The 124,090-nt window shown below is 40.4% G+C and overlaps 4 protein-coding genes across 6 annotated transcripts; all 4 read left to right on the top strand.

Moving 5' to 3' along the window:
• The first annotated feature begins 9,947 nt into the window (after positions 1-9,947).
• Positions 9,948-16,065, top strand: arpp19a (cAMP-regulated phosphoprotein 19a). The gene is made up of 3 exons (XM_072695547.1): positions 9,948-10,118; positions 12,210-12,332; positions 14,219-16,065. Exons 1-3 carry the CDS (start codon positions 10,062-10,064, stop codon positions 14,390-14,392), a joined length of 354 nt encoding a protein of 117 aa, XP_072551648.1. The 5' UTR covers positions 9,948-10,061; the 3' UTR covers positions 14,393-16,065.
• Positions 16,066-18,725: 2,660 nt separating this feature from the next.
• On the top strand, positions 18,726-88,422 carry myo5aa (myosin VAa). Of its 3 annotated transcripts, XM_072695461.1 has the most exons (42): positions 18,726-18,959; positions 37,646-37,756; positions 38,890-39,061; positions 39,263-39,407; positions 40,214-40,370; positions 43,557-43,700; positions 45,079-45,160; positions 48,405-48,512; positions 49,098-49,204; positions 49,345-49,610; positions 49,765-49,846; positions 50,207-50,347; positions 50,438-50,563; positions 51,674-51,757; positions 57,606-57,764; positions 58,753-58,850; positions 59,273-59,359; positions 59,758-59,866; positions 60,672-60,883; positions 61,339-61,495; positions 65,126-65,365; positions 65,656-65,904; positions 67,004-67,097; positions 67,681-67,829; positions 68,015-68,128; positions 68,343-68,480; positions 69,157-69,213; positions 69,414-69,641; positions 73,554-73,654; positions 74,461-74,517; positions 77,136-77,216; positions 78,543-78,741; positions 79,789-79,845; positions 80,242-80,335; positions 80,539-80,685; positions 80,813-80,967; positions 81,250-81,339; positions 81,427-81,577; positions 81,836-82,118; positions 82,339-82,513; positions 83,096-83,176; positions 83,949-88,422. In XM_072695461.1, exons 1-42 carry the CDS (start codon positions 18,933-18,935, stop codon positions 84,099-84,101), a joined length of 5,667 nt encoding a protein of 1,888 aa, XP_072551562.1. In that variant the 5' UTR covers positions 18,726-18,932; the 3' UTR covers positions 84,102-88,422. The 3 variants fall into 3 exon arrangements, with proteins under 3 accessions (XP_072551562.1, XP_072551560.1, XP_072551561.1); XM_072695459.1 differs by lacking the exons at positions 74,461-74,517; positions 77,136-77,216; XM_072695460.1 differs by lacking the exons at positions 74,461-74,517; positions 77,136-77,216; positions 79,789-79,845 and having other exon boundaries at positions 18,727-18,959.
• Positions 88,423-94,713: 6,291 nt separating this feature from the next.
• On the top strand, positions 94,714-111,123 carry gnb5b (guanine nucleotide binding protein (G protein), beta 5b). The gene is made up of 11 exons (XM_072694805.1): positions 94,714-94,966; positions 96,018-96,154; positions 96,332-96,373; positions 97,715-97,791; positions 99,141-99,273; positions 104,340-104,483; positions 104,768-104,859; positions 104,998-105,046; positions 105,861-105,957; positions 109,477-109,643; positions 110,306-111,123. The coding sequence occupies exons 1-11, from the start codon at positions 94,855-94,857 to the stop codon at positions 110,315-110,317; spliced, it is 1,062 nt and encodes a 353-aa protein (XP_072550906.1). The 5' UTR covers positions 94,714-94,854; the 3' UTR covers positions 110,318-111,123.
• Positions 111,124-112,459: 1,336 nt separating this feature from the next.
• bcl2l10 (BCL2 like 10) lies at positions 112,460-120,242 on the top strand. The gene is made up of 3 exons (XM_072694807.1): positions 112,460-112,548; positions 114,178-114,588; positions 119,224-120,242. The coding sequence occupies exons 2-3, from the start codon at positions 114,181-114,183 to the stop codon at positions 119,344-119,346; spliced, it is 531 nt and encodes a 176-aa protein (XP_072550908.1). The 5' UTR covers positions 112,460-112,548; positions 114,178-114,180; the 3' UTR covers positions 119,347-120,242.
• The last annotated feature ends 3,848 nt before the right edge of the window (positions 120,243-124,090 follow it).

The raw sequence follows: 124,090 nt of genomic DNA, 5'->3' as shown, positions 1-124,090 counted from the left end.
ATGTGTAAAATGCTCACCTTCGTGAAAGTAATTAATACAACTGATGATTCCACTGATAATGTCCTGCACAAAACTGGCACATTGGGTTTTGAATGTGGTAGATTACATAGACTGTTTGATTATTTTATGTAAACAATTCATCTGTTTTCCAAGAATTTCAGAACAGAGTTCAGATTCACCTGAGCCCAGCTGTGTGTCTTTCAAGAGTAAGCAGTCAATGGGAATTCCAATTATATTCTCTTCAGAAGAAAGGTGAGGAACAGGTTTCGGTTGAGTTTTGAGTTAGATGAGCAACATGTAGAAGAGTTATTTTGCTATTCAACAATGTGAAATAATTTAGGACAAATCTGCACTGTATTTGAATTTGGTCAATTTTAAAAAGAGAGATCAGATTCTCCTTAACTAAGCTGTGTGTCAATGAAGAGTGACTAGTCAATGAGTATCCCAATTAAATTCAGAGGAAAGGCTTTTTAGAGAGCAGCTAACTTGTAGCAAATCACTTTGTCAGAATTTTATTTGGGTGTATATAAAGATTCCAGAAAGAACTACAAAACCAGAGAAAGAATGTGTGTGTTTTAAAAGGCAGTAGAAGGTTTATAGCATTATATTAAGAATACAGTACAAACATTAATATAATTGAGATATGACAAATTAAGCAGAATGTCAAGATGCCATAAACTTTTGTAATCCCTGTTCCTTTATGTAAATTCTTAAAAAAAAAAAAAAACTAGTTGTTGGACTGGTTTGCTGTTTTAAAGATGAAGACAGAAGGACAGACATGCTAAGGAATCTAAATTTTTGTGTTAAAAAAAACTTGTATTGTCAAAATGGCAACCTTACAGTAGAGGGAAAAAAGCTTGTTAACTTTCAATGGAAGTCAATGTGAACAGATTTTATTCCAACTCATTTTGAAGAAATTCTATTGGTCCATTCATCAATTTCTGACTCTGTGTATAGAACAACTCTATATTCAATAGATTCAATTGATGATGAAACTGTTGTAAAAAAACAAGGACAGTGGTAAAACACTAATGCATACAAGAAACTGCACCTCTCTGGTAACTTGTCAAAACTGAAACATAGACTTGTTGGTTTTTATTTAGTCTGATTCAAAAAGAGAGATCAGATTCAAAAGAGCCCAGCTGTGTGTCAGTGCAGAGTGACCAGTCAATGGGTATTCCAGTTAACATCAGTGACTCTGACGCGAGGTGAGATTTTAAAACACTAATCATGCTGTAATGTGTTACATGTCTGTTCGTATACCTATGCAGCGGAATCTCTATAATTCAGTGAAGTTATTCATTGTTTCTCTTGTTGTTTTAAGAGTCTTGCAGAGTGTATCAAAGCAGTCGAGTGGATTTCATTTGGATGCCATATTCAAGGTGTACGTAGCATAGTACCTAATATTAACATGTTAACAAAGAACACAAAAGTTTCACTAAATATTTTCAGCAAAAACATTTTTGCATCTGATCACCAACTGCTGTATGAAAACAGTCCATTTCTGCTTGCAACTATGTATCTTGTATCTGTTCATTTTAATTTGAAAAAAAAAGGACTGATCATAACCATAAAGTCATAAAAGAAACGCATTAGAAAATCAAGTGTAAATTTACTTTGATCATAGAAAATAAGAACAATGCTAACTGTCTTTTTATATCTGGCAAGTTGTATCATGATGTGTTTGAATTTGTTTTTGTCATGTGACATTGTATGTCCTGCAATGTGACTATTGTGCATGTGCAATGATATATTGTGCAGCCCTATCTGTGAGTGACAAGTATGTGAAGTATGTGAATCTTTGCTTTCAGCATCTGGTGTGACCCCCTTGTGCAGCAATACCTGCAACTAAACGCTTCCAGCAACTGTTGATTACTTCAGCACATCAGATTGGAGGAATTTTAGCCCATTTCTCTGTACAAACCATGATACCACCACAGTGTTTCACAGAGGGGATAAGGGTTTTATGCTGGAATACAGTGTTTTTCCTTTCTCCAAATGTAATGCTTCCCATTTAAACCAGAAAGATGTATTTTGGTCTTTCACAAAACATTGTTCCAATAGCCTTCTGGCTTGTTAAGGTGATCTTTAGCAAACTGCAGATGGACAGTATACTCTCTGGAGAGCAGCAGCTTTCTACTTGCAACCCTGCCATGTACACCATTGCTTTTCATTGCTCTCCTAATGATGGACTCATGATCATTAACATTAGCCAATGTGAGAAAGACATTAGAAGTTACCTTGGGTTTCTTTCTGAACTCAAAGGTTGTTACACTCCTTGCTCTTGGTGTGATCTTTGTTGGTCGACCACTCCTAAAAGGTAATAATTGTCTTGAATATCCTCCATTTGTACAAAATCTGTCTGACGATGAATAGGTGGAGTATAAACTCTTTAAAGGTGGTTTTGTAACCTTTTCCAGCCTGATAAGCATCGGCTCTTTTTGATTCAAGCTCTTCTGCAATGATTCACTTCCACAAACATAATGATCAGACTTTGATAGATCCCTGTTCCTTAAATAAAACAGGGCACCCACTCACACCTGATTGTCATCCTTTTGGCTGAAATGAAAAAAATATGATGAAGTCATTATATATTTGTGTCTCATTTGTTTGATTTGGTTCTCCTTGTCTGCTTTTAGGACTTTTTAGGAAAATCTGATTTAGGTGAAGTTTATGCAGAAATGTAGAAAGTTCTAAAGAACTCGTAAGAACCACCTTATACTCAATGTATGTCTTAGTTTTTTTGTGGGTTTTATTTGTGGACAAAATATTAGTTTCTCCAGACGAGTCTTTGTTAACATTATACATCTGGAATACATTTTACTTGTTTACTGTTTAAATACACATGAAAGTTCATGTGCATTTATTCAGATTTGACCCCTGTAAAACTCTGTATGGCTAGTAACTGATGAATGTATTGTGTATGTTTGGTTTATTGTATTGTTTAGGAGCTGGAGCATAAAATCTTCTGTCTGATGAAGAATGAGCTGAACAAGTTCAAAGGATTATTGAGTCGAGATGATCCAGCCTGCACTGAAAGAGAAGCGGAGGATAAGGAGGATCTGAGGTGTCCTAGACAGAAAGTGCTGAAGATCACACTGCACTTCTTAAGGAGCATGAACCAGACAAATCTTGCTAACACACTACAGACCAGTAAGTTTGTGCTCCCCTAAATTTAAGATTGATATAAATTACATGGTGTAGGTGATATGTTTTGTGTGACGTGGATCCTGATTTTGTTTGTGTTTCTGTGTTTTCTTCACATGGATAGTTTTAATGATTTTCATGTGATCATTGCCTTGTTCATGGTAGTTCTGAAAATTAAAATCAAATAAAATTACTTATGTAATTATGTTTTCCTGTTCATTAGAAGTGCCCCCTGCATATCAACAGAAGTTTAAATCTGGAATGCAGAAGAAATTTCATATAATTCATGAAGGAATCTCAAAGCAAGAGGCTTCAACCCTTCTAAACATGATCTACACAGAGCTCTACATCACAGAGGGCAGAAGTGGAGAAGTTAATAGTGAACATGAGGTGAGACAGATTGAAGAAGCCTCCAGAAAGCCAGCAACAGTAGATACACCGATCAAATTCAATGACATTTTTAAACCCTTACCAGGACAAGACAAATCCATCAGAACTGTATTGACTAAAGGCATTGCTGGAATTGGAAAAACAGTGTCGGTACAGAAGGTCATTTTGGACTGGGCCGAAGGGAAAGCAAATCAGGAAGTGCACTTTGTTTTTCCACTTCCCTTTCGGGAGTTAAATTTGATGAAGGGGAAAAGCCTTAGTTTGATGGACCTTCTCTGTTACTTTTTCAGTGAAACAAAACCACTAAAACTAAAAGGATGATCTCAATACAGAATCATGTTCATCTTTGATGTTCTGGATGAGTGTCAACTTCCCCTAGATTTCCAGAACAATGCAAACTTACAGGATGTAACTGAGTCAGCCTCAGTGGATGTGCTGCCAACAAACCTAATCAGGGGGAATCTACTCCCCTCTTCTCTCATCTGGATAACCTCTCGACCTGCAGCAGCTTTGAGGTTTGAGGTTTCAATGACCCTCAGAAAGAAGAATACTTCAGAAAGAGAATCAGCAATCAGAGCATGGCTGACAAAATCATCTCACACATGAAGGCCTCAAGAAGCCTCTACACACACACTGTTTTAGAGAGAATGTTGGGTGAAGCAGAGACTGGGGAGATCCCAAAGACTCTGACACAAATGTTCACACATTTCTTAATCTTTCAGACCAAGCATAGGACACAGAAATACATTGGAAGGAGTGACCCTGATCTTGACCAGATCAGAGAGAGTATTCTTGCACTGGGAAAACTTGCTTTTCATCAGCTTATGAAGGTAAATCTGATTTTTTACGGAGAAGACCTGAAAGAATGTGACCTTGATGTTAAAGAAGCTTCTGTGTACTCAGGGATTTGTACCCAAATCTTCATAGAGGAGTTTACACATCTCGCAGCGCTTTATGCATTTCTCTCCTTCATCAACAACAGCGTTTCAGAAGAGCAAACTCTTGAGGTCTTTGGTTTCCCCAAAAATACAACAATGTCTGACTTTCTGAAGAGTGCAGTGGATAAGGCTTTGCAGAGTCAGAATGGACACTTGGACTTGTTCCTCCGTTTCCTTCTGGGCCTGTCAGTGAAGTCCAATCAAACTCTCTTACAAGGTCTGTTCACACAGAAACAAAGCCACAGAAATGAGGAAATCATCAAATATATAATGGAGAAGATCAAGATGAAACAAAATTCAGAGAAATGTATCAATCTCTTTCACTGCCTGAATGAACTAAATGAGAATAAATTGATGCAGGAAGTACAGAAATACCTGAGCAGAAGTCAGAGTCATTGCCTCCATGGACTCAAGCTCTCTCCTGCTCAGTGGTCAGCTTTGGTGTTTGTGATTCTGAGCTCAGAAGACAAGCTGGAAGAGTTTAACCTGCTGAAATACGAAACATCAGAAGAATGTTTGCTGAAGTTGTTGCCAGTGGTTAAGGCATCCAAGAAAGCCTTGTAAATGTTTTTGTTCCATACTGCTGGGGTGCCTAATTCTGGTCCTAATGATCTACCAACCTGCAGAGTTTAGCTTTGACTAAGGCTACCCGATACTGACCTTGACAAATGTATATTTTTTTGTGATTATTATTGCGATATTTAAAAATACAGGAAAAGTGATCCAGAGATCCAACATACAATGATATTAGTAATGCACGCTGTGCATCCAGATCTTGAGCTGATATAATACGCCTCTGGGAGATATGTACTGGAAAATGAGAACATTGCAAATTTTTCTTTTACAGCAAAAAGCTTGAAGCTTGTAGCTAGTGTTAATGTCCTGCGATGTGACTATTGTAAATGCACACATTGCGATAATAAGGCTGAAATAAAGTATGCTGCAGCTCTCTTAAATATCTCTCTTAAGAGCTTTCAAATGTAAGCATTCAGTCCTTCGACTGTGTTTTAGATAGGCCTGTTGGTCTGACAGTGGGTCTTAATAAATATAGTCATTGAAAAAAAGCCCTGACTTACAATCTAGATTTAACATTTAGGTATTAATAAGGCCAGTGCAGTAAATGGTGCTTCCAAATGTGTGTAAACATAGAAAACCTCTACATAGTCATTTCATCTTTAAAGTATCCCAAACAAAAATGCATTAATTAAGATAAAGAAGATAAAGAAGAGGAAATGTCATGTCAAAATTTGACTTTTTAATTTAATAATTTTTTTAAGGTTTTTTTTTAGGTGCAGAATGAGTATACAATTTACATATTTTTTTACAATTACAATTTACATCCATTTACATCTAATAGGAAAAACATATTGAAAGAAAAATGTAGAGAATTTGGTGCACATTAATTGATTTTGGGGTGTTTCCTGAAATAAACACAGTCAAGATTATACATACAGGGTTAATAATATACACACAACACACCTAACAGTTGCTTAAATGTTGTATTTTGACAACACAGTTTTGTTAACCATCAACAAGCTCAGTAAGAATTCTAGTTGGGTATTTGGCCACTCATTTTGAAAGTATTGATAGAATTCGATAATTTTTTATCCAGATGTTTTTTGGAATGGATCTGACTTTTAATCACAGTAACCACAGGACACATTCCTAACTTGTGTAAACCTACAAGCATCCTTCTCAGATCTGAAGTGAGCTCTTTGGACTTTCCAGTTATAGTGTGTGTTGGTCAATCCAATGAGTACTGTAAAACAACCCCCCTAAAAAAAAGTCCCTACAAAAGTTGTATGTTTGTTTTGTAAATCATTTCTGAGATACAGTTAAGTTTTAAACCTTTAGTTGAATTTCACAGTTTTTCCATAAAACTCTTAAAATTGTAAGGCAGTAATGAAGGTCTTGGCGCCACTCTTTAAAGTCTGTAGGAGTTGTCACAGTAAACAAATCAATATACAAGTCTAACATTTTGTGAAACTTTGAGATGGATTTATCCTGGTCCATATTGACTGTGGATAAATGTGAATCATTGTTCTCTTCTTTACAGGCTGTTTGACTGCAGCATTGCAGAGAAGGGCTGTGCTTCTCTGGTTTCAGCTCTGAAGTCGAACACACATGAGAGAACTGGACCTGGAGTGAAGCTGGTCTGTAATTTATTGGAGGATTCACATTGTAAACTAGAGACACTAAAGTAAGTCTCTTGATGTTTTCTCCAGTGTGAAAAAGAACAGTACCCGGTTCTGGATAGAGTAAATGAAGTCAAGACTATGATTTAAAAGAATTAAGAATATATTTTTCTCTGCAGGTTGCATGACACCCACATTACAGAGGATGGGAATCTTGCTCTGGCATCAGCTTTGATAGCAAACCCCTCACACTTGAGAGAGCTTGACTTAAGCTGGAATGAACCTGGATGGGAGAAAATGGGAGTGGAGCTGCTTTCTGCCTTAGTGGAGGATAAAAACTCTGCATTAAAGAGACTTGAGTGAGTTATTTGCATTATGAAATTCAATATTAAAAAGCTTAAAATGCAGATAGGTCCCCTGAAACAAATGTTTGCAGTGAAAAGCCTCCTAGTCATTAATAGGCATCCAGAAAGGACTGAAAGGTATAAAAGATATAAGGAGTAAATTTGTATGTTATTGGTCATTTCTACTAGAACAACTACATTGTATTATACAATTACGTTGCTGGATTTAAATATTTAGTAGTAAATTATTTATCACATTTATTTGCCAGAGACAGAACTATTGAAGTGGTGGCTTGTTAAATAGTTTTTAGCAGGTTTTAATGTGACATTAAAGCAAAAATCGAATTTACCCTGTTTTGCAATTACAGTAGAATATATTTGTGATTGTTTGTTTGAAGTTTGCTCCTATTGTTGTATACTGGAGCTATAAGGCTGTAGTTTGCCGGACATATATAGCCACCTGTTTATCATCATGCTGATACCACGTACTTGCCCCAAACATTGGGTTGTTTAGTAATCACAAACAGTCTTTTTTGGGACTTCCAGGCCCAAAAACAATTGATATGTTATTACTGTTACTCAAAAGCATTGTATCTCCAAGATAGCAACTTTAAGAAATCAATGGGGACAGATTTTGGAGAATGTCTGTTGGTCTATTAGTCATGGGATTTTGAGAAAGTGTTAAGAGCTACTGCCAGATTCACATTTTTAAAAAGTAAAAAAACAAAAAACAAAAATGGAGATACAAGGTTTTTGCATGACAGTGACTAAAAGTTCTAGTAAAAGTTATATGTTGCCTTGAAGTTAAAGGTTATATAAAGAGAATGATTCTTAGCTTATATAAATGTCTGTGTGGCTGATGTCTAATTATCTTGTTCTATTTTCATTACATAATCTGTGATTTGAGCCTCAAGTTCAGTGAAGATGATGTCTATCAAAAGACACACAAATACTCTCTTGGCAATCCATCCAACATTCTTTGATGATTTATCTATTCTTTCTTCAAAAGCAGCAGTTATGGAGGAGATGGAAAAGTAACTGCTTTCTACCGTTTTGCTTAGTGAAAAAATAGATGTGTCTAAAGCTTCTTGAAAGAGTTCAGTGCAGGTAGGTAGAGTTCAGTTCTTAGTCTCAAGAGTTTCCTCAGTTCTTCAACAGGCAGTTGGCATGCTGAATAGTCGCCTGGATTTCTGAAGTACCAAGCTTGAGGAGCTTGTTAGTCATGGGAACTCGGAGTGTAATTCTTTTCATGGAAGAAGGAACACAACATAGGCAGCAGGTGCATGAGGAAGAACAAAGATTTGGTTACCTACACTGACTACCATACGTAAGCGCCATTCCTGAACCATAAGGAAAGGTCTTCCACATGGTAAAGATGTGTTTGTTCAGTGCCTAAAGCAGACCAGTAAAGAGTCTTACCATGTCTAATTCATAAATAAGAAAGGAAATGCAGAATGTCATGGATAGAGTAAGGATTTAAACTACCTGATGTTGATGTGTTTGTCAGAGGACTTGTAAGGGTCTTGTTTTTAGCGAAGGATCTTTGTGTTTACATGTATGGTTAATGGAGAAGGTTGTCGAGCTCCAAGAAAGCAGATTAGTACATTAGTACTCAGTCCTTAAAGGCCATGAGTTACTTCTATCTAAGACTGAAATCATAGCATTACTAATAATGAGACATTAATGAGACATTTCCAACTTGTGTTAGAGTGTTTGTTTATACATTAAAGTTAAGCAGAAAATGTTGTGAGGGAGAAAACTGATTGATTTATAGGTTGCTGATCCCACACTGATCCCCCATCGTGGGAAAATACTTAATAAAGTCTCATACAATTCCAGGTTAGGAGGTCATGTAGATGTTGGCAGCCATGTAGCTAATATAATGAATAAAAGTGGATAGGAATGTGATGGTTGCTTTGTCAATTAGGGTTAATATTCTCAATTAGGATAAGTAGTCTCAGTGTAGTATCCATTGGTGTCAACCTATATGGTTCACCCATATAAAAACACATGAAAGAATATTTGTGATATGCTGGGTAGAGGAAATCTAGTCTAACATTGGATCCCCTGTCAGGTCATTGGCAAGTATAACCTGACTGTTCTCTCTCTCTCTCTCTCTCTCTCTCTCTCTCTCTCGCTTGCTCTCTCTCTATCTCTCTCTCTGAATGCTTTCACTGTGCTGCATGAGAGGAACTGATGAAGTGTCCCAATAATATGCTTAAAACAGAAAAAAATAAAGTTTGTATTCTAGATGAAGTCATTGTATATTGCTAATAATTTAATGTAAGAAATGCACAATGAGTTTGTACAGTTTTGAGGCAGTTTATATTAGGTTTACTGTCTCTAGAGATTATGAGTGTCACAGTACCTTGGGCAAAACTTGGTTTTCATAATTTCATATATTTTAATATCAGAGCTGTATACAGTATTTAAACCCATAACTTAAACTTACTTGAACGTGGAAAAGTAAAAGTTAAATAAAACACTAAACCAACACAATAGAATGAAATTGATCTAATAAAGGAGCTAAATATTAATGATTAAAATTGAACTAGAAAGAAAGTTCCTTTCCTCGCTTATAGACTTAAGAAGAATTAAAAATGAATGTGTAATTACTCAACCAAAACATTACTTGACTACATGGACCTGAGTAAAGGCAACTAGTTTCAACCTACGCCTGGTTTATATGATCCTATTAAAATACCTATAAGAAACTAAAGAGGCTCCATCTCCAATGGCTCCGTATTCCCTACTCCCTAGTGCACTATATGAGTTACGGCCTTCTGGCTTCTACCTTCAAAAGAACGTATTATTATATGCAGGGAATCGTGCTGATACCAGATGATCTCTTAGATAGACATGTTATGGGCCGTTATGGTGTATTGTCCGATATTTTATAACCTACGTAGTGCACTAGGTAGGGAATAGGTTACCATTTGGGATTCGGCCCGAGTTAGGCGTCCCTCTCCCGGTCGTGTGTGTGTGTGTGTGCGCGTGCGCGTGCGCGTGTTTATTTCAATGGGCGGACAGTAATGTCAGTGCTTGGCCCCGTGGGATTGTTTTGAATTGTTCTTCAATTAAAAAGCAAGAAAGGGAAAAGGAGAACCATGTCCGAAGAAATTGAAGACCCAAAGACTTTGGAGACGGCGGTCGAGGACCAGAGAGTGAGTTGGATTGATCGAGGGAAGAGAAAAACTCCGGAGTGCCGGACCTGCTGTTCCCCCCGTTAGCCAGCCTGCGCTAGCTTAGCTGTAGCTAGCTAACCAGCGCTAGCTTTTTCAAAATGACAGCTTAGCTAAGCTAACGGCACGGCTGCCTCGTATTTAAACAAAACACTCGTCTTTAAGATAGTTATAAGGGGCTGTATTCAAATCTGACGCGTTACTTGAGCTCGGGTGGTTTATTGATGTAGCTGTTTGCTAATCAGTAGCGCGCAAAGCTGGCTAACCACCCGGGCTGTGTCTCAAATCGACGACGTCGTTTACATAGTACACCGAATTTAGCCAGCTAGTCATTTTCTAGGGTTTCCAAAATATCCAAGCGCACTGCTGAATTCGTCTGCACCAGCTCTGCCTACAATTCACCATGAAATGTGGAAGATAATCTGACTGAAGCCCTGACCATTAATATCTAGAAACGCAGCTAGTGCTAGTGCTAGCGCTACCGTTCCCTCGATGTGGCGCTAGCTAACTAGCTATAGCTAACTAATAAAATACAGCTAGTCGCGGTTTAATAAGTCGGCCCTGAACTTAACAAATATTGTTTTCGATGTAATAATAAACCATTTCCTCACTTTAATAAATGGTTCTCCTCTTCTCCTCGTTTCTCAAATTAGTACATTTAGCTAGCTATATATTTATCCATTTATGGTAGACGATTTTGCTGGCTGGTAAACTTAGGGAACAATTGAGGAAAGAGTTTATTACATTGAAATAATGTATTTAATTAAGGGAACAGATTTCTACCTTCATATCTGCAGTTAACTTCCACTGTTTTAATGACCGATTCAGGTCACTTCAGTTCTAGGGAGCGAGGGGTCGATATGAGACGGGGCCCTGGCGGTCTGCAATTCGCCCCAGCCGGGCTGAAGAGAGGAAAGAAAACTCATCGGTTAAACCAGTCGGAGTTTACACGACTGTTGCTAGCTAATATAGTGGGAAGGTATTTCATCATATAGCTACACTTAAAGACGGTCACCAGCAGCACCACCAGCACCAGCAGCAGCTGTAAAATCCTGCTTAGCCTGATATGCTAGCTGCGTTAGCCTAGCATATGTTAGCTAGCATTTCCTAGGCCCAAGTATCTGAACATGTAGTGCTCCACACATTCTTCATTTCAGCTCATAACGATCATTATCACCGTGCATATGAGTCCGTGATCATTGGCTCTGTTTATATTCGAGGGCTAGTTTTGCAAAGTCGTAGCGGGTGTCCACATTTCCCGATGATCCATGTGGATTTGCATAAAATAGCTCAGACGTACTGGAAAACTGAGTCACCATTTTTTCTAGTGCGTTTTCCCAGTTAGGGTGATGTCCTGGAGGAAAGTTTTCTCTGCGAGTTTGGTATTTTCAGTCATTTGACTGTTCCCTGTGGTTGTGTTAGACATGCACTGTATGTCCAAATATTTGTGGACACCCCTTCTATTAAGTGCATTCAGCTACTTTACATTCCACCCATTGCTGACACAGATGTGCAAATGGACACCCGGAGTCTCCAATCTCCAGTATCTAGTAGAAAGCCTTCCCTGGACAGCAGAGACAGTTACTCCAACAAAAGCAGAATATACTTAAATTTCCTTTATTTCAGGAGAAACAATGAATGAGCAGGTGTCTCAATACTTTTGTCCACATAATGGTGGTTGGAAAGGTGATGTCTACTCTGATTGAGTTTACTGAGGGATTTCCCTGTTGTAGCTGTATTGATTCCTGTCAATACAGCTACAACATGTATTGATTCCTGAGTGGTTTGGTGTAAAATGTCAGCGTAGGAAAGTACTGTCTAATGGGTGTCTTCAACACACATCTAGCCCCTTCTTATACTATCCAAACACACCAGTGATTGAGTGACTGAGCTTAACATGAACGTTGATCTGTAATTGGATCCTGAAATAGTGGAAAATTGTTTTGCTGTAGGTTTAACATTTCCATACACTGATTTTTCAGTACTCTACTGAAATTACGCCATTAGCAAAAACTCAGATGTATGTCTGGAGATGTCAGTTCTTTAAAGGTCCTAAAATTAATATCTTCTCAGGATGTGGAGAATAAGGTGATCTGTCCTGAGAGGTCAGAGGAGGCCAAACTCAAGGCCAAGTATCCACACCTGAGTGGAAAAGCGGGAGGCTCCGACCTGCTCAGGAAAAGACTGCAGAAGGGGGTGAGCATCTCTCTCTCTCTCTCTCTCTCTCTCTCTCTCTCTCTCTCTCTCTCTCTCGTTCTCGTTCTCATATTAATGTTCTATTATATTAGTCCCTATACATGGGTGGTGATGAGGGCTCGGTGTCAAAATTCAATACTTCAATAATATTCATAAAATTTTATATTGTTGAGTCACAGTGTTCCAGTTATCAATTTTCGATACCTAATAAAATGATAATCATGTTTATTCCAAACTAGAGTGCTGCCTGGCTGTGTAAATTATATCCATATCCATATCCTTCATTTTTTAGCTCTTGGTTTATTCCTCAGTCCGTCGGTCAGTAAATACACCCACCTCCAGCGGCTCTTACTCAATGCTGCTTTAAGCTGCACCGACTTTTCTTCTGTACACACATCTTTCTGTGACTGGTTCTCTCTCTTTCTCTTTGTCAATGTTCCTCATAAACTCATAATGCTGTCACCTAGTAATATATATTCAGTCATAAACTGCTAGATAAAGCTTTGTGTTGTGAACTGGGCACTGACCCCAAAAGAGGCATTCAGTATTGTACAAACAGTAGAACATCATGTGAGTCACCATCCTGTAGTGAATATAAACATGTTTGTTAAGGACATTTCCTTTAGGGTTGTAATACTGTTTCTGAATTGGCTGAGCAATATCAGTTTAAGTGATTTGCGGTTTGTTCTTAGCATTTTGGTGACGCTTTCAAACAACAATACTTCCCTTTTAAAGAGTGAAATATCTGAATCTCACAATTGCCTGTTCTCAGATCATGGAAAACTGATTTTGCTCTGTTTAAGTAAAGTAAAGAAAGTATACATGTAGTAGGGCCGCACAGTATACTGTTTCAGCATGGTCATTGCTTTGTATACAGATGCAGTGGTAACCTTGCCGGACATGCAGTGCCACATAATGCAATTTAAATCATGCACCTCATACAACAACTTGCTTGATACAGAGGGGAAATTCACATTGTTTTCTGCACATTTTCCATGACATATCTAATGAAATTATTTCTGCCAAATATTTGAATCACAGCATTTTATCATTGAGTTCTGGAAAATTCTAGTGTAAATTCTTGTTTTCTAATACTGCAATATAAATTGAAGACCAAACAAAAATCAGTGTCTTATTTCCCCAATATTATAAGGCTTAACATGTAGTTTGTAAACACATGTTAAAGCTCCCCATTCCATCCAACCAACCTGTGCAATTTTGCTTTGTATGGTACTTTATACAACCAAATAAGCAGTTATACAGATATCTAGAAAAAAATTCAAAAGACATGAAACAAATAAGACATGTAACCCTAAGCTAAAGGTGACACTGCAAGAAAACCCTCCCTCAGAGCTGGAGGAAGAACCCTTAGAAGGAACCAAGGCTCTTGAGTGACCATCTTTCTCCCTAATATATATCATTTTTATTATTAATAAATGTTAGAGAAGTCAATAATAAAGGATAATGCTAAATAGGTCCCATCATATATCCAAATGGTGGTACATATGATGATCCAGAGATGTAGTTTGAGGGTGTGGAGTGTAGCAGGTGCTGGGAATGGAGGGTAAGTAACTGGTCTGGGGCAAGTAGAAGAAGACCCTGACGGTCAGTCAGTCATATTGTCCTATCATTACATTGTAAAAAGACCAAGTCTATTTGAAATGATACAGCAATTTGAGGTGAGTGTGAGACTGTTGGCATGATGCTAATCCGTGGGGTAGAGGCCTCCATTACGTATTAGCTCGTAGCTTCAAGCTAAAACTAAAGAAGAAGACATTACACACCAAAGTGTCTTGGTTGATCCACTTCTTTTGACATAAGGGGGGTGGGGGGGACTGGGAGTTTTTTTTTGACTATCTATTGACCCCACCATTTAACTCTTTTAGCAGCAAAAGTACTTTGACTCTGGCGATTACAACATGGCGAAGGCCAAGATCAAGAACAAGCAGCTGCCTGCAGCGCAGACGGAGAAGGCGGAGATAACAGGGGACCATATCCCAACGCCTCAGGACCTGCCCCAGAGGAAACCCTCTCTGGTGGCCAGCAAACTGGCTGGCTGACCTGCCCTGTCCACCAACGTCTGGCTCTCCGCAATGCAACATGCTGCTCTCTCTTTATTTTACTCATTGTCTGTCATGTTTAACACTCCATGCACTCTCAGAACAGATGTGTTAAAGTCTGCCTTTTTTAACCTTTATCTTTCTTTGCTGCACCTGGAGCGTGAGATTTATGATCAGGCAAGAATTTTCACACGTATGCCGATGAGGACAGTAAACCTGTTGGGTCAGAACACACTTATAATAGAGATCAGAGGGCAGTTGCTTTAGCGCCTGCCTGAAAAAAGGGTTTTTAACACGTCTGTATGTCTGATTTACGATGGCAGTTTTTACAGCTTTTACACCCCCCACTCGTGTGTTCATATTTGTAATACCAAGTGTTCTGATAACACGGCTTGTCCGATGTTTCTTCTGGACTAACACAAAATGTGTTAAAACAGTGGTGGTTCAAAAAGTGTGTTCATTAACACATCAGTTTTGAGAGTCCCTCCTCACTTTGTTTTTTGTTAACCCTGATTCATGTTCACTTTACCTCCGTCTGCAGAATACACTGAAGATAGAAGTATGCAGGTAGTCGTGCTGGACAGGGCATGGTGTTATTACAGTCAGTGGCTTGTGTGTGTGTGGGGGTGGTAGGGGGGGGTACAAAAGTCTTTATAAAGATTTATATGTGCAGTAGGTGATGTAGATGAAAGTGTACATATTTGCTTGTGTTGAGAGTTGAAGCGGTGAGGTTTAAAAACAACAAACAAAAAAAAAAAACAGCATTTTAGTGAAGTTTCATTTTATTGCACCATTCCCAAAGCTTACAAATGACTGGAGCCGTGTGCTTGAATGATTGATTGATTGAATACAGTGTCGTTTTCTGTATGTGAACATTTCAGCTTTAAAGACCCAAAATGGACCACAACTGCTGTTGAGCGTCCGTTTAAAAGGCATCTGGCACGGTTTCTGTAAGGCTGCTGTTGGCTCACCACTTTTGTCCCTAAAAATGGCCTTAACCAATCACGTTACTCTTGTAGACTTGTCATCGTTAACCTGAAGGCCAAACACGTGGTAAGGATGGGCGATATGGAAACGTTGGCTTTATACTGCAGTTTTTACAGAGGTTTGTGGACAAAATGCACCAGCATAACAGCAGTCATGTTTTAAAAAAGGTGTAAAAAATGATCTCTAATCAATGTTTACATAAATATGGTATTAAGGAAGAAACAGGAGTGCCGAATGTCATAATTGGTAAAATAAATATAAAATAATGGCATAATGGGCTGTCCAATCAGCTACCGGTCACTATGCAGTTCCTACAGACTGTTTTTTTTGGTTGTTGTTTACAGGCCCTGTAATTGGTCTAAATCTGTCTTCTCCTGTTGAGGGGTCACAGTAAAAAAAAAGTGTCCTGTAATGTATTGCATCACCAAAATAATGATGTATCGTCATATCGCCCACCCCTAACACCTGCTAACATGAGCTTCACAGCATGACCCAACTCGATTTGGAACACAGCCACAACAGGGGCTGGACCAGTTGCAGAAAGAACATGTCTCTCACTGGGGTCCTCTTTGTCAGTTTCATTAAGCACTACACACTAAACCGTTCTGGGCCAGGGTGCGCATGGGCATCGACTGCAGTCACTTTTGTGCCATTTGATTTGTAAATAAAATAGTTTTGCAAACCTGTGCATTCTCACTTTGTCCTTTTTCATTAACTGCATTTTTACTGATGATTTGATTACAGAAAGAGCCAGGTTTATGAGTAATGTTAATATTAATGGTCAATATATAATATTAATTAACATTATATTGCTGTGGAAGAGACCCCCAAGTCAATGTGACCTATAACAGAAAATTGGATGGGAAATTTAAGAAAGTTTTCATGTACTTGCATTTGCTACTATATGGAGTGTGAGGGTGTAATATTAAGTTAAGGTATTAGGAGATATAAGTATGTAATGGGACATGCTGTCGTCATCCTAGCTCACTGCCAAGATAGCATAATTGCAACAGACCCATTTCTGAACGTTTTGGGGACGTATTAAATATTCGAAATGGCTATTATGTTATTTTCTTAAATTTGTTCTTTTTTTTATTAAGTTTCAGGTTTATTTGTCATTTTCACAACATGTCAGGACAGTTATGCATTGAAATGCTTGTGGTGAGGCTCAGGTTGATGCTCTACAGGAGGACAAAACTACATATTAAAGTTATATAAAAATTATACAAACAAACACAAAATACAGAATATACAAAGATGGATCTGGAAATTCTTTGATATGTACATTTATGAGACAGGTATAGTCTGAGAGAGAGTGGAGCTAAATATGAATATGTATGTTTATTCCTGTTGTATAAAGTGACTTAGTGATGTTGTCCATAGCAGTGATATATAGAGTATTAATAATAAAGTGTCCGAGTGCAGAGGTGTTGGTGAAAGGTTCACAGCTTGTTCAGGAACCTGATGGCTTGTGGGTAGAAACTGTTCATTAGCCGGTTTGTTCTGGCCTGGATGCTGCGGTACCTCCTGCCTGATGGCAGTAAGGTGAACAGGCCGTGTAGCTGGGTGGCTACAGTCCAACCGGATCTTTTGGATATTCTATTATTATTATCTTCAGTTTTTAATATTTATCTAGACAAGTTAGTCATATGTTAAAGTCTTTTTCTTTCTGAGTAGTGGCTTCTTTGCAGCATTTGCCCATAAAGGCCTGATTCCCGCTGTCTCCTCTGATGCTGAGTGGAGTTGATGTTGATGTCTCTGCTACGACAACTCTAAAGCATTTATGTGGGCCCTGATCCGAGGTGCTGTTCATCTGAGGTTTCTGAGGCCTGCAGCTCTAACGAGCGCACACTCTGCAGCAGAGGTATCTCTTGGTTTTCCTTTCCTGGGGCGCTCCTCACGAGGACCAGTTTTATTATGGCATTTGATGGTTTTCGTGTCTGCACTTGAGGACATATTATAAGCTTCTAAAAATGTCTTGAGGTAATGATGATGAAACTCGTTTCTCTGTACTTAGTTGAGTAGTTGCCATATTATGGATTAGAGAAGGAGTCGAGTGGAGCTGTTCACTGAGCAGAACTGTGTCTCAGCCCGACCTCTGCTCAAACACAGTGAGAAGGCCAGCAGTTCCACAAATTAAGACACACCTGTTAACTGTTGCAAAGCTGTCATTAAAGCAAAACTAGTCTCCTTAGAAGAATCTAAAGTATAAAACTATACCTGCAAAAACTAAAGAGGTATCCAATTGTTATAATTCTTCAATTTACTTATTATTATTATTTATTGTTTTTTAAATTATTATTATTATGTTATTTTCTGCAGATTTATGCAGTAATGCAGGCTTGTAGACAGCTTTTTGATTGTACGCACAGTTTTTGCATAGCAACGCATTTTTGTGTTTTTATCCCATAGGAATGCATTGAAATCCGTCCACAAACTTTTCTAATGTCACATTTTGGAGCTACAGACATCAAATTTGGCAAAATCGTAGAACTTACTGTATTTTTATGCCTTTTTAAACCAATATCGTACCATATTGTTTTTGGTATTGTATTGGATGAGCTTTTAAACTAAAGTTTTGGCACCCCGCATTTTAGCCAAAAGTTTGTGGACATGTCTTGGGTGTGCTTTTGGACAAAAGTTTTCACACCCCACATTTTATCCGAAGGTTTATGGACACAGCTATGTAAGCCAAACATAATGGTTGAGCTTTTGGATCCTTTGGGCAAAAGTGTAGGCACCCCACTTTTTAGCCAAAGGTTTGTGGACACCGCTCTATTAGCCAAATGTATTGGATGAGATGAGCTTTTGGGCCAACCATCTTTTGGGCAAATGTTTTGGCATCCCACATTTTATCACATACATATTACCATAGCAACACCTTAGCAACCACCTAGCAACGGCTTAGCCACCAGCAATGATACCGCAGCAAAACATCATAGCAACCACCTGGGATACCACGGCAACCAGTGAGCACCACTTTAGCTGTGCAACCATTCTGCGTTTCCTGTTGGAAATGCCCTTTTCTAGTTCCATATGTGTTTCTTTATTGTTTTGATGATATTTCAATATAACAGTGTAGAAATTAATTAAAAATAAAAAATGATTGAATGAGGTGTGTCCAAACTTTTGACTTTTTTTTTTTTTTTTTTTTTTACAAACTGTTAGCCATTAAACTTTAGCAGAATTTGTACAAATTTGGTGGAGTGCTACTTTGAGTCTCCATGTTTCCCCAACTAATCCCTAACAGATCCCACACCAAGCAGCACCAAGACCTTGCTGTGCCCACCAGGGGGCAGCCTTGCCTCGTTTGAACCCCCCTCTTGGGCACCTCGTTGCACACAAATCATTTTCTCCAGTCTCACCGTTCCGTCCCCAGCCTGCACAGAGCAACGCCAGAGGAGCTATGCGCGAACCGAGCTGTGGATCCGTGAGCCCGGCGCTGGACTGACTTAAGGCTCGGGGTGGAGATAGATAGAGACAGAGGGCTGGATGCTCCTTTAGCCAACCGAGACTGGACAGCACACGCACACACACTCTAACGGCAACGACCATGGCTGCGTCCGAGCTCTACACAAAGGTAATGTTGAGCCCTCCTCCCTGAATCACACCCAGGCTGGTGCGGATTTACACGGCGAGGCTGAGATTGACTCCAGGGGGTTTTAATGGAAGCTCAGTTCAGTCACATTATAAACAGTCCTAATGAATGGATCCGGACTGGCATCGAGTCAGCTGTGCCGGAGCCTCGCTTCACCAGCTAACGATTCAGCAGTGATGCAGTGTCAGGGGGTCGTGTGTGTATTTCAGTCGTTGGATGATTCTTTGAGATGCTTTAGGGTGGGGGCTTTTTTTTGGTGGGGGTGGGTGGGGGGGGTGGGAGGTTGTTGGCCTAGCAGTGATTTGTCCTTCATATGAGCCTGGATGAAGTGCGCAGGGTCTTGTGGAGCAGGTACGACAGTACTGAGTAACGCAATATGATTATTAATATGATCATAAAAATGCAGAATTATGAAATGTATGAGATGTATGACGTTTCCCCGTATGAGGGATGCATTAGCTGCTTTTGTTGCTTTTCCACGAAGCTACCATAACAGAACCGAGCTGAATATGCATTTCTGGAAGGCCTTGGCTGTAAGGGATGGGTGTGTGTGTGTGTGTGTGTGTGTGTGTTGTTGGGTGCTGGATGGATGCAGAGACTGCAGGGAAGGAGGGGGATGCTGGGTACCGCTGCTGATGCTGCCAGCGTCATCGGCGACGTCACGCCAGCGACGTGACGTCATCCCGTTGTTTTGGAACGTCTCACAGACACAAAGCAGCAGTTTTATTTGCAGTTACCTGGATCATGTCATGCCAACCATAAGGGGGGGGGGGGGTGGTGGTGGCATGGTTGGCATTAGAGACCACTAGTTTAGAGAGAGATGCGTCTAGTTCAGGACCCTTTACACTGAAGTTAACCCGCCAGGAACACGTTAAATACCATTATGGTCAATTAGACACTCATAGAAAGCACTCAGGAACCAACAGAATGTTTATTTCCTTTTAAAGAAATAAATGACCCCCAAATAGGCAGTGCAGCTTCAGGTTTTCATTTCAGTGAAAGCAAAGCACCTGCTTTCACTTGTTTAGTCTTCAGACAGCTGGTCAAGTGTGATTCAGCCACGCCAGCCCTTCATGAAAAAGACTGGACACCCCAGCTTTATTTCCCTGGTTTCTACAGAAGGGAATGCAGACATGTCCTTTACCTCTTCTAATAGACCATTAAGGTTGAGCACAGGGCTGTTGATGAGCAGGTTGTGGGTTCAATACCCAGGCTTGGCAAGCTGCCACTGTTGGGCTCCCTTCACCCTCCCTGCTCCCCAGGCGCCGCAGCAATGGCTGCCTACCGCTCCGGGCATGTGTGCTCACTAGAAGAGCAGAGGCCAGATTCCATCTGTGTCCAACACTAGTGGTGAATATGGTAGTCTTGTCTTGTCATAGTCATCATCATGCTCAGATTAGAGACTCCAGGCCTCCAGACTCCAGAAATAAATGGGATTTTTTTACTGTGTGAAAAGAAAAGTGTTCACAACCCCGTACATGTTGTCCCATGTCCATTTTTCTCGGGAATGTCTCTAAAGTCTTTGAATTATGAGCTTGTTAATGAGTCAAAGTAGTTGGCTTGTGTTGCTGGATGTGAGACAACACTGCTAACAAATCATAAGACCAACCTCAACAAAACAAACCAGCAAGCTTTGTTAAATGAAGTCAGTTAAATGTCTTTGGTGGTAGTAGAGCACAGCTTGAGCAGCTGGTGTTGCTTTATTACAGTGTTAAACTTTATTAGCTGACATACATTCAACCCTACTTACATTTCAGGGCACAACAGTATTAGCTGTGGATTTAGCATTATTCACATTTTGACTTGTTAGTATCCTCGTAGTCCTTATAGACTATGTGACGTTCAGGAGGACAGTGTGCACAGGACTAAATGTATGGGTTTGGGACGTGTCTTTTTACCACAGTCTCTGGAAGTCCATTCATTTTTCCTTATGTGGGTTACGGAATGACACGTGACTTGTCTGTTGTCTGATGGTCTATTGGTCAGGCTTTACTGATGGCTTCACACTTAGTGGATTACATTTTTGTGCAGTATAAGTTAATGTCAGAAATGATGCTGGTGATGATGACAGATTGTGTTATGCAGGGTTAACGGGGACAAATTGAACGAAAGAAAGGAAAACTCACCCATCCCCCATACTCAGTCCCAAGGTTAGAGCCCCCCTTCCCTGAGAGCTGATTGAGGAGGGTGCGGTTTGCGTTCAGTTGTCACCTAATGGTCTTATTTTAAAGGGCATGTCTCTTACATTGGACTTAAGGTCCACTTCTAATGTTTGTGATTTTATGTACCAATAGCTGTTATTTTGACCATTTCCCAACCTCTTTATTCCAACCTCTCTCTGTGCTTTTAAGACTGCTATATATAAATGACCTCTGTTCTGATTGGCTGACCTGTGTTATGACAAAGAGCAGTCCAGACTGAAACCCTTCTTATAAATTAGCCTTAAAAGGCTGAAAAGGTGACATTACAAAAATATTTTTTTTCATAAAAATCTAAATATTAAAATGTACAATTTATAAAACTACAAAATACACTGGATGTCCAAATGTTTGTGGACACACACACACACATTGTAATGAATGCATTCAGCTACTTTAGGTTGCACCCATTGCTGAAACATGTGCACACAGCTTGTTTAGTCCCTGTAGAGAAGTGTTGCCAATAGAATAGGACTCTCTGGAGCAGATAAGCGTGAATCTCTTGGCATCATGCCTAATGTCAGGCGTTGAGCTATGGAGCAGTGGAACTGTCCTCTCTGGAATTATGGTGCTCTATCCAATGTTGTGATCATCCAACATCCTGACCTCTCCAGCGTTCTCATTGCTGAATGCAACCAAATTCTCGCAGCAATGCTCCAAAGTCTAGAAGAAAGCCTTTCCTGGACAGTAGAGACAGTTACTCCAACAAAAGCTCTTTTTTTAATGCCCTTAATTTTGGAAGAAACAGTAAATGAGCAGGTGTCCCAATATTTTTGTCTATTACAGATTTCTTTGACATGCAGTTAGTACCATGCTAATTGATGAGGTAAACATTTCCACTACTTGTAAGCCATATTAGCCTAGTGTCCATGGGCACAGGTGTACATTTGAGGTCAGCTGAGTTGAAGTGAAGTCTGCTGAAGTATGCCAAGGTCCGCTGAAACACACAAGATCCACTGTGTACTGAGGTTCACTTAGACATTCTGAGGTAAACTGAGGTACCTGAGGCCCACCTGAGGTAAACTGAGATACCTGAGGCCCACTGTAGCCCACAGTGCAAAACTAAAGAAGGAAAAAGTTGGCACTAGAGAAAATACTGTGTAAAATATTTGATAATCTATGCCTCATGCAAAAAAGTCACACCCCTTCTAATGAGTAAAGCCAGTTTCTTGTTAATACAGTTTAGCAAGAGATTGTTTAAAAGCACTGACCAGTCGAAAGGGATGCTCTGGAGCAGCCACATACAAACCTCTGGTCACCATGCCCAATATGAAGTAGTGGAACTGTGTTCTCAATTTAATACCTTTTGGGATGGGCTGGAGTGGCAGAACTTTGGTGGCAGTCAACATTGGTACCTGGCCTCACTGATGCTCTTGTGTGGCTGAATGAAATTAAACCCTCACAGCCATGTTCCAGCATGTAGTGTAAACTCTTGCCAGAAGAGCAAATGGGGGCAAACTCTTTATTAATACCCTTGATTTCAGAAGAGACCCTGTAACAGCTTGAGTCTGCAGATTCTTGGAAATGTAGTGTATTTCTTTAAAGGGATCAGCTGTGAGTTAAAGGTTGCCTCACTAACAGTTTGATTTCTCGGGGCCAGTGAAGCAGGATGTTGTTTTTGCAAAATGCTCCACTCCCTGCTCTTGGGTCATGCAGTCCTTCAGTGTTTATAACGTTTCTGGAGAACACTCGCTGCTTTGTGTTGGCCTGCTGTGGCCTAATAAAACTCCATTGATGCAGTGAGGGAGGCGACTCTTACTTAACCAGCAGCATCATGGAATTCTGTGCACAGTTCCTGTCTGACGGAATCGTGGGAGAAGAGCGGCTTGCACTTTCTCTGGGAGACCACCACCACCACCACCACCATCATCATCATCATCATCATCATCAGCAACAGCAGCCCAGAACAGCCTTGGTAGAAAGCCTGCAAGAATTAGTTGTCAGCATTGCCTACGGGAAGATGCTAATGCCCTGTAAAATCTAATATATGGACAAAAATATTGAGACACCTGCTCAGCCATTGTTTCGACTGTCCAGGGAGGGCTTTCTACTAGATTTTTGAGCATTGCTGTGAGAATTTGGTTGTGTTCTGCATTAGTGAGGTCAGGACGTCAGGCTAGCTCATTCCAAAAGTATTGAGTAGAGCCCCATTCATCATTCTAGAGAACACAGTTTCCACTGCTCCACGGATCAGTGTCGGGGGGGGGGGCTTTGTATCCTTCTAGTCCATGCCTGGCATTAGGCATGGTACCCATGGGTTCTTGTTTATCCGCTAGTGGCAAGATCTTCTACTCTGCTGGCATTTTGTACACTGTATCAGCAGTGAGTGCAGCTTAAAGCATTCCTCAGCAGAATGCATTCATTAGGTGTCCACAAACATTTGGACGTACAGTGTTCGACGCTGCAGGAAGTTTATGTTAATCTGTTGTTTCATTAAATAAAAAAAAATCGATAATGTTCTGTAATGTTTATCTCACCCAAGCCACCATTCTGACAGATTGCAATACACTACAGGGACCGAGGGGGCGATATAGCTTTTGTTGTATTGCATCATTAGCTTAATTAATGCTATAATCCAAAACTAACATGCATTTCTCACCCCTGATTGGCTACAAGTGCATTGTGTTTGACTAGCTTTGTTAGAACTCATGACCCAGTTAAGTTCCTTATAGCTCTGGAGTCATGATATCTGGTCTGGTATCAACTTATATTAGTGGTTCTCAGTCTTGTTCCTTGAGTACCCTGAGTTTCCCTTTTTGCACCTTTTTAAGGTTTTCTCTGCTCCAACACCCTCTCAACACCCAAACATGCACCCGAACATCTCCTGAGAGTCTGCAAGCAAAAGAGGGGATGCCTGTGTACTGTTTCCACAGATGCTTTGACAACAAACCTTTTATTCCCTCTCTCATGTGATGCTGGATGGGTCTGGCTGATCTGCAGAAGGCAGAAGCAGTAACTTGCTCTCAGAGTTAATAGTGCATGTTGTTGTTCAGTAGAAACTTCGAAGCAACTGTGAAAAGTCGGAGGAAGGATAGTACAGTGCCTGAATCTTTTGGCTCAGACACAGATCTTTATATACGTCATTCTTCTGGGAACAAACGACCCAATCAGATACATTGAAAATTCTCTGGAGATGCCACGCATCTCCTGAAGAAGAAGGAAGTGGGGCAGGCGTCAGCGTCTCAGAATGAAATAGGCCATTGTTGAGGTTTAAAGATGAACCAGGAGTTGGCTTTTATGTTCGTCAAAGTAAGTTTGGGATTTTGATGTACTTTGTCTGATGTGCTTCTCCTGTGTTCTTCTGTGTCCTGTGTTTTGCGTCTGGACATAGTTTCTTGGCTCTAAAGATTGGCAGGGCTTGACTAAGTTTGGGCAAAAGGAGAAATAATGTGTATCTGAAGAGTTGTAGAAATTTCGGAGGTGCTGAAGGTGCTGCTTCCTCAGGAGTCGGTTATGATGTCATTGTAAGGATGATGTGATGCCCATTGGTATCTCTTCCAGGCTAATATGATTACAGCCAGTTTGGTATCATTACGGTTGGACGAATGCCTGAAGTGTGTCAGTCCGAAGTACTGGCTAGCTCTCCAGTGTGCCGTCTTGACCCACGTACTTTGAAAAGAGCTTTTGTAAAGTAAAGCCAGATCACTACAGACCGTGATTTTCCACCTCCTCCAGTAGAGCTTCATCAAAAATTTACTTCTCACTGTTCATTAACACAGAACATCGGCTTGACATTGTCAAGTTTGGAAACATTAGCCACTGTTAGCTGGATTTGGAGAGGTCTTAGATTATGTGCTGATCTTGTTGATGAGATTTTAGAAATACTGTATTTGCAGTCAGTGAAGATAGTCTTCTAGTAAAGATTTGCTCTTCTGTGCTCTGTAATTTCTCAAGCATTGCTTCTAGCTTTTTTAGCTATTGCTAGGATTTGCTCAAGCTGTCGATGTTCCATAGCTCTTCCACATAGTGTCTAAGCTCTAGGTTAGTGAATTGAAGATTGTTCTAGATCATGGAGGGTGGAGGGAGCTCAGTAAGGTGTTCTGTTGTTCTAGCTGAGGATTAAGTCCTGGAGCTTTTGTAGTTCAGCTCATGCGTGATTGCTCTAGATCAGGGAGGGCTGGGCTTGCACTAGGTTTGGATGTAGCTTTTGCTCTAGCTCTGATTCCCTGAACATTTAAAAGCAAACATGGCACTGAGGAGGGTAGCCACTTTGGCTTTATTATTCCAAGAATGCCGTAAACATACACTATATGTCCAAATGTTGGTGGACACCCCTTTTAATGAATGCATTCAGCTGCTTTAGCTTACACACACAGCTTGTCTAGTCCTTATAGAGAAGGACTGCCAATAGAAGAGTCTCTGCAGCAGATAAACATGAACTTTGGTTCTATGTCTAATGCCAGGGGTGGGCAAGAAGGGAATAAGCCGAATAATCCTAGCATTGAGCTAGAATGAATGTGAATGTGCTCCCTCCAATACTTTTGTGAGTTTGGGAAGATGAGATGGGGTGGTGATCATCCAACATCCTGACCCCACTAATGCTCTAGTCCCTGAATGCAATCAGACCCTCACAGCAAAGCCTTTCCTGGACAGTAGAGACAATTACTCGAACAAAAGCTGGACAAACTTTTTTTTTTATGCCCTTGATTTTGGATGAAACAGTAAATCAGCAGGTCCCAATACTTTTGTTCATATGGTGTATCTGGCCAATAAAAGCTGCTGATTCTGATTGTAGCTTTAGCCTTAGCTTTGCCATTGATGTTATTGGCCTAGCTGAGATTTGTGCTCTGCCTGAGTGAGTATATTAGCTTAGGGATGGTTTGCTCTAGCTGAGGGTGGAGAGAGGGTCAGGGAAGCAGCAGCCAGCAGAGTCTCACATGAGCGTCCGTCATGTGATAGTCTGCAACGAAATGATGTGAGATTACTAGTGTGCTAGCTCTCTCTCTCTCTCTCTCTTTCTCTGCATTTGCCCCACCCCTCTTCACACAGCTACAGACAGTAGGACGGTATTACAGTTTTTTTATGCTAGCTGGTTAATGAGTCTGTCGCTGTCTGAATTTTCCCAGTTTTATCTTTCTAAAATTCATCTTCAAAATCTGTATTTTTGTTCCTTTTCCCAAAATTTCATGACGTTTCTTTCTTGGCTGCTGCTTTATGAGCAAAAAAATATTAGTTCCTGTGCCGCCTTTTGTTTTAAGGGTAATATCATTACTGTGTTCTGTGGGACATGTTTTTTTTACGTTGTTATACAGGTTCTCTTTTCCTTACCAGAGAAAAACTGCTAATTCATACATGGATATGTGCCTAATTAGTCTAAAAAGTAATCATTTAGAGTGTGAATGTAAAGAGGAAAGAGGGTGTGTCGGCTGGGGGAGTGATGTTTGACTTCTGAAGGCAAAGCTGAAAGACTTATAGAGTTAATGCCTTAATCTCCCAGTGGCTTTGAGCAGATTTACAAATGCTGTAGAGTACTCTCCTATCCAGAGGCCCAGTTGGGAGCTCCCAGTCATTATTGCAGAAATACATAGAATTTTGTATAATACTGCCTGGACCTGTATCATCATTTCTGAGGAATTAACTTTTTTTAAATGAGCGTGATTTTATTGATTTTGAGATGGTATTTTCTGGTACCCGCAACATTAAGGCCCAGGCCAGACCGGTAGGGCTAAATATGAAATGCTGATCAGTGCCAAATTCACCATCTCCTCAAACTCCGGAGTCAATCTAAGGTAGTAAAAAAGAGAGTGAATACCTCAGAATGCAAAATGTAGGTTTGTTCCTTCAAATGAAAACAAATGTACAACAAAAAAAAAATACTAGAGAACAAACCTGAGATTGATCGACACCCAAGACATGGTATTTTGTTGGGCCTACTGGTCTTGAGTCAGGTAGAAGTTGGCATGGGAGACTACTCTTTCTCACGAAGACCATTCGCAAAATAAATGTTATTGTCAATAAAATAAGTTCAGTTATAGACTGAAAAAAGGGACTTACGGAACTGCCTATGGTTCCTTTCAGTCAAAGAGGGTAAGAGGGATTTTGTGTCATTGTCATTGATTCCAATAAAGTATATGGATCTAGTTCAGTGAAACAAACGAAATTCTGAATCTAAAAAAATTTACTTATGTTTTAACATAGCCTTTTTTTTTCTTTTTTTTTTTTGGAGAGCCGCACTACGGGTAGAGGAACGGGCTGGCTGTCAATTCCAAATAGGGTCGGTTTCTTCGTTTCCAGGGAATTAAAGTTGACTCCAAAGCTTTGGACTCCATTCTATACCCCTAACAAGAAAATAGTCTTGCGGTCAAACAGCTTCATCAGTGCTGGAACATTTAACCAGCTGAATGAACTGACAGGAGAATCAGGCCTGCATCTCAGCAGGGCTTAGCCCTGTTCAGCTAAGTTAATTTAGCTAGGGTTAGCTTCAAAAATTGTCATCAAGTAGGTCATCCTATTAAACTGACAATAATTCAATCTTGTGTCCTGGTCAAGGTGGGAGCACACTGAGTTAGGATGTCAGTACCTCAACGTCTGGAATAGTGTATTATGTATTTAGCTGATATAGTACTTTGTTCTGTGTCTCTCTATTTTATATATTGAGAAAATCTGGAATATATCGGATTGACTCTTGGAATCAACTCCATCCATTCCCATCAGTCAGAATTTGTGTCCTGGTTGGGTGACCGTCAGGACCATGATATAACGAAATATCATTTGTTGGGAACCATCAAAATGTCTCAAATAACATTGATATAGTGAGTGATAGTAGCTGACATAGGTTGATCGCTGTTGTTCGAGAGTGTGGGTTATGTGGACGGAAAAGGCTTCCAGCATCAGGCGTGGCCTTTCTCCTGAGCTCCAGTTATTACACAGCTCCAGCAGATCTAATAAGATTCCCTGTGGCGCTGTTTTTGACTCATAGGCTTTGCAAAGGCACAGCTGGTCCCAGTGTAGCTGATTTTATAAAGAGGACATTTCTAGTTTTTCCATTGCCTGGATCATGTTGCTGTTGACTATGGTTGGATAATAACTTGTCATGTTCTCATGGCCAGATGACTGGTCAAAAGAGAAATGGTGAATTAGCTCGCATCACCATGTAATATTCCACAACTGATGGATGTTAAGGAGGATGTTAAAGTCAGCAAATAAATTAAAGTGCTTGAAGTGCTGTAAAATTAGCCAAACACCATATCTAAGTCCATTTTATATAGAGAATTCAAACTTCTGCATGTGACTGAAGCCTACATTTCGATTTTTTTCATTAACAAGTAGGCCACTGTTAGTTGAATTTGACTGTAGAATTGTGTTTTATCATATAATACATAAACATGCCACACTAATGCTAGTATCTATTAGTGCTTTGAAGAATTGCTCACTAATAAGATGGGTAAGGGTAACACTATTGCACCTTACCCAGACTGGTTTTTATTTTTTATTTTGTTTAACTTTTTCTTGGGCTAAATGTAGCCAAAACGTCCCAACTGTGCATACAACTGTATTAGCCAGTTACCCAGTTCGCGTTCTCCTGAGCTTGTTGCTAAATATACTAGCATGCATGTAGAATATTTGTACTAGCTATGTGTTCAGGTATTTCACTTTAAATGCACAGATACATGTATTACTGAGATTCTTTCATTTTCTTTTCGGTGTCGTGACCCATCCTACGCACCCCCACCCCACCCCACCCCGACACATCCCGCGCATGTGATTAGTTGCCCATCTTGACACGGCTGTCATACTTCTATGCAAGATTAATATTTAGTGAAAGATATTACTGTGAACTTTATTTATTACATTTCAATCACTTATTAACAACTCTTATTGTTGCTACGCTGGCATATAAAGCTAGCTTTCGTGAACTTGCTATCTGCTATTGAGTTAGTAGAATTAGTGTCAGTTTCTTGTGCTTTAATTGTATGTCAAGTAGATTTTTAGCTGCAGTTCAAATTTAAAGAAGCAAGGTTTGGATACTAAACATGTCTTGGTTGATGAGCCTCATTTAGGGAATGTGGAAAATTGTGTAAATTTGATTTGCTGAAATATTTCTTTAAGAATGTCTATTCTTAGTTATGAAGTAACAGAATCGTCCCAGTGTAGCCAAGGCCCAATGAGTCTTTTTGGAAACATTGTTCCTAGAAGCAGGATTAGAGCTTTTCTGGGTTTGTGGACAGGACAAATTAGCATGCTGTCAGCAGCAAGGTTAGCATAGAAATCACCAGTCACATCAGAAACAACGAAAATCTAAAGGCATGTGGTACATTTGAAATATCCGTATCCAGAGGATTGCCTGCCAGCATTGTAGCTAATCTTATTTTTGCTGGTAAACAGACTGCCCCATGAGCCGACCTTTCATTCTTGATTTTATAAGAGCTGCACTTGTTATGTCATATCCTACGTGAGGATCTAGCTGTACCCAAATGACTGAAGGCATTTAAAGTGGAATGCACATGATGGTGAGATCAGTCCTCGGTTTTCTCACGATGCTAATGAATGAATCCGTCACATGAATTCCGAATCGGACAAAGGACCGAGCTACGAGGAGTAAGATTAGGTCACTAGAAGACCGGCAGACTGTGTGTGCGTGTCTGCTTGGCAACCTAGCACAGCTTGAAGCAGATCAGAGGTGTAGTTCACAACTCTGGGATTAGCCTAAACTAAACCTAGGCTAATTCCTCAGTGAGATCTTTACTCTAAGCCCTGCTGGTCCTTGGATGGCCTACACTGACTCCTTGCCCTTCAGAGTGTCGGTCTCTGATCCACAGGGAGGATCCAGGACACGTCGCCTTTCCTCAGCAGCTTGGCGCATAAGGCCAGACGCCATGGATGGTGAAAACACACTGCTAGTCATGGAGCTTGCAGTGTCAAATATTGAGCTAAATTGAGCCAAAACATGCTAGTGTAAATGAAGAAATTGCCCATTGCAGGGTCTGTGTATACATGGAATTGGGTATTGGAACACCAACCCCTAGTAAAACACACTGTGATTGGTTAGAGAGGCTCATTTGCATGTTGCGGCCTTCTGCAAAAGGCAGCCTCATTGTCAATTAACAAGCTTTGTGTGCGTCTGTGTGTGTGTGTGTGTGTGTGTGTGTGTGTGTGTGTGTGTGTGTGTGTGTGTGTGTGTGCGCGCACATGTGTGTAAGGAGAGACAGAGGGGTGGAGATGGGCAGAAGAACAGATGTATTCACAGTAGTGAATCTGTGTGTGTGTGTGTGTGTGTGTGTGTGTGTGTGTGTGTGTGTGTGTGTGGCTTCATGTATGTGTGAAGCAGTTTGTGATGAGCTTCTATTTTTACCCACAGTTCTCTTGTTCCCGCCTCTCTGTTGCTAGGAACCCAGTTCTGGGACAGGTCCTCTCGAGGGACACAGGTTATACACACTCACGCGCACAAAGTGTCGTTACAAAGGAGGTATATGAGTGTAAGGCTTCACGCTGATGCAGGAAGGCTAAATGATGTTTGGGTGTATGGGTGTGTATGTGTGTGTGTTTGAGAGAGTGTGTGTGCTGATCATTTGACAACATGCTGAGGATGAATGTTGTCCATGTTACAGTATACATCGATCAGCCATAACATCAAAACCACTGCGGCTGAAGTCAGTAACATTGCTTTTGTAGTTACAGTGACACTTATTAAACGCTGGGAAATATTTATTAGATAGATAAACAGTCAGTTCTTGAAGTCCGAGCATCTCTGGGTTGGTCTTGTAGGGTGTTCCCGGTATGCAGTGGTCAGCACCTCCCAAACCTGCCTGGGTCCCATAGCTACGACTACTTACTCCCACCATGAGCACACACTGTCCCCTTTGTGTGTGTGTTTGTGTGTGAGCACTCACTGATTTATGTGTATGTGTGTGTTCACCTCACGGATGGGTTAGAGACCGGGGTCCAATTCCAATGTGATACCAAAGCAAACTCCTGGCGACTCCTGCAAAGACCTGTAATGCTGTTGCAACCACAAAGCATTTACCCTGAATAGCATAGCAACCAATTATCTACAGCCTAGTAACCATCAGACATGGCATATCAACTAATCATCAGCAACAGCATAGCAATGAGCTAGCAACCGCATACCAACCACTTTGGATGCCTTAGCAGCCGCCTAGCAACAACCTAGCGACTACTTGGACCAGCCTAACAATCTCCTAGCAACTCTGTAGCAGCCATTTGGTATACTAGAGCAACCACTTAATGAGAGGGTTTGAACCACTTGGAACAGCGTAGCAACTTCCTAGGAAATTCATAGGAACCATTTGGATTGCTATAGCAACCACTTGAAACAGCACAGGAACTTTATAGCAACCATTTAGCAACAACCGGTTAGCAACAACATTGCATTCATTTGGAACAATATAAAAAAAAATGGCTTGCATCTCCATAGCAACCATTTTGTATACAATAGAAACCACTTAGCAACAACATAGCAACCATTCGGAACAATATAAAAAAAGGCCTATCATCTCCATAGCAACCATTTGGATTATTATAGATACCACAGTTTTGCAAACAGCACTTAAAAAAGCATAGCAACTGTCTAACAACCCCATAGCAACCACTTGGTATAATACAGCATCTTCCCCGCAACAGCATTGCCACCTTTTGAAACAGTTTAGCCACTGCTTATCAGCACCTTAGCAACCGCCTATTGCATATTGTTGGATAATCACATTTTTTTCCCATTTTTTTCGTCGTATATATACGGGAACCCCTGTGTTCCTCCCCATCCCATCATTTCTCCCCTAGGAAGAAAAAGAAATGGGTTTGTTGGACAATGAAAAGATTTTATGTAGAGGAACTAAAAAAAATTGTGTCTCTCAGTCCAGTCCAGTCCAGGTCCCTTCAGCTCAGTAACCCCGGTAATCACAGCATTGCCACAGCATTTAAATCAGTAAACTAGTCAATAGAGTTCATTTAAGCTCCGTAATCAAAACTGGGATGGACATTAAGCGGGTCAGCTTGACCACGTCCTCCACACAGCATCACATGTGGTGTAATCGCGGCGAGCTGGAGCTGCTGCCAAAATTACGTACGGGGATCCAAGAGAGCTGTGCCGTTGCCATGGAGACGGCTTATTGCGTCCCCTCTACAGCATAATCACTTTCCTGCTTTTCCCCTCCTTTTTCTTTTTTTCCTATTAGTGCTTCATCATCTCTCGGATTCTCAAAACAGCTCTTTCATCCCTGCCTCAATCCTCAAGCCTGCTTTAATACAATTAGACACACACACACACACACACACACACACACACTCACTCGTACAGAGAGGAAATTAGAGACTTTCCTCCATAAACATGTTTTGTTAGGGTTGTATACCTTTACCTGGGCGCTGCTGTGGATCTTGTAGCCTGAAAGCACCAGAGGAGCTCTGAATTACGTACAAGCTGGTGGTGACCTCAGGGGACACAGGGTTAAAGAGGAATTCCACTGATTTGTATAAAAGCTCTGCACAATGCAGTGGTTGAAATGTAAACAGTCATTCCAAGTGGGTTTTGTGTGAGAAATTTACTGACTTGGATTCCTTTACAGTGGTGATGGGAACCAGGGGTCACCATGACTACAAAATAAATATAGCACAATTATAGGCATTTTATTTCCTATCCAAAATCACCAGTGAAATATGAGTTTTATGTGGAATGTTGATGATTGTAAAACAGTGGCAAATCTCAAAATTTTGTTTGCACAGCATCCTACAATGTACCTATACAATATTGTTGAATTCAAAGCAAACACTGGATTAACAAGTGTCCACAAACTTTTGGCCATGCAAGTGTATCTGCTTCATCCGTACCTACTGTTGGTCCATGCTGGACGGCGCCACGTCGCCGTGGTAACCAGCGCAGTGGCATTAAAGATGTTTTCGGTGACCTTTCTGTTGATCACGCAGCAATACGCTATTAGAGCTCCCGAAGAACTCGTTGACTTTATACAGTAAAACTAATGGGGGTTGTGTGAGGGGCGGGTAGCTATGGATAACATGTCATGGATGTCTGTGGTGTTGAAGGGGGTTTACTGATTGAGTTGCTTATTTAATTGAGTCTTTATTGAGAAGCGCTTTTTCTGAGTGTTAATACTCTAAAATAAATACATTAATATCTTTCTCTATAGTAAACATAAAATTCATAACACTGAGAGCACCCAGGACTATAGGCAAGCCATTGTGTTCCATAGCCTGTAGCATACATGCATGCAAGATCATGTTTTTTGGAGGTGACTGCAGTGTGTAAATCGAGCAGCCAATCCCATCTCAGTCATTTATGCAGAGATTTTCGGTCATAAATTGGACAGACATCCTGTAGTAACTTTTAGCTGCTTTGCTAAACATTGTGCTCACTACAGTTACTTTCTGATGGTTACACACAAGGGACGGGCCGCCAGCAGCCTGCGGTCAGGACCTCAGAGAGACATTCCTGTTGTATTGCAGGCTGGCTGCTTTTGGCATGTGAATACAGATCCAGTTCAGCTGTAAACGGGTGGTCCGATCAGTGCGGCGTGCTGAGTCAGCATATTTCCATTTGCTCTGCAAGAACAGCAGTCTACCAAAGACGCACACACACACAAACACACACACACACACACACACACACACACACACACACACACACACACACACAGGCTCACACACCCAGTCAAGAAGCCACATGCAGTACATCAAATGAAGTTTCTGATTGTGATAAGATTTCAAATCTAATATTCCGTCTTATGCAAAAGTTTGGACACCCAATGACCACTACATTGTTTCTTCTGAAGTCAAAGGTGTTTAAACTGAGCTTATCCTGCCTTTGTAGGAGTAGCTGTCTCTACTGTCCAGGGAAGGCACTCTACTAGGTTTTGCAGCATTGCCATGAGGATTTGATTGCATTCCGCAACTAGTGAGGTCGGGATATTGGATGATCTCCACCACACCTCTTTCCCAACTCTTCAGCTCATTCCAAGAGCATTGGATGGAGCACCATCCATCATTCCAGAGAACACAGTTCCACTGCTCCACAGCTCAGGGCTGGAGGGCTTTATACCCCTCTAGTCAGCTAAATGGCATAAATGTAGTCCATGGCTGGCATTAGACAATGAGTGCAGCTTAAAGTAGCTGAAAACTTTAATTAGAAAGAATGTTCACACAGATAACACACAAAAACCTTGTATCTCCATTTTTGCTGTTTTCTATACTTTGTCTCTTAAAATTCACAATGGACCAATAGAAATGCTCCAAAATGATATAGGGTAAAATATTTTATCCGTTGCTTTCCATTGAAAGTTACAAAGGTTTTTTCCTTCTTTTGTAAAGTTGCCCTTTTAGAGATACCAGGTTCTTGCCTGACGGTGACAGTATGAATTTGTTGTGTTAGGAAAGTGAGTCTGAGCTCTAGGCCTTGTCTGCACATGAACTTGCAGCTTCCAGCCAAATACCAACTGCAGACACACCCTCAGACTACTGCACCATACACACTCTGTGTCATGTGGATCATCCAATCACACAACCAGGGTCATTCTTGTGTTCTGATCACACACTGAATCTCCAGCGGAGCAGAACCCCTGTGGAAAATAATGACTACATGACATCTTCCTCATATTCAAAGCTCTCCTTTTCTCTTTCTATAGCTGGGCCTGCATCATGCATGATGGCTTTTATAGCAGTGTGTGTAATAACAGTAATCAGTCTGACCTTTAAAGCAGGTCTGGATGCCCTGGTCTTCGTGTACAGTGGTCAGTATGCAGTACTCACTGTCAGACTGCATCTAGCTGACTTTTAAACTCTATTCTTCATCTTTTTGGTGTAAAGTAAACCACTGAGCAACAGTAAAACTAAAGTCTTTTCCTTATTATTGGACTTCAGAAGAAGTGAAAGTGTTGGTCTTTAAAAAAAAAACACTCAGAAGAGCATGAAACTGAGTAACTATGACATTACTACACTACTACACCCCACTCTCCATTGCTGATCTGAAATCTCTGGCTGTGAAAATATACACTGATCAGCCATAACATTAATACCACCTTCTTGTTTTTACACGTATTGTATTTTATTAGCTCCTGTGTAGGAGCACTGTGTAGTTCTATAATTCCAGACTGTATCCATCTGTTTCTCTGCTTAAGTTGTTAGACTCCTTTCACCGTGTTCTTCAAAGCTCAGGACCCCACAGGACTGACCACCACAGAGCAGGTAGTATTTGGGTGGTTGGTCGATCTCACTCGAACCAGCGCAACACACACTAACAAACCGCCACTATGTCGGTGTCACTGCAGCATCACTGCAAAGTGATGTGATGGGCCCTGTTTGGAGAGGGGTGTGATGGCGATGATGGCGTGTGTGTGTGCGCATGCGAGTGGGGCTGTTTTTTGGATGATTGGGGCTGTGCTGTGTGAGGGGTGGGGCTTAGGTATGTGAGGGCGTTGTTTTGGTAAGCAGCCCTGATTCTGATTGGTTTGAAGGATCACTTGATGTCATTGGCTTCCAATAAAGTCTCTCTCTCTCCCTCCCTCCCTCCCCCTCTCTCTCTCGCTCGCTCTCTCGGCTGGATTCCTGCTCCATGTGATCTCTCTGTTGTTTAGCTCTGTTTTTCACATGGCCGTCTGTCAGCTGACTGAGCTGTGTGTGCGTGAACACTCCCTGCTGAGCTAATGCCAGGCTATGTCCCAAACCCTTTCCTTTACCCTCGCCCCCTAGTGCCCTTCTGCATCTCAGGGAAGGTTTGCAGTGTTGACATCTGTCTCATCTGTCGCTTTTGTCACAGCAGTCTAGCAGAAGCGTTGAGGGTATTTGTGTCTTACTGGTGCTTAATGACTGTTCTGTGCTGAAATTAGCCTGTATTTACTGTGGTTTTCTTTTGCTGTGACTAATGCCATCCATGATGCTAACTACATTTTAATAGCACTTCCTGACTCCCTGCTGTTTGTAAGAAAGTGAATTTAAGGAACTGAATTTAAATTTTTCTTCAAAATGGAGTTGGTGTTAAGTGTTAAGTGGCCCACAGGGAATTCCACATGCATCATTAAAACACTGCTGCTGCATGATATCTGTACTGCTGTGAGTGTGTGTGTGTGTGTGTGGGGGGGGGGGGGGGGTAATTATACTCTAATATATACTATTTTTAAAGAAATATGCAGCTGCTCAGAACTATAATCATCACTGTAATGACAGAAAAAAAACATGATCATATTGTCCACCCCTACATCAGTCCTGTGTGTGATCAGTCGTTTGAGTAAAGTAATAATGTACTTATATCTGGAAGCCTAGGTCATTTCCATACATTGGTCAGTAGAAGTCTTTAAATGTATGTGGGTATCTGTGCAGGCCCTGCAGTACAGTATCAAGAGAAGTAATAAGTATTAGAAATTTCCACATGTTGATCTATTGTGATCTTAGTTGTGAATTATGCTCTGCTTCACTCTTCACTAAAGAAAATCTGTGAAGTAGATAGTGGTGTACCTGATCACATGTCATGGATAATATTATTTTTTGAATCAGCAAAAAATAAAAAGGGGGACAAATGCAAGGCAGTAATTTTAGCTGTCAGTTTGAGTGTGTTTTGTGTTTCTGCTTTTGTATTATTATTATTATTATTTTGTGACTTTTATTGGATTAGTGATTTTTACTTTGCCGTGTGTGTGTTTGTTGCTCTCGCGTGCTCTTAGATTGAGGGAATTATTACTGTGAAGAGTAACAGCAGCAGCAGTAAAACTGTATTTACCACTGTTATGGTTAAGCTTTAATCCACGGTTCACATGCGTCCCGAACCGTAGGGGGGAGAACCATGTGGATCACGGATCCTCCATGGTCCAGTACACCACCAGAAGTAGTAAAGAAGTACATGTTTGCATTGTGATTTAGGTTTAATTAAAGAAAAGCAGTCTCCAAATACTGAGTATCAGCCGATACCGATCCGATGCCAATCCGATCTTTGTGGTTTTGTATAAATAACACAGCCACACAGTTTAGATGATTATTTTTTTTAAATGGCTGTTTTATAGTGTTTAATATCTTCTAATCCAGCCTGACTCTCCTCTCTGACCATTTAGCTCCCAGCTCCTTTACTACACTGCAGTCAGGCCATTTCCTATGTGTGTAGTGGTACAAACTCTGGACTGAGATCTGTTGTTGGTCTACTGGTGTGAAATAACTGGTTTATAGAGGGTGAATGTGCTGTGATTTGGGTTTTTATAGCGTGTGTGTGTTAGCATTAGCATTAGCCTCCACTGGGTTCTGACTTGGTTCTGCAGGTAGTAGTTTTATAAAGGTTCAGGTATTATGGTCTGTTTTCATGTTCCACTGGAAAATAGACTCTCAACTCTTTTATTTACCTTCTGAGAACATCCGCACTGCCTCCAGGGTGGTTAAAACAAAGATTTGGACCTTGGTCGGGAATAAAACCCAGCCAATACCTGATCTCTTTAAATATACCTGGATCAGCTCTGATCCACTGAATCGAATCGGGACATCCCTATTACATACAAAACTGAAAATTTGTGTGTGTGTGTGTTACAGTATGCCCGGGTATGGATTCCTGACCTGGAGGAGGTATGGAGGTCAGCTGAACTGACGAAGGATTATAAACAGGGAGATGCTGTTCTGCACCTACAGCTGGAGGATGGCACGGTAAGAGTGTGTAGCTTTATACTGTCAGCCATCGAGTGGAACGAAGCTTTAAAAAATGTTTTAGTACAGAATGTCGTGTTTTTTTGTCAGTTTGTTGTGACTTACCATATTAAAGCTTATTAAATTGATTTAAGAGGAAAACCACCATCATTATTACTGAAATTTGAAAGCTACAAAGAGCTGAAATTAAAACTGTTCAGTGCCGTTGGACCTATACTCTGCTGGCTAAGCTAACTTTAGCTAGGGCCGACTACAAATCCAGTCAGTGCCACTTGCCAGTGTACAAACTGTTAGAATGAGCCTAGCTTACTTACTAGAGACATACTTGCTGTTTGGCCATGCTGTCACATAGACAATCGGCTGCATCATGAATGTAACTGTTCACACACTTACCTGTGTGCTACGTGTGTTACTAGAGGCTTCCACTACAGCGCACACTAGGTTTCCACATCAACTTTTAAAATAACACAGATCTTTCGCCAGCTGTTCCTCCAAGCAGATTTGTCACTGTGCAGCGGCAAGGGCACATCCTACAGATGTGGGTAATTGCAGACGTGGTCACCTGGCAGTCTTTCATTATACCTTTTCGCCATTTTGATTCACTATACTGCCCCTTGTGTGTACGCATAGTGTTCATTTCTGAGGGCGCACACAACCGATGCACCGAATGAATGCAGGATACACAAGGCAGCCTTCATGCATACGTGAATGCATAGTTAACAGCAAGTATATCTCTAGCCCAAGTGGGCCAGAAGTGCCACGCACCACAGTACAGGCTCAGTTCCATTGAGTGTCAGGGAGTTGATTCCAAAAGAATCGATTCGTCGACTCCCAACATGTCTGGGAGTCATGGTCAAATCTAGAGTCAGCTTGAGTTTGCTCACAGATATGATTCAGCATGTCTGCCTCTACACGAAACCACTGTTCAACTGCTAAAACCAAACTTTTCATATTTTAAATACTAAGGTTTTAATAATTGGAATCAGTATCATGAACAAAATTTAGTTTTTAAAAACAATATTTTCTGCAGAAAATAGGGGGAAAAAACCCTGATGACACTGGACACGGATTGATTTATATATTCATTTTAATAAAGATGAACAAGAAAGTGTTTTTTCCTTTTTTTTCCCAAGGATCTGGAGCACAAGCTGGACCCGAAGACAAAAAACCTGCCTCACCTGCGGAACCCGGACATCCTGGTGGGAGAAAATGACTTGACAGCTCTGAGTTATCTGCATGAACCGGCTGTGCTGCACAACCTCAAAGTGCGCTTCATCGACTCCAAGCTGATCTACACCTACTGCGGTAAACACACACACACACACGCAGGATCAGGATATTACTTTTTTTAAATACTGCATCCAGCCAGCAGAGACACTAGACCTGTGGTTGCTTCACTCTTGAGAGAAATTGCGCTGTCCGTGTTTTCTACAGTCATTGTTTGAAACTGGCTGCTTGTATCGTACACTGCATATTCAGCATTTCTTCCCTGACTCTTTAATGCAGGTATTGTGTTGGTGGCCATTAACCCATATGAGACGCTGCCCATCTATGGCACGGACATCATCAACGCCTACAGTGGCCAGAACATGGGGGACATGGACCCCCATATATTCGCTGTGGCGGAAGAGGCCTACAAACAGATGGCCAGGTGTGTGTTTGTGGACTTGAGTGTAGGCTGTAGGTCGAAGGTTTTGCACATACTAGTTGTGTGTGTGTGTGTGTGTGAGTGTGTGTCTCTTTGAAGGTAAATTTGTAGGTCATCTTACTGCAGCTAAGCCAAAAATAGACTGTCCACGGACGTCTTTTCACTCTCTCACTTTGTCTGTGTGTGTCTTTCTTTTCGTCTCTCTCCTCTGAATTCTCTCAGAAGCCTGTATGTGACACTTTTAATTCATTCATTTAGCTATTTTAAGTTGCACCCATTGCTGACACTGTGTGCAAATGCACACACACACCATCTCCTGTCCCTGTAGAGCAGTATGAGCCTATTGGCACCATGCTTAATACCAAGCGTGGTCTGGAGGGGTATAAAGCCAACAGCGTAACTGTGTTCTCTGGAGTGAGGATGCTTCATCCAATTCATTTTTTGGGAAGAGGTGGGGTAGTGATAATCCAACATTCAGACCTCTCTAAGGCTTTTGTTGCTTAATGCAATCAAATCCTCACAGCAATGCTCCAAAAACTAGTAGATAGCCTTCCCTTGACCCTAGAGACAGTTGCGACAACAAAAGCTGGATAAACTATTTTTCAATACCCCTGATTCAGGAAGAAACAAGGGCAGGTGTCCCAATACTTTAGTCCATATAGTGTATATTACAAATACGCTGTTTTGGTGATGTCAAACAGGCTGTTTTTGCAGTTTTGTTTCTGTATAAAACTACAAGCCTTTCATTAAAACCTTTCATTAAAACTTAAGAACCTTTATCATCTACTTCCTGCTTTCTTCTATTTCAGAGATGAGCGGAATCAGTCCATCATTGTGAGCGGAGAGTCTGGCGCAGGAAAGACGGTGTCTGCAAAATACGCTATGCGTTACTTTGCTACAGTCAGCGGCTCGGCCAGTGAGGCAAACGTGGAGGAGAAAGTGCTGGCCTCCAATCCCATCATGGAGGTGAGAACTTGTTTGTTATGTGGACTATATGAATTCCTGCTGCTCTGCTATAGACTGCTCTTTCATTCCTATAGACCATTTAATTTTCCCCATTGACATCTTTTTTCCATCTTTTTGTTTATTAGAACGTACTGTTCTGTATACTTTTATTCGTTTTATACTTATTGAGAATCCTCTCTCTTTTAGACACTCTTATTCTTTCTCTCGTATTGACTGACAGATTAGTCCTCTTAGTCTTTTTCATACTTTTCATACTTTTCTCTACTCATATACTGTGTTTCTCATATACGCTGATCTTTTCAGTCCTACATACTGCTTTTCACCCACCTAATCGACTGTTTTACCCCTACGCATAGACTGCTCTTTTCTCCTGTATGCTCTTTCCCACACCTGTAGGCTGGTAATAATCCAATGAAGATTTGTTTTTCCTCATGTGCTGCTCATTTCTGTCCTACACACGGCTTTTTATCCACCTATTTATTGTTTTCTCTCACACATAGACTGACTTTCTCTTATTTTCTTGCTTATGCTACACTCTCCACTTGACTTTCCACGTATAGGCCACTGCTTTTCTCCTATGTTCTTTTTATTCTGTAGTCTTTTTCTCCTCCTTTCTCCCCCCCCCCCCCCCACACACACCTTTTCTCTTTTTACAGAATAAATTTTCTCTTATAGAGAAAATTTTTCCTCACTTATAGACTTCTTGTGTTCTGCTATAGACCCCCTGTCCTTCAGACTGCTCTTCCTGTCTTTATAGACCACCTTTTCCACCTTTAGACCGTTCTCTCTTTTATAGGTGACGTCTCTTTTATAGTGTTTTCCAGCGTCTCTTACAGTAAATGGAGTTGTTGGAGAATGGGCAGTGCTCCCTCTGTGGCTTTACTGCTGGGGCTGTGTGTTTTGTCTGGAGCGGTCCGAATGCTGGGTGTCTGACTGCCAGCCTCCTCAGGGCTGTTCTGCAGACGAGGCAGAGAGGTTCAGCTTCAGGCTCTGAGGCACAGAGATTTATGTCTATTTCTGCAGGCCGTGTTTGTTTTAGTTGGCAAGCGTCTTTCTTTCCCCCCCCAATTCAGTGAAGCTCTGACCTATTAAAGCATCACAGCACCTCCAGGCCGTGTGCATTATTCTCTTTGTGGGGTCTAAATTATCCCAGGATGATAAAAACATGAACATGTAGTGGTTCAAACAGCACAAGTGACTAAAATGCTTTTTTTTATGATCTTATTTAAAAGTGTTTCTGTAAGAACGTTAGCAACCCTATTCACATTTTTAAAAGAAGTGTGTTAAATGGAGAGAGAGGGAGAGAGAGAGTGTGTGTGTGTGTGTGTCTGTTGGTGGTGCCCGTGGCAAGGCGGCGCATTTAATCAGATCAGCCGAGCGGTTACCAATGTTGCCAAGGTGGCGATTGCCACGCGTGCCGCCGGGTATGATTAGCATGGCACTTCACTGCTCTGATCGTCCAGCAGTAGAGCGTGCGTAATGCTCTGTGCTTTGGCTCCATGCCAGCACACCTTACATCATCCTTCACTATGGTGTTGTATGGGTGTGGCTGCTTAGTGATTCTTCAAACGTAAAGCGTGGGTCTGCACTTTACACTGAAGAAACCCCCCCCCCCCCCCCCCAAATGTCTCCCCCAGTTGAGTTTTTTTCGATCCACTAGCTAGGACGTGTCCTATCGATGAAGCGAGCCAAATGCTTTCTTTCACGCTGCTGCTTATGCAACATCATTGGACAGCTGAATGCTCTTGGAGAAGAACGCAAACTATTAATTTTAGATTGGTCTTCTAACAGATTTCCACACTGGCTATGATTGGGTGATTGAGGGAGTGGAAGGAACATCACACCCACGCTCAGTTATACTCTCTGGATCTCCTAACCAAGGGTGGCTGTGGCATCACCATGGATCAAACCTGCATATAAAACTGTATATAATCTCCCAATAAAACACTTGGACTGCTGTGCTGCTCTGGAGCCATGCCTTTTTGAGTTCACTGCCCTGCAGTGCTGACTCGAGCAGAGCACATAAAACATGTGGCACTCAGCAAAATGCATCAGTCCCCCTGAAAACTACTGGACGGTGGTCGGCTGAATAATTGGAGACATGTAAATGAGCCTGTTCTTGTGGCATTAGAGAAACAAGGTAAACAAAGTCTTAGTTTCTTGCAGTTTAGTTTCTAGATCTGGATTGTATGGACTGGGGAGTGAACGGACTGAGTGTGAACATGTTACTTTAAACCCCTTTAAATAAAATAAAGTTAAATAATTGGTTTTCCATGTTATAGCCCCTTTAATGTAAAATTATTAGACCATTCAGTATTGAAATGGTGAGAACACAAACCAGCTTGCTATAAATGTAAATGTTTGAGACATTAGTGGTGCTCTTTGGTCTTTTGTTTCTTTTAGCGAATGAAGGCTCAGACTGTTTGGCTAAACAAGGCGGCACTGGCTGTAGTCTGTGCTGGCATTAAACTCCATCTCCCATGATGCTCAGCAGTGCAGGAAGGGCCAACAGAGGCTTCCTGTGCCACTGCAGAGAAATGGAGATTCATAACACACACACACACACGCACACATGCACATGCAAGTGTTGCATAGGATAAAAATAGCAACTCCTCATGAGATTTTTCACACATGCTCGTACTGCCACACTTTCACACTGCACTCATTCTCACTTTATAGCTTTGGCAGGCATCCATACTCCGATAACTCTTTTCTCGCACACATTTATCTCATGATTTATCTGATATTTTTATTGTATAATAACACATGTAATATCATTCTGCTGCTCCACTGAATAGGGAGAGTAGCTCAGCTATTGTTGCCACTCCGGACTTGCTGCTAACTTGCTTGCGGCGCCCTGCTAACTACACTATTGTAACTCTGGTGAAGTGGGCTGGACAGCACTTGCAAGAACTGCATGATGCTGTCATATTTGTGCAGAATATTGTAATATTACTCTGCCATCTCAGTCCACATACTTCTTCATCCTCCAGTGACTGTTCTCTACCTCTCAGCTTGTCCAGAAATGCATGTGTAAAGCATGTCCTTCAGAGGCGTCTCAAAGCATGAATTCTTCTTCACTTCTCGACTGTAAGGGAGCCCAAGAGCAAGAAAAAACAATTCTTGCTTGAAACTGCTTTGAGGCATCATAGCTGACTAATGTTGTGTTCCCATCACCTCCTTCAGGCCATCGGAAATGCAAAGACCACCAGGAACGACAACAGCAGCCGCTTTGGGAAGTACATTGAGATTGGCTTCGATAAGAAGTACCACATCATAGGGGCTAACATGAGGACATACCTGCTGGAGAAATCACGTGTTGTGTTTCAGGTGAGTCTCTCTCTCTCTCTCTCTCTCTCTCTCTCTCTCTCTCTCTCTCAGACACACACACACACACACACACACACGTGGGACATGAAGTTCTTATTTATACCGTAATAAAAGAGGAGCGATTCCCGTTATCAGCACTTGCTCATCAGTTTTGTGCACTCCCAGTAATCACCGTGAGCTTCATTTTGTGAGCAGTGTGTTTGGTCAGTAATGACCAGGGCGGCAAATTAAAGAAATAGTTTGACATAAAAATCAATAAACCTGACTGATACTAGTTTAACATCTTAAGTTTAGAATGGGAGATGCTAGGCTAACGTTGCTAACAAACACTAGACTTGGACTGTCACCAGTCTCGTCTTTGTAAATACGCACCCACAATCGCCATCGATTTGCTTAATAAACTGAAGTAATCATATCTTGTAAAAAAAAAAACACATTGATTTGTCTGCGTCAGGCAAACAAAGGATGTGCTTTGATCAGATTGAGAAACATTGTTGGGCGCATATTTACAGAGGTGAGATTGGAGACAGTTTAAATCCAGTGTTTGGGATGAGCTGGGGTGGTGATCATCACACATCCTGACTTTATTAATGCACTTGTCGCTGAATGAAAACGAATCATCTTGCATGAGCAGGTGTCCCAATACTTTTGTCCTTATAGTGTATGTAAAGGCATATAAAGGCATTAAACTTGCCAGAAGTCTATAACTGTAAGTTTTAATAGAGTAGAGTGTTTCACACCAAATCGCTCTGAAGCTTTTTGGCTTTTTTTTTTTTTTTTTACCTCTTAACTGTTAAATTATGCTGGAATGTAGTGGTGGAATTCCCCTTTAACGGAAGCGTAGCTGTAGTACTTCAGCATGGCGGTTGGCCTCAGCAGCCCTGCTGTTGGAATGTAAGTGATTGTAATCTTCAGTGGTTGAATACAGGTGAGGTGAGGTTGGTGGAATTGTGCTTTAAGCTCATCAGGAATGAGGATAATGGAGTTAAGCATGTCGGCCCAGCATTACGTAAGCATGCACACACATACTGTTGTTTTTGCAGGGGAATTCCACTACCCATCAGGTGTGTGTGTGTGTGTGTGTGTGTGTGTGTTTTAGTTTAAGTTTAGAGACAGAAATCAGAGCTGTTGATTGGTGAGAGCTGTATCCAGTTGTTGTCTAATCTACTAATGAAGCTACAGCTGGGAGGCGTGAGGGGTGCAGCATGTCACATGACCGTGCTGAAGTGTGGAGCTTTTGGTGCTGGTTGTTTGCCAACAAACAGTGCATTTTCAATAAATATGAAACCAACAGAATGTCCATGCTTCTAAATGCACTGTCCATCCTGATTTCTTCCTCTCCTGATCTCTATTTTTGCAATCCTCCTGCCTCCTGCAGGCGGACGAGGAGAGGAATTACCATATCTTCTACCAGCTGTGTGCCTCCGCCCATCTCCCCGAGTTCAAAGCCCTGAAGCTGGGTGAGTTACACTGCAGCTCGCAAACCGCACTCATTCACTTCTGCGAAAGAAGACTGCATTATGATACCAGTCTGGCTATTTTTCACTTAAATTGAAGGTTAAACACATTACAAGACATGTTATGACGCACTTGGACTTTGAGAAGCTGTTGCTATTTCGGCTGTGCAACTTAATTTAATTCCATTTTATCCATCCTATTTTCGTAGCCTCTAGGGTGAGTCTCCAGTTTCTGTGCTGTAACTGAGTCTTTGTGGAGTGATTCTCAGTATCGATTCTCTGAATCAGAGTCGAGTCCTGATTCTCTGGGCTTTGAGATGCGAGTGGAGTCTTGATTCTCTTGAGTCTCTTGGTGCAAGTCAGAGAGTCTTGATTCTCTGGGCTGCAGGTCTCTCTGGGATGTATGTCCGAGTTGAATCTCAACTCTCTGGGGTGTGAATCCAAGTCGAGTCTTAATTTTTCCAAGGTTCAGGTTCAAGTCCAGTCTCTATTCTTTGGGGTGCAAATCCAAGTCAAGGATTCTCTCAGTCAAGTCTAAATTGGAGAGGTTATAGTCGAGGAGACCGGCCACTGTTTAAAATAAGAGTGAAAGTTCTCGTAACCAAGTTGTTTTTAAAACAAGTTGAAAGGATGGAAACGAACATTTCGGCCCTTTCAACAGCAGCTGCTGGATCATTTGTCACCACTCGCGCGAGTCATTCTCATCTAAACGTTTATTAGTGTGCTTTCTGTCGGCCCAAATTGAACTTGTTGTGTTATCCCGCTAGCTAAGCTAATGTAAGCCAGCTTCTCTGTCCTGATTCAGAGCAGTTTGTAAACATTTGATTCAGTCAGATTGACGGTTCAGTATTTACTGAATGATTTACTGAATGGTCCCTACATCCAAAGTGTCACATTTTAGTAAAGTATTATGCACAAGAACAAGAACAGCTCCAGTGCAAAAAATAATGTTCTGATATTAACGTTACTTTTTCTTGTAAGTCAGAGCTGTTAGCTGGTATATGCTGATATGGTGGTGTTGTGCTGCAATAATAAGTGCTGCATCAACAACAGATGGCAACACTGACAGATCCTAACATTGCCCAGAGCTAGTCAGGGTAATATTTTTTATTTAGTTAGTTATTTAGTTATAGTATAGTTATAAATATTTGATATTGGGTGGGGGGGGGGGGTAATATGTTGTGATTAAGGCCTTGTTTAGAGCGCTTTTTGTTCTTTTTTTTATAGTAACAATTTGATTACCGCAGTGAATGACTGCTGTCGTTCAGTTCAGCTGAGGTTACTGTTAATATTGACAGACTCATAACGACAGGTGTGTGTGTGTGTGTGTGTGTGTGTGTGTGTGTGTGTGTGTGTGTGTGTGTGTGAGTGATTAGATGAGCTGGTTTGTGTTGAGCGCAGCATGAGAACTGAGAATAGATGATTTCCAACTGAGAGACAGCCTGTGTGCTCTCTCTCTCTCTCTCTCTCTCTCTCTCTCTCTCTCTCTCCCCCTCTCACACACACACTTTACTCACCTTTACTATTGGATATAGACATTAATCATAACCAGTCTCATACATTCACCTGTACACACATGTGCACTTGCGCACGCACATGCACAGTGCTAACAGTAAAACATACAAACACTATATGGTCTCTCAAACGTTAAGTAACCCTCTCTTTTGCGCACACACACACACACATACACACACTGTTCGCTCTGTGCTGTCCTCCGTCGACTGCCAACTCGGCTGACTTCCTGCCCAACTGACGCCCCATTAATGGCGCTGGTGTGTGCGTGGTGTGTGTGCGCACGTGTACAAGCCATAGTGCCACACAATCGGGCTACTGTTGCCAAGCAACAGGCCATCTCTCCTTTAATCTCTGAAGGTGTTTCTGTGTTGGAGGTTCTGGATTATTAGGAGTAGGTGCAGTGCGTTCTGGTGCAAGTCAAAACACAGCAATTCATTCATGCACTCCTTACCTAATGTGAGCTAATTGAGAACACACAGGGAATGAGTTCAGTGCAGTGATGCACTAATATCAGAATAAAGGAACGTCTGTATTCAAAATATTTTGCTTATTAAAAAAAAAGGTGACAAAGGTACACTAGCGATTAGCTAAAGCTAGTTCACTTACAAGTTCTGTTTGGTGTCTGAAGTATGGATGCACCGATACCACTTTTCAAGTATCTGCTGATACAGAGTACCTAAGCTCGACCAAACAGCTTTTAAACTGTGCTTAAAATTCACATTTCAGGGCAGTGAAACAAAATATGCCTATGCAGCAGTTTCACATTCAGGTGCACGTCTCTGTGTAAAAATGTCCTAAACTTCAGTGTCTGGTCTTTTAAACAAGTTGCTTACACTCAGCCTTTAGTTTCAGACCCAAAAAAACACTACATGGAAACAAAAAGTGCTATAAGTTCCATTAAATGTCTGTTTAATGGTAATAACTGTATATGACTGGCTTTTACAAGTTTTTGTTTGGTTTCATAAAGTATGCAAAAAAAAAGTAATAAGTCAATAAGCTTTATGGTATCTGTGCATCTATTGCCGATACCGATACTGTGTGTAAGTGCCAGTAACAGTAGTCTAAAATTTGTAGCAAAGCTGCACCTAATCTAGCCACAATGGTTTTTTTTTTGTTTGTTTTTTTTTGGAATGTACATTAAAATCACTTTTAAAAGATGAAGGGTACAGGGAGAGCAGTTGTGTGTGCTGCTGTGTTTATGCTTTTATATATTTTAATTCGAGCAGACCGACCATCTGTTCTGCTAAATTACAGATTCTGTTTCCATAAACCCATATACCCAAAGTTCTAACAAGTAAAAATGTCCAGTGACCTCATGCAGAGCTGCAGCAACTTATAAAATATATAACATAAAACACACACACACACATATATACACACACATCTGTCCACCTCTAATTCTACTAGTTTAGTAGATACACAATTATAAATCTGATGTTTAAGAATGGACTTTGGTGCAGCTGTGCTGCGGCTTTAGTAGCTGCTAGTCTAAGCTGTGTTTTCAGCAGGGTTGTTCTGTGTAAGCTTCCATTAGCTTCTGATGTTACATAATATGACAAATTATAATATGTTCCATTATAAAACGATAAAAACATGTTTTGGCTGATTGGCTACATTTGGAGCAACGTAGGAAATTGGCTAAATTACATTTTTGTCTAAACTCTGAACTCCTGCAGATCAGCACTGACCCCACTTCTGTGTGCCTGTTTGTGTCATATTATTCTGACCCCAGGCAGCGCTGATGATTTCCACTACACCAAGCAGGGCCGGAACCCAGTGATTGATGGAGTGGACGACGCTAAGGAAATGTCCACTACTAGGAATGCCTTCATTCTGCTGGGTAAGACCTGCTGACCTACTAACACATTGAATTAGTACAGGACTGGTCATTTGCGTGTGTGTTGTGGGTGTAAAGTGGAAAATATCGGCGTGTATCTCTGATATTTGGTTGGGCTGGGTGATTATTTGTGACCATTAACCTGTAAATTATTATTTTGTGAATAGGCTGATCTAAATATTTGTTTGCTTTTTTTATGTACCTTGTGCTCTAATAATAATTATTAGTAACCTGTTAGCTGATCTAACTATTGTGCTTTCTGTGCCCCCTGTCCCCCTACACTTCTTGCAGTGTATTGCAGTTTGTCAGAGTGACTAAATGGATCTTGTGAACATTACTGAGTATTATAAAGAGTTTTAATTGATAGAGCACTTTTCAAAATGAGACAGTAGAGACAGCAGTGCCCCCCCTGTAGTGTATGGCAATTTGTCAGAATGACAGTATAGAATACTTTTACGAATAATGCTGTGACACAAATCCACACTTGCTGGTCCTGATATGTGGTGTGCAGGTTATGGTGTAATTGTGGATTTTAATTGTGTAATAAACTGTAACTGTGTGTAATGCTTGTTATATCCTTCTTATCAGGTATTAATGAATCATATCAGATGGGGCTGTTCCAGGTGCTGGCAGCCATCCTGCACCTCGGCAACGTGGACGTGAAGGACAGAGATGCAGATAGCAGCATTATACCGGTGAGCGCACACACTCATACATCCTAAACACACCAAACAAATAATGTATCTGCAGCTTTAACTTCAATGCTAACCGATGCTACTATAATCTGTGCTGTTATATTGATTGGTGCCATTTCTCCATCCTTTTATACCGTTAGCCCAACAACAGCCACCTGATTGTGTTCTGTGAGCTGATGGGTGTGACCTATCAGGACATGTCTCACTGGCTGTGCCATAAAAAGTTAAAGACCGCATCAGAGACGTACATCAAGCCCATCCCCAAACTGCAGGCCATCAACGCCCGGGACGCTTTAGCCAAACACATCTACGCCAAACTCTTCAACTGGATCGTCGACCACGTCAACAAAGCGCTGCACTCCAACGTCAAACAGCACTCCTTCATTGGCGTGCTGGACATTTACGGGTGAGTAGAATAAGTGTATGTGTGTTTGTATGTAGTTGTGCATTGTCTAACATAAAAGATGTCCCAAACATAAATGTGCTTAAAATGAAACAATGTTGTATTTAATATTTTAGTGTAATAATTTTAATTAATATTAATTATATTAATTTTTCAGGTTTGAAACCTTCGAGATCAACAGTTTTGAGCAGTTTTGTATCAATTACGCCAATGAAAAGTTACAACAGCAGTTTAACATGGTGGGTTTTTCCTCTGATAACTTCCTCATCTTATAATAATTTACTAGTTTAATAAAACATAAGACTTTTTAATGAACCATTAACCTTTTCCTCTTCTCCCTTCTTCTCATATCTTCTCTTCTCGTCTCCTTTCTCCTCCTCTCCCTTCTTCTCATATCTTCTCTCCTTGTCTCCACTTCCCTTTTTTTTCTCTCCTTTTCTATTTACTCCTCTTTTTTTTTCTTTTCTACTCTACTTTGCTTTTTTCTTCCACCTTTTCTTCTTCTGTCTTACCTTCATTCCTATTCCCTTCTCTTCTCTGCTATTCTCACCTTGTCTTTTCTCTCCTCTTGTCTTATTTTCTCATCTCCTCTCCTGCAGCACGTGTTTAAGCTGGAGCAGGAGGAGTATATGAAGGAGCAGATTCCCTGGACTCTGATTGATTTCTATGATAATCAGCCCTGCATTAACCTGATTGAGGCCAAAATGGGCATCCTGGACCTGTTGGACGAGGAGTGCAAGGTAAGACCAAATGCAGCCGCACTAGAGCCCCGTAGATCATTGGAGAACATTCAGTAGTGTTAAATTTTCTCCTTCTATTGTGCTCTATAGATGCCTAAAGGCTCTGATGACTCTTGGGCTCAGAAGCTGTATAATACTCACCTGAAGACGTGTGCGCTGTTTGAGAAGCCTCGCATGTCCAACAAGGCCTTCATCATTCAGCACTTTGCAGACAAGGTACTTGTCCTTTTTTTTTCTTCTTTTTAATAAACGCATACCATGTAAAATTCATCCTATGGTCTGCATTTGTTACCAAAGACAAATGCAGTGCCCGACCTTTCTTAATATGATGGATAGCTCTAATGCCACAAACAAGAGATCTAAGGTCAGATTCATAAACCTGGACAGTAACTATTTATAAAGACACTGTGCTGCTGCTTAGCTTGGCACTGCCTTTTTAAAGCAGCAGTATGTGAGAATTGGTATTTTCTGCTCCTGGGCTCCCCCTACAAGTTGGCACAAATACAAATGCCTACACAAAGCATTTCTGTGGACTACAAAACTGGCATTGAAAGTGAAAGGAGCATATGGGCTGAGGCATGTTTCAGCAGTTACATCGTGCAGTTAGCAGCTTTCCTAGCCAGGAGTAGCAGCATTAGAGACGTCAATCTCACTGTTACAGTCAGTGGAGCGTCACAACGATTCTGAAGCTGTTATTTAAAGGTACAGTTGCTACATAATGCTGCTTTAATGTCGACGACTTATTTTACACATGACATCCGCAGCTGCAAATCAAAGTCGCTTTTGTCTGTGTTCTGCAGTGTGAATGTAAAACTGTTCCCCAACACTCAGAATAACGCTGACCGTTGAGTACTAATCCATCTGCTAGTCTAATCACAGTTGTTGATGTTATTAGATTTCTGATCATCTTCTCAGATGAAATCCAGGCTGCAGGCCTTCTGTTTAGTCCACTTTTAGCTCTAGTGTCGTATTTCGGCTTGTAAGCGTTACGCTGAGCTAGACAGACTTCAAGGCCACATACACACATGTATCTGAACACACACTCTCTGTCTCAGAGTAGTCATCTCGGCGTGCATTAGTTTGCTCTACGAAGACTGTATTTCATATGATGATCAATACATGAACCACAGCCTCTACTGCATCCTAATGTCATTAAAGCTATACTGGGGGTTAGTGGTTACTCATCTGGGCTATATTTAGACTATAAACATATAAATACATATAAATAGGTTATGTAATTAGATTAATCAAGGAATTGCTGTCAGTCTTGATTCTCTCTCTCTCTCTCTCTCTCTCTCTCTCTCTCTCTCTTTCTCTTTCTCTCAGGTGGAGTATCAGTGCGAAGGCTTTTTGGAGAAAAACAAAGACACAGTAAATGAAGAGCAGATTCATGTACTGAAGGCCAGTAAGGTCAGTAATGTCATTCCCTGCTGTATTTACTCATTATTGTATTTACTGTCATTGATATCAGGGCCATGCCCAAATCACACAGCGCTGGCCTTGTCTCAAATCACACTGAAGATCATGGCCATGTCCTGAGTTGCACTCAAAACTAGGGTTTTGTCTTAAATCACACTTGACCACTCGACACATTTTGACCAGGGCCTTTTCCTGTGTCGCCATCAAGACCAGACCTGAATCACTTTGTCCCAGACAACATTGAATACCAGGATCTTGTCCCAAATCACACTGAATACTAGGGCTTTGTCCTGAATTCCACTATGCCACTATCTGGGCCTTGTCCCAAATTTAGAGCCCTACATTTAAAATACCAGAGGAATCAGACAGACTTACTATTTAGCTGTCGGCTGAATTTCTCCACTGTGTATTTTCCTACACACACAAACACACCTATGGAATTGCTCACGCACTCACACACACACTCAATAGTCTACTTGGAGAGCTATAAGAAACATTTGTGTGTGTGTGTGTGTGTGAGAGAGAGAGAGAGAGAGAGAGAGAGAGACAGAGTGAGAGTGAGTGAGTGAGTGAGTAATAAGAAAACCTCCCAGAGAGAGGCCCAGGGAGAGTTTTCTAGAATAGTGAGGATTTTTTTTCCAGTGATTTGACCTTAACTGAGAAATCTAGTAAGGTCAAGGGTAACAGCACCATCTGCTGTCTGGATAACGTCACTGTAATATGCAATACTGTAAAGACTGGGTTTTTTTGTGCAAGGATAACATGTCATCTGAAGGTGTTTACTGATTTTTTTTTACACTGTCAGTTCTGCAATCATACTTATTATCATCAGCCAGCCTTGCATATGTTATAGCATTGACCGTGAACTGTCCTACATCATCAACATTAAATCCAGCCATGATTCAGCAGTTTCTGTCACCTTTAACTGCTGCGGCATTGCTTAACCAGTTACACCAATCCGACATTCTCCAACAGCTACAGATGAAGGAAACACCTACGAGCTAACAACTAGCATTATGCTATTTGATGATAGAGTTTGGAGTGGAGGGTAGTGTGTTTTTGTGAAATTGGGATTGAACCATTGGTAGGCCAGTCTCAACACAGCAACGCTGAATGCCCTCAGGGTAACAACGACATTCCCTGCTCTTACCCCTGCCACAGAGGGTGGGAGAAAAAGCAATGTAGTATGATATGGAGAATTTATGGGTTTACATAAAAGTCTGAATTTATATTTAATCATTTATTTACATTTTTCAATATATATGAAGCCCATTGTTTCCCCCCGAGAAGTTGCCATTCACACACCGCTGTCTAACGATATTGCACACGTTTACATTTACAGTTCAGTCGAACGGGATACTCAGCAAAATAGTTAGCAGCTCACGTCACTGTGATACCGTATGGTCAAGCCTGTAGCCGTTTCCCACAGAGAAAGCGAGTTAGAATGTAAATGACAGACATGTTTGTTTTTTTCTACATTTTTTCATGCGATCAGTCTGTCAGTCTGTCTTAAGGTCTGTCATGGTTTTCTTCCTCACAGTGCTGAAGTGTGAGGGTAAGCGTGAATAATGTGCAAGATCCTGCTAATTCTAAACCGCTTCCTAATAATTACTATTAGAGGCAGTAGCTTTCATAGAGAGACTCACAGTGGCGTAGTGTTAAGAAGCCATTAACATCGTCTAGCAGTAATTAGGATTCCTAATGCTTATCTTGATTCTAGATGCTTATCGTGGGTTAGCTTGTTTAGCAGCTAATTCTAATCTTGTAAGAAATGAGGCCAAACTGATCCAAGTTCAGCAGCCATCGTGCAGCTTTGTCCACACTAACTGTGCTTATTTCATCAGTCTATGTGTGTGTGGGACGTTCAGTTCTGCTCCCAGAGTCTGTGTGGAGTTGTTAAGTAACCTCTACGTTTGAGTGAGGGGGCAGTGTGGGTGTGCGTCTCCAGGAGCAGGGCTACAGTCCTGTCTACAGCGTATTCGTCGTCATCATTATCATCATCATCATCATCATCATCGTGTTTTCACCAGAGGTTTAGTGTTTTCTCTGACCGAGCTGGCCGCAGATCTCTGAACTGATCTTGGGTATGGTCAAGAAAACACTGAATCACTGTGAACACTGCTGGGCTGCAGAGTTTGCTGCACCTGATCTACGTCCTGTCAGCCCACCACCAGTCATACTGCTGAAGTAATGCTGCAAAAATGCACTCCCTAATGAGCAGTGTGTCTGTTCCTCACACCACCTGTCTCCCTAAGCCGTTCTTGTTTAAACAGCAGTTAATTAGGGGAGCATAATAATAATAAGAAAAATTATAATAAATAATAATACATAAAATGTATTATTATTATTATTATTAGTAGTAGTAGTAGTAGTATTACATTTTCAACAGATATCATTGTTTAGTGTTTATATTTAATGTTATATCTTGTTTCTGTAGTAAAAATATTAACAAATATTTTTAGGTATGCTGCTAATATTAAAAATCAATCAATCAAATCAATTTATAATAATAATAATAAGTAGTAGTAGTAGTAGTAGTAGCTTATTGTTAGTAGTAATAGTTTTTCCCAATCATATTTTTATTTGTAGTATTTTAGTATAAAATGTTTTTTCTGTAAAATATATTGTTTTAATAATAATTTATTGTGAATATAATTGTATATATAAAATATGTATATATAATATTTTATATTATATATATATATATATTCTGTTTATGTTTTTCTGTATTAATAACTTTAATGTGTTTATTAGTAATAATAATTATTACAATGTAGAATATTGTTTTTTAATTATTCGTTTATTAATTTGTGTGACACTTTTATTTTATTTGTACTGTTTTTTTTTCTTCTTTTCTTTAGTTATGACAATTATTGTTGAAACTCTTTTTCTTTTATTATTAAGGACAGTTGGTAAAGAGTTGGTGAAGTCCGGCATTATGAGTGATTAGAGTGAGCTGAATCCCCCTGCCTAAAAAGCTTCACATTCTGGCTTTGAGTCTCCATCCTAAAGCTGTAGTGCGCTCACAGCCTCTCTGTTGGCGGCTCGGTGGTGGTGGTGGTGGTGGCTGTAGCTGCGTTTGCTCAGAGAGAGCAGTGGCTTCCATTCATCTGTGTGACGGTTCTGTGGATGTTCTGATACTTCTTTGATCTCTCGTTTCTTTGTTTTCTCCATCCACGTGTTGTCTATGTGTTGTGTTGTTACCATGACAACCTGTACCGCTGCAGAAGGTAAAAGCAAGCTCTCTCGTGTGTGTGTGTGCTCTCTCTCTGACTCTCTCTGTCTCTCTCTCTCCAACTTTAGCCCTCTCTTCCTTTTCCTTCCTGCTGCAGTTTCACTACAGCTACTAAAAAACAATGCATGCTCGCACACGGAGTGGGACTTTAGGGTGTGTGTGTATGTGTGTGTGTAAGTTGCTGCTTCAGCATCTTAGCCCTCCTCCGTACAGCTGCTGCTGAGAGACAGATTTCTCTGAGTTGTATTGATCTTTACTGCAGACCCGTGGTGCTGCAGCCTTGAGGGACCTGCTCTGACCACAGCTAACACACACTGCCTCACACACACCGCCGAATCAATCACACGTTTGATTAACATTCTGTTTGGGCAGGTTCGAGTCTGCACTTCGGACGTGTTTTTAAGGTACAGGTTCACTGTCACAATCCACCATATTCACAGTCGGACAATATTTGCTCTAAAGATTTATTGCCAATATCCACAGTATGGTCAGGTTATCATCATGCTGTCTAATGGAAATGCCTAATGGAAATGGAAAGAATACAAGCCACCAGTATAGTTCTAAAAGGCACCAGGGTATTTACTGAAGTGGGAGTGCGCCGTCCGTAAAAATGGTTGGCAAAGGGCTTTAGTTGCCTGTTGCTTTGAAAAATACAATATAAATAAAATTTTGATTTCTTAATTTTGTTTGCTTAACTACATCATTAAAAAAATCACTAAAGATTAAAGAATGTATTTGCTACAAATGAATAAAGTGATTAGATCAAATAAAGTTCTAAAGGATCTATATCATTACATAAACATTACATAAATTTGAAGAGACATCTCAGTACAAATCTTAATGATACCCAGACATTTAGTCAAATATGTCAAAAAACATTAAATTAAAACTTTATTTATTTACATATTATTTTAATTAATACTTTATTTAATTTAAAATGTATGGTTTTTTTTTCCTCAAAAAAGATCTCCTTTTTTACTTCCACACACTAGCATAGGGTGGGTTTGCAGTTCAGAATCTGCATTTTCCACACACTGTTTTTCGACTGCTTTCAAGGAAACCAGGAGTCAGAAACAGCATAATTAAAAACTGAGACATCTGGAAGTTAAAGGCAGCCCCAGTGAGCTGCAGACCTCAGCTTGAGGACAGACAGCCACATAGGTGAAGGCCTGTGTTTGTTTTGGAGCTGTGGCGTGTGTTGCAGCAGTGTGTTAGGCTTGTTTTGGTCGGGTTGATCCCATAAGGACTTTTTCCCCCCTCTCTCTTGCATGGTGCTTGGCCCCCTCTGACTCCAGCTCTTCACCTCTAATGATGAATGAGTCTGGAGGGAGCTGCTGCTTTTTCTGCTGATGCCTCTTTACTTACTCTACTCCAAATCAATAAAGTACCATTGCGGGGTTTCAATGCATATATGCACATTTATTATACATTTAAGTATATATATGTTATACTTTATTTATTTATTTATTTATTTACAGTGTACAGTGTAAGATAAACAGAAAAAGGCTTTTATAGTTCATTTATGAAGATGTGCAACAAGCATAATGGGAAAACACATGGGTGTTTTTCCAGGTACTGATTAAGGCTAGTATTGGTCAAAATCAAGGCTTTGTAGTTGTTTAAGGCCTAATCTGTTTCTGCAAAATCACATACTAACCTGCATTGTCTGAAGGCTGTTAAAATAAGAGGCAATGTCTTTTAAAGCGATAGTTCAGTGAAAAATCTAACTTGCACATTGGCACACCTCAGCCATAGCCAGTAAGACAAGATATGCTTGGTGAGGCTAATGTAGCTAAGAAGTAAGACACGTCAGTGAATGCTAATGTCTGTCACCGCACAGACAGTTCAGTAATCTGATTAGAGCTGGACAATATGACCATATTTTATCGTATCGTGATCAAATTTATTATTGTGATAACAATATTCTTGGCTAGGCGTATGGAGGATACGGCTAGTGCTTAATAAACACTGATCAGCTGCAGGTTTCATTACTAACAGTGTAATTAGACTGGTCTAATTAGATGAAGAGCAGCAGATGTTAAATAAAAATCACTGTTCAGTATGGGAGAGTAGCTGAATAGTAGTTTATAAGAACCTGTCGCTCCTGATGTTTTTAGTCTGTGATTAAATGTATTGTGATAAATATTGTTAAAAAATATTGTAAAAAAGTATTTAAATGTTGTGATATAGTATTTTTACCCTAATTCTGATACTGTATCACTCACTGTAAACTATCAACATGGATGAAAATACAGAGCAGAGCTAAGAACAGTAGTCAAAGTTTGTCCTTTGAACACCAAACATGTCTTGGCTGCTCAGCTACATTTGAGGTAGGAAATGGGATTGTTTTGCCGAACTATCGCTTCAAAGCTTCAGTCATAAATCTTGTACCTACCTGGGTAGTTCTACACTGAGCACAGCCTTGCCTGCAGTGGCCAGTGTGACTGGGTGTACTTACTGTATATGCAGCACAAAATCATCAATCATCTTCAATCAAGGCTTAGAAAAGGCACGCTCGTTCACACTGGCCTTCCACAAGGACTGTCCTCAGCCTGGCCAGACTTAACTTTTAACTGTTTAACTGACATTGAGTGTAATTCACAGTTTGACCTGCTGGTGGAGCTCTTCCAGGATGAGGAAAAAGCCATCAGCCCAACTGGGGCGGCTCCTACCACAGGGGGGCGCACTCGCCTCAGCGTCAAACCGGACAAGGGCAAGCCAGGCCATGCCAGCAAGGAGCACAAGAAGACTGTTGGACTGCAGGTGGGTGTTTGGGTATTTTGCTATAATTTGCTGCTTATTTATCATCTTCCACTGCCTATAATCTCATTTTCTTCAAGGGGGCAAGACGTACTATTAAAATGAATGTAGGAATAGATAAATGGAGAGGGGAAACCCACAGTATACAGCAAACTGTGGTACATATAGTACCATTATTTTTACCTGCTTCATCTACAGGTGAGAAATGTAAGAATGTGAACACTGAAGTAAAATTGATTTTTGGAATATTTCAGATCATAAGTCACTTAATATTCATATTTATATGTATTTGATCTGTAATGAAACTATGACCTACTGATTAAAGTACACATTCTATACTTTAGACTCATATCTGTCAGTATGCAACGAAAATAAATCCTTTCTGCCTTAAAGGCTAAAAACTGCACAATCATTTTAGCTAATGAGGATTACAAAAAGTAATTTTTTTTAGATGCATCCATTTCAAAATATACAGTAGTTTGCGGTTTTGGTACGGTTTAGGTTAGTTCATTAACACCTCTGCCTCATGGTGAGTTTAGTATTATTTACACATGAGCTAGTGAAACATCCACGTCCTGGCTGGGGGCGAAGAAACCTAGAGCCAAGCTTTGTTTCTCAAACTAGCTCTTAAGATATCAGCTGTATTCATGTTTACCTGCAAAATCACTGCTATTGCTGAGAGAAAGGGTTTAAAATGTGATGTAATGTGATTGATTGGTTTAACTTTCTTTGCTCAGTACAAGCACAAGGCAACGAAATGCTGTCAGCATCTACTAGGAGTAAAAATACTAGCAAAAATAGTGCAAAAACAAGCGTGTAAGAGCAAAATATATGACTGTATGATCAGTATAACAAGCTGTAGGTAACTATATATAATAATAATAATAATAATAATAATAATAATGTACGAATTAGGTAGATGAGTTTGTATGAATGTGCAAATATGTATCTTATCTTTTGTACTTGACTTTGTTGTTGGTCTCCTCTGTAGTTCCGTAACTCCCTGCAGCTCCTGATGGAGACTCTAAACGCCACTACACCACACTACGTCCGCTGCATCAAACCTAACGACTACAAATACGCCTTCACGTAAGTCGGCCAGCATCTGGCTCCTGGAACTTCATATTCTTCTTCTTCAATCTTCATCAGCTTTATATCTGTGGGACGTTTTACACCTTTTCCAGGACACATTTACAGTATATGTAATGCCTGTTCCAGTAGCTGTACTGGGGTTGGTTATATGCAAATCATGAGTTTGCCTTGCTTTCTTGTTTATTAAATTTGCTCCTCTATATCGAACTTTAATGTTGAATAAAAGAAAGGTTGTTTTTGTTTTTTTTTTTTGTCTCTTGGTGGCTGGCATGCGAGCAGCACCCTTTTAAAGCTGTTTTTCTTTATAATGTTTATTTAAAAAAGAAACAGAATAAGCAAAACAAATAGTTAAATGATTCAATCCAAATTAGGAAATACATTATTGTAAAATAAAAATTGTGTAATTGCTGTAATTCCAGCTTTGACCCGAAGAGGGCGGTGCAGCAACTAAGGGCGTGTGGTGTGCTGGAGACCATCCGTATCTCTGCTGCAGGATTTCCATCCAGGTACTTAAACAGCTAAAATTCAACACACTCAGTGGCACATCACTAACACTGCCACAAATGGATCTTTCAGGAACTCTATGAAAGAACCGCTTTTGGTTCCCTAAAGAACCATGTTTAGGGGGAAAATGTAGTCAACTGGCCAGAACCATTGAAATGTTTAGAGAACCATATCACAATATATCGGTAACAAAAAAAACAGGGTTCTTCTAATAAAAAGGTCTTTCACACACTCATGTCTCATGTACAAACATGGTTCTTCAAAGAAACCGAGGTACCAGACCTGTTGCTTATATGGCACTGCACCTGGTATTTTAATATACATGTACAGTTATACAGTTTATAGTAACTGTATGTGTGTGTGTGTGTGTGTGTGTGTGTGTGTGTGTGTGTCTATTCAGGTGGACCTACCAGGAGTTCTTCAGCCGCTATCGGGTTCTGATGAAGCAGAAGGACGTCCTGCCCGATAAGAAGATGACCTGTAAGAACGTTTTAGAGAAGCTGGTGCAGGTAGGAGCTGTTTGACTTCAGTTTAACCTACATTACACAACTAGGGAAATACAGAACATAATGCAGAATGTAATTTAAGCAGCTAATCAGCAGCCTATATTATGAGACCAGTGATGCTTTTCGGCTCAGTTACCAACTTCGTAGGTACTAATTTATTATTTGTAATATTAAAGTAATTCAGTTTGGTGCCATAAAATTGGTTATTAAACCATAAAGAGTTATTAAATCGGGTATTACACCGGGTATTACACCTCAGTGGCTACAGTTATTGCATATTCATGTATACAACAACCATTTAGAAGTCTCTACTCTTCAATAATATAAAAATAAATGCCTAAAGGTTATTATTGCATTAAAGACGAAGGTAATATATGTCAAGTCATCTAAACTTTGAAACAGTAGTGTAAGTTATTCAGAATAAGACTACAATATCACATGACTGTGCATTTTATAAAGGTTAAAATAATAAAAAAATATATTGCTATGATGAATCTCCCTCTAATATAATAGTAATAAGCATTATTCTTATAGCATTAAATGCATTTAGCAGCTCAAGGTGCTGTGCACACACAAACAAGTGAGCAAAACATTAGGAGGACAAATAGAAGAAATAACCCAACAATAAAAGACAATAACATTTTCAAAAACAGAGGAATAAAAGAGATAAGCAACAATAAAAGCCTAGTAATATGAGCTAATTAAATACTAAAGTTTTTAATGCAGTAACAGAGGAAGCCTGACTGACATCTTTTGGTAATGTGTTCCAAGTCTAAAAAACACCTGTTTGTTTTTGTTCCCTGTCCAGGATCCAGACAAGTACCAGTTTGGAAAGACAAAGATATTTTTCCGGGCGGGGCAGGTGGCATACCTGGAGAAGCTCCGGGCAGATAAACTGCGGGCCGCCTGCATCCGCATCCAGAAAACCATCCGCTGCTGGCTGGCCCGCAAGAAGTACCTGCGCATGAAACACGCTGCAATCACCATCCAGAGACATGTCCGAGGATATCAGGCCCGATGGTGAGAGACACACACATATATGTACACAGAAATTGTATAATGAATCGCTTAGTTATGAAGTTAATTACGAAATTGTTTCGTTTTATATTTGATTTACGATATAAGTCAAAAGTTTGGACTCCCCTGGTTGAATGTGGGCTTAAAACATTTGATCCAACTACTAGGGTCACCGTATTTTTCCACAATTTGAGGAATCCTACCTACCAATATCCTACCTATGGTAGATACCCATGTGTCCCCAGTGTCCCCACTGTCCTCTGTCCTCAAAAATATGGTCACGCAAGCATTTAGTGTTTTTAGACGAATGATCAGCACACATTCAACCAGGTGTGTCGATTTTTTTAATGGTACTGTACTGATGTATCAGCAGCTTTATGTTTCCTTTTTTTCATTCAAAATGCAAAATGTTGAAATAAGACCTGAAGGTAACCTCATGGTATATGTTTTGTGTCCAGCTTGGCCAAGTTCCTGCGCCGCACAAGAGCTGCCATCATCATCCAGAAGTACCAGCGGATGTACGTGGCCAGAACCAACTACAGACGCAAGCAAGCGGCCGCTCTGGCCATGCAGTGCATCCTGCGAGCATACATGGCCAGACAGCTATACAAAGCGGTATGCAGATCAGTTATTTCACTCCAGCACACACACACAGGTCATCAATAACGCCATAACTCAGTTGTTGTGAATTTTTCACTTTTATTCACATCTTGCTGACTGTTTTAAAGGATACTAGTTATATTTGATACAGACTTAGTTTTTGTATTTATTTGCTGTTGTAGAGGCGTCACTAGACCCAATTAACTGGGGCCCCAGTAAAATGTTGCTGTGCCCCACAAAAATTATGGCGGTATCTATTTCAATCCTGAATTGCTGAGCAGAACCATCAGACGCACAGACCATGCTAATGTTTTACAGGCACTACATTTCCCATAATGCCCATTGTCTTTCCAAAAGCTGGAGCAGATAACAGGTTGTCAGTCAAAGTTTTGTTTTTTTGCTTAGTGCAATGGACATTCGTAAATATGAAAATATCTATTTTTAGACCACTGAAGCGGCATTAATTAAACTAGCAAAGGCATTGGTTATGTTAACATAGCCTTTATTTATGTTAAGTTAGTAAAAGGGGCATTGATATCACAAGCTTGCAAAATGATTTGTGATCTAGCCAGTATAACAGTAAACTTCTCATTTTAAAAGCCTGTGTTATCTAGTTGATACTAATTAACAATGCAAAGACAAAATCATAGTTTTACATGTAGTTTTATTCTTCAAAGAGAATATTTATTGCATGGTTGTGACAGTAATATTAATAATATAATAAAAATCATAGTAATAACTAGTGATATTAGGCAAGCAGAGGGGCACACCTGTGCCCTGCTAAATGATGTGTGTCCCAGTAGTCTAAGTCTAGAAGCCCCCCTGTTCTGTTGTATTTTCTTAAGCAGCACTGCTGCTAATTTCAGTGAAATCAATAACTAAGTTTTTTTGCTTCACAGTGCTTCACTATCCACAGTGGCTTTATACTGCCATGCTAAACAGGTGGTGTGTCATAGTGCTGCTACGGGATCACTGTGTGTTGAAGTTGATGTATGTCTGTTTGAGCTCTGATTGACAGGTCTATACAGCAGTGCAGTTGATGCAGTTTGGCAGTAGAAATGTGCCGCAGTCCAGTTATAATTAACGCAACAGAAACCGCTGAATCATCTCAGGCATGAGACACATGAGCAGACTGGGAGCATGGGGAAGTCGGAGACATTTGTGTTGGCTGCTTACACTCAGAACGGGGCGGAGCGATAGTTACACACTGGTGTCAATTATACGTCACAGAGAACAGAGCTGATCTACTTTCTTGTAAATATAAGATAGAAGAAATGCTGAGAACACCATTTAGATTTATTCCTGGGGAAAAAAGGTGTTGCCGTGTGAAATTAGAAAAGTGGGATTGATAAAGGGAAAAAAAGTATTTTTAGTAACACCAATTTGGTTGCAGAAAATGTATCAAATAATTGTTATTCTTGTGCAATCCACAGTTTTCAGAGTATCAGTAGATCTATACATAATACATGTTTAAAAAGTATTTTAATTATTTTCTTTTAACATTTTAAGAAGTATCCAGAATAATGAGTTCACTGCACAACAGCTGTAAGTATCTAGTAAGTTGAATCATTAATTCATTGAAGCAGTAAGTTCTAATAACATTAAAGGTGTTGTATATGATTTCAATGAGGATGTTGCTCTACTCCTGCACGCTGAAAAAAAAAGCCGTAATTGACTTGGGTCGGGCCACACAATGCTATTCCATCCAATCAGCAACAGGGGGCATTTGTGCCTGTGCACAGGAGGGGGGGAAGAGAAGGACAGGGGAAACTGTGTATCTGTATATCTGGAGAGATGACAGAGAAGGAAAAGATCTGCCAAACAAAAGCTAAACAAAAAGTTCTTTGATCAGGCGAGGGGCGAGGAAGCATTCAAACACTGGTGAGGCATTAGGCCGGTGGAGAGACTTCTGAACACGTCTGAAGTATTGCTCTTCTCCTGCTGGATCTTTTGGGAACATTTACTTTTTTTTTGTCCCATTTTGCAAATGTTTGTGATGGTAAATCACATCCGGTTTGTTTAGCAGCAGCAATTGTAGCAGCAGTTTGCTAACCCTCAACCGAGCTAACGCTAACTTAGCTACAGCTAATCACAACCATGACATTGTTCATGTGTTTTATTGCCTCGAAGATCTGAAAAGATGTTTGGCAAAGCGTGTACATGGAATAGGAGCTTTGAAGGGATGGGTGTGCCCGTTCTCCAGAATTGCATACAGCACCTTTAAAATTTAATTTCTAATAGCAACAATATCCAGAATAAAGTTCTTATGTAAAATAAATATCCAGTAAGAAAGTTCTACAACTTTAAATATCTACTGTCAGATCTAATAGCATCAACGTGAACATCTATAATTAAGTACTAATCAAATAAGTATCCAGAATGAGGCTCTACTATAAATAGATATAGATAACAGTGGGCTGATCAGTGACCCCACATAAACAAGTCTATTAGAGATTATTACTGAACACCTCCACAGGGTTTGATCGACTGTGTGATAATACTCCACCAATTGTAGTAATAGTATAAGTCTTTATTAGCTACATTAGCAACTTCAAACACCAATCATGCCTGATGATGGACTACATTTACCAGGAGGAATTGTAGTGGAGGGCGGTGGTCTGCAGTATCTGAGTAATGAAGGATGGGTGTTTGTTGTGATGCTCCTCAGGGAGAGAAGGTCATGTGACCAGCAGTACAGGATGTTTTAACGCAGGGACTGCCCCACTGATGGACACCAGCAGCTGCTAATGTTCAAAATGACTACTACCAACACACACACACACACACATGCTCCCACACACCCTCTCACTCTGTCTCTGCTGCTTGTGTTCCTGTATCTCCTGCTTGGTTCTCCTCAGAGTGGGTAGTTTGGTAGCAGAAGAGCGGAGATGTGTAATATTTGCAAAATGAAAAGACAGAAGGTGAGCGGAGCTCAGAGTAACACTGTGTGAAATGCTGCACTTGTGTCTGAAAGACCACCCTAATCATTTTACATTTCTCTCCTCTGTGTGTGTTTGTGTGTTTACTTTGTCTTTTATTAATTCTCTGTCTCTCTCTCTCTCTCTCTCTCTCTCTCTCTCTCTCTCTCTCTCTCAATATCTCTCTTTCTTCTCTCTGTCTCCCTTTCTCTCGTCTTCCTATCTCTCTATCTCTGCTCAATGTCTCCTCCTGTGTTCTCTTTCTTTACTCACTTGTTCTTTTTTCTCTCTCTCTCTCTCTCGCCCCCTCTCTTGTCTCTTTTTTTCTCTCATTTTCCTTTTTTGCCATCTTTCCTGTCTCTCTCTCTCTCTTTATTGCTTTCTCTTTTTATTCTTTCTCCTCTCCTTGCCTTCTTTCTCTTTCTTTTTGTCTTCTTGCTTTCCTTCTCTCTCTCTTTCTCTCTCTCTCGTTTTCTCTTTCCACTTGTCCTTCTCTCTACCTTTCTCATCTCCTCCTCTTTCTCACTCATCCTTCTTTTCCTTTGTCTTATTATTATTTTATTATCTTTTTTTCCCTTTCACTTCAATCCTTTCTGTGTTTCTCTCTTGTTTCTCTCTCTTTCACCCTTCTTTCTCTTTTCATCTTCCTCGCACTCCCTCTCTCTCTCTCGCCTTCTCTTTTTCTCTCTCTTTCTCTCTCTTTCTCTCTCTTTCTCTCCCTCTCCAGCTGCTGCGGGAGCATAAGGCGGTTCTTATTCAGAAGATGGTGCGGGGCTGGTTGGCCCGGCAGTGGTATAAGCGCTCCTTGGCGGCCGTGGTCTACCTGCAGTGCTGCGTGCGGCGCATGAGGGCCAAACGCGAGCTAAAGAAGCTGAAGATCGAAGCTCGGTCAGTCGAGCACTACAAGAAGCTCAACATCGGCATGGAAAACAAAATCATGCAGCTGCAGCGCAAGGTCGACGATCAGGTAACCATCCGTCCACACAGAGGAAACTAAGCTGCTCAGACAGCCCGGTTTGAGGTTCAGTCTGGTTGTTGTCACAACCATGAACCTGTTAACACATGACCAACCTTTACCAGGACACAGCAGTTTAGGGTCATCTCTAACTAAGGAGGACATGCTCTCAGGAGATGGTCAGCCTGTGGTAGTCTCTGTATCATCAGTGCACATTATTCATTTATTCTGATGGTTGCTGAAATGACTACTTTGGAGGTTGTATAAAATATGTGTTGTGTTCTGTTGGTTCTCCATTGTAGCATAAAGAGAACCGTACTCTGAGCGAGCGTCTGAATGGGCTGGAGGTGGCCCACACTACGGAGAGTGAGCGTCTGCGGAGGGAGCTGAGCCGGTTACGCTGCGCTGAGGAGGAGGCCAAGAGCAGCAATAACAGAGTAATCACACTGCAGGAGGAGCTGGAGCGCCTGCGAGCAGAACTGCAGAACACACAGAAGGAGAAGAAGGCCATCGAGGACTGGGCACAGACCTACCAGGATGAGATGGAGCATGTACGTGTGTGTGTGCATGCGTGTGTTAAAATTGGGCACCTTAAAGAAATCACTCTCGCTCTCTCTTGCGCTCTGTCTCGCTCGTTCTCTCTCTCCCTCAATCTCACTCTTTACCATCCTAATTTGGCTCTGTGAAAGCAAGTGTGTATTTGAGTGCAATTAATATGTACAGGTGTGTGATTGTGTGTGTGCAGAGGTGTGTATCTATGAGTTACTTTTGTGTAATTTTGAGATGTTTTTTTTTCCCCAACTTTAAGTGCATTGTATCAGTTAAGCTTAAGTTGTAGATTAGCCCAGATCCTAATCTTGGCCCTGTATTGTCTATACAGGAGTCCAGACTGTATCTTGGTGCCAGTCTTAGGCAAGTCCTGTCTACAAAGGTGCCTAGACAGCACTTCATGCCCAGTCTTGGCCTAGTCTTGGCCCAGTCTTGTGTTCACGGGTGTCCAGACAGCACCACAGGTCCATTCTTGACCCAATCTTATTTAGATAGGTTAACTCCAAAGGTTATATAGATCCTAAGCCCAGATCCTCTAAACCCTAGATGAGTGCCTCCTCTCTGAAGTTGTATCCCAATTTAGACCCACAGGAGAAGCATCCAAGCTTTCAGAAATGTAAGGAGAGGCCTGTACACTACCACAGGTGAGAAAGAGTAGTGATGGGTAGAGGGATTAGATTAGCTGTAGGATTGTGCTACAGTGCAGTATGTTTTAGTACAAATTACTTACTGTCATAGCTGAGTCTTTTCAGTCTTTGCTAAAGGTTGATTGTTCCTGGCTTTCAGGAACAGTCCCAGTCAGGCCAAAGAGGCTGGGAATCCCAGTCATCTGGGATATCATGCTGTACATATTTTTGTGCGTTTCTTACTCTTCCCCTCCTCAGTGGCTGGTGAAGTATTTAGAGTTGTAGCGCGCTCTACATGAATGAAAAAGCACAGTGTGGGGGTCCTCCACTGACTGGAATTATTTTTATATACTCTAACTAGCAACCTCTTCCAACACTGAGGTGCACTTGTTTGCGAAAGAGCCTAGATATGTGCATAAGGTGAGTCAGTACTAAATACTACTCCATGTGTGGCATGTATGTATTTGTCTTTTAGATGATCACGGAGCTGAAGGATCAAAACAATCTGCTGAAGACAGAGAAGAACGATTTAAACCGAATGATTCAGGAACAGGGCCAGCAATGGACAGGTGCACAAAATCTTACACTACCATAATCCTCACAGTTCACTTAATATAGTCCCAGCCCAGTTTTAACCCAGGCTGTCTTTCTAATATCCAGGGCTAGCCTGAGTCCCATCCTATTTTTATAGGTTTTGCCCAATTTTAATTACAGTCTTAAAACCTGTTGTTGCCCCATTCTTAGCCCAACCCCAGTCATGGCCCCTTTCATGGTCCCTTTCGTGGCCCCAGTTGTGGTTCTAGTTGTGGCCCATCCTTTTCCCCTGAAATCACTAGGAATCCTATCCACTCCCTTCTCTTTCTCTTCCTATTCCCATTTGTGGCCGGTCTTAAACTCCAATATCCAATGGAAGCCAATCCTATTCCCAGGCATTGCCTAGTCTTAAGTCCAGCACCAGTTGTGGCCCTAGTGTTAGGCCATTGTTATCCCCGTCTAGGCCTTGTCCCAGTCTTATCCATTGCCGAACCTAGACCAACCTCAGCTTACACCCCATGTTCTAATTTCAACTCTCCTTCTTACTAAAACGTTTCTGTGGATTGTTTTAAACCCTGTTTTGTAATGGATTGTGTGTGTTTGTGTGTGGTGGTGTAGACAAAATGCAGAGGGCTCTGAAGGAGGAGACGGCTCAGTTGGAGAGCGATCTGAACGAGGAACGATCGCGGTACCAGAACCTTCTCACAGAGCATCTCCGACTGGAGGAGAAATACGACGATCTCAAAGAGGAAATTTCACTCTCTGTGGTAAAGATTAATATATATATATATATACACACACACACACACACAGATACACTCTGATGTGAGGAATATATGGAATATGTCTCTATTTATCTGCTGTGTACACCAAACACAGAGTACAAACACATACAGTACCTATATGATTTAATGTTATCATAAAAACCTGATCATTTCCCTTTCTCTCTCAGAATGTGCCAAAGCCAGGCCACAGGAGAACAGACTCCACCCACAGCAGCAACGAATCAGAATACACCTACAACTCAGAGTTTGCAGAGTCAGAGGAGGGGTCAAGAGGAATGGAGGTAAGACAGACGGAACAGGAGAAGGAGAAAATGAGAATTTATTGTGTAATTATGAGATTTGGATTTGAATTTATGACAAAACAAAGTGGCAAGATCAGCTCCAACAAGACCTGTATATGAAGCAGAATCATGCTTATATATGTGCATCACAAAGATTGTAAATATTATTGTAAAATTGGATACAAATTTTCTCTGACTGTGGCGCCCCCTGCAGGACGTGACAAAGCCGTCTCTGGACATGGCTCTCTTCCTGAAGCTGCAGAAGCGAGTGACCGAGCTGGAGCAGGAGAAACAGGGGCTTCAAAACGAGTTGGACCGCAAAGACGAGCAGTTTCAGCGGGCTAGAGCCAGGGTATGCATGTACACACACACACACACACACACACACACACACACACACTAATATGCACACACCCACTAATATGCACACATAAAACAGAACATGTTATAGTCATGGGTTAGCTTGACTAATTTTACAGAACGTATTTGAGCTTATTACCATTATTCTAACTTCTGAAATTATTGGAAATATTACTCAGTTTTTGATTGTGTTCATGTCTGTGTCCATGAATCAGTGAATCACTTAATTGATTCACTGTAATGTACATATAAGAAACAGTTCTATACACTACAATGAACTTGAATTTACATACATTTACACAAAAATAAAAACTAGAGCTAACTAAAGCAATGATGAGTTTGATTCTTTTAAATGGTCGGTTTTAATGAATCAGTTTGATTTCAGTGATTCAGTTGTTTGGTTGAAATGGACAGTTCTATAAATTGAGTCAACCTTTTCATTATGAGAGAAAACATAGACATGGTCTTTTTTTAGCTGCAAAGTTTGTCCACTAATCACTGTGACCTTGACACTTGAATGTAAGATGTCAAGACTGTTGCGTAACAGTTTGGATGGTTGGAATGACTGAATGTATGTATGGCCTACAGAGGGTGTTAAAAACAGTGCAGAAAGGTGCCAGTGTTTTTACTGTGAACCGCAATAACGCTGTACCTCTTCTGATCCACAGGATGACGAAGAGCATAAGAAAGCTCGCAGCGCAGAACTGGAGTATGAGTCTCTCAAGGTAAACAACCACACACATAAAGAGTAGCTCTCTTATTAAGCTCCTGGCTTGTAACCAAACATCTCCAGCCTGCAGGTTCTATAGCAGGCTGGATTAGCTGAATCTGAAGTGGACTTCGAAGTGGGTTTGCTACAGAAAGAGAAGCAAACTCCCTCTTTGAAGACTCTCTCTCACTCTCTCTATCTCGCTCTCACTCTCAGCGTCAGGAGCTTGAGTCAGAGAATAAGAAGCTGAAGCATAATCTAAATGAGATGCGCCAGTCTCTGATGGGTAACACCGGCGCCACCTCGGCCGCCCCTGGATCACCTGCCTACAAGGTTCTGCTGGACCAGTTAAACTCCTCAAACGAGGAGCTGGAGGTCCGAAAGGAGGAGGTGCTCATTCTCCGCTCACAACTGGTCAGCCAAAAAGAAGCTATGCAGCACAAGGTAGGACACACAGTGATACTCACAGCAGTACTTCACCCAGGCCCTCAGAACTTCAGCAGTGTTATGCATCACCAGATAAACGTACTGGGCTAGCCAACGTAAGCCATTGCCCCAGCAGTAAGCTGGATCATATAGCTAGCTGGCTAAAGAAGCTATAGCGAAACCTGAAGCTGGAAGTCTTGCTGTATTATGTGTATGAAATCATTTTAACATAAGTCAAGACTAGAAATAACTCAAGACACAGACTATCTGACGTTAGCTAGCTAACTAAATGTTAGGGGTTTAACTGTATTTTGTATATGTGTATAAACTATAAACTAATCAGTTTCTTTTTTTTCATTACCTAACTTTTAATTCTTCTTGTCCCTTTTTTCCTCTTTTACTGCTCTTCCAAAAGGATGAGAAGGTATTTAAAATATGTGGTGAAATTAGGGCATTCTCAGGAAATATGACATATACTGAGATCCAACCCAAAGAAATTTGAATTACTAATATTTTATGTTTTTTTTTTCCTTTTTTGGACACTCAAACAGTGGTTACTAAAAACTAAACTAAACGTAAAGCTGAGAGATTTTATTTTCTGCATTTCTTTTATTGATTTTAGCATCATTGTCTAACTAAAGTCTCTAAATTCTCATCACTGCAACAAAGAGATAAAGATAAATGTGTACAGCTTTTTCTAAACTGTGAACTGCTGGATTTTAAAATTATTGTTAGATTGCAGTTTAAAATCTGCGATTTGGTCGTTTATTGCTTTCATTTCTAATTAAATAAACAATAGAACGTTTTAGAAGTTGTAAAGTTATATCAACTACAAAAAGTTAAAATACTCAACTTCTGTAGTGTGTTTTATATTTTTAATATAAAACACACTACAGGGCAATTCCTTAAATCAACTTGTATACACCTAAAGGCACTGTATCCCCTCGTCAGTGCTCCTTCAGAAGCTCCACCCCCCAAATTCTTCCACATGCATTCCCAAACATCTTTTTAGACCATAGGAGCCACAAAACCCTTTGCTAATGTTGTACGATCATACCCTGATATAACCCTACAGAGAACAATGTAATTAAGTGAGTAATTAGCTTGAGCTACAATCACTGTTGCCAGGCAAACCAGTTGGAACTCCCCTGCCCTGTGCACAAGCATGAATGCCCCCTGTTACTGATTGGCTAGAATAGTGCTGTCTGACTCTGCCCAAGCCGCTTTGTTTGCCATTTACCGCTTGTTTCCCGTTTTCCCAGCGTGCAAACCACCAGGAAACATTCACTGAAATCATTTACGGTGCCTTTAAACAAAATGTCAAAATTCTGTAATTCATGTTCACATTTTGATTGTTTTTTTTCACTTAAATTGTTATGCTGATAATTTGATATTTGAAATTCAGTTAGAAACCTAAAATAGAAAAAGCAAAAATAAAGCATTTTCTCTCAAGCTCTAAAATGCTTGGACCCCCTTGAATATACAGCTCTGGAAAAAATTAAGAGACTTAAATTTGCATCTCAGTTACCTGAATTTTCAGACTATGAATGACATAAAGTCACCCAACAGCAATGGCAATGTGAAAGACTAGTGGAGAGCCTGCCAAGACATGAGATCTGTGATTGTGGCAGTCAATGTTATTTTACTATGGTTGTCTTTAAATGCTCGCAAAGTCCAGATATTAGTACTGTGCTGTTTACATTTGAATAAAATGTATTTGCATTATAATTATTCTATTTTTTTGCATTATTTGAGCAGTTGTCATTTCTGCAAATAAATGCTCTAAATAGCAAATATTTTTATTTGGAATTTAGGGGAAATGTTGTCCATGGTTTATGAAATACAACGCAAATGTTAATTTCCCTAAACACACTGCCTTTAAATAGTAAAACCAGAGAAACTGATCATGTAGGGGGGTCTCTTTATTTTTTTCCAGAGCTGTATTTTCCAGAATATAGTAGGCCTAAATTCTTGGCAAGCTGTCACTGTTGGGCCCTTGAGCAAGGCCCTTTACTCTCTCTGCTCCCCGGACGCTGGAGTTGGCTGCCCACCGCTCTGGGTGTGTGTGTGTGTACTCACTGCCCCTAGCTCACTAGTGTGTGTGTGAGTGTGTGTTCACTACCACAGATGGGTTAAATGCGGAGGACACATTTCGCTGTACAGTGACAAATACGTGCACCTTTACCTTTAACACTACTAGCAAAATGTCAAAATTAAGAGATCCAGCAGTAAATAAAAAAAGAAATAAAGAGGACAGTGAGAAACCGTTATGTAAACGCATTGTAGTGATGAGAATTAGAAATTTCAAAATAGAAAAATAAATAATGATGCACAAACCACCCACTGACCTTCCAGACTATATGATTGTAGTTTATATTCATGGTTCTTATTACATTCAGTTATTTATGGACAGAATCCGAGGCTGTTTCATGAGAATGACCCGACTGTGTTCTGCTTGGCTAGTTCTGTAATGCGCAGCATGATCCGTATGGCAGTATTTATTTACAGTAACGGTCAGCATATTGCACACTTTATGGGCCACTAAAGGTCAAGCTGATATTCAGTGGCCTGTAGGTTTATAAACATGCATTATGGATCTGTATGGCTCTGAACATTGCATTTCAGCTGCACCAGTTAAAGTAGTATTCAGTACGCCATTCACTCGGGCAGTATGATGATATTGTGTGAGAAATTACATCATTTATTCTGGGCATATTGTAGATGTCATCATTACTTAAAGAACACAGACAAACCTAATGCAGTTTAATGCAAATGCTTAATGCAGCATTGCATGAAATTAATGTACTTTGGGTTGTTCAATGTGTCTTATGTGTTTACACTGCTTAAACGTGGCTCAAATATGTCTCAGACCATCAACTGAAGTGGTTTGAGTGATCAGATTTTGGGTGTGGATCTTGGCTGCGCTTGGCGTGTTTTTTTTTGTTTGTTTGTTTTGTTTTTTATGGCTTGACCTGGTGGCCTTATCCAGATCTAATCCTGATACTGAAGTGACCAGGTGTAAATAGTAAATGTGGTCATAGTTTTTCGTAGTGTTTCTGTAAATGTGTGACTATAGTGATACTTTGCATCCCTAATATTTATGAAAATAACTGTAATTGTATTAAATGCTATGTTCTCACTGCAGGTAAAATCAGCCCAAATCCAATCTATTTTTGTCATATGTGAGACAGATCTGTGACAGTGTAAACGGCAAGCAGACTAACATTTGTAGTTCCGATTTGGGCCATTTGTATTGAGATGAGAAGTCTAAACAGCCAGATCAGAATTTACACTTTTACATTGATCCAACTTGACATTCGTCATTAATGTACGCTGAGGAGAAGGGAAAATATACAACAGTGAAGGAGATTTTCTTATTCCTATCCAGTGAAGTAGCGGCAATGACCTCACAGAGACCCATAATTAAAATCTTTGCCCTTTCTTGCTTTCTTATTCTCATGATAATTTGCATCCCAATTTGCAGCCGGGCTCCACTGCACATTAACATGGCCATTAAGGGAGTGTCTGTTAACACTGCTCTTTTGTGCATATGCGTCAGTTTAGGAGCGTGAACCATTCAGACAAATTTTAATTACAGTTTACATTAAATAAATAAATAAATAAACATACAATAATATAATTGTGATAAGTGAGAAACTTCGCCTGCTGTGTGAACATAGCCAAAATAACCGACTTGAGAGAACAGGTGTGGTCTGATCTGTTATATGGTCAGAAATATACACCCTCACAGATTTTACTTATGAGCGTCTTTTTTTGTTTGTTTGTTTCAATGGATCTCTGTCCACGAACAACAAATAAACTAACATATCAAAAATTAGGTTTAACAAACGTAAAGCTGATGTTGCTTTTAATGGTGTTACTGGTGATGGTGTTTATTACTGACTGTGTGTGTATGTGTTTTTTGTTTAGGAGACCATGACTGAGCCCCTGCATTATGTGGAGGATGTGCATAAGCTCACTGATGCTAAAGAGATCTCTCAGGCTTACATGGGCCTCAAGGACACCAATAGGTACAGAATGCATACACACACACACACACACACACACACACACACACACATGCTCAATACCATCTTAAAGGAGAATTCCACAGATGTCTGCATAAACGGTTAAGATGTAAATAAAGTCATCCAGAGTGATTTTGTTTAAAATGCTCCATTCTTTCCTAGAAACGTATATACAATAGTACTGAATGGAAGTAGTCTAAAGAGTTTAGTGCCTCTAAAAGCTCCTTCTCAGACATGTGTTGCACCAATTGGTTATGAATACGCTGCCTGATCCCTGAGGCACTGTTTTATTTATTTATTTATTTATTTATTTTTCTTTTCAGATTTGCTATGTTACTATTTTACCATCATTAACATTAGATCTAAAACTGGGTGCAGTTCACTGATGGTTTTGGATAGTAAAGTGGCTATTTTTGCATTGAAGTCATGGCGACCCCGGTTCCTATGATCACAGTAAAGAAATTCTTCTTAAACTTCTAAGAAATTCTTGATTTCACATTAAATCACTCTGAATGGCTTTTGTTGACTTCAACCTCTGAGTTGCGCAGAAATTTCAGAAATTGGTGGAACTCCCCTTTAAAGTACAGCATATAGTGTGTGCTGTTCTGCTCTGCTCCAGAAGATGGCGCCTTTCTTCCAAAAACAATTACGTTTAACCATTCATTATGACTACATCTCTTTGGAAGATGCATAGAATGCAAGACTGAGTGTGTCTGTGAGAAAATGTGTGTCTGTGTGTGTGTGTCTGTCTGTGTGTGTGTGTGTATTTGTGTGTGTTCGTATTTCATGTGTGTCTCTGTCCTGCGCAGATCACCCAGGTTTCTGCGCAGGCCGCTCGAGGTGAACGAGCTGGTGAATAGGCTGAGGTAAAACTGCCTAAGCAGAAAAAAGACGGAGAGGTGTTCTGCATGGCCATGCGCTGATCACAGATCAGTTTCAGAACTCTGATCGAAACCAGCCTAGCTGAAAAATGCAGAGAAGCACTAACTAACCTGCATGAGAACCATGAATGAGAGCTATTTTTGCCTTTTAGTTCTCAAACTAACACATTTGACTGAGCTGAGGGCAGGAATGATCTGTGTTAAAGCAATAGCCTCCACAGTCAGCCAAGGCTAAACTTTTTCGCTTTGCGCTGAGGCCACAAAGCTAATGTAGCAGGTAGTGGAAGCTTTTTAGCATCAGCAGGTGGCATGTTGCTAAACTGTGTGGAGTTTTTCAGTAATCTCTAATAGACGGCCTTGTGTATTTTCTGAAGCTGTGTGACTTTATGAAAGTTCAGGCTTCAAGATACTATTGTTTTTAGCTTTGTAACGTTTTAGCTTTAGTCCATGTTTATAGATAAAAGTCATTCAGTGTCCAAAACACACATAAGCAAGTCTGAACCGATCCACATGGTTTGAGATCAGTGTGTGATTATATAAACACGTTGGCACCATGCTAGCTAACTGTTGGGCTATAAGCTTCTGTCCTACTTGATCGACACCAAATGTCTCTTGGCTGAGATGGTGCTGACTGAATTAAACTGTGTGGACGTGTTCAGTAATCTCTAATAGTCTGGTTTATGTAGACTTTGACACTGTGTTAGTCCCCTAACAACGGCCTTCCCAAATATCGGCCACTTACACGTATTTCCGCTCTCTCTTTCTATGCCAAAGGCTTGGATGAAATAAAAAAAAATGTTATCTCTCACTTTAGAGAGGCATTTAAAAAAAAAACGCATCTAAAAAAACATTTAAACATTGCAAACAACGTTGTAATCTCGCGCATCATGAAGCGGAAGTGGCCGATACTGGGGACGAACGTTGTAAGGACACACTGTTACTCCACTAACAACAGCCATCCCCAATATTATCCACCTCCATGTATCTCCACTCTCTCTCTCTTTGCCAACCGCTTGGATGAAATTCACAAAACACAAGCTCTCGCCTTTGAGAGACATTTGAACTTTATTCTCGTGAATAAACACATCTGAAAACCATATTTAAACATATTTAAACATTGTAATCTCGCGCATCTACAGCGGAAATGAGCAATACACACAAAGTGGCCGATAGTGGGGACGGACATTGTTAGGGGACTGTATATGTTATAAAAATGGACAGAAGTGCACAAATTCAGGCTTCAAGATGCTACAGTTTTTAGCTTTGTGACCTTTTAGCTTTATTCCATGTTAAAATGAGTCTAAAAACATATTAGTTAGCTAGTCTGTTAGAGGTTACTGAACACCTCCACATGGTTTTTCGGTCACTTAGCACCATGCTCGCTAACGGTTGGGCTTTAGGCCTCTATTACTTGATAGAAACCAAAAGTCTCTTGGCTGAAATGGTGATAGCTAACTGCCTAAACTGCGTGGAGGTGTTCAGTAAGCTCTAATAGTCTTGTTTGTGTGATTTCTGACGCTGCATGAATCCCTGCTATCTGTAAAAACGACTGTTTTTAGCATTGAAGCTAGCTAATGTGTTAGCTTTAGTCCATGTTCATAGATCACAGTAAGTAAACAGTGTCTGAAACCACATAAGGAAGTCTGTTAGAGATTACGGATCAGTTCCACATGGTTTGAGGCAAGTGTGTGATGATTTACATTTACATTACATTAATGGCATTTAGCTGACGCTCTTATCCAGAGCGACTTACAGGGTTACCCATATTACACAGGTGGGCCAATGTAGTGTTAGGAGTCTTACCCAAGGACTCTTATTGATGTAGCACAGCATAGTCACCCAGACTGGGAATTGAACCCCAGTCTCCCACGTGGTGAGGTAGCCCACTAGCAGGTAGTGGGATTATCTGTTGCGCCACACCAACCACATTGATTTCCATCAATGACTGTGTTTCTATTTCTACAGTCATTTATTTAGATGCAGTTAGCACCATGCTAGCTAGCTAATTGATGGAGTAAGCATCCATTACTTGTAGACACCAAATGTCTCCTGGCTGCTCGATGTCATTCAGTGCAAGTGCGAATCCTGTATATTAGATGAAAGTTTGGAGTACAGGGAGATGAGTTTCCACGCTGCTGTCAATGCTATGTGAATTTTGCAAACACAGGAGCTGAGCTGCAGATGCACATTTGCCTGAAGCTGTGAAAGTGCTGCTGCTGAGTTGTGAATGAGGGCCCGGGTTTTGATTCAGGACACAGAATCATGGATTCTGTTCAACCCATGAGGCTAAGGTTTACAAGGTTGTCATGTAATGTGCTAGATTCAGACCCGAATGCCTCTTCAATGCTAGGCGATGTTATGAGGATGGTAACCTGGACTGAAGCATGCCGTCTTTCATTAGGTTTCATGCATTTGTGTTTCTGCCATTTCATTTGATCTTTATTTTTGTCAAACACATTTTAATCCCTTATTAATCCTTTATTTATGTTGAATCAGCTCCACTCTTATTCTGTTTTGTGTTGTCATTTTTGTCCCTGTCCACCTTTTCCCCCCTTTCTCTTTCTGTTCTTTTTTTTTTGTCATTTTATCCACTGACCTGTCAGATCCCCCCTCCCTGACATGCGTAAGCTGAATGAGGATGGAGAGCTGTGGCTGGTGTATGAAGGCTTAAAGGAGACCAACAGGTTAACTGTGTGTTTGTGTGCGTGTGTGCATATGTATGTGCATATGGATATTCATGGATATTATGTGTGTGTGTGTGTGTGTGTGTGTGTTCATGCTCATTCTCTTATAACCCCCTTGACATTAATTTACTTCCTTTCCATCTAACCTTCACACAGATGCACACACATAGAACTCAGATACAACATAACTTCAGTGGTCATCCGTGTAAATGTGCTGCTGTTCAGTTATTGATGTATTAGGAGAACCCAGGTTGGTGCGGATCTTCTCATTGACCTTCAGTCACTGTAAGCTCACCTGATTTACTTAGGTAAACTAAGTGTTTAATGGTCATTTGAAATACTGGTCTTCCTCCAGATGAGCACCGGGAACGGTTTAGCTAATAAAACAGTCAACACCATTACATTTAATATCAGTACGTCTGCCATCAAATATATTTGTTGTATTAGAATCTAACGGGTTTGGTTGTCCATATTAATGGAATCACATCTCCCAGTTTAGAATTGTGGAGAATATTCAGCCTGCTAAACATGAGTGGCTGGGTTAGTTAGTTATAAGCCAGGTCCATGAGGTGCTTTGCATCTTCACATCTTATTGGGACACATGCATATACACACTGCCTGAACAAACTGCAGGACAGTGAGATCAGCAATACGTACTTTCTTTCCTAACTGACCACACTCGTGCAGTGGAAACGTGTCTCTGGATTTTTTTAAGGCTGTGATGATGATGAGGCTGCATGTCTTCTGTAACACTGTTGATGATCTGGGGTGATTGAGCAGTGGATTTCTCCTTTCAGACTTATTTCTGCCTCGTCAGGCAGGAAAGGCTTCTGTTTTCAGATGAACGCTGAAGCGATCACTGCTCTGCATGCTGGTTTGGCCTAAAGGGGGTCAGGGTGGCCTACTGACCGCTGCTGGCTCATTAGCTTCTCTCTCCCACTCTCTCCTTCGCTCTCTCGCTCTCTCTCTGAGCCGTAAACATGGCTTCTGCTGAAATAGTCACTGTGCTTTGTGACATTGGCTGTTTGTCAAATGGGTTTCTGTTCCTTATATAGTGCACTACGTAGCCCAAACTGGTTTCTATACCATATGTTAATGCTTACACTAATAATGGACTGGATATGAATGTAGAAGCTATTATTTTATGACATATGCTGTGCACTATGTTTACTTTTCAGTGACTTTGCTGGGACATTTCCTTGATTTTCTTTTTACACTAACCCCGCCTTACTGCTCTCACTTGATATAAAACACCGTTTTCCCTCTCTCTCTCTCTCTCTCTCTCTCTCCATCTCTCTCTGCCTCTCCTTCTCCTGCCCTCTGCAGGCTGTTGGAGTCTCAGCTGCAGTCTCAGAGGCGTTCTCATGAGTCAGAGTTGGAGGTATTGCGTGGAGAGCTGCAGAGCGTGAAGGAGGAGAACAATCGGCAGCAGCAGCTCCTCGCCCAGAACCTGCAGCTCCCACCGGAGGCGCGCATAGAGGCCAGCCTGCAGCATGAAATCACGCGACTGACCAACGAAAACCTGGTGGGTAAACGGCAACGTGGATCATGCTGACTACCAGGGATTGCACATCACGGAGAACGCAAGCGAAATCGGAAAACAAAAGCAGCACGCTTGACGGAGCGTAACCAAAAATCAGCAAAATCTCTTTCCGCTGTCGTGGAGTTAGCTAATTAAAGGGGAAGTCCGCTTTCACACATGCCTGCATAATTAATCTGAAGGGGTTGAGATGAACACCTTCAGAGTGGGGTTTGGTGTTCATTGTACAGAAATGTGTGTGTGTGTGTGTGTGTGTGTGTGTGTGTGTGTGTGTGTGTGTGTATACTATAAGAACAAAAGTATTAGGAGCTCGTTCGTTGTCCTTCTGAAATGAAAGGTATTGAAAAGGAGTTGATTCTGCTTTTCTCTCTACTGTCCAGAATAGTTTATTGTGCTAGGTTTTGTGGCGTTTCTGTGAGGATTTGATTGCATTCAGCGACGAGAGCGCTAGTGAGTTTAGGATGTTGAATGATCAACACCACACCATATTTGCAACTTCCTAACTCCCAAAATCCCAAAATCATTCCAGAGAACACAGTTCCACTGCTCCACAGCTCAATGCTGGGGGGGCTTTAGACCCCTAGCTCACGCCTGGCCTTAGGCATGGTGCCAGTAGGTTTATGTTTATCTGCTCTAAAGTCCTATGCTATTGTCAATACGTCTCTACAGGGACTAGATGCACTAGCATTCTTTAGGCTTGGTGTCCACAAACATATGGACAAAAAGTGTAAATACACTAACAGGAGCAGATAAACATGACTCTTTTGGCATCATGCCTAATGCCAGGTGTGGGCTAGAGAGGTTCAAGAGGGGTTAAACCCACCAGAATTGAGCTGTGGAGCAGTGGAACTGTGTTCTCAGGAATGACGGTGCTCCATTCAGGGACGGGGATGAGGTGGGATGGTAATTATTAAACATACTGAGTTCACTAATGCTTTTATTATATATATTATTTATTTTAGTTTATGTCAGCCCACACTGACACCACACAGTGTGGGTGGGCTCTTTATCACTATACCTCTTAATTCACAGGTGAATCCTACTGAGGACCCAAAAGCCTACAGAATCAGCGTTCTGCGGAGGTTGATTGTATGTAGAGGAGTGGTTTGCATGTGTGTGAACACTAACGGAGTTTGTTGTGGGTGTGTGTGTATATGTTGCACAGAATCAGAGCTGAACTATAACTGTCTGCAGCTCTTTGTTTTAACCCACAGCGGTGTGATTTACCGCACACTTTCCTCTCTCACTCAGACACACATGCACACAGTCTCAGTCTCTCTCTCTTTCTCTCTCCCTTACACACTCTCTCTCTGTGAACTGGACTGGACTGAGCTAAATCTGAGCTCTAATGTGCTTCTCTCCTTTAACGACTGTTTGATTCCCCAACGCTAAACTCCTTTGCTGCCACCCCCCCAGCTCACACAGGTGCCCTGGAATTCACACAGTAATGGTCTGACGGTGTTGTGCTGTGTGTGTGTTGTGTAGGACCTCATGGAGCAGCTGGAGAAGCAGGATAAGACAGTCCGTAAGCTGAAGAAGCAGCTCAAAGTGTTCGCCAAGAAGATAAACGACCTGGAAGGTAAAAACATTTTCTTGCTGTTTTGCTGAAGCTCCCAACGTATTTACTTTTATTTATTTATTTATTTACTTGTTTATTTTTGTATTTATTCATACAAAACCTGCACTTCAGTTTCTCTTTTGTTAGTTTGGTAAATGAAATACCCCCCCCCCCCCGTGTGTGTGTGTGTGTGTGTGTGTGTGTGTGTGTGTGTGCGTGCATAGGTGGACAAGTTGAGAATGTGTCCCCGGGTCAGATGGCAGATGAGCCTATCCGCCCGGTCAATATTCCTCGCAGAGAGAAGGATTTCCAGGGAATGTTGGAGTACAAGAAAGAGGACGAACTCAAGCTGGTCAAGAACCTCATCCTAGGTAATGCACACAGAGTAGCGCAACCTTTGTGCATTCGGGAAGCACCAGTTCATTGACTACTACTATAGGCGTGTTGTCAGTTAACAACATTCCTATGTCAAGTTACATTTTGTGTGTGTGTGTTCAGAGCTGAAGCCTCGTGGTGTAGCAGTGAATTTAATTCCTGGCTTGCCGGCCTACATCCTCTTCATGTGTCTACGGCACGCTGATTACATTAACGATGACCAGAAAGTCAGAGCACTCCTTACCTCCACCATCAACAGCATCAAGAAGATCCTCAAGGTAAAAGCATGAGCATGCACACATACAAACACACTTACATACATTGTTTTGGTATACATTTAGAAATACCTATCTCTCTCTCTCTTGTCTCTCTCTCTCTCTCTCTCTATATATATATATATATATATATATATATATATATATATATATATATATATATATATATATATATATATATATATATATGTAAAATGTCCAGGGTGTATTATGTAAATGTATTTAACTATATAGTAGTAGATTACATCATTTATCTATTTTGCCTTTTTGTCTTTCCTTCTACAGAAAAGAGGTGATGACTTTGAGACTGTGTCGTTCTGGCTGGCCAACACATGCCGCTTTCTGCACTGTCTGAAACAGTATAGCGGAGACGAGGTAAACACACACACACACTCAGAATCCCTTATTGGTTTTAGTCACAAAACTGTTACTGAGCTTTTTCTTTCCTCTGTCTGATTTCAGCAATTTATGAAGTATAACACCCCTAAGCAGAATGACCACTGTCTGAGTAATTTTGACCTGGCGGAGTACAGGCAGGTTCTGAGTGATCTGGCCATTCAGATTTATCAGCAGCTCATTAAGTGCATGGAGAACATCCTGCAGCCCATGATCGGTGAGTACACAACCATAAAAAGCACACAGCACACACATTCTGCACACACACACACATAATTCACAACCGAACTGATGAGTTAGGGATTTGGGTATTTTCATCTTGATCAGTAATATCCTATTCTTAAAAGCTCAAGGGGAAGTGAATTACTGCTGCTGGTGAACACAATGTTTAAGGTTTAATTTGCTGATTCATTGATAGTTCCTGATTTTAAAAAAGCTGAAAAAAACCCTGTCCATCTCTGTGTGTGTGTCCCAGTGTCCGGTATGCTGGAGCATGAAACGATCCAGGGTGTGTCCGGCGTGAAGCCGACGGGTCTGCGGAAGCGTACGTCCAGCATTGCCGATGAAGGGACATACACGCTGGACTCCATCATCAGACAGCTCAACTCCTTCCACTCCATCATGTGCCAGCACGGCACTGACCCAGAGCTCATCAAACAGGTGGTCAAACAGCAGTTCTACATCATCGGGGCGGTCACTCTCAACAACCTGCTACTGCGGAAGGATATGTGCTCATGGAGCAAGGGCATGCAGATCAGGTACAGCAGCATTTATTAGCAGTTTGTTATTCATACAGGACTAATTACTGCTCAGCTAGAGCAATCCTCAGCATTCATCAATTATTGATCTTAGTATTACAGGACTGATTACTGATCAGGCTTATCAGCTGTTACAATAATTTATCAGTTAATAGTGATAATTTCATATAAGACCAACAACAGATCATCATGGCTAAATGTGTATATTGTCGTGTGGCAGGTATAACGTGAGTCAGCTGGAGGAGTGGCTGAGGGATAAGAACCTGATGGTATGTGGAGCGAAGGAGACGCTGGAGCCTCTGATCCAGGCCGCTCAGCTGCTGCAGGTCAAGAAGAAAACTGATGAGGATGCAGAGGCCATCTGCTCCATGTGCAATGCTCTTACTACTGCTCAGGTAATATACACACACACACAGGCACACAGTATATGATTTATAAAGAGCCACTTTACATTAAAATAATGTCTGCTTGCCAATGAATCTCAGGAAAAGTCTCAGAATAGGTGTGGATCTCAACACTGGCTTAAAAGAGCTTCTGCAGCTGTGATTGAGATGCGTATTGCCATCTGCTGGTTACAGTGTCCTGTGACCTTGTGCAACACAGCAGCAACCCGCAAAATATGGCTTATATGGGCCAAAACATAGCTGAGTAATCAGTGATCCCTCAATTTCTAGTCTCTGGTCTTACTACTGCCTATTTCTCCCACATACAATATGTTGATCAACATATATTCCAGGCCTTATGTAATGTTTCATCTTTTTATATATGGACATTTGACATAAACAGTAAATAAGCCGTAATTATGATTTTGAAAAGCATGTCTGTGTAAAGAATGTTTGCTTATAAAATCAAGAACATATGATCTGACCAGGTGTGCCCAAACTTTTGCATAAGATACTGTATCTTATATCCAAACCCATATCCATGTACGTTATCGCAATATTTTTGATGTGCCAATTTTCTCTCTGTCTCCCCAGATTGTGAAGGTGCTGAACCTGTATACACCTGTCAATGCATTTGAAGAAAGAGTGTCAGTAACCTTCATACGGACCATACAGGTGAGACCTCAGAACTCTACCAGCTCTCTCTTCTTTTTTTTTTTGCGTAATGTGTGCATGTGTATGTTATACACATTTTTCATCACGAGGGGCTGGTGGTTTTGAATAGGACAGACTTTTTGACACCAATACTGATATCTTGATTCCCCAACAATACTTTTAGTAACTTAAGTCACAGAGCAAAAGTGGGTGTTTTTTGTTGTTGTTGTAGTTGTTGTTTTACTGGGGAAAAACGTCATTTGAAGTAGATATACAGGTCTAGTATGATGTATCTTTTTTTTTTTTTAAACCTGTGCAGTACAAAGTCATGCCCTTTGGCTGCTGACCTTTAATCTGTGTACATTGCAATCTAATAGACAGGCAATATGGATGACTATGCATATGTAGTGAAGATCAGATGTGAATGTTTGTCCCTAATGGGTTAAAAGAAGATAAACAAAACAAGTATCAGTACCGAAGTCAATTACATTTACATTTACATTTATGGCATTTAGCAGACGCTCTTATCCAGAGCGACTTACAAGGTTACTCGCATTACAGAGGTGGGCCAATGTAGTGTTAGGAGTCTTGCCCAGGGACTCTTATTGGTGTAGCGCAGCATAGTCACCCAGACCGGGAATCGAACCCTGGTCTCCCACATGGTGTTGTTGTAATGCAATGGTAGGTGGTGGTGTTATCTGTTGCGCCACACCAACCACACAATTAAAAGTGTGTGTGTCTGTTTTCTCATTTTCATACTTCTCCTTTTTCTCTCTTTTTCTCTGTGTATCAGAATCGTCTTCGGGATCGGAAGGAATCTCCACAACTTCTGCTGGACACCAAAATAATCTATCCGGTCACTTTCCCCTTCAACCCTTCCTCTCTTGCCCTGGAGACCATTCAGATTCCCAGCAGCCTCAACCTGGCCTTCCTCACTCGCGTGTAGAACCCTGTCAATCACACCGCCTCGGCCAATCACGTCAGGAGAGCGAAGAAAAAATGAATTAAAAAGAGAATATCACACCTTCAAAGAGAATGCAGTGGTACAGACTTCATATCACATCACCGGTCTGTCCAGAACAGATCACACTCATACACACGCCCACACATACACACTTCCCTCTGTTGTTGTTCGTCAGACACTGGAATATTAGAAGGAAGTGCTGCAATGGCTCGTGGTTCTTCAGCTCACTGATAGGAATGTACCATATCAAAAAAAAAAAAAGAAAAAAAAGAGCGGGGGGCTCACGAAGGGTCATAGTCATTTCTTCCAGTTGGGTTCGTCACAAATTAGATTTTTTCTGAACGTACCATGTATCACTGCATAGCTATATAAGAATATGTATTGTGCTAGATTTTATTTATTGCTTTAACCCATTCTCTGCTTTAGATCCTTTCCTCGAAAGTCGAACACTGACTCACGTGGATGGTTGTTCCCATATTCGGGATGATCCGCTCTTTTCGTCAGGAAAATTAAAAAAAAAAAAAAAGTATGTAAACTCTAGTCCTCTATTTACAGTTTGTTCATATCAGATAAATAATAATGTAGAGTACAATTTTAAAAGGCGCTACACTAAGTCTGTTTTTGATGTAGGTGTTTTTCGTTTGTAGGCCGTGTGGACAGTGGCTTTTAGTTTTTTAACGTATGTAGGTAGCTGTAGTCTTGCGTGACTCTTGCCGTTCAGTGGTGTCACGTGCATCTGCACCCGCACTGTTTAGGAGACGAGAGCCTTCCGCTCCTAATCACTCGCCCCTTGCGTCCCTCCATCTCAAGCTTGATGAACACGAGTTGAAAAAGAGATGTTTGTGGTGTCCGACCAGATGACACAAGACCTCTAAGAGCACTACTAAACATTTTTGAGCAGTGACTGAACTCTGTAGGGTTCCAGAGCAGTACCTCCCAGTCGAGTATTGAGAAATCACCACAAACCTAAAATAAAGATGTCTTTGCGTGATGCCAGAGCAGAAGAAGAAACAATTTGGTTCCCTAAAAAACTTTCAGTAGACAGTTCTGGCCTTTTTGGAAAGTTTCTAGGAAAAACCCTTAAATTAGTATGAACTGAATGGTCTTAAAAAACTTTTAAAAGGTTCTTTACCCTTATCCTCTTTTCTTTCTGTTTTTTTTGGATAATCTGAAGTGGTTCATCTTCAGTGGCATCACTTTCATATTACGTTTTAGTGGCAGCTTTATTGGCAGTTTCATATTTATTATTTGGAGAAGGTCCACTTTTTGGAACTGTTAGAGCTGTCATTGTGTAGTGCAGCATTCTAGAGAGTGGTGTGGTTCCCAATCCAGTCCTTTTTTGCTTTTGAGAGCCTTCTCTTTCAACTCCCATTAACCTGAACAAAAGCCAGTAAGCTGGGATTCACTTAGGAGTGAATTGGGAACCACTGCCTTAGAACCTCTCCAGAATTCTGTGGTAGCTCTGCAACTTTCAGTCAAACTTCTGTAGAGCTGTTAAACGATTTATTGATCATCGCCAGTGAACTCTGACAAACCCAAACTTAAAACTTAAAATAATATGCCTGTGTGTTGTTGTTGGAGAGCATCTAAAGCAGTGGTTCTCAAACCAGTATCAAGGCCTTGCAGAAGATCTCCTTTTTGTTGCATCACTATTTGTTGGGAATTGAAATCAAGCAGCAAACCCTGCTTCCAGTTTGAGGTCCAGTTTGAAAACCACTGCTCTGTACTCAAAGCATAAAGATGCCACAGAGGTCTCCAGAACTGTGCTCTAGAGCTCTCTACAATTCAGTGACCACTCAAATAGACCAATCTAGAACTTAATACTTGGTTCATGTGTGCAGGCTGTTTGGATACCATGGAAAATGTTTGTGCTCTAGAGTTTTCGTGTAAAATCTTGGACAAACACCAATAAATCTGGAGAGGTATGGCCTGTTGGAGAGTCTGTAGAAGGTTCTCATCAGTTCACACCGGCTCATCAGGGTCGTGACAGCACCACTTTCGCTTCTCAGGCTGACCGTAATGTTTCCGTTTGCATCCTGCACCAAGCTGGAGTCCGAATGCACAAAAGCGCTCACTTGCAAGCTCTTGTGTACCTCTGCACTACTAACCCCTGAACCACAGGAGTGGAGGCTCTGTCTCTGTCCACAGCCTCCAGGCAGTTCTTTCAGTATTAGCAGGTTCTGAAACCTGAGCACACTACAGCTTCAACAACAGCATGTTCTGTTAAATAAGAGATTAGCTAATAGAAATGGGCAGGGCTGTGTTTTGTTTACTCTTTTGTTTGTTTGTTTGTTTCTGTTTGTTTATTTGAATGTGCCGGGCAGCATTATCTGCAATGCTGTCTGCTTCAAGTTGACCAGTGACCAAGAACTCCAATTCCCCTTGCATACGAACACACAAACACACACATACAGTGTATACACACACACACATATACACACATATATTTCACATACACAGTGGAAGTCAGTGGAGCATTTCTGAACCTCCAGAATAGCGTAAAGGTTCTAGGAAGAACCCTTACATTTGTAAACTTTAAAATTTCTCACCTTCAACCTCTTCTTCCAAGGCATCCTTTAAAAGAAGCCTCTTAAAGCACCTTATCCTCTTAAACCCCTTGGAACCACTGATAGTTCCTGAATTTTGTCCCCTCTGTTCTATTCTAGGAACCACTCAGCCAGTTTGCATTGCTAAACATGTAGTTACCGATCAGTAATCCTTAGGGTGCAATTAAAGGCACGGAGCATAAGAGGTTAAAGTATGCATCCCAACCATGTGTTTACATAGTTCTGGAGGATTCTAGAGCAGTGCGTCCCAATTCAGTCATCGAGAACCACCACACTAAAATAATAATAATAAGGTGCAAAAGAGGGTTCTTGATGTGATTCCATTGAAGAACCATTGTAGAGAACCATTTATGTAAAGGAGGTGTGACCTTTTTAAAGTTTGTAGGATATAATGTAAAGGTTGGTCCATTCATCATGATTTTTGGACACAGTGTAAATTCTAATTATGTCAAAAAGTGAAAACAACCCAGAAACACATGGCAGGTATACACACACACCTATATACACACACACTGGGGACCTTACCTGGGGAAACAGCCGTCCGCATTGCTTGTCTTGTCGATATCATTAAATGCCTTATTCATAGTTCAGGACTAGTGGACTTTTACTGTATCGCACTCCTGCATACACACCCGCTCCCTTCCTACCAGCAGCTCAGTTCATCAGCCATCATCTCCTGTCCACAGTGAACACGGGTTCCGTTCGTCAGCTTCATCCGGTTTTGTTGTTTTGTCATCATGGGACCATTTTTTTGTGTTGATCTGTTTGTTCGCTCAAAGATTTTACTGGATTTTACTGGAATAAAAATAATGTTTAAAACTGAATGTTCAAGTATTGCTGTTCATGGCTATTTTTATTTGCTATGTTTTGTTTTTGTTTGTTTGTTTTGGATGAAGCCTTACCTTGGAATGGAAGTCAGTCCTGTGCAGGTGATGTCCTGATTCCTGCATTTTATTTATTCTCGGTCCTCTACCGTGGAACAGTGATGCGTTGTCGTAGTTCAGTCTGTATTTAATGCACTTTTTCTGAGGGGATATTGGAAATTGATGCCATTTACTTCACTGTATAAAACATTCAGGCTGTTAGCATTGGCTGTGCTAGGCTAAATATGGCAAATGCTAATGACTTTATGAACAAATTGCCCAGTTCTCTCATCCATTGTGCTATTTATTGTCATATGAAATTACACTATGATATTTGTGTAAATCCCCAAAGACCACCCATACCACCCCCAAGTTGCACTAATCCTCATTTTAGACTAAAGGACACAGTACTCAGTTTGTAAACATACCCGTTTGATAAATGATTAAATGGATCTACTTTGTGGTTCTAATGGAAGATCCCACAGTTCGGCTCCATCCCACAGCTGTATAAAGTCCATCACTCATGCCTGTATAAAAGCGTAGCATTTGGAAACCTCTACATCTATTAGCCTTGTTAGCTGTGGCAGAATTGCTGATCTGCTCATCATCCCGTACATAAGATAGACAAGTCTGTTTGGATCTAATGTGCTTTTATTTTGTTTTGTTTTGGAGGACCAGACAGCCATGGCCTCAAAAATGACCCATGAGATATTTGGGAAATTTGGAAGGGTGGGTGGGGGAGGGACACACAAGAAAATAAACTGTTCGTAGTCTCTGTAGCTGTAACGATTACATGTGTCACCATTGAGATTCCATGGAGTAAGGTACAAAATGTCAAAACCTGTTTGAGTCAAATAAAAGAATTAAGCACTATGTTTGGACTTTTATTTTTTATTACAGTTCAGTCTGTGCCCAGTTTGCCAACAACAGCTTCCAGTCTGTGCCCAAACTGGACATATGTAAAACCCACTTGGGCTCCAAACGAAGGGCCCATATAACCCCAACATATTGTGATTATATTTTAATACATTACTCTTTATGGTTTCACATGGTACCTGTTTAACATCCATCTTAAACCTGTCCAGACTGCTGCTCAAGGGGCCCTCATAGAAATTTGAGTACAAAATGGGTTGCAATGATTGGCCCCAGTTAGCCCAGGTATTCTCAGCCCATTCTGTCTAGTCTTTGCCCAGGTTGCACCCTTAAAAAATGATTAGGCTCCAAATTAAGAGCCAATAGAAACCAAACATAAGCTACACAATATGGTCATCCTAAATGCATGTGGTCAACTGGAACCCACATTAAAACTGAGGACAAAATAAGATGGGCCTAAAATGGGCTATGATGATGGGGCTAGTTACATAGCTTAGCATATACCTCTTAATTAGCTTTGTTAAATGACAAGCAAGGCACATCTAAATCCCTGTTTGGCTGCTTAAAATCTTGGCCGGCTTTTATGTAGTGTTGCACTGTTCTACTGTGCTATGATACTTACCCAAATATGACATTTCCTGCATCCTTACCACAAAATTCAAAATTCAGAAATCAAACAAACATTTAAACAAGCCTAATGTATTTTGTAACACATCCTGAGGACTGATGGACTTTCTTGCCTCGATATGCAAATGTTTATTTGGACAGAGCACAGAGCAAATTGCATGATAGACGGGATAAGGGAATTCAGCCAGTCAATTCTGAAGGCATATATCAACACCGTTTGTAGTATACCCTACACATATCTCAAAATCCACAAGAGACTACCTAAAGATGCACATGCTGATGATCGTGCCATCCTCAAACATCATTAAACATCTGTGAATAGATCTTAAAAGAACAGTGAAGCAAGGCAGCCCAAGAATCTTACAGAGCAAGATACCTTTTGCAAACACTAGATCGCAAAAAAGCATGAAAAGAGTCAATTTCTATTAAAAGCATTAACTACAGCCACTACATATATATATATATATATATATATATATATATATATATATATATATATATATATATAATTGGGAGCTGTGTGTGTGTGCTATTCCAGACCTGCTACTGACCACAGGTGAAAGCTGCACAGAGTTAGAACAGTAAAGCTTCTGTAAGGAGATTAGAGTTCCTGCCTTAAGACCCCACAGTCACACTGACGACACACACAACACACATTTGCTGACAAACCTCGCTCACAAGGTAAGCTCAGGCTTTTTTACCTACACATTGATCTATTTTGACTAATAACAGCTTGATTTTATTATATTCACAAATTCTGATTTGAGATTAAAACACAATTTATTTGGATATTCAGTCAAAAACATACGTGTTTGCTCAGCTGAATGAAACAAGTAAAACACTGGACTACTGTAGCTTTCAGCCTGCTGTACTGCATTCTTCATTCTGCATTTCCCCATCAGAAATAACCAGGAATAAATAAATTTTATTTGGATATGAACTGGAAAAAATGTCTTGAATGAATAAAAAAATTAATAATTTAGTCAGTTGATGAGAGAGAGTCAGATTTTATGCAGATCTTATGACTAATTGAAGGTTGTAATTAGGGAGAGTTGTTGAGTATGTAGACAGGTTGTGTACATGCATTATGCAGTACATTTTGTTTTTATTTATTGTAATTACAGATTTATAATTATTTACATTTACTGCATTTTAAATAATAGATTTGTATTAAAATATATTTCCATATTTCCATTGAGATCAATCATTCAATCAGTTAGACCTGTAAAAAGCTATTTAGCTGTTTTTCTGGTGTGGTCAGTCTGAACAATCATGTCTACTAGGCCGGTCAGTCATTTCCAGCAGGACACTACAGCCTTTAGCAACCAAGAAGGATCAAGCTAACAGATTAGTGTAGCATTTAGCCTCAACACACACACACACACACACACAAAAGTACACACACACTCACACCTACAGGCCAACTGGAACTAAATAAGTTGCAAAGGTGCCCTGTAGCAATGTTGATTCACTTCACTTACCATGTGAATATATGTTATTACAGACTTTTCATCTAAAGTGGATTAAATTCAGTGTATTAGTCCTGGGGTTGTACTCACTACTCACTGTAAATGTCAGCAACAGAAATTAAAAAGGTACTTCAGAATTACAGTGTTACACAAGACATGGATTATACACAAATAGCCATGACATTAACAATTTTCTTCCTCCTCCCCCAATGATTGCTTTGACATGTTCAGTGTTTGGATTGGTTTGTTTTGGAGGACTGTGGAGACGTTATTATTTGTTTACAGAAATACTTGCATTTATGTCCCTTTATGTCCAATAACTGTAAAGAACATATGTAAAAAAATAAATAAATAATAATAATTATAATTATAATTATAATAATAATATATAGAAAATACTATAATCTATATTGCTCACATTTTGTATGTGTATGTGCGTGCGTGTGTATGTGATGTGTTATATGGAGGCATGAGGGTGACAAATACAAAGAATTATGACGATTATGCTGAATTTAAGATAAGATATTACTGAAAATGTCATTTTAGCATCCCCTCGTCCACGTCACCTCTCAGTTTCGCTCAGGGGAATCCCTGATGTTATCTTAATGGCTGTAGTAGGTGAAGTGAAACTGGCTATATGAGTTGAAGGGAGAGGGATCCAGTAAGCATACGTCAAAACTTAAGCTGTAGAATTTAAGATAAGATAAGATAAGATAGTCCTTTATTAGTCCCGCAGTGGGGAAATTCACAAAGAGAGGGAGATGAAAGATGAAAGACTTTACCACAGCAACCAGAGTAATTTCCCTTGTAAAACCTAAAAAACCAATGGCAGACAAAGTTGTAAATAAGCCATAGCAGCAAACTACTTTAAAATGATGCATGGTGCAAACTGCACGTCTAAATCCCTCAAACACTCGCCTCAGAGTTGTTCAGTAACCTCTAATAAACTTGCTTATGTGGTTTCTGACACTGTATAACTCACTGTTATCCATAAAGATTGAGTACAGCACAGATGAAAAGGCTGGCAATGTGTCACACTTTGATTGAACACCAGTGTTGTCACCAGTGTTGGGCCCTGCATGACCAGACCTGAGTAGCACTGCTGTGAGCTTTACTCTCACACCCACTCCCAAGCTAAAGCAGCAAGTCTGGGCTTGGTTTGTTAGCTAATTAAGCCTTTATAGTGATTAGTGAAAGCCAGGAAAGAGAGATCCACCCCTTCATCTTTGTCTGCTGTTGCCTTTTTACAGGAAATCCACCCAAATGTGCTGAAGTAGCTATGCAAAGTAGCAGTGAATGCTAAAGAATAGCAGCTAGCGTGATGCATACCTAATTGAAAGCATGGGGAAACCATACAGAGCTCTGTCGTTTTTAAATTTCATTCTCCAAATTTCACTAAAAACGTTTGTTTAGATAGTACTTTGTCAAAGCAATAACTCAATCAAATTTGCTATCATGATCCATGATCTACGTTTCCTATTTCTTCTTGTTTGTCCAGAACTGCCCGTAACATCTCGCCAAGATGTGTGACCAGACATTTGTGGCCATCACCTTTGGCCCCTGCGACAGCTGCAGCCAGAACAAACCCTTGATGAACATCTACCTGCAGAATGAACCCATCAACTACTGCTCTCTATGTGTGGAACTGGTATGAGATTTAAACGTCCTACTAAAAGCAGCTGGTTTTAAAACAGATCTTCAGGCCTTATTGAAGACTTAATGAACGAGTGCATCACATATAGTACATTTATTTTCTCCTGCTGTCCACAGGCCTTAAGAATGAGGTGTGTAAATGAATAATGAGCTGTGATCTGATTGACTGCCCTGTGTTGCGAATGTACTTCTTATTACTTCAGTATGAATGGGAGAACATAGGCCGGGCAGGTGGATATTTGTAAAGGCATTGGTTTTAGTGAGATAACAATGCATAGTTTTTAAATATGAGAAATATATTGACTAGGGACTGAATGATACTCCTTAGTACCAAGTGTACTCAGTAATTTCCAGAATAGGAGCCTATTAAGCTTTTACTGCATGAAGTTACCATATTGTTTGGTCTAACTACAAAATAAAAGTCCCTTTTTCCTGAGAAAGTTTTCTTCCTGTTTGTCCAAACACAGTGTCATATTTACATTTACATTTACATTTAAGGCATTTAGCAGACGCTCTTATCTAGAGTGACTTACAAAAGTGCTTTAATTTTTTTCTTAGAAAATACCCTTAGCTAGCTTGCATCAGCTAGGATCCTTAAATGCAACTAAATACAAAAGTCAGACACTACACTTTGCCCAAGCACTCTTGGAAGAGGTGGGTCTGCCGTTCCGACACCCAGGGGAAGTTCGTTCCACCACTTCAGTGCCTTAAGTCTCCATGCTTGTTTTCCGTAGATCTTTATGGACACAACAATTTTAAGACAAATGTGACAGTCTATAATAAATATAAATGATAAAAATCTGTAAATATAATATAATTGTACATACAATGGGAGTAAAGGAGTTCATGTTTATGTTGATTTGTTGTCATTATTAGAATAATTTTCATATTTCTATGTAAATAGCTTTTATTATCATGTTATTTTTTGTTCCTCTGCAGCTCTAGCAATGTACTTATATGCATTACAGGATGCCGTTGCATTGTTGTATGCTGTTGCTATATGGCAACAAATACTTTTCATAATTAACTAAAGCACTTATTCACTAAAGGGGTTAATGTGTAGAAATGCAGATAATGCAGTGTTTTTAGTTTAGCTGGAATGTGTTTGGTTCAAGGCTACAAAGTGGAAGCTGTATGTAGGACACTGAAGTGGAGGCCTGTATTAGGCCTGCTGTCAGCACAGCGCTGTGGCTGAGAGCACACACAGCTCCAGCCAAAACCAACAGCTATCAGAGAGAAAGAGACACACACACACACACACACACAGCGTGCTAATGGAGCTTTATCTGCTCAAGCCCCTCAGCTTATCAACATTAACATGCCTCCAGAGAGAGACTGAGGACAGAAAATCAAAGAAAATCAAATAATTTAACAGGAAATCGATTAAAATGAATGCTGTTACCTCTAAAGTGCAGGTTGATTGCAAAGTGTAATCATTATAAGATAATTCAAATAATAATAGTGATCATGAAGAGTCACTTTCAGAATAGTGCATGCCTCATGGTTTATAAAAACATAAAAATGACAATAATAATAATGATAATGATAATAATAATAATAATTATAATAATAATAATAATAATAATATAGTCTACATGTATAAAGAAACAACAATAAAAATAGATTCATTGTAATAATAATAAATGTAATAAGAACAATTAGTATTATGTGGTATAAATACTTTTTTATACAACAGTAGATTCAAGATTCAAGATTCAAGAGTTTTATTGTCATATGCACAGCAGAAACAGACAGTTACGCTGTACAATGAAATTCTTACTTTGCTGTCCCTCCATTCACCAATAGATAAAGATAACAAAAAATAAATTAACAAATAATAATAAAAAATATATACAAAATAAATAAAGTATAATAATATAAGTTGAAGTAAATAAAATTAAAGTAAACTTTTTCCCTTTTTACAATTAAAAAATTAAAATAAAAGTTACATGTGCTTTTATGTGCAAGTATGAGCAAGTAATACTTGTATTACTAAGTTTATATAAATAATGAGTCAATAAATAAATAATAAGTCAAAACAATTTGTAATAGTATAATTACAAATAGTAAGTATAGTAATAGTAAAATAATTATATATGTAACAACTATTAGTATTTGTATTTATTACTATTTAGTAAGTTAGAAAAATTAAGTTAAACATGCAAACAAAAACAACACCAGTATTTATAATAATAGTAATAATGATAACATTATTGTTACTGTTGTGATAATTATTAATAATTATTAATGTTAGTAGTAGTAGTAATAATAATATTCTGTATAAAAACATAAAAAACACCTCTCTTTACTAAAGGGCTTTCGATCCCTTTATGAGTAAATATAGAAGAACACTAATATTAAAATACTAAAACTGATAATAATGTGTTTAATTGTTACTTTTACTTTAAAGATTTAATGAGCAAAAATAAAGAGGCTTAAAAAATGGTGTATTTATAAGAATTAGCTGCTTGTTGATTTGAAGGCACCGCGGCTCTCAGCCAATGAAGACGCTCCTTCTCGCTGACGCCACGGAGTAGGCGGGGCAGATGGGCAGCAGCTCGCGCTCCGGGCAGGGTGCTCGTTATTTGCCGGATAATAACATCCGTCTCTCTCTCTTCCTCCATCCCTCCCTCCATCCCTCATCCATCTGCCCCTCTGCTCGGCGGCCGTGCTCGCGCTGAAGATGGCGTGCCAGGCTCTGACGAAGGGCGAGACTGTGGCCACTCTGCGCGCGGAGTCAGAAAACCTGAAGGCCAAGCTGGAGGAGGAGCGAGCCAAGCTGCACGATGTGGAGTGTGAGTACCGCTTTACTGACCAAACACACACTCCACAAAACACACTGACGTACATGAATCCACACACAGTGCAAACAACACAGCGTGTAGGCACACTACATAGTGCGCACTCACTGTACTTATTGGACAGTAGACCCTTCACGCTGCGTTGTCCAAATCTGTGCAGTACTGTCTGTATTATAGTGTGCATGGTGTGCACAAGCCATGCACACTCCAAACCACACTGTGCACGCTTTAAACCATGCTATACTATCCATACTACACTATACACACTATACACATTACAACCACACCAACTACACACACTGCCAAATTGCACATCCCAAGCCACACCATGCACACTAGCCACAAAAATATTCCATATTAGTGGTCTTTTCATGGCTGTTTGGCATGCACACTCCACACTACTCCATGCAAACTAGCTGTGCACACTTCAAACAATACCATGCACCTTAGCCAACGCACACTGCAAACCACACTGTGAACACCCCATACCACTTGCCATGCACACTCCAGAACACACCAAGCACTTCAGCTGTGCACACTCCAAACCACGCCAAGCACAATAGCCAAAGCACACTCCAAACCATACTATGCCTGCCACACTCCAAAACACACAGTGTGCACTAGCCAGTGCATACTCCAAACAACACTGTACCCAGGCACACTCCAAGCCACGTCATACACAGTCGCCAATTCACATCTTCCAATGCTGACTCCAACCACGCCTTGCACACTAGCTAATGCACACCCCAAACCACACTACACACACTAGCCATGCACACTTTAAACAACAATGTAGAGACTATCCAATGTCCAATCCAAACCATTCCAGGCACAGTCAAAGTATACATTGTATAAAATATACATTGCCTTAACCTATGTAGAAAGTTCTAAACACCGCCTGGTGATGGTGAATGTCTGAGGATCTTAGCCCGTAGGTTTTAATAATAATACGAAGTCCTGCAAGCTCATGGTTTGCAAATGTGTTCAGCCAATGCAGCCCTGATCATGTTCATCTCCGTCTGACTGTTGTGTTTTTCTCCCTCAGTGCATCAGGTGGCGGAGAAGGTGGAGGCGCTGGGTCAGTTTGTGATGAAAACCCGCAGAACGCTAAAGGGTCATGGTAACAAAGTGCTGTGTATGGACTGGTGCCGGGATAAGAGAAGGATCGTCAGCTCCTCTCAGGTAATCAGGGCTCTTCTAGACACATCACCTCAGTACGACCCCTGTCCAGGGTCCTGATCTTATGGTTCTGGTTTTGTCCCGTTCTGTTTAAAATCAGAAGCAGTTTGGGGATGTTATGAGTGTTCAGTGGACAGTTTGTGCTTTTTGATTGTTTTTATGACTCAATCTCTCTTATAGGATGGGAAGGTCATTGTGTGGGACGCCTACACAACTAATAAGGTAAATCAGTTTATTTGTAAAGTGTCCCTATAAATGTAATATAAAATATAAAACAATACTTTATATTTCAGAAAATAAACAATGAGTGAATAGTGTAATAAATAATGTAAATAAAGCGCTATAAAAAAACAATGCTAAAATATTTGATATGCTGGGGGAAAAGGATTTTTAGTAGTTTGGTATTCTTGAAATCAGTAGTCAGAAGTGTCTTTCTGATTGTAGTATTTGGAACTGTAAATATATTTCCATAAGCAACATGTTTTTTTTTCTTTACATGTAATTAAGAAAATGTATTTCTTATTTTTTATTCATTTTATTTTTATGTATTTATTGTTGACTTATTTGTTTATTATTTAAATATTGTTAAAAAAAATTCAATGATGCGTTGTCCCCTTAAATGAGTTACTATTTATCTTTATAAATGTACTTAATATTTCTAAATAATGACTTTTTCTCTAATTTGTAGTTAAATATTAAAATTATGCATTTTGTATTACAATTTAATATTATAATATTTAATATTTTTAAATAATTACTTTTTTTAACTAAATATTTAAAATAATGACATGCTCAAAGTTTGGACTTAACATCTTGAAAATATTAACTTGTAGGACAGAAAAAATGGTTGCACATAGTGCACATATCTATATGTGTGTGGCTGTGTGTGTGTGTGTGTGTGTTTGAGACAGTGAAAAAGAAAGAAAGAGACAGAGAGAGAGATGCTGCACTAAGGTTAATGCTGCCTAATGGAGGCTAAGATTTTACTGCTGCTCTAATCCTGAGTGCCACACTTTACACACAGATAGACATGCCATTAACACACACACACACACACACAGACACATCCATATCAGCACACAGGCACACATGCACAAAATAAGAAGAAGAAGAAGAAGAGAAAGAAAAATAACAACAATAAAAATAGTAGTTTTTAATTGTGATTTTGATATTTTCACAACAGTGTTATCCCTGCTTGCTTCTCAATATGAACAAGCCAATAATAGGATAAATACTAAAAGAAATTATATACACTTCTTACTATATATATATATATATATATATATATAATAAAGTGTTTAATGTGCACATTATGTGGTTGGTGTGGCGCAACAGATAACACCACTATTGGCCAGTGAGCTACCACAGCATGTGGGAGACTGGGGTTCAGTTCCCGGTGTGGGTGACTATGCTGCACTACACCAATAAGAGTCCTTGGGCAAGACTCCTAACACTACATTGGCCCACCGCTGTAATACCAGTAACCTTATAAGTCGCTCTGGATAAGAGCGTCTGCTAAATGCCATAAATGTAAATGTAAATGTATGTGTGTGTGGTTTACAGGAGCATGCGGTTACTATGCCCTGTACGTGGGTTATGGCGTGTGCGTATGCTCCATCTGGCTGTGCGATAGCCTGTGGGTAAGTCTTCTACACCACCGTCTGTGACCCCATATCCATCCTCCAAACCTGAACCGTCATCAGCACCATTCTCACAAAACACTAAAACCTCAACACTAGAGGGTTCAGTCAAAACTCAGACATAGACAGTCTTCCACCGGTCTGAGAAGTGTGGGCTGATGGACTGTATCTGAGTGATAAGCGAGGTTGTAAATTGGATTTTTCGCAGAATTGACGCTTTAACCTTCATAAATCATACATATCAGTGAAACTGCTCTCAGAACAGCTGTGTAAAGACAATCCTCCGGCTGACCTCACCTCACTCAGCGCCCCGTAGGGAAATGGCATGGCTGTTTGGATGTTTTCCATGACAGATGCACAGAACTCATTAATTAATTATTATGCGAAATCGGGCGTTTATGAGCAGGAAATGGCTGGTGTATTGGCGTCCTCCAGGGTTTGAGACTCAGACCTGTGCTTCAGTGTGTTTCCTGCCGTCCGCTGCACTTTTTGCTCTTCAGTAAGAAGTGCGCTGTGAATTTACATGATAAAAATGAGGCGAGTGGCTGCAAGTGTATAAAAGATGTGGCATGAAATAGAATTCCTGCTAAAAGTGGTGAACATAAAGAAAGCAGCTGTGCTGCTGTAACATCTTTTATTCATTTGCAGCCGCCTGCCACCTTTAAATTATGTACCTTCTTACGACTGTTCTTCTCAGTGCAAAAGCAGGTTCTATGCAGTGCTGAGAAAAAGGTTCCTTGGCTCAAAACAGTAGGGGAACCCTTCATGAAGCTGTATAGAATCCTTCTTTTCAAAAAACGTCCAACGTCATTGGAGATCAGGCCCGCGATTGTCGTGTCAACGAATACCAACAAAATTATGCGTGAGTGCCTGATCAAATCCATACAGTGACAGGAGTTCAGTAACAAGTATGCAAACGCAAATGACAAAGCCCAGCTAACGCTCTGCAAACGCACAAACGTGAGGGTGGGGGTCCACCATGACAGTGGACTGGTAAAATCTGCCAAGTTTTACAAGATGCTATAGTGCCCCTTGTGGCAGTGCTCAGAATGCAGCTTGCGCTTGCAAAAATGAAATGAAATGTGCCGTATTTTTATATATAATATATAACTACGAGTGAAACCCAGTTCCTGCATTCACATCCTTGTGTGTAGTATGTTTCGGGTCTGAATGTGCTCACTGCTGAGATACACAGGTTTTCACAGCTCTGGAAGACATTTGTACTGTAGCTATAAAGACTGTATGTAGATGAATATGTTGCATACTATTGCAGCTGGGAACCTCTGAGGCTTAATAATGCAGCCTAACCCTCTTTTTCTTTAATCTCCATCTCTCTCTCTCTCTGTCAGTGGGCTGGATAACAAGTGCTCAGTGTATCCTCTGTCTCTGGATAAAAATGAGAATTTGTCTGCCAAGAAGAAATCTGTGGCGATGCACACCAACTACTTATCAGCCTGCAGCTTCACCAACTCTGATATGCAGGTGAGACGCTCTCGTTGAGCCTAAATGGAACTAGTATGCTGAGTGTGTCTGGCCAGTATCTTTCATTTAAACAGGGGAAGCTTGTGTTTATTAAGAGTTTATTAAGAGTTAATTACATCTATAATCAACATAGAAACATAATGGTACAAAATGTAAATGACAAAATGTGTCAAATCCTGAAGTGACAAGACATGATTGAAGAAAGAAAAGAACTGTAAGATCAGGGTGAGTTTAGAGTTCTGGTATAGAGCAAAAAGCTAATCTTTGAAACAAGGTAAGCTGCTGTTGGGTCTGCAACAATCTTCTTCTGCTGGTCTTAGAGGGACAGCAGCTTCACCCGAGGATCTGTTCAGAAGCTAATAATGGAATAATGCACTGTAGGTTTCCACGATGCCCACCTACTCATTTCCAGGTCCCACACACTAGCTAGGACTCCCATGATGATGCCACCGGCACTGGAAGTGTGAAGGCTAGTATGTGCTTTCTTCAAGTCACATCATTCCAGCCAATCACATCTTTTCAAATTGCTGCTAACATAATGTCACTGTACAGCTGAGCACGCCTGGAGAAGTACACTAGCTTCTAATTCTGTTACAGTGGCTAACAGACACCCACACTGACCGGCATCTCACTGTGTGCAGGAGTGATGGAGGAGGGGGGGGGCATGCCACAATTGCAGCATCAGACCTTCTAGTACTGATAAAAGGCTGCTACTAAGTAAGGGTGTAAGAAAATATCTTGTGTCTCGACTTATATACACAATAGTATGTTTTGCAATACTGTATGTGTTAAAAAATATACCACAATATATTGAATCATAACCCCAATATAAATGTATTGTATCACCAGGTTCTTGCCAATACAAAGTCCTTCTATTAAGACGCCCAGCACTGTAGTTTACAGTTTATGGCTGTACATCAGAGATTGACATGACACCTGAGACCACATACACCACAAATAATCCCACCGGTCAGTAATGCACTTTATTAGCACTGTGTTGGTAAAGTGGCCTGCGTGTGGCTGTGGGCTTTGATGAGTCAGGCTTTAGCAGTGAGATCCTGTTGAAACACTGTATGGTGAAAAGCTTTGGCGGCTCTGAGATTCATGCTGGTTCATGCTGGGATTTGAATAATTCAGCTGGAGCTGCGTGTCTGCGGGCCGTATCGTGGGCTGCAGCGGGGTGGTCGCTAATGGCCTGCCATTGTGGGGTTATTTTTAGCGGCGGAGCAGCCTGGAGCAGCTGGAGGTGTGTGTGGACGCTGAGTGCAGGGAAAGATGGAGCTGACTGTGAGGGGAACGCACTGTTGAACAGAGCTAGTGAAGCTAGTGAAGAGCCTATTATCTGTTTATGTAGCCATACATGTACTGTATATTTATTATCATGGTCCACAGAAACTGCGTGCTTGTGATGTACATTATACATGTTGTAACATTTTCAGAAAATCAAATCAAATTCTTGAAGGCGATGTGTTAAAAGCAGGAAAAATAGGCAAGCACAAAGATGTAAGCGACTTTGACAAGGGTGAAATTATGATGGCAAGACGACTGAGTCACAGCATCTCCAGATTCCATGTGAGGTGTTCCTGGTATGCGTGGGAAGCCATCAAAAGTGGTTCAAGAAAGGAACTACCTGTAAACTGGCGACAAGGTCATGGATACCTAAGGCTCATTGATGTGATTCATGAAGTTCCCACCTCACAACGTGCAGAACTTAAAGGGTTTACTGCTAACGTCTTGGTACCAGATACCACAGGACACCTTCAGAGGCCTCATGGAGTTCATGCCTCGAATAGTCAGATCTGTTGTGGCGCCATAGTGGGAACCTAGGGAAGTCTAAGGGCATTTTCTTGATTTTTGCATATCTGCAAAAATGTCATTTTAGAATATTTTAAATTTTGTGAAAACATCCCTTTACTGATCTGGACGAATTGTTTTGGGGCTTAAAGTGGGTTTAAGGTTCACAGAAGCAGTGGAATGTATGAATAAAGTGGTATATAAATGGCATATAAACTTTATATTGCAGATGAGAGGCGGAATCAAAAAGGTGGGCTCGACAGATTCAGGAAAAGTTTGAACAGTATTTCTGCGCTTTATTATCTCAAATATATTAAATATCGAATTTGAAGTCCTTGGCTTTCTTACATGCCATTTACATTTATCTTTTATTTTTAATAACTATCTACTGTATGATAATTGCTTTGACTACTCTAAAAACTTAGTAAGTATTACCGAACTAGTTTCGGTTTGACAGCAACAGGGTTAAAGGTCGTAAAAGGGGTAAAACAGTAGTGTGAGCAGGTTTCAGCCAGTTAAGAAATTGAAAACGTGGCTTCAGCACTGTTCCAGGTCTCTTCACTGAAAGAGACACTGTTAAACTGCTACACACCAGCTCACATATATCTTATACGAGCTTCAAATCAAACACAAAAGCTTTGAACATTCATAAAAGTATAGAGACGCCTGCTAGTTTCTTTTAAAATCAGTGGTGTTAAAGACTATGGTCACCTTACTGACTTGTGTAGTGTCTAGGCTTAGAGGATCTTTGAATTATTAGTCTATCCAAACTAGCTGAGGTTTTTCTTGGGTAAATAGCAAAGCACTTTTGTAAGTCGCTCTAGATAAGAGGGTCTGCTAAATGCCTTAAATGTAAATGTAAAGAGTTTAACCTGCTTTAGCCTATATACAACTAATAATTATCGATTTAATTATCTACTACTACCATATTAAATAATACTAAAATAACAAATAAGATTAATAATAATAATAATAATAATAAATGATAACTGCTACTATATACTACTAATAATATTAAATGTACAGATTTTCCGCAGTCTTGTAGATATACTGCTCTGGTAATACTCAATAAACAGATGCTCTCTTTTCTTCATCACACTGAAATCTGACTGTTGGAGAAACTAAAAGGGAAAGGCAGAAGTGAAAGTCAGGGGATTTTATTTCTTCTGGTTTTCCCCAGTGTTTCCACACTGGTAATACCGAACTCAGGTGAAGAAGTTTGTTTCAGGGATTTTACAGTTTGATAAACATCATATGATTTTATAATTTTTTATGTCATTTTACTGTATATTATTGTCATTTATCTTCTTAACCACATTTAATAACAACAGTAGTCAATAATAACCTATTATGTTAATCAGTAACCTTTATAACTACAATCTCAAAGCGCTTTACAAACAAATGAGAGATTATTTTAACAGCCATTAAAAATATGAATACAAACAGCCCTATTTTAGCGATCTTTTTATGTAAGTCGTCAACCGTGCACCGCACAGCTTGATTTAGGGCGTGTCTATCTTTGCCATCATAACGACAGGAAAAGTACACCTTGCGTGTAATAGCAAAATAGCAATGAACGTCTGACTGTTGGCATCTGCCTAGGTTGTTTATAGTCAGTGGCGCACCTGTGGTTTGTGTTGCCAAGATAGCAATACGCCAGATATTTACCTGAACACACCTCATTTCGAGACCACCACGCCCATCAGCGTAGATATATTCACAAGCAGCGTTGCTGTTTAAACTGCACAGGCGGAAGGCGTGAAAATAGACTGTTGGCGGGGCGTAAGATAGCAATGAGCATCACAACGCGCCTTGCTAAGGGTGTTAGGGCCCAAAACGTAAGATACAAATCTGTGACGATAATTAGATTATTGACTTGCCGTACAATATATCGCTGCTGTCCAGTTAAAACCATGTATCTTCTTGTCTGTTTTTAGTTTTCTTCTTAGTTTGAACCCTGTAGCTGTTCTGTACACTGTGTGAATAGTTCTGGATGATTGGACCAATAGTAATGCTCTAAATTACTTTAGAGTAATTTATTTTCTATTGTCTTCCATTCAGAGTTATGGATGTTTTTGTTTTCTGTAAAGTTACCATTTTCATTGGAGAGCGTAGATATGGACATGACCTCAATATTTTTTGCTGAACTCGATATTGCCTGTTGGGGTTACTTGCGTGTTACTCGCGTCTGCTGTCTGTCAGAGGCGAGGCGACGGTCTGTGGGCAGACAGAGACATCTATCCTGTAGAATAAGGGTGCCGTCAGTGCACTGACCAGTGCATCAATAACAACTCCTCCATACACACAGAGCGGACTCTGACAGGTAAACCCATGTTACTCAAGGCCAATTGGTTTTTTTCCCACTGCATAATTCCAGACAGAAAGTTTGTCATAAGTATAAGTATAAAAAGCTTATTACAGAAATGGGTCTGTCATTCACAGACCCATGCCTACAATGCCTAGGAATGCCCACAACTACAATTACATCTAGTTACTTCATTGTGTTCACGCTCGTCACTGGTCAGGTGTTTGTGTGAAGTAGGTCAGCTGACTGCCGGGGGTTTAGGAGTATTTACGGACATGTGCAGATATCACACACACACATTTTCACTCTTAGGTAAGAGACAGAGGGAGGTCATGCGTGAATTTACCAAAAATGGCAGGCAAATTTTCATAGCACGGTAGACTGAATAGCACTCAAACGCCCCCCTTTAATAGTTCCCGTCATTTACACACTACAGTGATTTCACTGTCAGGAGAAGAGAACTGCCAGCAGAGGGAGACTGTAGTCAGTCAGTCTGCTGCTCTGGCACTTCACACATATTGCTTATAGGTACTTATATAATATAATACTTATATAATACTTATATATTATTATTTTTGTTATTATTATTACATAAAATTTACTTTTTATGACATCCAGAAGCTGAAAGAGCACAGCATTTTGAGTCAGCTGCAGCTGATTGATTTCTCATCATGTTTTCTCATCATAGCAGTCTGCACTGTTGAAAGCTCAAGCTAAAAATGGCTTCTTATAGCCTTCTTCTACTTTGTGGGCCTGGATTACTTTCGTCTTTAGATCAAGGTCTGAGAAAAATGCTAATCTTTTGCACAGGCCACGTGGCATTTTTTACATTTTATTTTCTGGAAGACATTATTATCATATATAGCTCCTTACATATATACAATATATATGGGATGTATTACTGTTATTATTATATTTCTACAGTAAATATGGGACAAATGTGTATATGTGTGTTTCTTTGTTCCAGCTCCTGACCTCCAGTGGTGATGGGACATGTGCATTATGGGATGTGGAGAGCGGTCAGCTGCTGCAGAGTTTTCATGGCCACTCGGCTGATGTGCTGTCTCTAAACCTTGCACCCTCAGAGACAGGAAACACCTTTGTCTCTGGAGTCAGTATCTTCCTTGCCTCTCTGCTCATTCAGGATTTGACAGGATTAGAATGATGCACTTTTACTCTGAGCAGCTGATTTGATTAAGTGATGTGTTGCTGATATATTCAATGCTGATATCTCTGTTATCAGCTGTTGCTTTGTATTTGATTTGTCATCCTTATGTGACCTAAATTTTCATTCATTGTGTGTGTGTGTGATTGAAAATCTAATATGCAAAAGTGGTTTGTCATTATTTTTTAAAAATTGCAGTTTTATAAGATAACTGTTTTTTTCTCAAATAGGGTTGTGATAAAAAAGCTAATGTGTGGGACATGCGCTCAGGCCAGAACATCCAGACTTTTGAAACTCATGAATCAGACATCAACAGTGTAAAGTAAGTAATTTCACATGATCAATTCATAGTAGTTACTGAATAATAAGCCTTAATATTGCTGACTGAACTAGCAAGGCTAGAGGTAAGGAAGTTGAGGTCAACTGAAAACTCTTTCCTTTGGGTGTGTCTTTCCTGTAGGTACTATCCCAGCGGAGATGCTTTTGCTACAGGCTCCGATGATGCTACTGTGAGTGTCCCATAATTTATGTTTTTGACCAAAAATCTGATTATAAAGATATAGGTTTTCCTGTTTTGGTACAGAATGACACAAAACACTATGTGACATCCTTTACACACGCAAAAACACAACCCACTGCTTGCAACCCAAGCCATTTCTTACTGCAAATCAGTCAAACCTCAAAAGAAAAGAGAACCAATAAACCAATCAGCGTGTCACTCGCCATTCCCTTTAAGAGCCAGGTGCGGTCTTGCTAATTGATTGCTATTTAAATGGTGCAAATCGGGGGTTTACGTGCATTGGGCTGCACACGCTTGTGTTGGCAATTCACTGCCAAGATAGCAATTAACATCCGACTGTTGACATCTGCCTAGGCTGTTTTCAGTCAGTGGTGCACCTGTGTTTTCCGTTACCACCACACCCATCAGCGTAGATATATTCACAAGCACCCCTGCTGTTTAAACAACTTAGGTGGAAGACGTGAAAATAGACTGTTGGCGGGGTGTAAGATAGCAATGAGGATCACAACGCGCCTTGCACAGGGTGTAAAATAGGGCCACTCATCTGACACTTTTGTCCAGAGTATCTGCAGAATTGGTAAGTTTTCCAGGCAGAAGGTGTCCATAGCTAGTGTAGAGAGGGTAGATGCTACAGTTCAACGATGCAGTTGATGCTTAGATACTGCTTAATATAAGAGTCACGGATACCCACGGATACCCAGATACCCAGTAGATGCACAATGCCTAACTGCAATTGTATACACACTACTTTGTATGCACACACACATTGTCTATCAGTACCTAATACATTTGTTGTGTTTCAGTGCCGTCTGTATGACCTGCGTGCTGACCGTGAGGTGGCCATCTACTCCAAAGAGAGCATCATCTTCGGCGCCTCGAGTGTGGACTTCTCGCTCAGCGGTAAGGAAGTGGACTGCGCTAATGCTAACAATTCCTTAGGCCTTGTGCTAAAGTTATTAGCATACAGCAAACCACGGTAATATGCACAAGATAGATTGACTAACAAGTAGCAAGCATTTTGACCAACTACTGGTGGTAAGATGTTGCACTTTACTACAAAGCAACTGCTCTTTCCTTTCTTGTCTCTATCCTTACAGAATGCTAAGCTCTGCTAGCTTCCATTAGCCAGTTTGGGTCACAGTAGATTAATGTAGCAGTTTAAGCAAAGCATTATGATTTTAAATGTTACACACACACCCCTTCCAAATGTAGTCGATCTGAAGTCTGAGGTTTACTTGTTTACTACTGGTTTTAAGCTAGTGTATCTAGTGTAGTAAAGAAATAAAAGAAGCTTATTAGCATCGCCAATTAGCGTGTAGCAAACTGGTCAGTAATCTCTGAGTGACCTGCTTGCATTGTTTCTGACCCTGTATGACATCTAGGCCTGTATTATGGCAATAGCTAGGTACAGATGTTTGGATCAGCATAAGTATTGGAAAGTGTACCCACACAAATACCTACATCATACCTACACCATTCCTACATCAAAATGAACTTTTAAACTAAGATGCTTTGGGAAAATCCCCATGAGCAGTAATTGCTGAGTGGGTGTGGTTCCGCAGTGGCAAGCACTTTCAGTGCTCAACAATAGCTCAAAGCAAGCAGACTGGCCCTGCCAAGGCCAACAGAATCACATTTGAGGCACATTTGAGAGGAAGCTACCACCGGATAACACCAGAATCCTGAGGAGGTAGGTGGTCAAAAACCCAAAAGAGACTGCAAAAGATCTGCAGCAGGACTTGACGGCAGCAGCCACTGAGGTTTCAATTTACACAGTAAGGCACATTACTAAATGACGTTCTGTGACGAAAAAGCATGTCTGGAAGAGGAAGAATGAAGCATACCATAAATCTATACCATGCCTACAGAGAGGCTTGGCTGTGGCTTGTTGATGGCTGCATTAAAAGAACAGATTTGATTGCTGGAAACCATAAAAAAGCCTAATAGTTATCTGGAAACATGGCAGCAAGATAAACTTGAATATAGAGAAGGAAAAAAAGGGTTTAGGATGAGGTGAAGGGTAAATATTAATAACACTCTAAATGTAAGGATTGTGATATACACTGAGGTGGAGCTACAGTCTCTCATTAGGGTGAATATTAATAACACTCTAAATGTAGGTATTGTGATATACACTGAGGTGAAGCTACAGTCTTTCATTAGGGTGAATATTAATAATACTCTAAATGTAGGTATTGTGATATACACTGAGGTGAAGCTACAGTCTTTCATTAGGGTGAATATTAATAACACTAAATGTAGGTATTGTGATATACACTGAGGTGGAGCTACAGTCTCTCATTAGGGTGAATATTAATAACACTCTAAATGTAGGTATTGTGATATACACTGAGGTGGAGCTACAGTCTCTCATTAGGGTGAATATTAATAACACTATAAATGTAGGTATTGTGATATACACTGAGGTGGAGCTACAATCTCTCATTAGGGTGAATATTAATAACACTCTAAATGTAGGTATTGTGATATACACTGAGGTGGAGCTACAGTCTCTCATTAGGGTGAATATTAATAACACTCTAAATGTAGATATTGTGATATACACTGAGGTGGAGCTACAGTCTCTCATTAGGGTGAATATTAATAACACTCTAAATGTAGGTATTGTGATATACACTGAGGTGGAGCTACAGTCTCTCATTAGGGTGAATATTAATAATACTCTAAATGTAGGTATTGTGATATACACTGAGGTGGAGCTACAGTCTCTCATTAGGGTGAATATTAATAACACTCTAAATGTAGGTATTGTGATATACACTGAGGTGGAGCTACAGTCTCTCATTAGGGTGAATATTAATAACACTCTAAATGTAGGTATTGTGATATACACTGAGGTGGAGCTACAGTCTCTCATTAGGGTGAATATTAATAACACTCTAAATGTAGGTATTGTGATATACACTGAGGTGAAGCTACAGTCTCTCGTTAGGGTGAATATACTTTCTGCTCAAATTTAGTCAGTTCATGCAAAACTGAAAAGATGGTGCTTTACAGTACAGATGAATAATGGGGCAAAACATACAGCAAAAACAACCTAATTTCTCTCATTCCTTAACTGTAAACAGGAGAACATGCACTTTGGGACTTTACCTTTATGTCCTGGAATTAAAAAAAAAAAAAAATCAAACAGTCAGTAACAATAACAGCCAGTGATAAACATGTTATTATGCCTTGTGTGGCTAGTAATACTGGATAAAATAGGAACTTCTCCTGTAATTACTATGGTCTTTCTGCAGTCATTTTGCTTACAAGAATGTACGACTTGTAGATTAATACTTACCATACAATTATTGACGAATATGCATTTAATGCTGCCTTTTGCACACAAAACAACTTTCTTCTGGGACAAATGGGAAGGTTTTCATTACATTCATCCCAAATTTTGTCCCATTGTAGGTGCAAGTTATTGCCAACTTGCCAACTTTATCTGGGTCTGAGTTTTGTCAGATTGTTAATAGTTTAACTCATCCATGTTAAATGTAAAAGTTTTTCACTTGTAAACCCAGTTCAATCCCAGTGTGTGTAGTTGTCTTACTATATACATGCCCCCATTGCTTCTTTAGCTTTAGTTACATAATGCAGCATAGAACCACATACAGTATAATATCTTTTCAAGCTGTTACTCGCCCGAGGTCATAGCTTGAAGGATAGCACTGATCTTCTCAAAGTATATGCCCAAGGCCAACAGGCCGGGTTATTTATTCCCAATGCAACAAAACCATCTGACCTGGTGACAGTTGTATTCTTCCATAGCTACTGTTGTGAGGTCCTGCAAGTTTTACTAAACACTGCTTAAAACCTCATTCATCCCTAATGAGAGACTGTAGCTCAAGTCAGAAAAGTGTGTGCGTGCATGTGTGTATAAATAAAACTACACACTGTTAGATCAGATGTAGTTTTATTTATAATTTAGTAAGGTATCAAATTTATTTTTATTTCCAACTTTACAATGTAGGTATTGTGATATACACTGAGGTTGAGCTACAGTCTCTCATTAGGGTGAATATTAATAACACTCTAAATGTAGGTATTGTGATATACACTGAGGTGGAGCTACAGTCTCTCATTAGGGTGAATATTAATAACACTCTAAATGTTGGTATCATGATATACACTGAGGTGGAGCTACAGTCTCTCATTAGGGTGAATATTAATAACACTAAATGTAGGTACTGTGATATACATTGAGGTGTGATTTAAGATCTTTTTTGTAAACAACACATATTTGTCTATAATCATCGTTGATCACTATTTAATTATCAACTAATCACTTGCTACATTTAAATTTACTGGAAAGATCGGGATCTTTGTTCTTTGTTTATTGCATTGAGTTCTCTCTGAGTTCTGGGTTTTAATGCATCCAAATGCATTTTTCTCATGATTCCTCTACCACAGGTCGGCTGCTGTTCGCTGGACACAACGACTACACCATAAATGTGTGGGACGTCCTGAAGGGCACCAGGGTCGCAATTCTGTTTGGGCACGAGAACCGGGTCAGCACTGTCAGAGTGTCACCCGACGGCACAGCATTCTGCTCAGGATCATGGGACAACACTCTGAGGGTAAGAAAACAGGAAATACACAGCTTGCCTTAAGTCCTGCTGGAGCCAAATTTGTTTTAACTGGGGAGGTTGTCTAATTTAGGTGTTTATAGATAAGATCTGAGATTGTTTTAGTCCAGTATAAATGTGTGATGAGTGTATTTTTAAAGTGTTTAATAATTGTAGTCCTATTCCAAATAATTGTACACTAATTGAAACGAAACCTGCTAATAGACATGCTGTAGATGACCATGGCTTGCCAGTTCATGATCTCTCTGGGTATTTATGAGAATTACACTTCCTGAACGAATTAGACAGCAGAATTTCAGCAAATGAACTCACCCATTAGTGGTAAAGTGAGTTACATTTTCATTTACATTTACGGCATTTAGCAGACGCTCTTATCCAGAGCGACTTACAAAGTGCTTTGCTATTTACCCAAGAAAAGCCTTAGCTAGTTAGAATAGACTAATGATTCAAAAGATACCTCTAAGCTTAGACATTGGTGAGTTGACTCACCTGTTGATGTAAAAGAAAAGTACAAATCAGTAATCCCCCCCCCCCCCCCCGTCAGTTTCCTCATAAGCCATAAAGTCATTCTTCCTCTTTCCTCATAAAGTGAAATTCTTGAGTATTTTCGTGACCATAATCACAGTTACATAATGTTTTGATTTTTGTCACAGATTTGGGCATGAGGAAGGACCCGCTGCGTTTCAGAGCTAATATAACGAAGAATGTGTGGGACAACACGCAAAAGAACTGGCCACAGGACCTTTATTTTTAGAGGACATTTGTGTTTAGACTAAGTTTAGTTTCTCCTCACATAAATGAGAGAACAAGACGTTCCCTCCAGCCCTAAAGCGGACCCCCGATCACCAAAGTATTTGTTGTCATGTTTGTTTGCAAATTATTTTATTTCCGGCGCCACTGACACAATAAAAACATCTTAGAAATGGTGGCTCTACAGGAGCTGGAAGAATGTTTATAGCTTTGAAATCTACATGTTAATCTTCTAGGTCATGTTTGGCCATATCCGGTTGGTCCATTTGTCATGAAAGTTTCATGCAATGTAAAAGCAGTAGCTTTTTGATTATGAGTTATGAGGTTTTGATGTGACAGCGATTATGTGTTCTTTAAATGTAGAAGAAACACATTCCTGAAGCACACAGTTAAGCTGGAAAGATAATTGCTTCAATTCAGTGAGCTGGACGAAGAAACCCTAGATAAGTAAGTGTGTATTTATTAATAAGACAATTTTTAGTTGCATCATTACTGTAAATCCTGCCTGCTTTTGGATGTTAAAACAGTCAAAACAAGTAAAGAATTTGTCTCATGCTGTAATTTTTTCTCTTCAAAGTGCAGTAGTGGAAATGCACATAGAGTATTCACTTCAGTATCAAATGCATTAAAATAGTTTGGTCATAAACTGTTGTTTGGTGTCTCGATTATTAATTGACTTCTGTACTGTATTTGGAGGTAATAAAATATAATTTAATGTGTACTGCAACGTGTACAGACATCTTTCTTTAAACAATACCAGCAACTGAAACAGTAAAGAGGGTTCCATAAAGTGAAGTGGAGCGCCATAAACATGACTTAAGCAAAGAGAAGATCTATAAACATGACTTAAGCAAAGAGAAGATCTATAAACATGACTTAAGCAAAGAGATCTATAAACATGACTTAAGCAAAGAGATCTATAATCATGACTTTAGCAAAGAGAAGATCTATAAACATGACTTAAGCAAAGAGATCTATAATCATGACTTTAGCAAAGAGAAGATCTATAAACATGACTTAAGCAAAGAGATCTATAAACATGACTTAAGCAAAGAGATCTATAATCATGACTTTAGCAAAGAGAAGATCTATAAACATGACTTAAGCAAAGAGAAGATCTATAAACATGACTTAAGCAAAGAGATCTATAAACATGACTTAAGCAAAGAGATCTATAATCATGACTTTAGCAAAGAGAAGATCTATAAACATGACTTAAGCAAAGAGATCTATAATCATGACTTAAGCAAAGAGATCTATAAACATGACTTAAGCAAAGAGATCTATAAACATGACTTAAGCAAAGAGAAGATCTATAAACATGACTTAAGCAAAGAGATCTATAAACATGACTTAAGCAAAGAGATCTATAATCATGACTTTAGCAAAGAGAAGATCTATAAACATGACTTAAGCAAAGAGATCTATAATCATGACTTAAGCAAAGAGATCTATAAACATGACAAGCAAAGAGAAGATCTATAAACATGACTTAAGCAAAGAGATCTATAAACATGACTTAAGCAAAGAGATCTATAATCATGACTTTAGCAAAGAGATCTATAAACATGACTTAAGCAAAGAGATCTATAATCATGACTTAAGCAAAGAGATCTATAAACATGACTTAAGCAAAGAGATCTATAAACATGACTTAAGCAAAGAGAAGATCTATAAACATGACTTAAGCAAAGAGATCTATAAACATGACTTAAGCAAAGAGATCTATAATCATGACTTTAGCAAAGAGAAGATCTATAAACATGACTTAAGCAAAGAGATCTATAATCATGACTTAAGCAAAGAGATCTATAAACATGACTTAAGCAAAGAGATCTATAAACATGACTTAAGCAAAGAGATCTATAATCATGACTTTAGCAAAGAGAAGATCTATAAACATGACTTAAGCAAAGAGATCTATAAACATGACTTTAGCAAAGAGAAGATCAATAAACATGACATTATTATAGTCCTATAGACATTATTATATTATTCGGGGATGCCACAGCTAGCTAGGAAAACCCATAACGCAGACGCAGACGCAGACGCAGACGTGGGAGGGACTTTAGTGAATCAAACGGTGCAGCAGCTTTCATACACGTACTGAACGACCTGAGAGGAGCAGCTGGACAGCGGGGGGACCGTGAGTGGGCTTTTGCATCCTTCATTTTTTTTTAACACGAGTAGCCTTCTTTGCCTTTCTGGTACTGATGAGTCGCTTTCCGACGAGGTTTATTTCTGTGTGAAAGCGGAAAAGGCCGCTAGTAAACGGCCGGGTTGCTCTGCCTTATTGTGTCTCATTGATAGGCTGCAGCTTTAGCTTTAGCATTAGCCGCTTTGTGTGGATAAAACGGAGCTCTCTGACATTTCTGCGTAATTTCGGCGCCTTTGTGTTCATTTTCTAATAGTTTATGGCTCGAAACCAGCATTTTCCATCAACGTGAACAGTACAACGTGGTTTTATGAGGCGTCTTACTCGAATTTTCCGTTCCACCTTAAATTGTGCCGCGGCTGCGCTCATGCTTAAGGTGGAACTGAAACTTTCTGTTTCTGTGGTTTTCCGACCGCTTATCTGGTTAGAGACGACGTGGATGGAGAATTTGTGAGTCAAACTAGTGCTAGCGTGTGTTTATAGGAATCTACTCATCATGAGTATCGATTTATGACCAATACAGCCGGGTGTTTTCTACCGTGTGATGGGGGGGCATTCCCAGGTAACCTGTGATTTCCATCTGGACCGTAGACCTGAGGCGCTTGGCTAGCCCCCCCACCCACGCATGCAAATATGAGGGGCTGTTACTGGAAGCATGGGGAGCTGTTTCACATCAGACTTTCATCCTTTTTCGATTTGTGCTTTAGATTCATTCAGCATCCCACAGTGTTGTCAACCCATACAGCAACACTGGGTAGCTAACTGTGGGAAATTAAAATAAACATACATAAAAAATGCTTTTTAACTAGTGCACTGATATTTTCTAGATATTATGGATTAAACGTGTCAATAAGAAATGAAGGCTGTGCAGATATGAGAACTGTGAGCTGATATTTGATATGCAAATGTTTCTTTGATGTACAGTGTGAGTCATTCATGCATTACAAGGAAATTAATATATATATATATATAGTTTAAATAGTAAGGCATGGCATTGACTACTAAATCACGACACATCCTCTGTGGTCTGTGACTGACCTAGCAGTGCTGAAAATAAGTCTTATTCAGAGCATACAGTGAATGGACGTAATGTGTGGCCTAGTAATTGGAACTAGTCATAGCCGAGCCTCAGGCAAACAGCCAAAATATGATGTAAGGCTGGATGAGCTGCATGGACCAGGGTACTCCAACAATGTTTTGTCTGTCAGCTGAGAAGAGCTGCAGAGGGAATCAACAGAATAAATAAATGGCCCTTTTCCAAAGTGCATGCTGTTTATACTACCCTTGCAATGCACCCTGCAAAGTATTGCAGCCTTAATATTACATTCACATGATGAATAGTTAGTATCAAGATCATCTTAGCTGGGAGAGATGGTGTTCAGTGTGAAGCTTGCTTGACTGTTTAAGAATCATGCTGTTAACTATAATTGACCTAAGTCGCGTCATCTGCTGGACAAGAATGGCATCAGAAATACCTTTAAGCCACAGGAGGTCAAAACTCAGACTCTGGGTCTTTTATGAAAAGTGAGCACAAGGTGATGGAAGTGATCAATTGTGCTCACAAGAGTAAATAATCATTATTATATGACAATCTAATCAATATTTTTATTTTCTGTACAGAAAATGTCCTGTTGGTTAAGGAAAGAAACCCTGGCGCTGGCGGAGGATTACATTGCCTTCTGCACCGGGGTCCAACGGACACCTCCCACCGAGACAGCTAAGGCTATGCGCCGCTTGGCCAAGGAAATGGAGCGACAGCACCACTCGAAATTCCACTCGCTGTCCCAGAGCTTCCTGGCAACCTGTGGCGCGGACCCCAGCGCGTGCCTTCACAGCGTCATGACCGTTCTGGTGGAAGATGGGAAACTGAACTGGGGCAGAGTTGTGTCACTCTTTACATTTACGGGCGTTCTGGCCACTGAACTATTCTCCAGAGGAGACGGGCCAGAGTGCTGTAGCAGGCTAGCAGAGACGATAGCTGATTACCTGGGAGGAGAGCATAAAGACTGGCTTGTGGAAAATGAAGGCTGGGTAAGCAGTTTGCATGTGATTGGTCAAAATGCTCAAAGTACAGAACATTTCATGCTGAATGTAAATTGATTTGGTGGAAATGCAAAAAGAAAAGCAGGATGTGCTGGAACAAGCAGAGTTTGTGGAATCTGCCCCCGAGCAGACTGTTCTGCCATCAAAACATGAACTAAACATCAGCTTGACATTGAGTTCACATTTTGTGCTGAATGATTGATGAAGATATAGTCCAGAAATTACCTGAAAAATCCTGCTCAAGTTAACTAAAACTAAAACTTAAAGAAGCAAAACCACAACATGCTCATTTCTTGCTACTATTATCGTCAGCTACTTCTGGAGAAAAGTAAGCGTTTTTAAAGATAAGTAAACGCCTTATCTGCAATGCCATTGTCCAGTTTGTAATGAAAGTGCGCATGAGCACACTCATTAATTGCCCTTTAGCTGCTGTTTGTAGTGGGAAGTGTGAGGCCAGTTTCTCTGAAGTGCGATTGAAAACAGGAAGTGAAGAAGAGATGAGTTCGGAAAGCAAAACCAGTCAGTACAGATAGTGTGGATTTAGGTGGATTTAAGTGATGCCAGCTTTACTGCAGTATCTGGGGTTTCCCCCACTCTATTTTGGCATGCTTTATCAGGAAGCTTGGAGGCGGTCTGACTGATGATTAGATGATTGAAGCGGGTAATTTCTGCATTCCCGCCCTTTTCTCATTTTTATTTTGGTAAGAACAAAAAACGAAAAAACACAGCATCTTTATAAAGACCTGAGAAGAGTTGCAGATGAGATGTTGAGTTGTTCTGGTGTTTAAGCTGAATGCTGAACACAACCATCTGAGTGAAGGTTTAGAGCAGCACCTGCGGCTTCTCTGTTTATGGCAATTAGAGAGTGACTGAAGCCAAACCATTCCAGGAATGTGTGTGGGAGCTTCCCGAGCTGCACTTTTATACCCAGTTTAATACCACAGCAACACATCACAGCTGCTCTGCCCCGAGTTCATCCTTTCTGCTTATTCTTTTCTTCTCCGTCTCTCCGGTCATGAAACTCACTCCTGTTTTTCTTTGGCTCTTTTAGTTTGTTCTTTCTTTCTCTCTTTCTCTTTTAGCTTTTATGTCCCATGTTTTTTACTTATTTTTGTCTCACACAGACTTTTATGGTGTGTCTTATAATCCATTCTGACTCACCTCTCGGACCAATCAGCTTAACTTTTCTTCCCAGTTCCCTTACAGCACTTCAGTAAAGTGGTAGTGGTACACACTCTGGACTGATATCTGGTATTGGTCTACTGATGTGAAAGTAACTGGTTTATAGTGGGTGAATGTGATGCCGCTGATTTGAGTTTCTATAGTGTGTGTGTGTGTGTGTGTGTGTGTGTGTGTTTTTTTTTTTTTTTTTTTTGGGGGGGGTGTCCAACTCATAATCAAATGATCACAGTGGGACATTTTGACCTTGAAGGGACTCCCCCCACGCCCCCTTATATCCATCTGTAAAATAGCTAAAATAGATTCTTTTATTTACCATCTGAAAACGTCCACACTTCTGCCGGCTGGGGAATAATGTCTGTTAATGGTGCCTTGAGCACACCAGGTGTCGCTCTGAACACAGTGGTGTAAACAAAGTTTAATTTTCTTTCTTTCTACCTGTTTATTTTGCTTCCCTCCTCCATCTGTCTTGCTCTTTCTTTCATTCTTTCTTTCTCACCTTTCATTTGTTTTCTTATTATTTGCTTTCTTTCTTCTTTGTGTTTTTATTCTGCTTTCTATTGTTGACTGTGCTTTGTAAGACGGTGAGTTTCTCGCTACTCATCATCCTGGAATAAATACCACCCAGACCACCACCACCACCACCTAACCCACCCAACCCAAACTCAGACCATCATGTATTTCAGCATCTCTTGGTCCTTATATGGAAGCAAAGTGAGCTTCAGGGTGGCTTACCAGAGGTGTAAATGAGTCAGAGTTGCAGGTAATGTAATAGACGTAATGTGCTGGTGTAAAGTAACGGTAATCACTTCCTCTACTTCAGTTTAGTCAGTTTGTTTCAGTTTGTTTGAAACAAAGTGCTGTCCTGTGCCGAACAGGACTGAACCTGAAATACTGCTACTTCTATCTTTCTGATACAACATGGAAAAACTCTTTACTCATATGTGCAGTAAACACACAGACCGTTTCCAAAGTTAATAGACTTGGTGTGAATTATCGCACTTCTGCATTTGTTAATGTGGAAGCGCAAATAGTAGCATTAAACAGCTTCCGGTCATGCTGTAAACAATAGCTGAGGCCACTGCCCTTTTCTAAATACGCCAATAATTTAACCACAGTCACCAGAGTTTCCACTCCAAGTTGAAAAACTCCAGCTAAAAACTCTGCTTGTCATGTCGTTTTTAACAAGGCAAACAATAGACTTTAACAATAGAGTTAAACTGAACCAGAGCGAATGCAGAGCTGAATGTTGGGACTGATTTACTTTGTTTTGTAAACGCTGTTTACTTATTTAATAACTGTTCTCAGTACTAGTTTAATGTAGAAGTATGAGGCTGTGTCTCTTTGCTCGTTGTGCTGTTCAGGGCGCTCGCTAATGTTGCTCATGTTTACATGGGCTGAGTTCAAGCTGTCAGAACTCAGTAAGTGCTGGTCTTCAGTTTGTCCATTCAGAGATGTGATGTGGGGGCTAACATAAAGAAATGCTCTGCTCCTTCTCTGCTTTGCAAAACTCGTCACACAGCCTAATTCCTAATGACTTTATAGACCCCGCCATTTAGAAAAAAAAAAAAGAGAGAATGTGAAGAACCTTCTTAATTGGTAAGGAATCTTCACATCCTCTTCATTAAAAAAGAAGGTTTTTCTAACATGTCTTTTATAGACATGGATCTTCTAATTGGAACTAAAAATGGTTCTTCTATGGCATCACGCAAGAAACCTCTGTAGCGCCTTTTCTCTTAAGATCATCAGTGAGGTCAGGATCACAGATGTTGAATGATTAGTATTGGATGGAGCTCAATCATTCCAGAGAACACTGAGCACAGCGCTGTTCTGTTGGTCAGTCATTTTCAGTGGACACTAAACAGGCTGTGTGTGCTCAACTGTCAACAAGTAGCTGAATTCACTCATTAGAAAGGGGGTCTGAATACATTTGGACATGCAATCTCCTTTGATGAAGATTTAGAGCATCCCTCCACATTTAAGGCCAGACAGATCTGTCTTTCGCATTAGCTGTTTCTGTTACTCTTCCATGTAAACACGCACCGGCACGCAGGCAGGCGCACAGCTGGCAGCTTCGACTTGGGAGACCGCAGCCTTTCAGCCTATTGTGTTAACACACTATTGATCTCCACGCCTCACAGACTTTAAAAACGCTTCCCTTAGAAAGAAACATGAAAAACTCAGACAAATATCCACCACCTGGACTTTTCTGACCAGTACAACAGGTGGCTTTCTGCTGGCAGCTGCTCAGCTCACTGCTTCATAAACAAAACGTTTGCCCTTTTGGTTCGGTATTAAGACCTAGAACTGCAAGGCATGTTGTTTTCCTCATGTATGTTGTTGAATTTTGTTAACTCTTGTTGAGTTTGTCCTGGAAAGACAAAAGTCGCTGCAGATTTTTATTAAAAGCATTTCTATTAAGCTAATGTTCAAGTGTTCAGTCATATTTAACGTAAAAAATAATTTTTAGAACCTGTTTTGTTCAGACGAGTATGTAACACCCTTAGGATGAGTTAAACTTATTAATGTTATTTTGATAGTTCTATTTATTGTTTTTGTAACGTTATAAAACCTGACTTCTTTACATATCCATCTGTTCAGCCTACTGCAGTTTAGCCCCGCCCATTCTTGCTAAAGTTAGAAGGAAACATGATACAAAGCAGCCAGTTAGAGCAGTGTTCATTTCATTTACATATCAGTTAGGGCTGGGCAAAGAATCTGAAATGAATGGAAAAACATTCAGAACTTCGTTCGGCTCACTGTCAGCATTCACCACTGAATGTTTCAGCCGTTTTCATCGAAGTGCGGGACGATTAAAGTTTAATTTCAGCTGCTCTCCAAGAGCAGAGTTACGTAACTTGTAAAGATTCATGCTAGAAGCTCCTTTTTTGGCCTCAAGAGGTCAAGCGTGCCGAGGTGGTTTTTTTGGTTTTTTTTTTTTTTCTTTCTCTGATTCTTGCCGTTTTAATGTACGCAATGACAGCTGTGTATATATGTGACATGTCTACGCTCTTTCAACAGCGCTATTACCTCTTATGTCTGATATTTTCCACTTGCACTAAAACCCCATTAAAACAGGGGTGCATCCCTGTCGCTTACTAATTGGGAATACTAACTAGTACAGAGGAACAAGTGGAAAAGTGGGAGTATGCTCAAATATCCACAATGCATATTTGGAACCACAATGCAGTGTAAATTGGGAACTACCAATGTCTGGGGGGGATTGGAAAATATTTTTGGAAACAAAATTGAAACTTGAGTGCAGGTTATTGGCAGTTATATTGGGTTGTGATTTGCCCGCCTAACCGGCATACGAGCGGTTTTCTTAAAGGTTTTTGTGCTTTTTAAGCATCTTATCTTCTCCAAACTGTCATAAAGCACAAACTGTGTGTTTTACGGGACTGCTGAGTCTAATGGATATGTCTTGTGTCGTTTGTTTGGCAGGAAGGATTCTGCAAGTTCGTCAGCAGAGCTGGACATGTAAACCAAGATTCCTCCATGAAAACAGCACTGTTCGCCGCCGCAGGGGTCGGGTTAGCTGGACTGACCTTTCTCCTTGTGCGCTGACAACCTTATTTTTTTTTCTTGTTCTTTACATGCTCTTAGTCTTTTATCATTTTGATGCCTTTCTCTGTCTTCTAATTTTTTCCCCTTTCACTGATTCTTCCATTTCCCCCCCCCTTTTTTTGCCTTAAGTGATTCTTAAGAAGACCACTTTCAATAGGAAATCTTTCAGTATTTTTGTTTGTTTTTTCTTTTTAAGAACCAGTTATAATGCCTCTGTTGAATGTTCTTTGCACATTTGTACCACCAGTCAATCATCCTCCCTCTCTCTTTCGCTCAGTCGTTCTCTCACTCTTGCTGTGTGATTTGTAAGATCTTTAAAATGATCTTCACAAAAATGGCAAATAACAGTTTGCATATCTTGGTGCATTTTTAGGGTAGAAATGCTTCTAGGTAGTCACATTTTGGTTTGTGTATTTTTTCATTATTGAATAGTATTTAACAAGTTTTGTTGTTATTACAAAAGGAACCCTTCATATAGGAGGAAAAATGTTTATTCTTTATTAGTGGTGTTTAATTATTCAGGTTTTATTTTCCAGTTCTGTGTTTATAGACCGTATATTGTTCTGAAGTCTTAATTCATTCACCGACATTGCAAATCTGCGTTTGAAACGCACAAAATTAATATATTATATTTATATGAATAAAAATGTAAACAGCAGCCAGAAACATCTCATTTACTCTATATTATTGTGTGTTTGTTTACGTTCATATAATTTTTGTTTTGTTTTGTTTTTCGTAAAGGTGCTAATCTGTTTAATTCCAACCCTTTCTGTGACTTCCCAATTAGTGACCAACTTCATTTGTACAATGTATTTATTTACCATTTAAAGAACAAATTGTAACTATTGTAACTAGGCAATTACCCGCATTTGACAAAGCCTATTTTTGCATTGTTTTATTTATTTAACACTTTCTTAATAAAAAAAAGTTACCATAAAAGCTGGATTTCTCTTACTTGTTTTAATTACTAATGAAACTAAATATTTGATTTGTTCTGGTGCTGCTCTCTGCAAATGTAAAGCTTTCATGACCTTTCATATGTGTAATTCTTTAATGGGTGTTTAAAACGAAACTCTCAACTGTAATGTTCATGTGGAAACTAGTACTAACTTGCCTCACAACTCATGAGGCAGATGGCCTTAAAAGACTCCAATGGAGTGGGTGCCACCTCAGCGTGGCATTTAAAAGTCTGTTTCTGTTTCTGTTTCGATTTGATTCAGCACAACAAAAATGTCTGGTTTGTATTCAGACCAGATGTAACTTACTTAGCCAAAACATGTTTGGTGTCTGAAACTTCTTTAGTTCTATACTGGAGCTACAAGGCTAAAGTAGCTAACTAGTAAAGCAAGCTTGGACCCAACCAACAGTGCACCAGTAATCAGTCCTGCCTATTTAGGCATTAAATGAGACATACAGTGGTATGAAAAGGTTTGGGCACCCCTGATAGTTTTGATGATTTTCCTTTATAAATCATTGGCTGTTCAAATCAGCTATAGGAAGCGTTTAGAGGCTGTTACTTCTGCAAAAGGAGGATCATCTAAATATTGATGTAATTTTTCTGTTGGGGTGCCCAAATTTATGCACCTGCCTAATTTTGTTAAAATAATTATTGCACACTTTCTGTAAATCCTATAACCTTCATCTCACTTCTCAAATATCACTATTGCTCCAGCAATACACCTTCCCTCCTTAACCTGGCCTTTAGAAGCAGCTGCTCATGTTTCACTGAACTTTTACCCACTGAAACCTGACAAGCTTGCTGCGTAAACTGTGCTTTGCTAAACGTGACCCAAGCGACGGATCGCTTTACGGCGTGTACCGCCAAGTGCAACCGATCGTGTAGCGTTCTGGCAAAAGCTCTGGGGTACCTGATCTTTCAGGAAAAATGCAGCTGAAAACAAAAGAGTGTTGCAGAGAAGTTGAGGCTAGCATTAGCAGAGTAGCTTGAAGGCTGTTTAAAGGAGCCATGTTCATTTCCATTGTCCACTGGAAAGGCCGTCAATTCTGGCCTTTGTGGATGCAAAGGTTGCTGGAAAAAAAGAACCTTCTTTTTGCTATCAGCGCTACCTCAGAAGCAGAATGACGAAGAATGTTATAGGGTGGTTTTTACTGTCAAATCCAGAAGCTTCAATCAGCTTTGGAAGAAGCTGTGTAGGTTGTTGACCTACTGGCACATTTTCTTCTTTTTACAGGACGTCTAGCGGTTTGCCAGTCCATACAGCTTACATTTGCAGGCCAGCTTTCTCAACACTGATTTCAGAGAAGGTGTTCAAAGGGGAAGCACAAGTATGACAAACAAATGAACCATTTTCATATTAACCTAGTTAGTCAAGCAAGACGTGTTTGGTGTCTGAACTTTGCTTCTTTGGTTTTACACTGGAACAATATGGCTAGTGTAGCTAACACGTAATGGGAGCTTATACCTAACTGGTTTAGCAGAACATACTTGCCTTAAACTGTGTTTATTGTTAAGTAATCTCAAGTAGGCATTGGTTACACCATAGGGCATTTTTAAATTCGGTTCAATCAGACTCTGGTTCAGTTTCCCCTTTGATGCGGTTCGTTTGGGCTGGTGTGAATACAGTAATTACACTTAGATGCGGACTAAAAAAACCCTTGAGAAGAGGTGTTCTCAGTCCAGCCCCAAACAAACTCTGGAGGGGTTAATTTGTGGTGAGAACGTGATCTAACTTCAAGCCGACCCAACTATCAGGTGTACTCTGCAGGTTTGAGCTAAACGGCTCTGTGGAGTCGGTTAACCTGGTATATTGTGCAGATAATTACTACAATTATGAACAAATGGCATCTCTGCCTTCAATCCATGTTAAACTGCACTAATAATAATGCACTAGTCCGGAGCACCGCCTTCTTCCTGTATATACTTCCTTGCTCCTGCCCCAGACAGGTCTGAACAATAAGCCGAGAGAATGTTGTCAGATGGTTTGCTGTGACACATTTTGGTGTGCTGGGATTTTTACCAAACCCAGTTTACAACCCTGTTAACGGATTTGGACCAGAACAGACGAGCTATACTCAGTGTTCATATTTCAAGTTCCAAGAGATCCAAATCTGATTTGTACGGTCTGACTAGTGAACACTAAACATGTCGATAAACCATCCTTTTGCTCTTTCTTCCCTGGCATGTGTACCCCTAGGGTGACTGCTGTGCGTCTGTGGTCATCTCAGTGATGCAAATCAGCCAATAAAAGCAGAGCTGAACATTTTTCCCCACAGACAGGTGAAGTGAAAAACATTGATTACCTTCATCTACAGTAGCATCTGTCAAGGGAACAGCGTCACTTCTTGAAGGGGATGAAGTTAGTGTTAAAAGCAGGAAAATGGACAAGCATAAGAGGCATAGGAATCTGAGCACCTTTGACAAGAACCAAACAGTGATGGCTAGACGACTGGGACAGAACATCTCCTCCAAAACCCAGACAGGTCTTGTGGGATTGTTCTGGTATGTTGTGGTCAGTAGCTACCAAGTTGTCCAAGAAAGAACAACTGCTGAACTGATGACAGGATCATGGGCACTAAGGGTCACTGATGCAATCCATGATGTCTCCACCTCACAACATACAGGACTTAAAGGATCTGCTGCCGACATATTGGTGCCAGATACCACAGGACGCCTTCAGAGTGGAGTCCAAGTTCTCAGAGATCAAAAGGAGGAGACGGGAGAGAGATGGGCTGTTTAAGGAAGACTGGCTGTTGTAGCACAAGCAAACTAATTCAGGGTCAAAAAAGAGTTTATAGGGCAGCTGAGCATTTTAAGGTAAATTAGCACTTTTGGGTGTTTGGGCAAATACAGTGGCTCTCTCCCTTATAGTGGATATTTTGTAGAAGAATACGAAAGTCACTAAGCCGTGGAAACTCGGTTACTGAAAATGATTCTAACACATGCCTCTTTCAGTACTCAGCTAGAACACTCAGTATTATGGTAAGCAGAGATTGGAAGTAGACTTGAACACAGACTTGTGCTTTGCATGTATCAACAGATTTATTTGCAGATTTGCATGAACTCTTCAGTTTCCCTGATTGGGTACAGATCTTCATCTGGTGGATCGACACATGTTGAGTAGTCTATCCACATCATTCAATGTCTACGATAATATCTCTTTCCAAAAACAGCTTATATATGTCAGCCCTGCGGCGCCGCGCCCCCCCCCCAGGGGCGGCTTCGGGCCGCGGTCCACAGGCTCCTCGGAACTTTTCAGTCAATGTTGGGTTAATTTCTATGTTCACGTACTTTCTGTTCCTCCCGTGGGTTTTTTCACTAAGGACTTTTATGTTGACAGCGGTCGCAGTAAGGCCATGTTTTCTGTTTAGTTCTGATTTGTTTCACCTGAGAGCACAGGGAGTACAAAGGGAGCAAACGCAGAGGCCTCGACTCTTGCGAAGCCGAGCTGTAAGGTTGGCTTCATGGTCTGGAGACTTCTAGGAAGTTCTACAAGTTCAAAGAGTCTATGATCTATCGGAGCGGTTTCTTGTACAGGAGTTCGCTGTCTGGTACACCTGTTGGTCGCCAAGGGGATTTGGCGTCCGGTTCCCTAGCAACTGAGTCTAGTAAGTTCATCAGCGCCTGACGAGCGCGGTTTGGGATTGGTCCCCTCTCGCTTTGCTCCCGGACGGCTTTCCAGCCTCAGGTGGTTTTTTCCTGGTTTATCCCCTTTCGGTTTTCGCCTGTTGGTTTTCTGTTTCTGTTTATTGGACCCTGTACTTTGCTGCCTCGTTTTGTTTGTTT

This window comes from Salminus brasiliensis, chromosome 13 (genome assembly GCF_030463535.1).
Source record: "Salminus brasiliensis chromosome 13, fSalBra1.hap2, whole genome shotgun sequence".
Taxonomy (NCBI): Eukaryota; Metazoa; Chordata; class Actinopteri; order Characiformes; family Bryconidae; genus Salminus; species Salminus brasiliensis.
Note: the sequence above shows the minus strand (reverse complement) of the source record. Positions and strands in the feature narration are given on the sequence as shown.

Bases quoted from the DNA above. Each gene is read 5' to 3' on its own strand.
- arpp19a (XM_072695547.1), top strand. From the start codon at position 10,062: ATGTCCGAAGAAATTGAAGACCCAAAGACTTTGGAGACGGCGGTCGAG. The intron at 10,119-12,209 runs GTGAGTTGGATT...ATATCTTCTCAG, and splicing joins CGGCGGTCGAGGACCAGAGA to GATGTGGAGAATAAGGTGAT. The intron at 12,333-14,218 runs GTGAGCATCTCT...TAACTCTTTTAG, and splicing joins GGAAAAGACTGCAGAAGGGG to CAGCAAAAGTACTTTGACTC.
- myo5aa (XM_072695461.1), top strand. From the start codon at position 18,933: ATGGCTGCGTCCGAGCTCTACACAAAG. The intron at 39,408-40,213 runs GTGTGTGTTTGT...CTTCTATTTCAG, and splicing joins GCCTACAAACAGATGGCCAG to AGATGAGCGGAATCAGTCCA. The intron at 65,905-67,003 runs GTACGTGTGTGT...TTTGTCTTTTAG, and splicing joins ACCAGGATGAGATGGAGCAT to ATGATCACGGAGCTGAAGGA.
- gnb5b (XM_072694805.1), top strand. From the start codon at position 94,855: ATGGCGTGCCAGGCTCTGACGAAGGGCGAGACTGTGGCCACTCTGCGC. The intron at 97,792-99,140 runs GTAAGTCTTCTA...TCTCTCTGTCAG, and splicing joins GGCTGTGCGATAGCCTGTGG to TGGGCTGGATAACAAGTGCT. The intron at 104,484-104,767 runs GTCAGTATCTTC...TTTCTCAAATAG, and splicing joins GAAACACCTTTGTCTCTGGA to GGTTGTGATAAAAAAGCTAA.
- bcl2l10 (XM_072694807.1), top strand. From the start codon at position 114,181: ATGTCCTGTTGGTTAAGGAAAGAAACCCTGGCGCTGGCGGAGGATTAC. The intron at 114,589-119,223 runs GTAAGCAGTTTG...TTTGTTTGGCAG, and splicing joins TTGTGGAAAATGAAGGCTGG to GAAGGATTCTGCAAGTTCGT.